General features: G+C 43.8%; 1 protein-coding gene across 1 annotated transcript; it reads right to left on the minus strand.

Moving 5' to 3' along the window:
• Positions 1–1,248: 1,248 nt before the first annotated feature.
• Positions 1,249–114,854, minus strand: ATP9A (ATPase phospholipid transporting 9A (putative)). The gene is made up of 28 exons (XM_048496126.1): positions 114,622–114,854; positions 83,548–83,692; positions 81,722–81,835; positions 78,657–78,765; positions 71,858–71,916; positions 65,737–65,788; positions 62,465–62,559; positions 61,935–62,015; positions 60,695–60,770; positions 57,142–57,218; positions 56,860–57,020; positions 53,902–54,044; positions 51,527–51,639; positions 46,418–46,630; positions 39,916–40,077; positions 34,524–34,616; positions 32,232–32,315; positions 27,354–27,524; positions 24,230–24,328; positions 22,919–23,008; positions 22,668–22,812; positions 18,746–18,810; positions 16,740–16,895; positions 15,351–15,415; positions 13,348–13,456; positions 13,186–13,243; positions 10,759–10,962; positions 1,249–8,253 (listed from the first exon to the last, which is right to left on the minus strand). Exons 1-28 carry the CDS (start codon positions 114,687–114,689, stop codon positions 8,117–8,119), a joined length of 3,144 nt encoding a protein of 1,047 aa, XP_048352083.1. The 5' UTR covers positions 114,690–114,854; the 3' UTR covers positions 1,249–8,116.
• Between the last annotated feature and the right edge of the window lie 15,708 nt (positions 114,855–130,562).

Raw genomic sequence — 130,562 nt, forward strand, 5'->3', positions numbered from 1 at the left:
AATGGTGATAGTAGCAATGCAATGTTTTTGCTCCAGGCAAGCAATATTCATCAGTTTGAATACAATTGGTTAATCAGATACATCTCTTCCATCTACCATCTAACAACCTATTTTAAATCTTGTTAACAGCACCAGTGCTTATTTAAAAATCACACATCTTAAGAATCTTCCTGCAAAGGAAACCTCTGGTGCTCTCTGCAGCAAATGCCCATCTTATGTTTTCTTAGTGCCAAATTATTTATTTATAATTTTATTCAATTTATTTATACCCTGCCTTTCTCCCGATAGAGACCCAAAGTAGCTTACATCCTCCACCTCTCCTCCATCTTATCCTCACAACAACCCTGTGAGGGAGGGAGGTTAGGCTGAGAGAGTATTAGTGGCCCAAAGTCACCCAGCAAGACTCTGTGGCAGAGCTGGGATTCAAACATGGGTCTCCCAGATAAGAACATAAGAACTAGCCTGCTGGATCAGACCAGAGTCCATCTAGTCCAGCATTCTGCTACTCGCAGTGGCCCACCAGGTGCCTTTGGGAGCTCACATGCAGAATGTGAAAGCAATGGCCTTCTGCTGCTGCTGCTCCTGAGCACCTGGTCTGCTAAGGCATTTGCAATCTGAGATCAAGGAGGATCAAGATTGGTAGCCATAGATCGACTTCTCCTCCATAAATTTGTCCAAGCCCTTTTTAAAGCTATCCAGGTTAGTGGCCATCACCACCTCCTGTGGCAGCATATTCCAAACACCAATCACACATTGTGTGAAGAAGTGTTTCCTTTTATTAGTCCTAATTCTTCACCCCAGCATTTTCAATGAATGCCCCCTGGTTCTAGTATTGTGAGAAAGAGAGAAAAATTTCTCTCTGTCAACATTTTCTACCCCATGCATAATTTTATAGACTTTAATCATATCCCCCCTCAGACGTCTCCTCTCCAAACTAAAGAGTCCCAAACGCTGCAGCCTCTCCTCATAAGGAAGGTGCTCCAATCCTTCAATCATCCTCATTGCCCTTCTCTGCACTTTTTCTATCTCTTCGATACCCTTTTTGAGATGTGGCGACCAGAACTGAACACAGTACTCCAAGTGCGGTTGCCTAGACTGATGCTCGGACCATCATGTCACACTGGTTCTCAGTTTAATCAATTGATTGATTCATTTGACCTATTGCTATTTTAACTGTGTGGTCATCTTACCTTCATGAAAACAAGTCTACAGTTTGACCAAGGACACATCAAGCCCACCGATTAGATATGAAGTTGCATAAAATTTATTTTAACCTGTTTTGCGATGATTCCCTTTGTAAAAGTGGTTACACATTAGCATCACAGAATTACACGAGACAATTCATGATTTGCATTTATATTTCTCTCGCCATCAAGAATATGGACATCTCAATTAACAAGAGGACAGGTACAAAAACATCAACATCACAAATAAATTTCACCACTTTTCCTATACAGGTAAACATGTTTCTCTTGTACATAGCCAAAGGTATAGAAATACAGATTTTTAGTATGTGGCAATAACTGATTTGGTGGCAGTCAGTGAAAGTTTATGGACATTCAAAGCCAATTCTAATGTTTAGAAAAAGCATGTACATTCATCCAAGAACTGCTTCATTCACAAGTCTAAGAACAGGGGTAGAGACTGCTCTCTGGACATGGAAAACTTAACTTTGGGGAGAGGGTAGCTTCCAATCTTTCTGTCTACCATCCTAGCTTTCCATATAACAGATCTTTCATCCTGGGAAACACTATGTGATTCCTACCCCTACATTTTACAATCCTAGGAAAAGCTATAGGCTGTCTCAGAAAAAGATGCTCGTAGGGTTGCATATTCCTCCGCCACACAATTCAACATGCTGGACTTTCTTTGTGGTAGAATGCTCTACCTGGGTCCTAGTGCCTCTCTTGCCTGGCTCCTGCCATCCATTTGAAAGTGGTGGTGATCATCATTCAATGAAGTATAAATACTCTTGTATCAAAGTACTATGTTTAATCATGCACAAAATAATAGTTTTGACAAAGGCAGCACTTAAGAGTGAATTCTCATATTTGCTTGGGACTATATTCTAGTGTGGAAACATACAATTTTCTCAACCAGTGTACCTCAACTGACTGTGCTGATATCTTTTTCTGAGACAGAGTATAGAATCTGGAGCTTTTTAGTTTAGTAAAAAGATTGGCCGGAGTGTGTGAGTGTGAAAAATTATGAATGCGGATGGATAAAGTGGGCAGTGAGAACTTGTCTACTTTTGTAGAACTTGGGGGCACCCCATGGTAGAACTTGGGGGTATCCCATGGAGTTGATGAGCAAGAGATTCAAGGTAACCAAAAGTACTTCTTTACTCAATATGTGCTGGTGTTGGACTGTATTAAAGATGTTATAGTTATTCAATGCATAATTACATTGTCAAATTCACTGCCTAGATGACAGCGAAAAGCACAGATGGCTTTAAAGGGGGATCAAGTGCCTGATAAACCAGACTAGCCTAATCACATCACAGCCTTGAAACTAAGTAGGGTCAGCCACGGTTAGTACTTGAATAGGAGACCATCAAGGAAAACTGGAGCTGCAATGTAGAAGGTGGCAACAGCAAACCTCTCTGCTCCTCTTTCACCTTGAAAATTCCAGAGTCCTGGGATCACCATTAGTTGGTTATGACTTCACAGAACACAGTGAAACAGATGGAAGAGAGATTCATCATTGGCTACTAAACGATGGTGCCTAAAGGACGCCACATGCAGAAGCATAAATCTCTGAACCCCAGTAGCCCTTATGTGGGCAGAAGGGTGGAATATAAACTGTATAAAATAAATAAAAAGTAGAAGGCCACATCAGGGGAAGGTGTTAGTCTTTAAGCCCTGATTATTGGTGCTTCTGAGCAATGAGACAGCCACTGTATGGTACAGTGCTGGAGTACGTGGATGGCTGGACTGATCCAGCAGGGTTGTTAAGGACTACATGTTGCTATTCTGATAGTTAAACTGCTGGGCAGGACAATTCTACATCTTCATCAGCATCATGTTCTCCCATCCAAGTACTAACCAGACCAGACCCTGCTTAGCTATGAGATCAGCTGAGACTGGATGTGTTCATGATGGTATAAAATACCATCTGTACAACAATGGCCACAGGCTGCAGCATCATATTTAGTAACAGTGGCTACTTCTGCCCATATTGGCTGATGGTATCACCCTTACTTTTTTACATTGTAAAAAGTATCAAAAGTACCAGAACTTTAAGACAACTTTGTTCATTTCTGTTGATGTTGTGTTATGTGCTTATGCAATCTGTAACAAATGCCCAATAAAGGTTTTTGATTCGAAGACAATGCTTCTATTTAATAGAGAGCATTGAGGAAAAATAATATTGTTTAAACATTGCTGATGCTGTCTTAAGCTAAGTTACACCCCTCTAAGTTCATTAATTTCAACAGTCTGGAAAGGATGTAACTCTAATTAGAATAGCACTTTTAAAAAGTAACTCACTGTAAAGGTAAATAGAATCCCACCCCCCCCACCCCAAAGTCTCGGTAAAACAACAGGTGAACCACTGGTGACTCCGCGACTTTTTCCATTTAAAGCAATGCTTCCCAATTGCCTTCTGTCCCACAAGGTTTAAAGGCATAATTCTCAGAGATGTTTGCTGGTCAAACTGAAATGTGGGACCTAATTTCAAACTGAGCTCTTGTGCAATTTCCATTCGGCTCAGTGGGACTACCCAGGCATCCACAGTAGATTGCCAAGCTATGCAAAATGAAAATAATTTTAAAAGGGTATTTCATCTTCCCCACCATGACTCATAATGTGGAAAAAAAGAAGCCAGAACATTTGTGCCTGCAGAAAATGTTTTTATTTGTCTTGTTTTGAGTAGGACCCTTTTTGCCTGTGACTTTTTCCTCCCCGGAAAATAATTCTACAGACACTTCAGCATGCTCAAATGAAGCGGATCAGTAAGTGTTAGCAGCCTGCTGTACAATGGGGCTATTTGGGATGATTAAAAAAAGACAATACACTGCCATAAAATTACTCTCAGCAAGGATCACTTTGCAAAATCATAACCTCGTACCCATACATTAGCTGCAACAGAACACAGGTCCAAGCAATGCATGCTTTAGACAATAGTTGTTAATGGGCATTGTTGTGGCAATTAAATCAGAGTGCAAAGTCAGCATTTCAAAAATATTGTTGAACCCAATTCTCATTTTCATGGGCTTTGTTAATTTGGCCACAGCTGGCCTGGTGAATATTATTTATTATACACTTTATTAACTCTGCAAGTAAACAGTGCTGTCTATATTACTGACTCTACCATGTTCCTGCCCTGCTTCCACTTCTTTCAGTTGGGCAAAAAAATTCCTTCCCAATAGACAGCACCCATCCACAAACCCATTTTCTTGTCTTCTTACCTTTATTAGTAGTCATTTCAAGTCTTCACTATTTACTGCCAGTAATGTAGTGTCATCTGCATATCTGAAATTGTTAGTGCTCCTTCTACCAGTTTTCACTCCACCTTCATCAAAACCTTATTCAGCTTTCCTTATAGCATGTTTTATACAGATTGAAGAGATAGGGAGATAAAATACATCCTTGTCTGACACCTTTGCCAAATGGAAACCATTTTGTTTTCCACATTCTGTCCTAACAGTAGTCTCTTGTCCAGAGCACAAGTTGTGCATCTAAACAATCTGATGTTGCAATATTTCTTGTAAAACCAATCATAGCTCATCATGATCAACAGTCAAAAGCTTTGCTGTAACATGAAACACACTGATTTTCTTCTGAAATTATCTTGTGTGCTCCTATAACTATTATAAATTTGCAACATGATCTCTAGTGCCTCTTCCTTTGCTGAATCCAGCTAGAGCAACTGATATTTCTCCTTCCAGATATGGTAACAGTCTTTGTTGTAAGATTTTGAACATCAGTTTGCTTGTGTTAGAAATTAGTGCAATTGTCCAGTAGTTACTGTAATCTTTGACATCTCCTTTTTTGGAATTGGAATGTAAATGGAAGGTTTCCAGTCTGTAGGCCATTGTTTTGTTTCCCATATTTGTTGCCATATTCTTGTTAAGATTTTGATGGACACCATTTCTGTGGCTTGGAATAGTTCCATGGATATCCCGTCTACTACTTGTGATTTGTTTCCCCAGTTGCTCTCAGTACAGCTTTCACTTTCTGAAACTGAAGGTTTTTCAAAGAAATCTGTCATCCTTTAATCACTTCTGTACAGTTCTTTAGTGCATTGTTACCTTCTTTTCTTTATGTTGTGCTGTTAACATTTTTGTGTCAATCTTACAGCATTCCTAACTGTGGTTTAAATTTCCTTTTGAATTCTTGGATCTTGTGGTATAGCTTCCGTTTTTTCTTTTTTTGTTGTTCGCTATTTCTTTACACTGGTCATTATAATAGTTCTCTTTGTGTGAGTTAATGGAACACTGCATTTAGACTTCTAATTCTATCTCTGTCACCTTCTACCTGTGCTTCTTATTTCTTATTTAGCAATTTTAAGAGTTTTATCAGCCATTTATCAAGGCTTTTCATATTTTTGGATACCGGAATAGTCTCTCTTTATTCTTCCTTGATAATATCTCTGATTTCAACCCATAGTTCTTCTGATTCTAGTTTACTTGAACTTATAATTTCTTTTCATGGTCCTTAAACTCTTCGGGAATGTTGTTTACAGTTATCCTTTTCACATAGCTGAAAATAGGTGTGTGGCACTCCCTGCAATCTGGAAATCCACATGAAATTTTTTGGTCCTCCCTTCATACCAGAGAATAAGTCTGAGTTTTTTCTTTTTATTTTAACTTAAAAAAAGAAATTGCGTATATTTATGTTATTAAAAGATAAAACATGTTGATATTATACAACAGTATACATATATTTTAAGCATTTCTGAGTTTCTAAACTTTTTCTGCGTTGCCTGCTGGCCTTCATCTGGGGCTTCCGCAAAACTCTCAACACATTCCCATTTATTTTCTTATGCTGACCCACAATGCAGCAAAACCTCTATGGGGAAAGTTGTGATGTGGAAGGGATAACTGTAATTGTATTTCGGCAGAATGAATGTTTGGTGTTCTTCAGCTTCATTCTAATTTTCAATATTAACAATTCATAGTCTGTACAACAATCAGTTCCTGGTCTTGTTTTAGCAGAGAGCTTCTCCAACTTCTGTTTCCAATTATGTAATCTATTTCATTTCTATACTGGTCATCGGGTAATGGTCATGTATACAGTTGTCTGTCTGGTTGCCTGAAACCAGTGTTCACGATGAACAAATCGTGGCCTTCACAGAATTCTATGAGCTCCTGTCCTGCTTCATTTTGTGCTTCCTAGTCCAAACCTTCCAACAGTATTTGATTCTGCCTTGTTTCCTACTTTTGCATTCCAGTCTCCTATGATTTTGACTTGAAGCAACACAAATCCAGCATTAAACCAAAAATAGTCCAGTTTTACAGATCTTGGTTTGATAGAGAAATTCAAGTGTTTGAATTAATTTTCAACTCCACTCCATACATTCAGACCAACTGCTGGATTGCACAGTTGGAATTACTGCATGGTCCAGGCCATGACAAATGGGATATCTGCAGGCACAAAGTTCTACCCTGGAAAGCGGATCCGCCTTAACTTTGCTCCTGGAAGGCCAAATTATTGCAGAAACAGATTGTCAACTTAGCACATTCCGAACATGGTGCTGTTTATGTGCAGAAACATGCTTTGAATGGGGAAACATGGGGAAAAAAATCCAATTCCCCACCTGCCCTCTGAAATAGTACAGCCCAGTGATATTTATGAACATGCAGTTCAGCTCTAACAGGAAACAGATTTTCCAAAAAAAAAATCCAACCCAATAGTAAATAGCAAGAATCCCATGACCTTTCCCTTTCAAGTCTTTAATGATTCACAATGCATCCGTTTACTTTTCTGCAGAACAACATTTCTGATACTTTTTACAAAAGGACAGTTAGCAGCCGGTTTCCTTCCAAAAGGTCTAGGAAGAAGTTTGGTTCCATTAGACAGCAGTGCTCTTGATACTACCAGCTAGCCCGGAGCCATTCCTCTAACCTACCATTCAGGGATGACACCAGCCCAAGTACTCCCCGACATCTGGTGTCTCCCTGGGCTTAGCTCTCAGGTTTCTTTATGATAGTGCATATGCATGGCTGTTGGCCAACTGTCTATAGAGGCAGTAAGATTGAAGGAGAGAGACGTCCTGGCTGACACTGATGCAATTTGACTGTATGAGCAGAAGCATGCATTACCTTGTCAAATATCACATCCCACCCCCACCCAAGACTCAGAGTTGGCAAGAGGAAAACTAGAAGAAAAGTAGCAGGGGGATTATATGGAAATGATAAAGGCTGCTCATCCATTCTCCTTGCAGATGTGTGGTTTAGTCCTATGTGGCATACTATGCTTGCTCTGTACCTTACTGCACGGATACTTAGGATGTCAGGAAACTTATCTTCTCCCAAACACTGCCATTGAATAAAGCAGAGATTTCCCTTTACCCAAGTCATGGTGTCCCTTTAAAAATAAAGCAGCAATAGCTTAGCTAGAAAGAATCCAGATGGGCCTTCTTTCTTCAAGTGGATTAAAGAAACCATGTTATAGTGAGATGTTCACAGTATGGCACTGTAAGTGTTGCCTACTCAATGGTAAAATAAGTCACCCATTTGAAAGAATTGTCCAAGATGCTCGAACACTTATATCTACCTGCCCAAAAAAGTAGTAATATAAAACATCACGAGGAAACAAAAAAGGAAAACAAAAAATGACATTGTTTTCAAACAAACAGCCTACTTCACAGTTTCCAAGTAAGCTGACTGCACAATGGAAGCAACACGCGTTGCAGTTATCTGCCTCTGACTTCATTTAAAATAAATAGAAATGGACAGAACTTGACCAACCAGGCAGTTCTTCCTGCTTGCTTGGCTGACTCCTAGCCAACCGGCTTGACTGCCAATTATCCAGTCTTCCCCACAAAGGTCACCAGTCAAAGCACAATCCTTACACAACTGTCAGATGCAGCTGTTACTATGATGAACACACATTGATTTCGTCTGTGAGCACTGTGCAATAAAAATGAGTCTTTGCCTCATTGGTAGAAGCACCTATGACGTCAGCTTCGAATAGCTTGGAGGAGAGAACCTTCGCCTCAGGTACTTCAGGACGTAGAGAGGGAGACAGCTGACCAGCGTGATGACTGTCACCTTCCACAAGAATGATAAGGTTGTGATGAAATAAACATCTGGAAGGGAAGAACAAAGAAAATGGTCCAAACAGTTGGAGGGGAAATCAAGTAGTGCAAAATATGTGTACGACAGAACCAAGGGGTGTCCATGTACCACAGTGAACATGGCAATTGCAGAAAGGTGACAAAATTGGCCCTCAGGACCTAACTACACAAGACTGTCCTGCATCCCTCCCAAATCAGATATACACTGAGACTTCCATGTTGAAACAATTCTTAGGCATGTGATAGATCCACACAGGGAAATGGGATTCAAAGCCCCTCAATTTTTCCAATCTGAAATGGCCCCCCAAAGCTGTTATTCATTCCATTGGGGAAATTCATCTATACCGACGAGCTACATAAAAAGGGGGGCAACAGTGGTGTCCCCAGAGCCATTTTCATGTCTGGAATATGGTACTAAAGGCTTTGACCACCCTCTCCACAAGGGCTACATCAATGGGCCGCTCCAAACCTCAGAATTAAATTTCAACACATAACTTCCTAGGCTTGCTTGGTTTTACAGGACCCACGACAGGTTGGGAAACAGACTATTATCCTTTGAAAGAACCCTGTTCGGTAAAAGTTGAATGACAATCTTTTATCTCCCTTCTGGGAAACACAGCCCAGGGGGACTGGCTTCAATAGGTGGGACAGTGTGGTAGGATTAACCTCCACATCTGCTCCCCACATGCCTCCGATCCATGGGCACCTGCAACTTAGCTTTGAAAAAATCACGGGGAAATCTCATTGCTGATCTTCCAGCATCTTATCACTCTTAAGAGTGACAATGGATGCAACAAATCACTCCCAGAGCAGGGAATGTTGCTCCGTGGAAGAGATTCTGCTTTGAATGCAGAAAGTTCCAGGTTCAATCCCTGGCATCTCCAGTCAAAAGGACCACGTAGTAGATGACATGAAAAACTTCAGCTTGGGGCCCTGGAGAGCCACTGGAGATCACACCGACCTTCATGGACCGATGATCTGGTTCAGCATAAGGCAGCTTCATGTGTGTCCCAAGTAGAGCTACCCATAATTGAAGTAGCCTTAGAAGAATGAATGTTGTTTCCCCTTTTATTTGGTAAACAATATAAATAGTCTTCACCCACTTGGATACTTGGAGGGGCTCAACATTTGCTCTATGAATCACCAAGTTCCATGTAAGACATATTTGTGCTAGAGCTCAAACCAAAGCAGGAACACCCATGTGGAAAGACAGCCTTCATATAAGTGAGGTTTTGTGATGGAGAAACTAGCAGGATCTCCTTATAGGTTAACAAAGCTTAGGAGTGGCATTTTCTACTTCACTGAAGGCATTGCAGAACTTGATACTTGGGGATCCACACAGAAGAAGTTGGATTTATATCCCCTTTCTGTCCTGTAAGAAGACTCAAAGGGGCTTACAAACTCCTTTCCCTTCTGCTCCCCACAACAGACACCTTGTGAGGTAGGTGGTGCTGAGAGAGTTCTGGATGAACTGTGACTAGCCCTGGATCACCCAGCAGAAGAAGTGGGGAAGCAAATCCAGTTCACCAGATAAGAGTCCATCACTCAGATGAAGGAGTGGGGAATCTAACCTGGTACTCTAGATTAGAGCCCACCTATTCTTAATCACTACACCACACAGGCTCTCAATAGGGAGAACAGGAAGTTACATTCTCCACAAGACAGTCCTTCAAAAAGCTCTATTCCCCTGTTTTTTACAAGTTATATAAAAAAGAATACCCTAAAGTTAAATTGTGTTTTTACAGATCAGTCTGAGAACATGCTAACAACCCTTGTGGATGCCCCCCTGGACAGGTCCAGGATGATCCCCACTTAATCAGGCAGCCCACTGGGGAGCCATGGGACGGTCAGTCAGACTCAGTCTTAAGCTACCTCACAGGTCTATTTGTGAAGAAAATCATGGCCTCCTTGGAAGGAGGGTGGAATATATATTTTTTAAAAGCAGTTAGACCTCTTTGTGGCTCCTGATTACCTTTTCTATATTTGAATTTGTCTATAACATATATTAGCTCCAATAAAATTATCTTCTTCTTCCCCATACACTCATGGTTTTGCACATGTCCTTGGAAACTGCAGTAATTTCCAATGAGAAAAAGGATTCTGTCAGTGGAATGGGACTTCCCCTCCTCGCACTGCAGCTAAAAAAGATCCTTAAACTGCTGCTCCTGGGGGACAGACCCTCCCTCCAGAAAAAGCATAAAGGGAGAGTTGGAGGTCTTCAGTGGGAGGGGGGAAATCAGGGAGAATCCACCCCATTTCCATGCATGGAAAACTGCTAGATCCAAGCTACGGATATTTTGGTTCCTGAAATGGAAAGTCCAAATGGTGACCCCCCCACACACTTGACTGAAAACACACTAGAAGAAATGAGTAACAGTTATTTGCCGACCTTTTAAAATCTGGTCAAAATGTGCTGTCTGAGACCACTGCTTTGCTAGCTGCCTAACAGAACTGGCCCGGACTTGGTAAACTTTCTCATGGGAAAAGTTCTGGGAAACACAAAACAATGACTGTTACCAATAAATTCATGTAAGAAGACCAGCGAAGCAATGTAGCAGGAAAGACTGAGTAATTCTGCCACTATCATGAACCAATGCCATGTCTGAATTGTCAGTGCCACCATCAACAACTCCGTGAGGATCAAGGATGTGAAGGAAATGGCCACAATGTGGACAAACTCCGATTCAAATAGCAGCAGTGCTCCGTACATTATGATGCTACCTGTAAGGGGACAGAGGAAGAGAGGGGAAGTTACAGACCTTGGTACAAAGTGCCACCAAGTCACAGTCAACTTATGGAGAGCCCAGTAGGATTTTCAAGGCAAGAGATAAACAGGGGTGGTTTGCCATTGCCTGGCTCAACATAGCAATGCTGGACTTCTTTTGTGGTGTCCCATTCAAGTACGACTGTGGCCAACCCCGCTTAGCTTCCAAGACTGATGGGATTGGGCTAGCTTGGGCCAGCCAAGTCAGGGCAACCGACCTTACCAAAAAAATCAAAACAGTATCTACAAATATATATGGAGAAGCCATACGGAAACCTGGTTATCATAGCTGCCTGAGTGGTGTCCTAGGCCGTTTCCACACAGCCACAAAGCAGCACCCCAGGGACGGGAAAAAGCATTGCAGCAGCACCGTCTTGGCTCCCCCAAGTGGCGCAAAGGCGCAGCTTTTAAACCTAGCTCAACGAGAAAGGTTTTTTAAAGTGATGTCTTCAAGCCGGCACGGTGCGAACCGCAATGGCGGGAAGACACTGCTTTTCCCCTCCCCTCCCCTCCCCTCTCCTCCCCTCTTCTGCCGATGTTGCTCTGGAGGGCTGGAGGGATGTGCCCACACTGCCCTCCGACACTGGAGGTTGGAGGGTAGTGTGGGCGTGTCCCTCCAACCCTCCAGAGCGACGCTGGCAGAAGAGGTGAGTGGAGGGGACTGAAGGAGAGGCGGCTCCGTGCTGGGGAGAAAGTTGGGGCTGCTCGCATGCTACGGTGCGAACAGTCCCTGAGCCTCCACTGGCATAATTTATGCCAGTGGAGCTTCGTTTCCATGGCTGTGCAGGAATAGCCCTAGTGTCAAAGCCATAAATGACCCTCTAATAGTGATGTGGCTGATCCCCAAACCAATCCTCAAGCAGGTAAGATGAGGGTTCTCCCCAGTATACTTTAAAAATTTGGCTTTGTACATCAGCCAAAAATATTGGGCCCCTCTCCCATCAGGATCAGCACATTTCAGGCATCACAGCATGTTGTGGGCAGTTGAAACAGTCAAATGAGTGGGGAAGGAAGAGGGAAAAGTAGAAATTGGCATAAGGGTATACAGAATTCTTCAGGGGAAGAAGGGGAGGGGTGGAGGGGGAAGAGGAGGGGAATTTCTAAATTGTTCATCTTCCCCTCTCCACAATTCCTCATGGGCCTCTAACTTATTAAGTTTTGAAATACTGACTCACTCAAGGTCACAAAGAAAAATGAGTTTGATTCAATTTGCAGTCTAAATAAGTCCTTTAGATCTGTTGCAAGTAGCTAAGAACCCTTCCATAAATGGTGGAATTTCCTACAAGATGGGCCTTTTGTGTTGGAAAGGTGAGAGTCCTGCAAATGAGCACGCACCCCTGTGCAATTTACTGTGCTTGCTAGGAAACGAATCCCACTGGAATCAAGACTCAATGTTGGAGAGCTGGAGAGGGTGGGAGGGAAGATCTCTTCGCATCCTGCTTCTGGCTGACCTGAAAACAGCTACACAGCTTCCCAGATACTCAGCTGTAGACATAACTCATATCAGCGGCATGAGTAATCAGCATGGATGAGTAATCCGCAGCCTTTGCATTCTGCTTGTCTGAAGAACAATTCCACCAGTGACTCAAGATCCAACCATAAAACACAAACCCTTTCTACCATCTGGGACCTGCTCAGTTTTCAGTCGACTCTCTCCCACCCCATCCTGGGTGATAATTTCTGGCCAAATTGCATGGTGCGATCCATTGAGAGGTGAAGTCATCCGACCCACAGAATGTAACAGTCTTGGCCTGAAAATCTTTCCCATGATTGTTTCTCTGTGTATCACTCTGACCATCCAGAAATCGGGGGGCTGTGGCCCAGAATCACCAACAGCAACCTTGCTGCAGCCCCCCCCCCCCAGCTTTTCTCCATACAAGCCCCATGATCTCCTGCATAGACTTTTCCACCCAAGGGAAAACTTGGCTGGATCTAAGCTATGCTTCTCTGTTGCTCTGCAGCAGCAGCATCACAGATGGCTGCTATGTGCTATTGAAGCCTCCAGCTTGGCTGAGCTGAGCATCCTCTCCACCACTGGTGTACAGCTGTTTTGTTTTTCAAGTGCAAAAAACCCAGATATCGGACCTGGGAAGCATGAAGCTCAGACAGCTCACTGCCCAGAATAACACCACACTTGATTATGCAGAAGTGTTTTAGAAGCAATTTGAAAAGCTCCGTACCTTGATAAATACTTATCAAAACCCATATCAAAAACGTTTTGTAGGATAACGGCCTTCCCTAAAAATAAAACAGAGAAAAATTATTACATAAGTCAAGTGTCTGTAATGCTAAAAGAACATATGCAGAAACCTGAAGAAAAAAAAACAGAAGATCTGTAAAACCTTCAGAAGATCTTTGTAGAGCTCTGGATACAGCATGGCAACTTCCGATTTGACATCTTTGTCCAGGACCAGAGAGAACACCGGAAACATCGTGTAGATTGTAGAATACCTGAAAGCAGCAATGGGAGAAATACCTGCTGATTTCTTCATTACTTTGAGAGACTTCCTTTTGCACATTGGTTAAAGAGATTTATGGCATGAAGGACGGCAAACTTAAGTGGAACAGATGAATTATTTTGCTGCTTCCTGTATTTCCTGAAGGGGTAGAAGGAAGCATGGTATATAGCCCAATCTTATCTGCTCTTAGGCCCCTTCCACACATGCAGAATAATGCACTTTCAATCCACTTTCAATGCACTTTGAAGCTAGCTTTTACTGTGCAGAATAGCAAAATCCACTTTCAAACAATTGTGAAAGTGGATTGAATGTGCATTATTCTGCATGTGTGGAAGGGGCCCTAGAAAGAAAGGCAAACCACCTTTGCCTTTTACTTGCCTTGAAACCCCCTTGCTGGGATCTCCATAAATTGGTTGCCAACTTGACAGTACAGGCATACATATTTAAATAGTTAAACTGTGCCTTTTGATTTAAATGTTTATTTGTACATATGTATTATTTGCTGTTGCCTATATCTGATTTTGAATAAATAAGCTTTTGTGTATTTATTATATTTTTTAATGGAAATACTATTATATTAGCTTTTTTTTTACCCTTTAACTAATTTTTTCTGTATTTATTCAGTTGATAGAACCAAAGTAATTTTTTTTAAAAGCTAGGTGTTATACACATAAAAAAGTTATATCGTTATGCACCTTATATTTTTTCTGTGCAATTTATAAGTGTGACATAGATCAATGTGCATCCAACACAGACATATTTTAAGGATCTAGAGCTGGCTACGCCTCTCTGAGCTTTGCCATAGATTAAGATACAGGTCTGGAATGGATGATACCTCTTCAGAGAAAAGGTGGTTAGTTGCAGCCCTCTGCTCTGAAAATGCCTCTAAAAAAGCAATAACCTAGCACAGCAGAAGAAAAATTATACCCTTGCTTTTTTTTCTTGCTGTGCTGATTCCGTTTTATTGCTACCCTCTGTTTCTCCCCAGTGAGGCTCTCACAGCTGTTTATATTATTCTATTTTATCCACCCAACAACCATGGGTTAGGCTGAGAACGCAGCTAGCCCAAAGGCACGCATCAAACTTCCATGGCAGAGTGGGGATTCAAACCTGGGTCTTCCCAGTCTTTGCCCAACATCAACCACTACCTCACACTGGCTTTTGCAGGGTTTTTTTAAGCTCTTCTGAAGTACAGCATCTCACTGCGAAATCAATCACGTGTGAAAACCGGCTCTCACTATTAACAGTTCAATCTCAAACCCTGTTTACTATGCCAGATGCACCCACCCAGTGGTGGGATTCAGCCGGTTCGCACCACTTTGGCAGAACCGGTTGTTAAAATGGTGCTTGTAAACAACCAGTTGTTAAATTATTTGAATCCGACCACTGGAACCGGTTGTTAAATTATTTGAATCCCACCACTGCACCCACCCCAACCTTGCAAAAGGAGATGCAATCATTGCATTTTCTTCCACAAAGGGGACCTCTTAGAAAGACTGTCCATTTTAATGATTTTAAATTTTTTTAAAATGTATCCTGTGTTTCTTCCAAAAGACAGACTTCAAGCAAAACTGAACTTCTGGTCCCCGACACCCGACAAATAAAAGGAGTTACAACAGGTCCGAACAACGCAGCAGAAATTCGGCTAAAGGGGATCCGCATGCTTATCGCTGTTGCAGCATAAAAGCAGCGTTGAAAAAAAGTGTGGGTCTTCAACATCTCATCATTCCTTTTGATAACCACAGCAACAGTAGATAGGACAACTGGGGCTTAATCAACACCACGTGTTGCTGTAAACACTTCCAAGCATCTGAAAAGTATCAAACGGGCTTCTTTACATTTTGAGCTCCTTGCACTTGTATTTTGGGAAACCGTTTGGCTCTTACCCAATAATGAGGAAGCCCTGGTAGAGGGAAACAGAGGCAAAGTAGAACACCGAAGAGAAAACAGCCTGTGGGAGAAAATGAAATGGCTTTATTAACCACTGGTTCAAGGATAGTGACCCGTGCTCATGGCTCTTAATGGTAGCAGGTGTGGTAGCCCACCGTTCAAATGCTCAGGCATCTCAAGAGGTAAAATCAGAATGGGCTGGTACCATGTTTATTCTTCACTTCCAACTCTCAGAGAGTAGAAGACAGTTTTGAAAGCAAGATGGCTGCTCATGGGATATCCTCACATCAAACTTTAGCCTCTGACTGACAACTGGACAGCAAATCTAGCTGTTCTACTGCAGACTCACACAAGTACCCACTGAAAATAATGTGAGTTTGAACTGGAGATGGGGAGAGATGAAGGGAGGAGGGACCCTTTCTATCCAGTCTAACAATTCTCTGTCTTCCAGAAAGCAAATTATTCTTATGCTTCGAATCCTTGCACAACGAGGAAGCGAAACACTGTTGATGAAACCATGTTTAGTCCTTTCTATGTGCTATTTTTCCTTATTGAAATTGCCCTCTCCCATGCTTTTTCTCCTGAGGGGAAGATATTCCAGGAGCAGGGCTGGTTCCAGATCTTGGGAGGCTCTGGGAAGACAGCGTCCAAGCATCTGGGCAAAGAGTACCTAAGGCCTCCTTCTACCTACCTGCCACCGAAGGCCTCCTTTCAACCTACCTGCCACCACTCCTGCCCGCATACTCCACATTTCTTGATCTAATGTTTTAAGTCCCTCTCCCACTGGCCCAGAGTGGTAAGCTGCAGTGCTGCAGTCAAAGCTCTGCTCACAACCAGAGTTCGATCCTGACAGAAGTTGGTTTCAGATAGCCAACTCAAGGTTGACTCAGCCTTCCATCCTTCCAAGGCTGGTAAAATGAGTACCCAGCTTGCTGAGGGTAAAGGGTAGATGACAGGGAAGGCAATGGCAAGCCACCCCTTAGACAAAGCCTGCCTAGTAAACGTTGTGATGTGATGCCACCCCGTGGGTCAGTAATGGGTAAGTAATGACTTGGTGCTTGCACAGAGGACTATTGTTTCCTCCCACTGCCCCCTTCTCTGCAGGCTTATTTGCGTACCTTCTCACCAACTGTGCTCCCAGCTGTGCACATGCCTTTTACCCAGCAGGACTGGGCAAAATGTGTGGCCAGAAACACAGGTGGTAGGAAGGCTTACAAGCAAGCAAGTGGGTGGGTGGGAGAAACATGTATGGTTGATGCTAGGTTTACGGTGTAACAGATGCAGTGTAAAAATGCAGATTTTTCACTTCTCTGTGTTGATCCTCCTGTCTCTCTAAGTCAGTAAGGCCAAAACCCTGAGAGAAGATACAGAGCGAGATTGTATACCTGCATGGTACTGATGCACAGGCTCCTGTGGATCACGAACTGGCTGAGAGCTGCCGATCTTTTGTAGCTGTTCCGTCCGTGCACCATCAGTAACCGGCCCAGATGTTTAAACTGAGTGACGGAGAAGTCTGCAGCAAGAGAAGCTTGCTTACCTTCCTAGGGACACCAGGATAAAGAAAAGCTCATCAGGCCAAAAGGTAGCAGGAAAGTCTCTTGTGTCAAAGAAGAGAAAAGAAGAGTTTTGGATTTATACACCTCCTTTCTCTCCTGAAAGGACTCAAGGTGGCTTACAAGCTCCTTTCCCTTCCTCTCCCCACAATGGACACCTTGTGAGGTAGGTGGGGCTGAGAGAGTTCCAAAGAACTGTGACTAGCTTGAGGTCACCCAGTAGGAATGTAGGAGTGCGGAAACACATCTGGTTCACCAGATAAGCCTCTGCCACTCAGGTGGAGGAGAAACAAACAACTCATTCTATCCTTTAAGAACTCTGGCAATGTGTTCTGCTGCACGTGGAAGACAGCAAAATTTTCCTTACTCTATGGATGAGCATTACAGGAGAGCTATTTTTCACAGAGAAGTATTTGACTACAGGAAGTTACACCGTTACACCAAAGTCAAATGGCGTGTTCAAATACAAGTCACTAAAAGAAAAAATAAATAAACAAAGGCTCCTGCTAGAAGAGTGCCTCAGTTATACATATTATCTCGTGGAAAGCTTATGAAAACTTTAGTTTTGGATGGGTGGCCATCTGGCTCTAAAGTAGAACGGCAAGATTCGAGCCCAGTAGCACCTAGATTTCCAGATTTCCAGACTCAAGACTAAGGAGATTTGACTCTTGAAAGCTTATATTCTGGAAATCTGGTTTGTTTTTAAGGTTTGACTAGACTCACATCTTGCTTATAAAATTTGCCAGGCACTGCAAGATTCCTGTCTACTTTTGCAGCAACTGTGGTAATACAGCTGCTCATCTAAAATGAATGTTCTGCATGTCTGAGAGTCAGGATACACGTTTGACGTGTAGCCTGGTTCTGTCTGTTTATGAATTTGAAGGTTCCCTCCCTGTCTATACAGAAAGTGAGAATGGCTTGAAGCAACTGGTAGAATCTCAGCTTCCCTAATTCTCCCACTCTCAAAAGCTGGGGAAGATGAGCTGAGTCAGAGCTTAAGAGGGAAGGAAAGAGCTGGGTCTTTCTCTTTTCTGGCACTGCAGGGGGAAGAGCCAAAATTTCAAGGCCCTCATAGGAAGTCTCCCAGTTCCACAAAAGCAGGGCTGGACTATTCCCCGCCCGCAGTAACTACAATATTCAGCCCAGCAATCCAAGATGGAGGCACGTGATTTTGAGACTGCGTGTAAACATTGCCAGTCTGAAGATAAATAATTTTAGCCCTCTGGAGGGATTTTCCAAAGTGGGTATTATCTGGAACCCAACAGGCGTTTTGCTTGAATTTATAGCAGCCGCAGTGCTGATTGGAGGCTTATGCCCTGAAAACACAGCCTACACCAATTGTAAACTCAACACTGTGGAGCTAAAAAAAAAAGTGTTTTGCTTTGGCATTCTGCTTGTATTTACACCAGCCACTGAGTTGATTTGGAGGCTCTTTCCCTGATTACACAATGTACCACATCTGCAAGCTCCATAGAGTTTAAGGAGCTTAAAAAGATTTTGATTTCAATACTGAGAAGCTTTAAACATGTTGGCTGTTGGAATTTATTGTGGACTTTCACTTGTGATTTACCTTAATAAGGACTCTCGAAGCTCTACATTGAAGCAGTTAATTTTTTAGGAGTGTTATTAACTTAGGTTTATAGTTGTTTCTTGTACTTGGCATGCAGCAACAATAACAGTATAATTACGTTATAAGAAATCTTTTCTTTATTGTTGTCACAGCTTTTGTTTATTTGTTTTATTGGGTTGCTGTATACTCAGCAAACAATCCATAACATACAGCAATGTCTGACATAGCAAATTATTAATTGGGTTAAAACTAAAAGTCTCAGACTCACCTTTCCTTCCACTCCAACACCACAATCAGCTTCCTGAATCATGCTGACATCATTTCCACCATCACCTACAGGAACATAGGACAAGACCCAAGAGAACTTTAGTGAAAAACCATTTTACAGATTAACAACCTTTTAATTCTACGTTGGGACTGCATACGTTCCGAAGTAAAGATCGCAAACCTCTGAGTGAGGCTCATTCCGCACATGCAGAATAATGCACTTTCAAACTGCTTTCAGTGCTCTTTAAAGCTGTGCGGAATAGCAAAATCCACTTGCAAACAGTTGTGAAAGTGGTTTGAAAATGCATTATTTTGCGTGTGCGGAAGGGGCCTGAATGAGCCCTTATGCTACAGGTAGGATCCATCCCCCGCACCAGCATTTTGAGCTCTGTGGCCGTGCAGAACCGCTGCATCGTCACTCAGCAGAGAACAAGAGACAACTAGTGCAGCGGAATAATTCATTTTAATTCACACTGGGACCCTTAGGCATTTTGCACAGGTTTTGCCAGGGGGATATGTAAAATATCATAGTCTGAATGCTTCCCACAGCATCGTCAGTCAGACAAGACATCCCTGCAAAGGTCAGGTTTCATTTTAACGAACGGAAGTAAGAGACTGCTTGGCAAATGAATCAGGACAAAGTTATTCATGGTGATGTGCTTCTTGCAGCTAACATGCGAAAGGAGAAATTGCTCGAAGCCCTTGTGGTGAGATGCACAGCTTACAAATACACATAAATGGAAGGTGCATAAATTTGCATATGAACTGGAAGACACATGGAGCCAATAAAATGCCAAGTCACACAAAGATCTACTTTCTATATTTTTTCATACTACTATCTTGCCAACTGTAGCCTGTTTGTTTGTTTTTTTGCCAAGATCAAGCCTATATTTAGCTGTAGCAACAGAGACACAAGTTTTCTTGGGATTTTGTTCTGTTTCACGGCTTGCAGCGTGGCATTTCTGCCTCTCTGCAATAGTCAGTGCCAGAGCTTAATTATACATGCTACAAAGTTAAAGACACAAAACAAAAATCAACCACGAGTCTGCTATTTTCTTCTCGGATGCTGCACTTATCACTTGCATGAATGCTGCTTGGGACAAATGATTCAGGGTTTCCTCATACAAATGTAATTCCCCCTTACACCCTTTAGCCACCACTCTCCCTTGCTCATGCTCAGGGTGATGTCAGAGTAAAATGATATAAACAGGACCAGTAAGTTCGCAACATATTTTAAAGAAGCAGAGTAGGTTTTTATTCTTCCCTTTTCTCTACCATTAAGAAGTTTCAAAAGAGCTTACAATTGCCTTCCCTCCCCCTCCAAACAACAGGCACTTTGTAAGGAGGTGGGATTGAGAGAGTTCTGAGGAGAACTGTGACTAGCCGGGGGTCACCCAGCAGGCTTCATGTGGAGAGGAGGGGAAACAAATCCTGTTTTCCAGATTTCAGTCCACCACTTTTACCCACCATACCATGCTTGTAAAGTGAGGGCCATAATTCTAGAATCACAGGCCCCTTCCGCACACGCAAAATAACGCGTTTTCAAACCACTTTCACAACTGTTTGCAAGTGAATTTTGCTATTCCGCACAGCTTCAAAGAGCACTGAAAGCAGTTTGAAAGTGCATTATTTTGCATGTGCAGAATGAGCCACAGTGTTGAAGGGGCCATGCAGGCAACCTTATCCAACCCCCAGCTCCATTCAGGAACAGTGTAATGCATGTTGGTGACTGTCAAGAACATCAATTATAATACAAATGTAATCTTGCATTCTACTGTTGCAGACATTTTAAAGTTTGAAATTTAATGAAATTTGGTGAAAATCCATTAAAAATAATTGGGGTGCTGTGTGGTTTCCGGGCCATGTTCTAGCAGCATTCTCTCCTGACGTTTCGCCTGCATCTGTGGCTGGCATCTTCAGAGGATCTGATGGTAGGAAAGCAAGTGGAGTATATATATCTGTTGGAGTGTCCAGAGTGGGGGAAAGAACCACTGTCTGTTAACAAGTAAAGGGTGCAATTAACAAGCTAGATTTATATGTGTTGAGTGGTATCCACCCATTAGCATGTGAGTAACAATGAAGATAGCAAGGTCACTAGGTGAGGGCATCTGAATAGAAGTAGCCTGTCCTTTGTTCTCTTTGATTGTATTACTGCCTATAGTCATCCTGTGTTTGGGTGGGGCTGATTAGTCACTATCTTGACTCTAGTGTTTCAACACTGGTAGCCAAGTTTTGTTCATTTTCATGGTTTCTTTCTTTCTGTTGAAATTGTTCATGTTGAAATTGTTCTGTTGAAATTGTTCAATTAAAAATAATTACCGGTATATTCCCTCATGAGGTGGGAGGAAAGGCCTTAAAGACATGAGGCCGTTGGCCTGTCAGGGTCTGGCCTGTCTACTCTGACTGGCAGAAGCTGATCAGGATCAATGCTACAGTTCTTTCACATCATGTACTAGCTGATTCTTTTTAAGAGGAGATGCCACAGGTTAAATTGGGGATATTGTACATCCAAAGCAGATGCTGTACCCATGAGCAACATCCCCTCCCCTAAAAAATAGCATACAATTTCTCAGTTTCCTGAAATTGGAACTCCAGCCCAATTTGATGGGTGAAAAATCTAATGGTATTCCCGAGGGTGTCTGTTAGGAAGGGCTCTTGTTTTAATGTGCAGACAAACTTTAAATATCCAGAGTTCCACCCTCTTAGATTTATGTGGAACATGTACTAAAAACCTAGGCATGTGGTGTAAAGAAGCAGAGATTGACACAGGCCTGGAAATAGCAATCCACAAATTTTACAAAACAAGATTTTTGCTTGGCAGAAGCTAGTCTTTGACATAGAGCTTTGCAATTGCCAGAAGCGCTTTTAAGGCCCAGTTTCCAATTCTGTACTGGGAGATTTGGTTTCCCTGCATTAGCTTTAAACATCCTTTAGGCTCTCTGATGGTAAGCTTACATTCTAGCCCTAAGGACTTCAGTCCAAAGAATCAAAACCTGCCATTCTTGGACATACAAGGCAGCAGTGGTGGGATCCAAAAAAATTAGTAACAGGTTCCCATGGTGGTGGGATTCAAACTGTGGCGTAGCGCCAATGGGGCTGAGTGGGGCATGATGGGGGCGTGGTCAGGCATTCCGTGAGCGGGGCATTCCTGGGTGGGGCTGTGGCAAGGATGCAGCCACTGCGCCGGTCCTTGGGTGGGAAACGAATGCACGCAGGCGCAGGCTGCCATGCATGTCGGTGCACCCCGCTAGACTGCTTCAAGTTCTGCTTGCTACTGCTGGGAGGAGGGGCGTAACTAAGGCAAAAATCATGTGACAAAATCACCAATTAGTAACCCCCTCTCGGCACACACAAATAATTAGTAACCTACTCTCGGGAACCTGTGAGAATCTGCTGGATCCCACCTCTGTAAGACAGTGTGATGGAATGCTACACGAATGTGAACACTGGAACATGCCTTTTATTAAGTAGGTAGGTATTGTGTGGCTGGGGAGGAAGGTGGCATGGTCTGAGCTTGGATGCTATGCAGGGTCAGTACTTCAACGGGAGACCACCAGGGAAGTCTCTGCAGAGGGAGGCAATGGCAAATCATCTCAGCTTCCCCCTGGCCCTGAAAGATCCTTGCTGGAGTTGCCCCTAGACCTGTTACTTGGTAGCATTTACACTTTATTGTGTAGCCATGATCCGGGAAGGCCTGTTGGTGAAGTGCTTTTACACTCTCAGAGCAGAGGGGCTGACCAGTCTTTCTACTACCAGATGGCAGCCCCACACACCTCCCTAAAAGGACTCCAAACCTGTTTTTGTGAGGGGAAGGTTGCCAGAAATGTAAAAATTCCCTATGTTTGTAGCACTTGGGAGCACAGCTCGTATCTCAGATATACAAAAAGAAGAGGAGCATGGAGAATACAACTGGCATTTCCTACCCACTGCACAGGTCAGCTTCCCAGTTCTCTCTTGGAGTAAGCGCACAATCTGAGCCTTCTGTGTCGGGGCACATCTGCAGCAGACCACCGCTGGGCACTGGCACGCCAGTTCCATAAACTCATACTCGTAGTATTTCAAGCAGACCTGTTTCATGAAACAGACAGACACAGTTACGAGGCGTGTCGACTCTCTGTAGCCCTGGCCACCCTTTCTTGGGGACACCTGGACTCTGTGGCAGGTCAGCCCTTACCTCCAACGAGTCACCAGAGATGACAAGGGCACAATCATGCTTACGGCGGAAGGCATTCAGTTCCAAGTGAGCTTCTCCACGATTGGTCACCTAGCAAAGAGGTAACCCTGGACACATTATACATTCTTGGGGATGGGGAAATCCAGACAAAAACATATAACTATAAACATGGTTAATCTGTAGACCAACCTATACTTAAATGAAGGCTAACAGCCAACAAGGTGAGAGTCCGGCATGTTTAAAAAGAGTCCGGCATGTGTTTCCTGGACCTAGATCTCAAACTATCAACCACACATCATGCTGCTGGGAGCTCGTTTTCCAAGTGAAAGGGATCAGGACTGAGGTTCAGGGCAAGGAGTTTCAGTCTGCCTCTGCACTGTTTCCTTGACCCAAAATGATCCAGGTTTGAACCCAGATTTCTACAGTCCACAATGAAGCTTACTGGGCAGTTTCTCTCAGCCTAATATACCTCACAGGACAGTTCAGGATAAAAAGAGGTCAGAAATATGTCATCCTGCAAAAGACAGATTGATATAATTGGCTTCTCCTAGGGCAGGGGTAGGGAACCTGCGGCTCTCCAGATGTTCAGGAACTACAATTCCCATCAGCCCCTACCAGCATGGCCAATTGGCCATGCTGACAGAGGCTGATGGGAATTGTAGTTCCTGAACATCTGGAGAGCCGCAGGTTCCCTACCCCTGTCCTAGGGAATCCTGAGGCCTATGTTTAATTTATTTGCATATTCCATTTGTGCCCCACTTGTTACCAACAGGTTGCAGCTTGAATAGTCCAGCTTACCCTTAGCTCATCAACACAATTATACTGCTTTAAATGTATTCTTTGAAAATAGGCCAGACAGGTGGATTAGAAGAAGACCCATCCAAAGAAAACAGTCTTCCATATCCACACTTCCATATTCACACACATATTCACGCTCTTCATTTGCTAGCAAAGTGCTTGCTCTATGTTTTGCCCTCGTCAAGAAACCATCGTAGAAGCGATTGCAAGTTGTCCTCGGCTATTGTGCTTGCAAGAAAGAAGTCCTCTGATGCCAAAAGACTTGGAGCAACAGAAGGGCTACGTTTCCAGAATGTTCTTTTTCCTCTACAAGCTCTCTGGTTCTGCATACTCATCAGATGGCTGTACGTGTTGTGGAAATGCAAGAGATGTTCTGAGAAATATGAGGTTTGCACATTATACCCAATCTGTTCCTAACTGTACACTGAAGCTGGTGTCGAGTTATCTCCCTTGATTCACGAGGCAGCTCCCCGGACAAGTGTTAAGTAAACTAGTTTTGTACATATTACTCACCAGTCTAAATATATGTATGTCCTGAGTTCTGGTGACCAGATGTGCATTCTTAGCTGTACATGTGGCTGTTTCCAATTTATCCCCTGTGAGCATCCATACCTACAAGAAAAAACATATTTTAAATAGACCGATCTCCAAAGCAGCAACAAGAAATGATCTGGCTAAATGAAAAACAAAACAGCAAACATACACTCAACCTGCACACCCAGATTCTGTAAGGTGTGCCATCTCCAAATCTATCAATGCATCCCAACCCACAAAGGATGGATCCCATGTACTGCCAAAGCACACTATTGGAGAAGTGGATTTTTCCTGCGTTCTGTCAGCTGCCTGTGAGAACTGAAAAGGTGTTGCCAGGTATGGGGACCTGCCTCGGACAACAAGTTATGGAACATGGACCACTGCAATGAGGGGAAATGTGGGAGAAACTCCTTCTAGCCTCTTTGTGGAAGTGATACTTCTCCTAGAGCAGTGGTGGCGAACCTTTGGTACTCCAGATGTTATGACTACAATTCCCATCAGCCCCTGCCAGCATGGCCAATTGGCAGGGGCTGATGGGAATTGTAGTCTGTAACATCTGGAGTGCCAAAGGTTCGCCACTACGGTCCTAGAGCAAGAGAGGCTATTTCACCAATGCCTTTTCTCCACTGGAAGTATCCAGGGTTTGTGGCATTTTTTTGTCTCATTCATCTCTCCAGTCCAACCCTCCAACTGATAGCCTATGCTGGCACAGAACAGACATAGCCAAGCTGTTCTGAGGAACACAAACAAGTACTTGAGGACAACTCTGAATTGGGTAATAAATTTCTAGCTATCACAAAGCTATGCACACAGAGACTTATATAATACAATGCCTCTGAAGACTAATTTTTATGAGCAAGGAACATACATGAAAACGGGACTTCCCAACCGCGTCATGGCCAAAACCAGTTCGCATAAAATAATTTTCAGCTCTGGATTTGGTTGATGTGCAACTAGCTTCACCATACTTTTCTTTTAGATGATGCACCCTCTTGTGGCCATCTCAAGACAGGAATTCAAAATCTTGTAGTTTAGGGTGGATCATGCAAAAGACCTCAGACTAGCTGAAGGGAGCAATTTTGTCCCATTCACATTCAATTAATGCATAGTAACTTGATAAAAACACCCTCAGGTTTGCCTGACAATTCTAAAGAGAGGCAGACTAATTTACAGCTAACCCATTTGCTCTTGAGGTAAATTTTTCTCCATTTGTAAAAAGCAGTTTGCGAGCATCAGAATTTAGCATAGCTATCTCTGCAATGAGCAGGTCAATTTTTTTTTAACCTGGAAGACATTTAAGAATGGCTCTGTCTACTTCCAGTCAGACTAGCTAGCACAATTGAAAGGCTGTTATTTATTGCTGCGGATTGACTCTTAATTCATAATTTACCTTTCTGTTTACTGTATGTAAAAAAATAATAATCGTGAAAGATCATTGTGCAATTGTTCATCAAGACTGAAGGTATACAAACAATTCCTCAATAACCAAATCAGAAGCCAGCAATACTCTTGGGTACCGAGTTAATTTATTTATCTGTTAAATTTATCTGTTATTTATCTGTTAATTCATCTGTTAAATTTATTGGGCATTTACTGACCATTTATTCCACAGGTGTCAAACTCGTGGCCTTCCAGATGTTGTGGACTACAGTTCCCATCATCCCCTGCCAGCATCATGCTATGATTTATTCTATGATTTATTCTCTTCATTTATTTACTTCAGTTATATCCCACCCCCACCCCACAATGGGGACCCAAAGTGGGCAATTGGCTTAAGGTCTTCTTGAGAGCTTCCATGGTGAAGTCAGGGATCTGAACCCAGATCTCCCAGATCTGATACTCTGATACTTTGAACACTATACAATACTCTCTCTGTTGTCAGCATAGCACTTTTGACAGCCCTGTAATCACAACATTTTAATTAAAAAAACACACTTCTAAACAATGATGTCGCTCTACATCACATGAGATTGATATATGGTGATTGTGGTCTTTAAAATGTCCCAGCAAATATTGGTTAATTCCTGAGCTGTGACCAGCTTCATCATTCACTCTCTCAACATTACTATGTTGTGACAATTCAACAGTTTTTTTTTCTTAGCACATGCTATGCTTAATGAGTTCTCCTAAATCTAGGGAGATTGGAAACCTGCTCTTAAAGAAAAAACAAAAACGTAGAGACTTGAGAAAAGCATAATACACGTTAAGTGTATTATGTGTACATTCAGCTTGATGGTGCCCCCCCCCCCTCCCATGGCCGTACGTCTGCGCCTGTCATCTTGGGATTTGCTGCTCTTCCCTCCCATAAGAGGGTTTGAAATTGGGATTGCGGATGCCATCTTATACATTAATTTATCTATTATAGTCAGTTTCTATTTTACCGCTGCTTTTAAAAGTTTTAGTTGTTTTTAACTGTACCTGATGGTCATTATGTTGTGCACCGCCCAGAGCCCCTAGGGGATGGGGCGGTATAGAAGTCTGAAAATAAATAAATAAATAAATAAAAATAAAAGTGGTCAAAAAGATTCTGAGGAATCAGATCTATGCAATGAATAGTAAGCTAAAATAAGTTAGTAGTGCATTAGAAGTTTCAGGTGGGTAGCTATGCTGGTCAGCTGTAGAAGAGCAAGATTTGAGTCCAGTAGCACTCCAAAGACCAGCAGAATTTCCAGGATATAAGTTTGACTTTTGAAAGCTTATAGTCTCAACATCCTGTTGGTCTTAAAGGTGCTACTGGACTCAAAATATTGTTCTCTCACTGGATTAAAAATGTTCCTAAGGATGTCGAATCTTCCTTCCCAACCCCCTAGCATTTCTTCACCACTGTCCCGTGATGATCCAGCGTGGTATAGTGGTTAAGAGCAGTGGACTCTAATCTGGAGAACTGGGTTTGTTTCTCCACTCCTCCACATGAAGCCAGTCAGGTGACCTTGGTCCAGTCACAGTTTTCTCAGAACCTCTCTCAGCCTCACGATGTGTCTGCTGGTAAGAGGAAGTGCCCACCCCACTGCTTCTGAGGTAGAGAAAAGTGGTGTACAAAACCCAACTCTTCTTCGGTCAATGCAGTGGGGTGGGCACTGTTCTGTTTCTCGCTTTGCCTTACCTTAATGCCAGCATTTCTCAGAGTCTCCAGGGTAGGCCTGACATCTGCCTGAAGCTGATCCTCCACTCCGGTCAGACACAGCAGTTCCATCTCCATTTCCAAGCTCTCTATCACAGTTGCTACCTTCAGGGACCGGTCATGGACACTGAGCTTGGCCTGGATGTAACGTGCCTAAGAGAGGCCAGAAGACAGAGATATCCATTCACCAGCTGAAAGCCACTCTTGTGTGGGTACAAAGTACATAAAAGGAAGAGCAGGCATGACTCCCTCAAGGCCAGCAGTGAATGGCTCCCCTGATTTGTCAACCCAAGACAGAGAACACAAAGAGGGACTCTCAAAATATATTATTTTATTTTAAATTATGTATTTGATGTTTTAAATTGTTTTAGTGTTGATGGACCTGAGCCTTCGGGGAGGGCGGTATATAAATATAAATAATAAAATAAATACAAAATAAAAATCAGGCCCTCTTCCCCATTCCATTGCCAGCATATTCATAGGTAGTAGAGACCAAAAAAACCCCCCAAAATAAAAAATAAAATCATACACTAACAGACTTCTAGTGCTGTGAAGAACAGAAACACTGAAGGAAACACATTCATGGAGCAGCACTCTCTCCTTCTTCCTAACTAGATCATAGTTATGCAGCTAGAAAAACAGTGATGGGTCTAAAAAGGCACCCATCTACTCAAAAAGCACAGGGAGCTCACAAGCAGCGGCTTATAGGTTTGGAGTGTTCCACAAAATGTCCACTGGTCCCATGATTGCACATTCCAAGAGTATCCAGAACAGGACTTTGGCTCCATTTCCACTGGATTTAAGCTTGGTCTCTCAATTACATTACAATACAATTATTATTATTATTATTATTATTAGCATTGATCCTGTACTATTGGTGCCACTGCAGCTTTTCAGAGTTTTGTTGGCCCTTGCCCCAAGGAGCCTACTATCAACCTTGCAGGGCATGCACGTGAGAGTGCTTGCACAGGTGCCCGGGAGTTGGGAGAGAAGAACAACCCTGAATGGGATGAATGCAAGTCAATGAAGGCTGTGCATATTTTTCCAGATGCATGTATTACATAGGGGAGACCCTGGAGAGCTGCTGCCATTCAGAGCAGAAAATAGAGACCAAGAGTCTGAAAATAGAGTCTGGCTGTATGTAAAAATGGGTCTGACCCATTACGAAGTGTATCCTTTGTCTTTTCAGCTTAAAACTGTGATAGTAATAAAAATGCACACTGTGAAACACACTCATTTTCCCTCTTCCCCGAGGTTCCTGATTGGATTTTTAGTTGTGTGTGTGTATAATACAGATTTTTCACAATTGCTGCAATACAATGTATGGCCTTCTTGATCCAGAACAGATGTATGCGCCATTGCCAGATTTTCTGTGGTAGCTCTGCAATTCCTCAGCCACCAGTTGTCATATTCTTATCCCACCCACTCTTTCCTCAAGGAGCTGGTGGTGATGTGCAATGTTTACTCCTCCTTCAACCTAACCTTCGTTTGCACAATATTATGGTGGAAAAGAATCAGTTTTGTTAAGAATGAACCCATGAGCTTCTCATAAGGGGGGAAAGCACTGTAGAAACAGTTGTGAAGCTGCCTAGAGCCAGTAAGACAATGGGCAAAGTTTCCTTGACACTCAGAAAAGGAATCTCCAGTAAGTCATTCAAACAGTGGAAAATGGCATCAAGGTTCACACCCCAGATCTACCCAAATTAGGAAACGGGTTATGAATTTTTCCATTCCAACTTGGTCAGTCGCTGTTACTAGGGAAAGGTTCTTGGGACCAAACACCTTCCCTTCTATGAAAATAATATCAAGAGGGCAGCCATGTTGGTCTGCCATCGAAAAGCCAGATTTGAGTCCAGACGTACCTGGCGGCCAACAAGAGTTTTGGAAGATAAGCTTTTGAAAGTCAAACCTCCCTTCGTCAGACAGAGAGCTTTGAAATCTGGAAAATTTATGCCCTCCCGCCCAAATGTTGTATCTACTTGTATCTGATGAAGGGAACTTTGACTCTTGAAAGTTTACATCCCAACAATCTTGTTCGTTTCTAAGGTGCTATTAGACTCTAATCTAGTCCCTCCCTTTTATGTAGGTCAAGCACGCTTGTTAGGCTAGGCAAGCTTCTGTATTGTCCTTTATTTATTGAATTTTAGGCCACCTTGCAGACTCAGGGTGGCTTGTAAGGCACAGAAATTAAAATACATCCACTGTAGGCATGCAATCTAGGCACAAATCATGACTATAACTAGGGGAGAGGAAGGGAAAGCACACAAGAGCAAACAGGGCAGGAGGAAGAGGGCAGGGAGCAATTTACGGCTGCTGTCCTTAACCACAGGCCTGGTGGAACAGCTCTGTTTTACAGGCCCTGCAGAATTGCAACGAGTCGTGGAGGGCCCTGGAATCATTTGACAGAGTATTCCCCCAGGCAGGGGCCAGAGCAGAAAATGCCTAGGACAGCCAGACCCTTTTTGGATCAGGGACCAAAATGCCATGACCCTTCCCTGTTGCCCCTGGTATGAAAGAGAGGACTTGCAAAAGAAGCCATTCAGCTGTCTTGACTGCTGATATCTTCAGCGACTGTTATCCATAAATCCAGCTTTTCATTTAAGGGTATGCAAACTGTGATCCATGAAAGTGAATCACCCATTTCCTCACTTTTATCTGGTAAAGGAGGAAGCTTGACCTGAAAGGATAAAATGCTTTATTTTGTTTAAAAAGGGGGGAGGAAAGCCAGTACTTATATATACATGCTAGAATCCACTTGGCCACAGACCAAAGATTCCCCTATGGATTGCCCAGCAGGGGTCTTCCTGCCATGTTCCCCATTGGCCTTAAACGTTTGTTGCTTTATTTCCGCTCAACCCATTAATCCCTCCAATAAAGCTTTGGATTGCGTTGCCCCCAAATCTCTTTCCGGAAAAAGGTACCCATTCTCAGTACTAGTGAGTGCCAGTCTCCCCCCGCCCCAAGCCCTGGGGGCAAATGAGATGTGGGACTACGAGTGAACCGCATGCATGCAACTTCTGCTTGAAGAAACAGGCAGGTGGAGTATATCCGTTGCAGCTAACAAGAGGTACCGTGACGCAGTGGTTCAAATTTGCTGCTTTTTAAAAAAACAACAACAAAGGGTTTTACTAATACAGGAAAAGTGGTTTTAAAAGGGGCAGTGACAGATTGCTTCTTTGCAGACTGGAAACAAAACAAAACAAAATAGCACATCTCCTATGAAGATACAAAAGCGAATGTGAACAGCAATGGATCACAGGATGTGGTGTAGGTGACACCTCCCTAGCAGGAGAATGCCAGCAGAAGACGACTGCATAGCCTTGCTGGCAGTGCACACACTCACTGGGGAAACTGTTGAAGTTTTGTTCCAGCAACTGGATGCCTGGAGCTGACTGAAGGTGGTAGGTGGAAAGAAAAACTGCTCCAAGGCAGAGCCAAGCTTCTAAATGGCCTGCAGGGGAAAATTCCACTCTCCCCTTTATAGAATTAGTGGTTCCTTCCAAGGAAACGCAAGGTATATCAGGGCAATGAGATGGGTGGGGGAAACTTTCAACATCCCCTTTCCCAGCTCCAATCAAATTCAAATGTCATGGCAGGGGTAACAACTGAGCCAATCACAGTTCTGCACTGTTTTCTCCCCGCTTCGAACCCGCCAAACCTATTTTTTCCCAAGTGCCTTATGACTGGAATGCCTTATGACTGGAATGCATTAGAAGTGAACACAGTAAGGGTGGTTCCAAAATGGCTGCATATCCCAGTGGAGTACCTGTGCCAGCCTGTTGGAGCAAAAAAGAACTGCCCTGTAGCACCTTAAAGTCAGCCATATTTATTGTATAGGATTTAGCAGCCTCCCACGAAAGCTTATGGGGCAGTCAATGTGCGTCAGCCTCTACGGTGTTCTCTTCACCTGAAAACTGTTACTTTATTCATTCCATTTATACTCAGCTTTTCCCACCCAAACTCAAAACAGATTATACAAGCTACAAAAAGAAGCTGTGTACATACAATCACCAAAAGAATAACATTGAATTACATTAAATGATGCATGCAATATAATAGTCCAATACATGCAACAACCCATTTGACAAAACCGGATTACAAAATTCTGGAAACACTGTCATAGTGCGGTGTATGCTATGGGCAAAGTAATGAATGCATTTCTTCACCTTTGTTTCCGTTCTGATTTCCCTACAGAATGGGTAAAACACATCTAGAAGGCAGTAATTTAGCAGGAAATAACTATTTACATTCATTTCATACACTCCAGGATGGAAGGCCAAATTGTACATGGTGGAAAGACACAATTACCCATTTTTTTAAAGACTTGGCAATGCTAAGAGAAGGTATGATTCAGACCATGGTCATGGTGCAGGAAGTTAAAACCTCTCCCTCGTGTCATTTCCTCAGTCTCAGTTCCCCTGCCTGAATGTTCACCTATATGTTTTCTTCTGCACAGCCTATACTATCAGAGGCTCATTCCGCACATGCAGAATAATGCACTTTCAAACTGCTTTCAGTGCTCTTTGAAGCTGTGCGGAATAGCAAAATCCATTTGCAAACAGTTGTGAAAGTGGTTTGAAAACGCATTATTTTGCATGTGCGGAAGGGGCCTAAGTGAGGTACCTGCATTAGAAAATGTGTGAATTTGTATAAGGATGGGTTAACCTTTTTTCTCCCTTATGCCTCAGCTCCAATTTAAATCTCTTTGCTTTCTTGCAACTGCTATTGATGTTTTTTTTTAAAAAATCATAGGAGATCTCAATTCATACATGTCCTAAAATCATGTCTAGTTCGGCTGCATTTCCCCTAGCACTACAACTGAGCCTGAGCCTTGAATCATGTATAATCTGCAGACCTTACCTCAAAGTCTTGATACTGCTCCTCCGTCAGGGATTTCTTGGCTACTACCAGGACCCTGAGCCCTTCTCTTGCCATATTGCCACACTGTCAGGGGGACAAAATATATTGCAAACCAAGTCAGGCACTTTTTAGCAAGCGACCCCAAAGTCAGATTTGCCATCAGGGATGATTAATAGAGAAAAACAAACACTTATTAGAACAGAAAAGGAACATGTGCTTTCTGAAGCTATCAGATAAAGTGCAGGGGCAGGAAGAGGAGGTAATTTACATTTCAAGATTTTGCAGCTGGACTAAACTGACTGACCCAGTATTGTTTTTTATCCTTGTGCAAACATGATTTTTCAGTGATAAGAGGGAGATGTCACAAGCAGTAGCCCTAATGGTTACTTTCCACAGGAAAAGTTGCTAGGTTCTATATGGCACAAGGGCAGTCTCACATAATGTCCCCCACAAGGGAGGTCATAAATGCTTCCTATTGCCGTGTGATAGTGGTTACCTCTATAATGAGGCCTACCAGATATTACAGTTTCTTTGTGGAGCTGCCAAAATGTAGAAATGCCTCCTCCAGCTCCCCACACGGGACCACAACATTTGATCCCACAAGCAAGCAATGAAATGAACTGAGCATGCCTGATGTAGCACAATTTAGTGGGTCTCCCAATTTGTAACTGTGGAACAGCTTGATATCTGTGATCCTCTGTTATGATACAGCAACTCACAAGCAACAGGATGCCTGGAATCCTACTATATAATTGAGCAGCATGTTGCCAACAACAGAGCAGAAAAAGCGAGGGAGGCTGGAAAGTGTAGTCCTCGGTCATCTGGGAGGGCCCAGATTCCACCTCTTTCTGGAGGGGGCAAGGACTACACTTCCCAGCAGCCCTTGCAAAGGCTGCAGCTGTAGAAAATGCTGCTGCAGGTGGTTTCCACTTTCAGCCTATTGCCACGCACTCATGGCTTGGGAGCGGGGCTTACACAATGGTTGGCTGTCCTTTTCTCTCCCATGCCCAGTCGCCCAACACAATCCTGGTTCTGCTTTGGTGGCAGTGAGCCTTAAAAAGAAGGAAAAGTGCTGGAGGGAACCATACTCCCCTCCTGCCCCCACTGTGTGCTTCTCCCTAGCAGTGATGCAGCAAGCCATGTAAAGAGCGGGAAAAGGCAGGAGGAAGCCATACTCCCCTCCTCTCCCCACAGTGTGCTTCTCCCTACCAGGACTAAGTCTCAGTGGTGAACTCTGAAAATCTTCCTGACTGGGAACATGGGATGAACTCTGTCAAGCCACAGCTGAGCCGGAAGAGCTGATTTGCAAAATTAGGGAAACCTCTGTGTGTGTGTGGGGGGGGGGGGGTGGGATCTGAAAAAGGAGAGTCCAGTTACAAAGTCAGGGGAGTTTGTCTGTGTATGGGAAGGGGGGATCTGAGAAGGAGAGCCCGTTTGCAAAGTTAAAGGAGTCTATCCAGAGGTGGGATCTAACCAGTTCTCACCACTTCTCTAGAAGTGGTAACTAATTTTTTTCTGAGTGCCAAGAAGGGGTTACTAAAGCAACCTCCCTGCCCAATAGGGACTGGAGGTGCATGTGTGCGGCGGCACCACGGTTTAAATTCCACCACCATCGGAACCTGTTATTAAAATTTTTGGATCCCACCACTGAGTCTATCTGCCTGTGTTTGGGAAGAGGGAAGAAGCTGAGAAAGAAGAGCCCATTTGCAAAGTTAGAGGAACCTGTCTGTCTGTGGGGGGGGGGGGAGGGGAATCTGAGAAAGGAGAACTCGTTTGCCACGTTAGGGAAGCCTATTTGGGGAGGTGGGGAATCTGTAAGTAAGCTTTTTTTTTCATTGAATAATTAGGCTAGGTTTTCAGTATCTGTGTTAAATTGTGGGGCCAAAAGAAAAGGAAAGGCAGGAGCGGGTGCCCCCCTCAGTGGGTGCCGTTAACTCACCAACAATTTTCTACAACCCATTGTATTTGATCATACAATGGGCTTTACTGCTAGTATGAAAATAATGTCCATGTCTTAAGAGATGTACTGTCCCAGTACATCTCTTATGTAACAGATGTTACATAAACTGCCTTACACCCAGCAATACTATCTGTTCTTTTACATATTTATATCTGGAAACTCCTTGGAAAACTAAAGGTGCTTACAAGGACAGTTCCAGTTCTCCCCATCTAGGCATGATGGTCCATGCTTTGACTCAACAATGCCACACCGACAACTGTTCTCGGACCATTCTATTGTCTGAAACCAGCTGGACAATCACTTGCTATTCCAGTTAGTGGGACATTCCTTACCTCTTCTTCCAGCCAGTCATTATACTGAACAATGCCAGCCATCACCACATCAGCACCTTTCATGTAGAAAGTTATTTCTCCTGTAGACTCATCCTGAAAAAGACAGGGGCCAGAGGTAAAAATACAAATCTTCATTAAACATGGGGAGCTCTAGATCTGTTGCTCCAGCGTCTACTTGAAGATTCTGAATGACCCATGGCAGTGTTCTCGCAGCCACCACTTGGATGCTGTCCCCTTTTAAAACTGATTTCAAATGGCACACGGGCCCGTTCCAGGTTGGACCTACACTGCTCTCCTCCCCCCACCCCCGTATCAACTGCCAAAATAGCCATGTGGGGTACAGTCACTGGGCACTTTAAAAGGCACATGGTCAGGAGAAACAACAGCCCTCAGCCCACCACACTGTGGGCCCAATTAGGATCTTGCCCAGTCAAATCTATATTGGTAGATGAACAGTTTGAATTCGTCTAGCAACAAAGGCTGGAAAATAAATATCCATCCTTAAAATAAAGAAAGCTCTCTGGCATCAGTTAATGTAAGATGTTTGATTGTTAAATGATTTAAACGGTTAAAAAGCAATTTAACAGCTTCTCAGTAGGAAACTGAACAGCGACTCCTCTTCCTGTGGTATAAAGCTAGCTTTAAGATAGTTTAGATCTTTTGTCCAATATAAATACCATATCAACTATCTCCTTGCATTAGTCATTTCCCCTCAACAAGTTCAGAGGAAGGTTAGCACGTTCCCATGTTATGGTAGTATTACTACTATAAATCTGAAGAAGGATTTGCCAGTTGCATTGTTTCTTAACCACCACTTTTTCCACCATGGTCTGATTTTGGCCAGAGTTCAAAGGCCTTTCCTTCTCGCATTCTACATATGACAATAGCGCTCTCTGAATGGCAAAGAAAACAACTGCAAACAAGATGGAAACTTCTGTGGTTGAACAGATAGCTCCTTACCAACAGCGGATAGCAGCAACAGTATGGCAATCTGACTATAACAGGATCTCTTGGAATGAGGATAACAGCTGAAGAACATCTAGGATTTAGTTTTTAAGAAGCAGATATTGCAAGACCAAAAAAGGAAAGAAAAGTCTTGTACTTTCCCCCTTGAAGTTTATCAAAGTCTAGAGGCAGCTGGAGAACCTGAAAAAGGAATCCATCTATGCAGATGTCATGTCCAGAGTAAAACTGTTGATTTACGCAGTTGAGTTCTGCAGACCCAGTGTATACCAAAGGCTCACGGAACCTCAAATTTACCCAGTTACTTGCAAGCTGTTGACTGAATCTTTCAACCAAGGAGCCTGAAGCCATCAGTATACAAAGCAGATGCCCTACCACTGGGGCACTAAAACACTAAATGCCCTACCACTAAAACACACCTGATTGGGAATGGGGAGTCCTGACTGATTGCAGAACATTTTGTGGCAGGAAGAAGGTCACCTCCAGGTTAGACTATTGTAACTTGCTCTACGCGGGTCTCCCCTTGCGTTTGATTCGGAAATTGAAACTGGTCCAACATGCGGCGGCACGTTTGCTCATAGGAGGTGCCTTCCGTGACCACATTCAGCCTGTGTTGCGCCAGTTGCATTGGCTTCTGGTGGAATTCCGAATCATTTTAAAGGTGTGGGTTCTGACCTTTAAGGCCTTACGCGGCCTGGGACCCTCGTATTACCCCATATGCCCCTACTCGTCCTCTATGCTCAGCTGAGGCAAATTTACTGGTGGTCCTCGGCCCCTCTATGATGTGGCTGGCCTCCACGCGGGCCAGGGATTTTACAGCCCTGGCCCCGGCCTGGTGGAACACTCTCCCTCCAGCTGTCCAGGCCCTGCGGGATCTTGGTGAGTTCCGCAGGGCCTGTAAGACCGAGTTGTTCCGCCGGGCCTTTGGAGTAACCAGCCGCTGAGTATGGCGCCCCTGCTCGTCTACATCTAGATTATCCTCCTATGGAGGAGTCCGGCTGCTCCCTAGGGGAGGGTTTTAAGAGTAAGGACTCACTGGGCGCCTTTTATTATGATTACCGCTGTTTTAACAAAATTTAGTATGTTTTAATGATGGAGCCTTATGGGTTGTTGTTGTTTTAATTACATTGTTCACTCCTGAATTCGTTGTATTAGTTCTGTTGTACACCGCCCAGAGCCCTTGGGGATGGGGCGGTATAAAAAATTTAAATAATAAATAATAAATAAATAACTCCTATCTGGGCAGCTGCTGTAAGAAGCAATCCCTTTAAATAGCCACTGCCCAAATCACAGCTGATGGACAGGGGCTCAAAAAAGGTCAGAGGGAAGAGTCTGGCTATACTGGCAGGGATCCTTCTCTTGCAAGGATACCAATCTCTTGCCTGAAAGGTGGGGAATCCATAACAGATGTGCACAAGTTACAGAATTTCCTTAAAAAGGATGGGTAGATGGACCGGAAAGGAGTTGCTGACTTCTGGGACAGGGAGGACAGGAGAACGACCCAGGTAAGCCAGCTCTCTTCTGTTTCTATCTGAGGCTACATGGGAGGCTACTTCTAATCAGAATTCCTGATTTGGGACATTTATGTGGCCCCTCTGCAGAGACTATCTTAAAAATAAAACAAGATACAAAAGAAGCAAAGCCATTAATGCACAACCATTAAGAAATGGGACAAGGTGGTCAGGTGGGCGGGACTTAGGTGTAGCCTGAGATACCACCACGGTGCCCTCTGAACTCCACTCCCCCAATATGCAGATCCAGCACAAGCTTCAGATGGAAACAAAGCATCCAGCTTGCTCAGCTTCCTGGGGCCCCCAGGGCCACTATGACTTCTGGAATTTTACACCCCTGCCCTGCCCTGATCATTGACGATCCAATCATGGCCAAAAATGGATATTTAAGAAGTATTATGAACCGCTAAGAATGGTTTCAAACATGTGTACATGCACAGAGCTTCTGAATCCTATTCTTCAGTGCCTCTCCACAACGCACAAAATGAAGCATAGCCTCTCTTGCCCTGTCTGCTTTGACTACCTCATCATCTTCCATTCAAGCAAGAAGATGCCAACCCAAAACACAGTGGGAGTTTGTGTATCTCTACACAGGGAAGAGATTTAAGTGCTACTCTAGGTATGGAGAAGTGCAGGACACAGGGACATCTCCCAGCCTTTGGTTAATTAACAGCAACGAGTACCAAAATGTCTTTGTAAAAGTCAGGGAAGTCCCCATAGGGACAGAGGAAGGGCAGATTCTCCTTGAACAGCTGTGCTGTAGCCTACTGAAATTCTCCCCCAAAAGGCACAAAAGCATTCCTGCTAAATAGATCCAGCAACATCCCCTTCCTCTCTGTGAAATATTTTTCATGATCTTTTAGCCGATAAAATATCCTGAAATATACAGATACAAATACACAGACTGCATCTTCAGTCTGGATATTTTTGTATCCAGACATGCACAGTGAGATATAGAGTCTGACATCTTAGAACAAGTTCAGCAACCTCCCCTGACCAGAAATCTACAACATACTGGGAGAATTAGGGGCTGATGTAGATGAAACAGCACCAGGGCTTGCAGAAGAAGACTTTCCACTCAGGGAAACCGGTTTGTGTTCAGCAGCTGTGGCCACTTGCCTGTCCACTTGAATCCACCAGGGGCTTCGCGAAACAGGTTGGTGGCAGTTATGACACTTGAAAAGGTTGCCAGGTGCTGCAAGCTAGTTCATTAGAAGTCACCTGATGCCAGGCGGTTGGCCTCTGTTGACCTGGAAATTCTGCTAGCCGGAGACTAAATTAACGTCATGGAGCAGTCTGCTGAGAAAGGCTACTGAAAAATATTAATGATCCCAGTGCAACAGCCAAGTGTCTCATTGGGCCCTAAATTCACTCCCTCTCAGTCTCAGCCTCCCGCACTAGCCTCTTTAGCCATCTTCAGAGGACCCACTTCAGGGGTACCCACCATCAAAGGCTAGACAGGTGGCAACCTTAGAAAGGACCTTTTTGGTCATGACGCAAAAAATTTGGAACTCTTTTCCCTTGGAGATCAATCACCTTCCCTCTATGATTGTCTTCTATCAGCAGGTAAAGCTTGGGAGGGGGAGGGAGTGGCACCCCCCCCCCAACAACTGTTATTGGCCTCCCTGTGGCTTTATGTTTTCATTGAATTATTGTAAAAATATTGCATTTTTTTAAAAAAATTAACATTGCAATGTGTAGTGTAGTGGTTAAGAGTGGTGGACTCTAATCTGGTGAACTGGGTTTGTTTCCCCCATTCCTCCACATGAAGCCTGCTGGGTGACCTTGGGGCCTGTGATACTGATGTCACATGATTTCCTGTCACCTGAGAGCAGCTCAGTGGGTTGGATCTGAAAAGGCTGATGGCCACTGTGCAAAGAACCATGTAAATAGTGCTTTCTTTCATGAAGCTAGTTTCAGAGAGCAGCCATGTTGGTCTGTAGTGGAACAGCTAAATTTAAGTCCAACAGAGCTTTAGAGATCAACAGGATGTTTAGGCAATAGGTGTTTGAGTCAACGTTCCTCATGACTCTTTGATGAAGAGCACTTTCACTATTGAAAACGTAGACCCTTCAAAGTTTGTTGGTCTCTCAGTTTCCACTGGATTTGAATCTAGGTGTTCCCTTTATAATACAAACAGATTTCCTATTACATAACAAAAAATTAAACTAGAGTTGTACCAGATCTGACCATCACACAAAGTGACTTGTGCACAATTGCTAGTTTAAAAAAAAATCATGGCACCTCTTCATCTAAAATCAGAATGTTCAATTCACACAAGTTCAAAGTTACTTGATACTGCCCATGTGAGTGTGTGGGTGTGCTGTAAAGTCACAACTCACATATGGTGACCTGGTGGGGTTTTCTGGGCAAGAGATGTTCAGAGTTGATTTGCAGTTGCCTGCCTCCACATCACAACCCTGATATTTCTCAGAAGTTCCTCATCCAGAGGAACCCCTGATTAACTTATGAGATCTGATTAGATCAGGCTAACTTAAAGGCATTCAGGTCAGGGCACTTCAAACATGGGGGCACTGCATAGGTGGCTAGTCCTTATTTCCATATCAAGATGCAACACCTGTCAATTAATTCCTTTCATCATACCAGAACATTACAAAAATATACCCAAAGCCATTGTTTTTCATTGATTGGTTACAAACTCTAGAATCCACAAATGCCACAGTATTCCCCCCACCTGTTTGTACAGAACTGCTAAAAAGAATATCCGGGCTTGCAATTCACACTGTACGAACATATATGACTGAACAACTTTCTCTATGCTAGTTTGATCATGTTTTAGGACTCTGGTTCCATATTTTATCGGCTAAAAGATCATGAAAAAAAATTGTCCTAAACCCAGAGTCCGCTAGTCATAGCTGCATTTTAAGACTGTTATCGCGAAGTTGAACACGACTCACCCGAACGATGACACCCATCCGTTTACTTTCGTAAGTGAATGGAAAGATCTGCAGAATAGTATAATTCAAGATGTGGCCACCAGGCGTCCTCAGCTGCACAGAAGACTGATCTCTCCCAACCAGGGTCAAGCCAACACTCTCTGTCCACTGTACCAGGGCCACCTAAACAGAAGAAAGGTCAAAGGTCAGATAGACTGCTGAGCTCTGAAGTTCAGAGGTCATGCAAATGAAACAGGAGGGAGGGGAGGAAAGGGAGGAGGACGAGGCAGAGAACAAAGTTGCTCAGTTCTTAATGGAACTTTTCCCCCCCCAACCATATTTCATCTACTACGGCAGCTACAATCAAAAGTCTGTTTACCCCTTCATTGCCAGCATTTCATCCCTGGCACTCGGGTGTTAAATCTGATTTTTATTACAGCTGATCGCGCCAAGCATTGAAATCACAATGCAAATGGCTCAGGAAATGAAAACATTTTTTCTTTTGGTAACCCAAAGCTATTAGAGGGGAGTATCCTTCTCGAAACAGAATATGTTCCAGTGCTTCCTTACGTATTGCAGAAAGTATGGGACACTGAAACCAGCATGACTCATGATGAGGGTATACACTGTGAAAAGATAACACGGTGGTCAGTAGGACAACATATCTGCACCCATAGACATTCAAGCTGGCTCCAGATTTTTGTGCCCCATAGACAGGAAGTGGTGGAGGGCTTCATGAAGTCCCTTGTGCCTCAAAAAAAAAAAAACATATTGCGGGCCCTTCTGAATACCAAAAAAAAAAAGAAAAAAGAAGGAAAGGAAAGGAAAAATGGGGCGGGAGGAGAAAAAGAAAAAAAAGAGGTTGCATTTCTAAAATTGCAAACTCCAGGTTGGGAAATTCCTGGAAATTTGCGGGTGATGCCAGAGGGTAAGGACTTCCATGGAATATGATGTCATAGAGCCTTTTCTCCAAAGCTGCCATCTTTCTCCAGGGGAACTGATGTCTGTCATCTGGGGATCAGTTGAAATTCTGGGGTTCTCCAGACCCCACCTGAAGGTTGGCAACCCTATGCAATACGGATGGCACATGAAGCAGACATTAAACCAATACCGAGCATGAAACTAGCTGCCAACTGGCCTTGTGCAGATCCTTATCATGCCTCCTCCCTTCGTGCAAAATGAAGGAATCTTCGGCCCCTTCCACACATGCAAAATAATGCGCTTTCAAACCACTTTCACAATTGTTTGCAAGTGGATTTTGCTATTCTGCACAGCTTCAAAGAGCACTGAAAGCAGTTTGAAAATGCATTATTCTGCATGTGGGGAAGGAGCCAATGTTTAAACCCAGCTCCATGTATCTGCAGTGCACAAATGCAGACTTCACGGTTAAGCCAAGTTACTTTCCTTCCTGCCCACAAACTGGGATTCTGGACTTGGGTTCAACCATGTTCTAGAATCTTCTTTTGCTGGGAGAAAGCCAATTCTACCCACTCGGATAGAAATGTTATTCTTGATATAAGCTTTATCTTCAAGGAGTCAGACTTTTTTCACCAATGGAAATATTCAGCTGGATCCATTTTAGAGAGTTTTCTGCACATAACCACGGCCAGCCTCAGAACGTGAAACTAGTGGGCCAAGCAAGGCTCCTCTGGTGGAACTTGTAAACCCGAACATATTCTTCTAAACCACAGCACAGGGCAGCAACACGTTGGTTTTAATCCCAACTACATAACAAAAGAGACCGGCATTCCAAAAGATGCTTGGTGGCTCACAGTGTGAATACGCAAGAGAACAAAAGACATCTGTGCATTAACGCTGAAGCTGATGCTGGGCTGCTATGAAGAGTCTCAGAACAGTCTCGGGGCCACGACAAAGTCTTTTCTACCTTATGCATCATGAGCTACAGAAAACATTACCATTGAAGCAGTCCTAGGAATCCAAATCAAGTGTAAAATGTTAATTTCTACCATCAGAAGGACAGCAAATCAGCGTTTCCATCATGGACATGTAACATGGACAAAGGCCCCTTAGAGATGTTTCCTGTAAACTAATAATAATTCATTATCTTGGTTTCTGAGGGGTGATAGCAGCTTCCCGCCCAAAATGCACAGCTTGAACCATGCTACAATGCTCACCTCTGGTCTCCCAGAGGAAGTAAAATAGCTGGACTGGACAGAGTGATAATGGAAACGACACAGCAATGATTTGCTACCAAACAGCTGCATTTGAAAGGAGTGGAAACAGTAAGATATTTGTGTGAGAATGCTATTTGTAGGTTCCTTATTATCTCCCAGGCTCCATGGGGTGGGGCTTGAGAATACCGCTAAATTTCAGCGGACGTAGGGTGACCCCATAGGGGTTCTCAAGGCAAGGAACGTTCAGAGGTGGTTTGCATTACCGGCCTCTGTGTAGTGATCCCTGACTTTATTGGTGGTCTCCCATCAAAATACTAACCAGGGCCAATCCTGCTTAGCTTCCAAGAGCTGACAAGAGCCTGAGTCATCTAAGTCCAACCCTTAAAGCAACAGCAAAGCCATTGAAGCCATTATGGTATGGTGGTTAAAGATCTGGGAGACCCAGGTTTGAATCCACACTTCACTGTGGAAATTTGCTGGGTGACCTTGGGTCCCATTATATTCTCTCAGGCTCAGTCCATACATTCCTGCCCAAGTACTGAGATTGCAGAGCAAGGCTGCAACCCTTTTAGAGGTGAGGGGGGCGGCTCAGAGGGCCTTCTCAACAGTGGCCCCTGCTCTGTGGAATGCTCTCCCACTAGAGGTCCCCCAGATGCTTACTTTCCTGGAGTTTTGGTGTTAGAGAAGACCAGCCTTTTCACCCAGGCATTTGGCTGATTCCTCCCCTTTCTGAAATGTCATGTACATGTCTTGGGGTGTCATATACACTCCTCCCATTGTTAGGGGTGGTTGAGTGGTATTTTTAATGTTTTATCATTTTAGGATTGGATCTTATAGGGATTTATTATTGTGCTGGTTTCTATTGTAATCTGCCCTCAGACTGTAGTAAAGGACAGGGGAAAAAATCTAAACAAACAAATAACACTTACTTAACAAGGTTGTTGTGAGGATAAAAAGGAAAGGGGGGGGGAATGTAAACCAATTTGGATCTTCAAATGAGATAAATAGAAACACATTTTAAAAACTGTATGGGGAAAATATTATAATGGAACCAGGATAAATACACTACAAATCAAGAAAGGCATTTAGTGAAAGAGTGATCAATGAACAGGGTTGGGAGATGCTGTCATAGCAGTTCACCCTATTAATGATGTCTTACAGGTAAGGCACTTCACAAGAGAAAACTAATAGTCCACTTTGCCTCAGGGGAGGGTCCTTTGAGCATGCAAGATTAAAGAATCTAAGTTTTCTCTCATTTCAGTCTCATTCTATACAAGAAAGAGAGAACAGGCTTTTGTTGTTATGTTTCAGTCTGGCCAAAAGAGCTCTAAAAGTAGGACAAGAGGTAAAAGAAGGAAATTCAGGGGAAATAGCTGCAGCTATCTAGCAGTTACTTTTTTTAATTTGAAAGAGCCCTTCAGTAGCATGGGGTTGGGGTGGAGGCCACAGGGTAGTAATGGGATGGGGCTTTCAAAAAAATGCAGACTTCCCCGTCTACATGGTTTCAAAAGAATGTTGTCAGTCTCCCAAAAACTCTATATGATTGGAGCAGAGGAGGAAAAAAATCTGGCGAGTTGATGGTTAGAGGACAATATCACGTACTTGCTCTAAACCCCGCACTCCAGTTTGCAGGTCGAAACGGAGCAAAACTTACACGTAGGAGCAATCATACAGGAATGTATTACAGTGTCCCTATTAGAGCAAACAGCATAGGTAGACTAAGAAAATGGCACATGAGGAAAAGTGAATCACCCCTCTTCTCCTAGCACTGTGGTCTCTATCCAGTCAACCCAAGCTATGAGAATCTGTATGCATAGCATGCTGCTCTAGGGCTTAGGTTCAAATTCTCACTCATGAAATTCATTGGGTGACCTTTGATCAGCGTTTCACAAATGGCTGTTTTTTTTGTAGACAATACAGGGCGGGAAAGCCATGGAAGATACCTTCGGCTACTTGAGGAAAGGCTAGAATAAAATTCATAGACATTTATAGAGGTTTATAGAGATGGGAGATAAAGACACTTAGTTGAAATGCATCTTCTAGTTGCACCCTGATATAACATTCTACCATAAGTCCCATCAAACAGACTTTATTCATTATTATGTTAGCTAGGGATATGATATTGCACCCATTTGCCTAGGTTGTATTTGGAGATTTTTGGATGCAACATGCAGAAAGAAGAAAGACAATTTGCATTTGTCTAGAACAAAACATTAAGTTTTGGTAGCAGATTAAGAAGATACAGATGTCACTTTAGGATAGGTAGAGCCTGTATAGATGCTTGCTGGTCTATCCAACTTTTGGTTTGGACATAGATGTTAGTGAGGGGAGAGCCACAGCTGATACCCTGAGCTCCTTGGAAGAACAGTGAGATAAAAAGATGAAAGTAGAATTACTGAGAGATTTCTGGAGATTGATGGTGAAAGCTAGGGAGGGCAAGATTTGGGGAGAGGACAGACTCAGTGGGGTATAATGCCACAACACCCCAGGGAAACTCTTTTGGAGATCAGTTCTAGAAGATCTCCAGGTCTCACCTGGAAGTTGGAGAGAGGATTTGATAAACAGATTATCAGTAAAACACTACAACTCCCCAATATCTTCCTCATTACAACAGTTTCTCCCCAGGGAAGTGAGAAACACAGAACAGTGTCCCAAACTACAATAGTAGAAGCGTCACCAGCTGTTTTAGCCAACTCCCTCATTTATCTCCTCAGCTCATTAAATCACATTAAATGTGTCAAAATGGCTTTTGCTTAATAACACTTTAGCATTGGAGAGAGACAAACAGATCCCTGTTTATGGTTAGCCACAGCTCCAAAGCCTCAAGTCGGTCACATGGGCGTGAAGAAGCCAGTAAGCCATTGATCAGTGCATTCTTTCACATCCGGCAAAGCGGTGAAGTGTTGTCAGGGTTAAAGGCCAGGCTGCCAACAATCCCCTCAGTCGGTTATCTCTGATCAGATCCTACCTATTACATTTCCCTTCTCGGTTACTGTATGGCCTCAGCCTGACAGAATCATGGAGCCCCCTTAAGGCTGAAACTGATCTCTCAATAAAGATGCTTTTCAGGAGTCCCTGCCCAGGAATGCGCACAGGAAACAAATTTAGGAAATCCTGCTTTGTGTTTCAGGAAATGAATCCTGTACCAACTGGTAGAAATTACCTTCGTTGTTCAAAAGTGTGTGTGTGGCAGGGGGAGGCCTCTACAAAACATCCCAGCAGCAAGATTTGGTTCCAATTTTGACACGGGTTGACCTTCCTGCTGTAATAGTATTTTATTGCTACAGAATGTCAAAGGTAGAATCTGGATGCCGATTAAAGAGAGTTTGACAGAACTGCCCACAGGGAACGACTGCTTAGCACCATCTTTCTTAAATTCTGCTCTAATTTAACAGTCGTCTGCAGCCGGGAGTGAAACAGCCACAAAAATATTGTGCTCAGTGATTGCCCATCCCTCTCTCAGTCAGGTTTTCACGTTCAGCATTTGATTGGGAATGAGATTTTAGCACATGCTCTTTTAAAGCTCTTTTATCCATGCAAACTCTATGCTGGGGATAATTAGGAAAGGAGTTGATAATAAAACTGCAAGGATTGTCATGCCCTTATATAAAGCAGTGGTGCGACCGCACTTGGAGTACTGTGTTCAGTTCTGGTCACCACATCTCAAAAAGGATATCGAACAGATAGAAAAAGTGCAGAGAAGGGCAACGAGGATGATTGAAGGACTGGAGCACCTTCCCTATGAGGAGAGGCTGCAGCGTTTGGGACTCTTTAGTTTGGAGAGGAGACGTCTGAGGGGGGATATGATTGAAGTCTATAAAATTATGCATGGGGTAGAAAATGTTGACAGAGAGAAATTTTTCTCTCTTTCTCACAATACTAGAACCAGGGGGCATTCATTGAAAATGCTGGGGGGAAGAATTAGGACTAATAAAAGGAAACACTTCTTCACACAACGTTTGATTGGTGTTTGGAATATGCTGCCACAGGAGGTGGTGATGGCCACTAACCTGGATAGCTTTAGAAAGGGCTTGGACAGATTTATGGAGGAGAAGTCAATCTCTGGCTACCAATTTTGATCCTCCTTGATTTGAGATTGCAAATGCCTTAGCAGACCAGGTGCTCAGGAGCAGCAGCAGCAGAAGGCCATTGCTTTCACATTCTGCATGTGAGCTCCCAAAGGCACCTGGTGGGTCATTGCGAGAAGCAGAATGCTGGACTAGATGGACTCTGGTCTGATCCAGCAGGCTAGTTCTTATGTTCTTATGTTCTTAAAGATGTATATTAGTATCCCTTCTATTATATTAGTATCAACAAATCTTAAGACTGCCTACATACATACACAATCTAAATCAAGAAGTCCAACCATGGTAACCCAGACATTTTACCTCATCAGGACTAGAAGCTTGGTACACCCGGCACGAATCTTCATAATGCCTCTCTGCTTCAGCTTGATCCGTCACACCATTTGATTCGTAGACAGGAGTCACATTGTGGCAGAGGGCTATTGCTTTCACTGCCTCGTGGACCCGACTGCTCAGGGTTTTCCGGACTTTTGTAGCCAAGGCAGGACCTTTTGAAGCAGGGGGCTCCTGGGACTGCTAAGAAAAAGGACAAAGCCCCAATTGTGTGAACGGGCAGGAAGATCCTTGTCAGAAGGTCCCACAGAATGTCTCACCCATTCTGGAAGGCTATCCCACAGCAACAAGGCAACAACAACTGTAACAAATCTGTTCTCAGGAGCCAATTGGCCATGCTGGCAGGGGCTGATGGGAGTTGTAGTCCATAACATCTGGAGTGCCAAAGGTTCGCCACCATGGATCTATAGGATTACCAGCTGCCCACTAATGGTGGGCAGTTGCCCACCAGTTTGCATTGCTGCCCGCCAACAGCTGATAAGTGGATGAAAGCAGGCTGGGAAAAGAGGGATTGTGTGATCTGCACCCCCTACATCAGGGGTCTTCAAACTATGGCCCCCCAGATGTTCATGAACTACAATTCCCAACAGCTCTGCCACTTGGCCATGCTGGCAGGGGCTGATGGGAATTGTAGTCCATGAACATCTGGAGGGCCATAGTTTGAAGACCCCTGCCCTACATGATGGAAAGCCTTCCCACTGGATCTAACCCAGTGACAAAATCCCAGTAACTCAGTCCATTCAAAGCTCAGCAAAGATTTTAAATCCAGATTCCAATTAAATTCAGATCTAGTCCTTTAGCTGATGCAGGTCTTCTTTAGAGCAAAAGTAATATTTGTTGGTCTTGTACATTCACTTAGAAAGTAAAGGGCACAGAGATTTTTGAACCGATATTTTTTTCATAGCTGTGTAGGAACATTGTGCAGATAAAATAAAACATTACAAGGAAATTACTTAACTAAGCAAAAAAAAGAAAAGAAAAGACTGAATGAACAAACTTATGTGTTCAAAAACATGATCACTGAAAACAGATGAGCTGGAAGAGTGAGAAAGCAGGTCATTTAATTTTTAATACTATTTTTAGAGTCCGCATCAGACCCTTCAGGTAATTTTACAATTACTAAATTATGCCAGTCACAAGTCATCCCGTTTCCTGCTCTGTTAACCTCTTGTGTCAAGAGGACAAAAGTTTCACTTCCAGGTCAAAGGGCATAGCATGGTAACAATAATTAGAGCAATGAATCAGAACTACAGTTTAAACGAATCAGGACTAGCAAATGCTTCCAATTACCAAAGAATCTAACCTTTTAATTATATTTAAACTTATACTCCCCAGGAAGCTTGGGGACTTGACCACCATTCAATGCTACTTTTCCATGCGTAAACAAAAACTGTATCAGTTAAACTTTAATCAAGGTCTGCATCAAACCCAAGACAGCCTCATTCATTGCTACTGGAGAACTGATGGTGAACAACTTGTGCCACAACTACTTGCCACAGTTCCATGAAGGTGTAAGTCACAATTTCCTCCAAGGGTAAAAAAAAAAAAAAAATTACACAGACTTTCAATCTCCCCATACTCTCTGCATCCAACATTACTCTGAAGCATGAGCCCTTTTCAGACCCTTTCCGCACTGTAGGATTCAACCTTAGTTTGACGTATGTCCGACCCGGGTACTACACATAGCCGTAGAGTTCGACTCATGTCTGTCTCTGCTCCCCCACTCTCACCATCAAATTTTCGAGCTCGACTGGGAGGTACAACTTTTTGGCGAACCCAGGTTGCACTCAAGCTGAAGCTGGCACAGTGCGGAATCTCCCTCACCTCGACTCTCCTGGCCAGCCAATCACAGTATACTATTTTGGCCACGTGCAGATCGGGAGACTCACGGTGACAAAAAGCGTGCTTTCAAAAAAAACCCTTCTCGTGCACGAAGCAACGGACAGAAATTGTAACATTTATCCCATATTTCTGTGGGTTGGCCAATCAAACACACTCCCTGCCACCCTCCCTCTGTCCCTCCTTTCTGGTAGAATGTTCTGACGGGGGTGGCAAAAAAAAAGAGATGCGCACTCACGTTTCCCGCCATAGAATGGCAGCCAATCGTGAATGAGGAGCGAATGACGCGAGGAGGTAATCCCGCCCTCTGAACTTGGCTCCAGAGAGACGACCTGGCTGCTGTGCAGAGTAACAGCAGAGTCGAGCTCAGGTAATGATTTCCACAGACACAAGTCGAACCTAGGTCGCCTCTGCTGTGCGGAAAGCCTCCATGTGTGCTAGGATCCCACAATGGGAACACATGCTATCCACAATTGCCCTGATATGCACGTTTGCTGGTTGTGTGAAGACGGTGAGTTGTGAATTTTTGATGCACGAAGAGTTTCAGCTTATGCTACATTTATATAGCGCATACTGAAGCTACATGCACATAGACAACCTGCACATCACCCACTTCATACAAAATGGCAACTGCTCATATTGGCACTGTGGCAGGTGGTGCACCTTTCTTTTAGAAGGCTCCCACTATGAGTGGTTCTAATATCATAAAAGGTGACAGGAAGAAGATATTGCAATCTCAGAACTAGAGTTGAAATTTTATTTCTTGCATATCCAGCTTTTGTTTAATTTACTGCTAGCTCAGATTTCTCCTGACAGTAAAAGACAGTTGATCTTCCTTGAAACAGCCAGTGCAGAACCTGTGATTATGCAAAAGCCAATTAATTAAAATTCAGGCAGATGAAGCCATTCCTCCTCTGCTATCTATACGACGCTGCCTTATACTGAATCAACCCAGACATCCATCAAACTCAGTACTGTCAACTCAGATTGACAGCAGCTCTCCGGAGTCCCATGTAGAGGCCTTTCATATCCTGTTAATTAAAGACCACCAGGGACCTTCTGCAAGCCAAGGAGATGATCTGCTACTGAGCCATGCCTCCCTCCCTGTTGCTTGGTTTTTGCTACTTGGGAGACACAGGAAGGCAAAATCTTAGTCCCTGCTATGCACCAGTGGGTTTTCCTTTCTTTAATGGTTGGCTCATTTGACCAAAGATCTCAAGTCAGGCCACAGGTTTTCCAGAATTCATGACTCTATCATCAAGTCACATCTGACTGGTGAGGTTTTCAAGGCTAGATACATTCAGAGGTGGTTTTGCCTTCGCTCACCTCCATGTGAGGACCTGGTATTCTTTGGAGGTCTCCCATCCAAACACTTACCAGGCTTGACCCTGCTTAGCTTCTGAGATCTAACAAGATCAGCCTAGCATGGCTATCAGGTCAGAGCTTCCATAAATAACCCATATACATAATTACATCCATATGGTCAGCCATGTTCACTGTATTAACTACATCTTTATATACAATAAACTGATTTTATCAATGAAGTAGTACAGATTTGTCAATATATTGGTGACACCACCAGACAGTTAAAGGGAAGGTGTGAGCGTCAATATTTTTTTCTTGACCATTCTTGCTCTGTCCAGAAACTGTAGCATTTCAGAATCTCAAATGCTTGTGAGGGAAAACATCCATGATACACAGCTGCAAGTATCTTTCACCAAAGTCTTGTTTTTGCAAACTTGAGAGCTTATAAGTTTAAGATAAGGAATGCCAAGGGAAGGGCTTCATAATCTTTTCCCCCTTGTATATTTTTCTGCTCAGCATTGCCTCCCTCCATGGCTGACTTCCCCTCTCCAGGGGACGTAGATTTGAAAAGAGAAACACCGAGAGAAAAAAGGTTAAGCAGAACATTGCCAGCTGTTGCTTAATCTCACAGTGGAACTATTTAGACCTGACAGCTAACCACGGTTAAGGGGAACATGCAGGAAATGGGCAGTTGTTGGACTTGCCTGGGCATCTTACTATCCCCTCTCCACTGAGTATTATAGTTAAACATTAAGTCTGGTTGCCTGAAATGTATGAATGCAGGCATAAGAGCTAATCAAACTTAGTACCCTTTCCTCAACAAATAGATTTAGGATTACTGTTAGTGAGGAAGGACATCTCAGTCCAGTTAACCAACTCATCTGATCACAGCTAACCAACCAGAAGTTAACATTTGTCTAAATTCACTTACTTTTTTTGGACAGTTCCAAAATGTATAGTTTGAAAATGAGGGCAGAAGTGAATAATTATTTGCTTCTTTTTTCTTCACCCACAAGTGTACAATCACAATATTTGGAAAACTTGCATATGAGATATTTGGGATTTTTTTCTTACATAAAACGCAGGGATTGACTCACCTTTATCTGTGTTTGCTTGGATGCATTACCAAACAGTAAAACTGTATGTTCATCAACATGAAAGAAAGATACTCATCTGTTCATAAAGGTGACCTGGGAGGCTGAACTTTACATTACTTTTGACATGTGATCACCATGGGGATTCAGTCAGACATCAGCTGTGCAATTTAGAAGCAAGCAGAGTTCCCAGTTTAGATCAGAACCATGGTGTGCTGGGAGAAAGGGCTCCTGCTTCTTGCCCAAGCCATTTTCTTTACCTAAAACAGCCACTGGGGGTGCTAGTTGGCTTACTGGCAGCTATTTGTGCAGCCCAATGGGCCAGGCACCATGCCTTTGCTGTTCTATGTCCAGAAAAATGGGGCAGGGAAGAGCTCCTTCTCTTGGAAGTCCCAATCCAAACATGGGATGCCAGTGCATTAGAACTGAGCACCCTTGGGGGAACTTGTCTCTGTAAGTTCCCATGATGGGCAAGTGATAAATCTAACATGTAGCTTGGCTCGAGGACTGTTGAAGGTTCTAAAAAAGAACTTTTGAAGGAGAAACAGTATGCCACCTTCCTATTGTATATGTTTTTGTCCCAAACTTTCAACCTATGGACTTAAATCCAAACAGAGTATTTATCGATCAGCCATTACAACACCACAAGTTGGTAGGAAATTCCTTTCCATTTCAAAAATGCAATACTATGTACATGGAGTAAGATACTAGACACAAACAGACACACAATCCCACCTCCCAAGTTTGAAGATCCACAAAGCTTAAAGAACTTTCTTCTCAATTATTTGGGTCTAGATGATAAAGTCCATCAGTAACTTTCCAATAATGTTGCTCTACTTACCTGAGTGTATATGCTGAATATATGGCTCTGAACTTCATCCATGGAGTCTAGTCCATAAGCCACTGTTCCAAGGTGTAGGCGTTTGAAAACCATCTCATTTTGCGTTAGGGTCCCTAGAACATGAGCAATATTTTAAGGCAAGTATAGTCATATCAGGACCACCTATTTTATTCTTGGTCTTGGATCCATAGTGAAGAAAAGGGGCACAACGTGTGTGCCGTATTTCTCCCTTTGTACAAAATAACATAGTTATTTTGATTGCTCAGGATGAGCTGAGATAGCTTAACAACATGAGAGCTGACAAAAAAAGGGCTAGCCTGGACTATTTAAGGTGCTAAATTGTCAGTACAGAAAAGCCAATCTTAGTATTATTTTTAATGAAATTTATTATTTTTTTCCACAAAACATTATACCAAAAGAAAAAAGGATACAAGGGAAAAGATAATAACAAGTATGCAAACGCAGTGGATGGATCTGAACTGATTATATTGCAGATCTGATAGAAGAAGAAAAAAGAAACTTAAAAATGAAACTGAGAAGGGTGGAGGGTAGGGAAAAAAATTGAGAGGCAGCTCACACTTACTGATCCCAGATGTTCTCAGAACTAGCAGGTCTAAGATAAACCTCAGCTAATTCACCTGTTGAATTTGAAGGTCTCCAGAACATCTGCTCTGATGCCAGTAAGCACCCCTTTCAGTAAAGTGCAAGCAGGGACCTTTTGCAAAGCTCAAACCAGTCAAATCACCATGTTCCTCGGAAGTCTCATCTTAGTTTTAGTTGGGTGGTATCGTAACCAGGGCCTTGCAGGGTTTACTTCCACCAGGCTTTTGGTTGAGGCAGCTACAGTGTTGTCCAACTTGCCAGCCTCCTAACATCTGTCCTCCCTTCTCCCCTCCCCAGTGTGGTAAAACTGGAAACAAATTTAAATTCAGGAGAGAGGAGACATGTTGCTTTTATACTAGGAGCTGATGGAAATTTAAAATTGTCATTCGCCATCAATGGAGATACAATCAATTTAATATTGGGATTGTTAGTGGCTATTTTCATGTTGAATTGTATTATTGTATATTTTAATAATGTTTGTAAGCTGCTGGGAGCCCCGCCTTTGGCTGGGAAAAGCAGGGTAACAAATCCAATAAATAAAATAAAATAAATAAGAGGAGGGAAAAAAATCACTATTATTTTGCTATTTCAACCATGTTCAAGAACTACAAATAGATCTCTAGTTTGTTCGTTCTTCTATAAGATGTATTTCCATTTCAGATCTTTTAACACATTCCCCCCCCCCTTCACACACACACCCTTTCTTTATGGTGTGCAAGTCAGTGGTTTTCTCTTGGTCCGCATTATCCTGACAACCATGTGAAGCAGGCTAAGCTGAGAGAGAAAAAGTAATCAGCCCAAGATTACCTAGTGAACTGCAACACTGCATAGAGTTTCAAACATAGATTCCTTTAATCCTAGTTCAATGGTTTAACCACAATGGCTTCTTCATGGGTGTGAGTGGAGGGGATAAACCTAGATTATTCCTGAAGATACTTCTTTATATATTATGTGGTTTGTGATACCAATGGATGGCATGTCTGCTAACACAAAATCATGACAGATTTACATTTCCCATTGAGTCAAGGCTGATGAAAAGCTTTTCAAACACACTCCCATCTCTAAGAGCAAATATCTGTTTATTTATTTATTTTATACTTTAGATTTATTAGCCGCCCTCCCCCAAAGGGCTCAGGGCGGTGCCCAACGCAATATAACAGTAATGATATAATTAGAACCAATAACAATACAACTTCCTAATAAAACCAGAATAAAACTCAGAATAAAACTCAGCTGTTGATAAAAACCCTCCCTCCCTCCCTCCCTTCCCTCCCTCCCTCCCCCCCCCCACGAGCCCACCAGTGGCCGGGACGATGGAACCATACTCAGCCCGGCTGGCCATATGCCTGGCGGAGCAGATCTGTCCTGCAGGCCCTGTGGAAACTCAATAAGCCCCACAGGGCCCTAGTCTCTCTAGGGAACCTGTTCCACCAGAGGGGGTCCAGGACTGTAAAGGCCCTGGCCCTGGTAGAGGCCAGCCAGATGTGTTTTGGGCCAGGGACCACTAATTATCAGAACACAGAAACACAGAGCTGGAAGGAACCTCAAGGGTCATCTAGTCCAACTCCCTGCATGACTCAGGAAATTCACAACTATCCCTGGTCAATTTGCCCAGGAGGAAAATTACTTCCTGATCCCAAACTGGCATTATTCTGGGCATGTAAAAAAGAGCCATGAAAGCCGAGCACAACTCATCCCTTACTGCCCTTCCTCACACGATCTGCCGAAGTTCATAAAATCACAGAACGCAACTTCCCTCCATGCAAAGGTACCTGTTTTATCTGTCAGCAAATAGGATATTCTTCCCAATTGTTCTGGGATTGTGCTGGACCGAACCACAGTGCCGGGAATTTTGGGATCCCTCCGGATCATCCAGCTGTAAACTATTTTCCCCATGTCGAGATTCACACGTAAACTATCGAGAGGGGGTGGAGGACAAGCAGAGAAAATAACCAAATCACAACATCTTCAGTGTATTTCTTTTTGCCAAGACTCAAAGTGGTGCATGAAGCTGTGTGGGAAATACCATGCAATTATATTTACACGTTATCCTCAGAATGAGTGAAGAGTTGATTTAAGCTTTTCCTCCCAATCTCAAGAGTGGTCTACTTGCATGAAAGCACCGTGGCCAGCATCCAAACAACCACACATAATTCCACATGGGTCCAAGAGTGTTTTATTTAGATTTTCTACTTAGGAATGTTCCCTATGCTAAATGCTGCACCCCTTTGAAATGGAGACGAAATGCAATTGAAGTTTAGGATTTAGACATTCAGAGGTCTTCAAGCATAATTAAAGTAGTTAACAAAAGAACATAACCTTTGTATAAGTCCCGTGAACCACTGATGTAATCAAGACAGCACAGCTGATACTTTTTTACAACAAGTTACTTCCCAAAGAGATCCCAGGACTGTGTTTTAGGCAAAAACGTTTCATCCCTCCCCCATATACAAAGTTCACTTCGGTGCTGGAAAAGATCCAAACATCTTAAGGAAAACTGTGGCTGTTCAGTGGCTGCAAGTGATTCAGAGATTTTTTTCCTCATGCCTGCAGTTCTGTCAAAAGGAAAAACATTCCCAGAGCTGAAATTGTAAAGCTTTGGCTCAGGAGAAGCACCATCCTTCTCCCCGATATGCTGACTCTTCTGTAATTCTGAAAAATGCTGTTTGGACTGAGGTTATAGGATGCTGTAGGGGAGAAGAAGAAGAGTTTGGATTTATATCCCCCCTTTCTCTCCTGTAGGAGACTCAAAGGGGCTTACAGTCTCCTTGCCCTTCCCCCCTCACAACAAACACCCTGTGAGGTGGGTGGGGCTGAGAGAGCTCCGAAAAGCTGTGACTACCCCAAGGTCACCCAGCTGGTGTGTGTGGGAGTGCACAGGCTAATCTGAATTCCCCAGATAAGCCTCCACAGCTCAAGCGGCAAAGTGGAGAATCAAACCCGGTTCCTCCAGATTAGAATGCACCTGCTCTTAACCATTACGCCACCGCTGCTCCTCACCTGAGACCTGGGAGAGCACCTGAGACATCTCTAGAGACCAGTTACTAAATCTGCAGTGATTCCAGACCAACCTTGAAACTAAGTTACGGAGTCCTGGGGGGATTGCTGCTCTGCCTCATGCCCATTGGCCTACAGGGTTCCCCGAAGTCCCACCTTGGTCCCCATGCTTTTCAACATCTATACAAAGCCACTGGGTAAGCAAATACTACCAGACCACACAGCCCAGAAAACCGCACAACACCCACTGGGAGAGATCCGGAGATTTAGGCTGAGCTGCCCTAATATGCAGATGACATTCTGCTCTGTCTTGTGCTATCAGCAGATCCCAAGGAGGCTGTGGAAATCGTGCACAGGTGACTGGAGGAGGTTTTGGAACGGATGAGGACTAACAAGATGAAACTTAATCTTGACAAAACGGAGATACTACTGAGGGAGGATGGGGGAGGTCTGACTTAGAAATGGGTCACCCCATGTTCTGAATGGGGTTGGACTCCCTCAAAAGGAGCACGATTGCAGCTTCAAGGTGGGGCCACTCCCCACTTACCTCATCTGAGTGCAACCCCGCAGCGACCCCTCGTAGAAAAGCCTCCGTGGCTTTTGACAACAGAGACATTTGTTCCCCACTCATTTTCCATTCAGGAAATAGCGCGGGATTCCACATCAAGAGTCAAAGAGGCAATCGAGCGTTCTGATTGGCTGGCACGCGTGTGCATCATTTTACACGATGGGAGTTGCATGCCAGCCGAATGGGCGGGCTCCATTTTGATTTGGCTGACCCGAAAAGTTCGCTTTGGATAAGCTGAACAGCATTGTTTTAAGACGTCTTCCGGCACATGCTGACGTCACTACCTGTTGCAAATTGCTTGGGCAGAAAGATGAAAGGAAAGATTGGTTTCGGTTTATCCCGCCGACAACCTGTCGCTCAGCAGCTACTTCGCCAAGCTGCAAAACAGTGGAGCTTCGAGCAAAAAAAAAAAAGAGCAAAAAGAGCAAATGTTGGCACATCTTGTTTGTCCACACGTCTCACTTTCCGAGAGACACTTTCTTGACGGGAATACCCGCCTCCCTAAACAAAATGGCGGTTCCTGTTTCCTCGATTGGTCGGGAAGTTGCCAAGCCCAGAGCTTAATCAGCCGCGCGTAGCAACAGCCAGGGGAGTAATTACCCACCCCTGCAGCACCTGCAGGGTTTTTGAAAATGTTGCTCTTTTCAGAGGACCTAATTTGCTGCGCGACAAGGAGGTGGGAGAGTGGCAAATTAAGGGCAGCTGCGCAGTGACATGGGGAACGTCCATCCTCCTCGTGTCTTTTAAAGAGGTGACCCCGCGGCTTATGGTGAGTGGGGAGTGGCCCGTGGACTCCTATTAGATAAATAGGTGACAGTGGTGACCAGTTGTGCTTTCCAGCAGCTATGACCTTTCCTGGGCAGAAAAGATCTTGACACTGAGATGACTGGCCTCATAATATCTAGATTAGATTACTGTAATGTGCTCTACAAGAGGCTGCCCTTGAAGGCTGTCCAGAAGATACAGATGGTTCAGAATGCTGTGGCCAGAGTATTGACAGGAGCAGGTCCTAGGGATCATATCACTCTATTCTTGTTCCAACTATACTGGCTTCTGATTTGCTTCTGGGCTAAATTCAAGGTCCAAATCCACTGTAGACATATCTCAACTGAGATACAGTACTTTTTTAAAAAGAAAAAAACTAATAACCCCAAGTATCTCATACCTGATTGGAATGATGTTTGAGAAAAGAAGAAGAAATCTGAGGATCTGAAGATACCAACGGCCAGCAAAGTGTTGAAGAGCCACCATGACAAGAGAAACCACCACTAAAGCACCAAAGAGAATCTTGGTGAGGCAGTTCACTTCCAGGTCAAAAAGGCCAATCTGGAATGACAAAAGAACTGGATGTTTCCACTGCTCCCCGGTGGGAGGTAGAACCCACTTTGGGAATCCCTAGGTTACAACAGAACTGTAAATATGGCCAATATAGAACTTCATTCCTTACTTTACTCCGTGGATTTGATGTGTTCATGACACTGCGCTGCTCCCGGCCTGTATAGAGAACAACTCCCACAATAGTTCCTGAGACAACACAAAAGAGCTAAGCTGAAAGACGGAAACATGGTTCTAAAGGAGAGAGGGTTTTTTTAATTAAAAAAGCTAATGCATGGAAACTCGTCTTGATTATTTGCACCACAGACCCATGTGGGAAGTTTGATGCAGACAGGAAACTGGTATGCCCACAAGTGGGTTAATAAACTGGGGGCAGATTTTGATTCCCACCTATCATACCTAAGATTTCTTTTTGGTGGATATGATTTATACCCACAGAAACCATCAATGGGCACATAGATAAGCATCAGAGAATGCTGTCAAGTGCTAACAGTTGAGCAGCATAAGTGAAGCTGTACTTTTGTGGCTGAAGCTGTACTTTTGTGGCTCATTATGGCTGCCTAAGGGCTGCTTTGCAAGGATGGGCGTTGCCACTTCCTCTCGCCCCCCCCCCCCAGCTGGGGGCCTTTTCCACTGCTGTCCCCCAACCCAGCCCGGTCCCACCTGCACAGGCCAGCAGCAGCGCCTGGCAGCAGCACAGAACACATGCGCAGGCCAACCATTCAATTCAGGCTAATTACAGGCCAACCATTCAGTTCAGATGCAATAACAAACCATAGTTTGTAGCTACATGAAGAAATTTCGGTGACCTAGGTTTGCACACTCCCTCCTCTCCTCTTCCATCATATGAGATCAACCAATGAATCTATGTTTTCAGAGCACTTGAAATTATGTTTCATGCTGCCCTTGAAAACTAGGGTTATAAATGGAATCTTGTTCCCTATTTGGCAACCTGGAGGCTAGAAAAAAGTACACCCATATGGTCCACCAGTTCAAATGCAAACTATGGTTTGCCATGGAAGTGGAAACCATTCATAAAGCAGCTGCGTGTGCAGGGTGAGGGAACCCAGACTTATTCATTCAGAGGCAAAACCCTGGTTTGCAGTTACATTTGAAGTGAACCAACATGTGGTCTTCACCCTTGAAGCAAAACTTTGACTGAGATAGAAGATACATCTAATGGTGCTTAAATTAATTGCAAGAGAAAACACAAACTATCAATTGCGACAGCTAATTTTTTTGCCAAATGTGACACGAGTTTAAAGGATGCAGGGCCACCAATCAAGCATGAAATGTACAATGTTGCCTTACCCTGACTCAGACCATTAGCCTAGCAAGGTCAGCATTGTCTATCACAGGGGACTGCAACCTGCGGCTCTCCAGATGTCCATGGACTACAATTCCCATCAGCCCCTGCCAGCACGGCCAATTGGATGATGGGAATTGTAGTCCATGAACATCTGGAGAGCCGCAGGTTGCAGACCCCTGGTCTATCCTGACCACCACAGCAGCTCTCCAAGGTCTCCAGTCAAGGGTCGATCCTTCTAACTGGAGATGCCATGGATTGAACCTGGGACCTTCTGCATCTTAAGCAGATGCTCTACCACTGTAGAGCATCTACAATTCCCATCAGCCCCTGGCAGCATGGCCAATTGGCAATGCTGGAAGGGGCTGATGGGAATTGTAGTCCATAACATCTGGAGTGCCAGATGCTCTACCACTAAGCCACAGCCATGCCTACTTATGGAATTCAGAAGGCCTTGTGTCCCACTCATCAAATGAACCAGGGAACAAGCAGCAGAATAATATATTAGTCGGCTCCCTTGGGGCTTTGAATCTAGTAATGCTGGTGGCAGGGAAGACAGACTTTGGGCCAGCATAACTCCATTTTCCCTTATGGAGGGCTATCAGGTGGCTGGGAATTCTCTGGCTTCTCCTGCCCTCCTGTGTTGCCTGGAAGCCCTCTGGAGGTGGAGGGGCGGGGCAGCAGCAGTGCAGTCCCTGGCCACCTTTAGGAACTGGAGTGAGTTATAAGATTTTGCATGAATAGTGGTGTTTTGCCAAGTCCATGGGAAAATGATTTGTAGATGTTCTGTATTATTGTCTTATGATTCCCTCTAGAGGTTCCCAGAAGTCATGACTGTACTATAAAACTCCCAGCTGTACAGTTCCTTTCCTGGAGCACTTTCCAGTAGACAGGCAATATGAGGTTAAAGTTGCAAGTGGTCAGATTTAAACACTGAAACACCCCCCCCCCCCCAAAAAAAAAATGGCTCTGGCTATTGAGAAGAGCCACACCGACTACCTGAACTGCAGTACCACAAAGACAGTAGATCGTGATCTTACGTTGACTCAGTTTTCTAATATCTTGTTCAGTTTCTGGTTACCATACCACAGCATGAAGCTGGCCCCAAAGATTTACTCTGTTGCTTAAGTTTCTGTCCTTTTGGCCTCTCTTGCTGACATTGCCTCCTGGAATCACTAATCCTTCCACCTAAAACCCCATGTAGAGGTTGTCCACTATACCATAACCATGACATGGTAGTGTCAACAGGCAGCTGGCCTGCAGGCCTTTAGCTCTCTCACAGAGGCCCTTTCTGCACGGGCACTGAGGGGGGGTGCGTCGGCATAGTTTATGCCAGCACACCCCCGCGGGACTGTTCGCATGGACGGTCCCACTGGAAGCGGCGGCGGCGGCGTAGCCTTCGCACAGGCTGTGCCGCTCCCAAATGCTCCTTACCTCCGGTCACCTTCTTTCATGTTGTGGAGGCCAGGGGACATGCCCCCCCTTGCCAGAGCAATGACACTGGAGAATGAGGCCAGGGGGCATGTCTCCTGGCCTGCACAATGCGACAGAAGGCAACCAGAGGTAAGGAGCATTTGGGAGGGCTGGGAGAGAAACTCCAGCTTCCATCGCATGGCACCGAATGGAAGCCGGCGTTTCCAAAATACCTCGCTCCCTGAGCGAGATTCAAAAAATCTGTTTTGGCGGGAGCCGGGAGCCACTGCAGCGATTTGGCAGTGGCGCCTGTGCGAGCAGTCCCCGTCAAAACGCTGTTTTACCGGCCCGCCACCGCCGCTTTTGGCCCATGCGGAAAGAGCCAAAAAGAAAATAATAATCAAGTCTGCATAAAAAGCAGAGAGATATACTGTGTGGTTAAAAAAAGGTTTCCTTTCTTTAAGAAGCACTTAATAAGATTCCATCCACTTTTTTCAACTATCACATGATGCGTATGATCTTACTTTTATTGTTTGGTTTTGTATACCGCCCTATCCCTGAAGGGCTCTTTTAAGAGGTGTCTTTCTATGAAATGACAAATGGGGTGGTGGTAAGCTTAGAGATCTTTTATCCTGCTTCCACCTATCATCTCTTTCACAGCCTTTCTGTTAGAGATTTGAAACATCAATATTGAGAGCAATTAAGTGCTGTTCTGGCTGGGGATGTTTTGCCCAAAGGTTATTAGAATTCCAAGGCCTTCTCATCTATAAATGTCCAAGGGGTAATTAGATGTCAGCTCAAACTCCCCTGCAGTGTTAGGACAAACGGAGACCTTCATTCCAAGCACTAATTTTCATTGACAAGAGATGATTATTTCAATTACAAAGATATTTTTTAAAAAATTGCTAACATACCCTCTCGAAAATTCACACATTTTAGGCCTTACCTGAAGCAATCACTGTGCTGGCCCACAGTGTATTTTCAATGCTTAAGCTCTCATTCACCGGAGGGTCGCTGTCCTCCTAAAAGATTTTTTTTAAAAGAACAGTCAGGAGTGCAAACATTTCAACAAATACAGAATCTCTCATGGATGGTCTGAAAGCAGGGAATCAAAGTCCTCTCCAAATAACAAGCCCCTGACAGCCAAGGACTTCCTCTTAGCTTCATTTACAGAATAGTAGAAGCAAAGCTGGCATCAAGCTGCTACAAACAATTTATTTCTCAAATGTGAAGTTGACAAACCCCAAATATTTTAACAGACTACTGTGTGAACGCTTGGGTTAGAATGCACGGTTGAATGATTCAGGACAGACAACTTCGCAAGCTTCTCTCTGTGAGGAATTCTCCATACAAAACTTTCAGATGTAGCCACAGTGATCCATCAACGGTCACCTCTAGACTATTGTCACTCACTCTGTGCTGGGCTGCTCTTGAACCTGCTCCCCGAATTACAATTGGTCCAGAATGCAGCAGCTTTCAACAATACAACATACTTTAGGGTACCATCTGTACATATTGCATATACTGTATTAGTTTAGTTTGTATGGTTTTAATACATGTTTTTAATGTTGCATGTACACACATATGTATGTATGATAAATTGTTGGCTGCCAAGAGCCCAGCTTTGTTGGAAAGGGGTGAGGTACTAATCAAATCAAATCAAATAATAATAAATAAAAATAAAGAGTATACATAAAAGTGGGGATATTAAAAATGACTTGCTCTAGAATGCTTGGTCTAGAAAATGTTTGAGGCCTCCTGGCAATACTGTCACAAGTTTTCTTGAAAGAAGTTGCCTCCAAATCAACACTACCTTAGAAATTGACCAGACACTACTAAACAACAAAGGTCTACTGCCTTGGGGGAAGGCGGCCACTCGTGTGTGTTTGTGTGTGTGTGTGTGTGTGTGTGTGTGTGTGTGTGTGTGTGTGTGTGTGTGTGTGTGTGTGAGAGAGAGAGAGAGAGAGAGAGAGAGAGAGAGAGAAACTCAGATTTTGCACTGGGCTACGATTTTATAATGGATTTTAGTTTATATTATATTTTTGTATAAGTGGAGTGCTATGTATTCACATGTACTCTGATTTTAAACTATTGGCTGGCCAAAAGGCCGTAATAATAAATATCATATCATATCATGCACTGGGCTACATTTTCCCTAGATACGTCTCTGCTAAACAATCACTTACTCTAGTAAAAGTCCCAGCAAAGTTGTGGATGTCAATGTTGGGCTCCTCAGCATACACATTGGATCGGGTCTGAAGAAGATCCTGCAGAGGGGCGTTTAAAAATAACACATTATTATCTTTGCAAGCTTCTGTTTTAAGTAACTATTTTTTCCAAATAAATGATGCATGGTCAAAAAATATGAGGAATCATATTTACAGTCTGTTTGTTTGATGAGATTCCAAACGAACTGTACTAGCAGCCAATCCAGTCCAATCATGCAATTCTGAAGAGCGAAGGGTGTTTACGTTTTCTTAAGCAGGGCTGACAGTTTGTATTGATTTCCTGCTTGTACTGCAGGCCCCAGAAATTTTGTTACTGAAGGAGAACAGACTTTCAGGAACAGCATAGGGGGAAAATTATGTAGGAGAGCCACCCTTCTTAAGAATTAAGGCTACTTGAGTCTCATTAGGAACTGAATGACTAGATACAGGCCACAGTTTTTTCAATTTTTGAGGAAAACCAAAAGAAAACTGAGAATGCTTTTACATACGGAAGCCGTGGGTAATCTCTGAGTGCAGCTGACAGGCAGACGCAGCTTCCAGTCTGTTTCACCATCCAGCTGATCCGTACGCAGAAAGCAGGACCCTGGGGGGGTTTTTAAATCTGCATTATTCAGGATCCAATAGATGCTTATAAGACAGAGCTTAGATACGTAGTGCAAACGGTTTATTGCACTCACTCACTCACACTTATTAGACCAAATCAAAATGAAAACTCTGCCAAACATTGCATCAATGGTAAACAAATAACCACATGAGAGTCAATCCTAGAAATGTCTATTTCTGAATTCTTTTTTTCTGGAAGAAATTAAAATACTTGATCCGACCAGCTACGAGAGGCGGCTCTTTCCTGCTTTTTCTTTCCCCTTGCAGCCCACAGGGATGCCTGAAAAGCTGTTGCCGAGGATCAGGTGATCATCACAGATAATATGACACATACCATATGTTCAGCAGTAAGGAGAAAGATGCTGTGTGAGACTATCCCCTTCAGTTCTGTCCCCTTCAAAGGAAACACTGTTACACTGCAAATTAGTAAAACATGGAGTTCACTGCCAGAGGATGTAGTTATGGCAACAGACCAGGGACATATCGTCTAGGGGAACATATGGGGACAAATGTCCCCGGGCTGCAGCTATTTAGTCACATGGGGGCGGAAAATCACCCTCCACACTCCCAGGAAAGAAGTTGTCTGGTTGTGGTAGGGGAGAGTGGCCGCCCATACCGGGGGTGGGAGGACGGGCAGGAAAACTCAGATTTTGCACTGGAGTACATTTTTCCTAGATATGCCTCTGCAACAGAGGGCCCTTCCCCACTTGCCTTCTGCTGCGCGCTACTCGGGCCAAGTAGTGCGGGGTCCCGCAGCACTCCCCACTACAGGGGCGGCGACAATCCAGCTGCCCTGACGCGCGTCATTCCTGGCGCTCTTCAAAACGGCGCCTTTTGATGACCCTGCACAGAGTGGGGAGTGCCACGGGACCCCGCAGAGCGCAGGGTCATGGGGAAGCCCGGGCGCGTGCCAGAAATGACGCACGCAGTGAGTAGCGCGCAGCGAAGGTGGTAGAAGGAAGAGAGAGGAAAGGCCCAGAGACAGTTTTAAAAGGGGATTAGGCAGATTTATGGTGGATAAGTCTGTCAGGGGCTACTAGCCCTGGTGACTAAAGGCAATTTGCATGTTCAGATGCAGTAAGCCTCTAAATTCCAACGTCAGGAAGCAAAATCAGGGGCTGGACATCCACAGGAACTATTTGGCCACTGCATAAGCCAGGATGCTGGACTGGATGGATCACTGGTCAGATCCAGAAGGGCTCTTCTAGTGTTCTCAGGTTCATCTTCTGCTTTTGGCCAGTACAATATGACAATGTTCTCTTTACAGTTTCAAAACTCATAAAGGAAATCAGGTTAGGAAATGTGTTTTTGTATGCAATTTCAACAATCAGAGCCTGAGGGTGGTTTTGAAAAAAATTCCCAGAATTTTTTCCTGTAGTTCGTGGCCTCATGTCAAACTTTTACCATCAATACATACTTCTGACCATTTATTCTCAGTAAGAATAAGAAGAGTTTGGATTTATATCCCCCCTTTCTCTCCTGTAAGGAGACTCAAGGGGGCTTACAGTCTCCTTTTCCTTCCCCCACAACAAACACCCTGTGAGGTGGGGTGGGGCTGAGAGAGCTCCGAAGGGCTGTGACTAGCCCAGGGGTAGGGAACCTGCAGCTCTCCAGATGTTCAGGAACTACAATTCCCATCAGCCCCTGCCAGCATGGCCAATTGGCCATGCTGACAGAGGCTGATGGGAATTGTAGTTCCTGAACATCTGGAGAGCCGCAGGTTCCCTACCCCTGGACTAGCCCAAGGTCACCCAGCTGGTGTGTGTTGGAGCACACAGGCTAATCTAATTCCCCAGATAAGCATCCACAGCTCAAATGGCAGAGTGGAGAATCAAACCCGGTTCTCCAGATTAGAGTGCACCTGCTCTTAACCACTACGCCACTGCTGTTCCTGTAACATGAATGCAAATGCCCCATCACAATTTTGAGTTGGTTCATTTCCAGGGAATAGCGCAACACTGACTTTAAGAAGAGCGCTATGCATTCTACACTAATGTTACGTAAAGCCCACAACTCTGCATGACACCTTTCCATAATGTAAAAATCTCACTCTTTATTTTTCAAAAGCAAGTTTCCAGTCCTTACGGTTTAAAAGCTAATCACCATGACAAGATGATTTGTGCCAGTGACTGATGAGATAAGCATGGATATAGAGCAGGGGTCTTCAAACTATGGCCCTTCAGATGTTCATGGACTACAATTCCCATCAGCCTCTGACAGCATGGCCAAGTAGTAGGCTCATGGGAATTGTAGTCTATGAACATCTGGAGGGCCATAGTTTGAAGACCCCTGATATAGAGACATCATTTACTTGGCATTCTCTAAGACCTTCATCTGCTAGTTCTGACCAGCCATATCACAACAGTTTCCTTCTGCATCGTGCAGAAACAAAATTGCTCTGAGAGTGTCTGACCAATCCAGTGTGCTCTGGGAGTCTCCCAAGACCAAAGGCCAACCCATTTGGTTTATCATCAGTCTCCTTTTGTTTGTCATAGCCATAAGCCTAGCACCCATTTCAGCATCGGGGACAGATCCACGTGTACTTCCCAACTGCACTTTCGATTGGGGTCATCTTCTCTGTATGACCCACAACCAATTTGATGGTGGCCACCAAGACTGTAATATCACTGCACTTGAATAAACAGTGCCACGGGCAGCTGTTCGCTTGATAAATATTATCACAGGGTCCTGCAGGCTGGAAACAATGGGGGTATTTTTGCATATATATTTAAAGTCATCCTCGCCTTTCCTGGCAGTTCGGCAAATGGCTAAGTAAATAAACACAGAGAGGAATCCCAAAAATCAAGTTTTAAAAGCTTTTTATAGGATACATTTTTCTTGGCCTCAGAATAATGACAAAGGTATGCAAAACAGGTCAGCTAGAAGTTCAGTGATAGCCATAGCAAGACAGAGACAGATACTGCATGTCCTCTTTTGTTCATGGGCATAACAGGACGCAACATAGAACAAAAAGGCTCTGTGTTTTTATAGACACAAACAAGGACACCCAAGTGATTTTTTAAAAAGTGGAACTGGTTGGATTGCTCAGACCAAGATTATGTTTACTTGGGCTACATTTTCAAATTGATTATTTTTGTCCCTAATAATCAGTAAAAGGTTTTAATGGTTATTTTCACAATTGGTTCCAGATGTTTACCATTCTTTTCCGACGTCCTCAGGAAGATCATGTCTGCGGGGACCCGTTGGTTCTACATTGCAAACAGAGAGGTGGTTATTGAGCCTTCAGTTCATTGTTCCAATTAGCAATAAAACACAAAGTTGAGAGGATTCAGGACAGAGCTTAGAAAGGAGGTCTCTCCTTTTTTATACAGTGAGTGTGTTAAGTCCCATCAGGTTGTTTCTGACTCATGGAGACCCTATGAATCAATGTCCTCTAAACATCCAATCATTTACAGCCTTACTTAGGTCTTGGAAACTGAGGCTCCTTCCATACATGCAGAATAATGCACTTTTAATCCACTCTCAATGCACTTTGCAGCTGGATTTTACTGTGTGGAATAGCAAAATCCACTTTTATCACACAATGCACCAAAAAGGTGGCATAAGTCCATTAAACCCAATAGGGGCTTCCTGGCAGAGGGGAGGCGTTGTTGCATTATTAGCCTCCCCACACTGCTGAGAAGCCTCCTTGGGGGTGGCAGGCTGGCGTTGGTGGTACTGTTATTCAACCCCCTGTTTTCACACTTATTAGGCCCCTTCCACACATGCAGAATAATGCACTTTCAGTCCACTTTCACAGTGGTTTGAAAGTGGATTTTGCTATTCCGCACAGCTGCAAAGTGTATTGACAGTGGATTGAAAGTGCATTATTCTGCATGTGCGGAAGGGGCCTTACTTTTTGTCCTGGTAAAAGCTACGATATATAGTATGAATTTTTCTCATAATTTTCCTATGACAGTACTGATTTTTTTAAAAAAATTGTAGCCCTTTTTGTAGGGACTATAGAATCATGTGGCCAGTTACTGATGATTTTCAAATACTTCTAACAGATTCTTAGACTAAACAGGCACTTTACTTTTTCACTAAACATTCTCCAAACTATTTGCACTGTGGGCTTTCTTCTCTTTTCACAGTAGGTTAATTAAAAGCCAAAGCAACATATTCCTACATCTTTGTTTTCCCATTTGTTTACTTTTGGTATTCTTTTTTCCAGTCACTAGTAACTGGCACACAATCTTTGCCACTGTAAACACGCAAGCTAACAGTTCTCAGTAGCTTGTCAATACCACTGACGATTGAAATCCACAATTCTATATGACTTTGCAATGTAGTGGTCTCACCATGAACAGTCAAGTCCACCAGACTCAAGTCCAGTAGCACTTTAGAGAACAACATGGTTTTTAGGGTATGAGGTTTTGAGAGTTAACACTGTCCTCGTCAGAGTTTTGACCCTCAAAAACCTATTCAACCAAAATCATCAGGCCTTGTCAGAGTTTTGACTGTTGAAAGCTCATTCCTCAAACCTAGTTCTTCTACTGCATACCAAAACAGCTAAGCTCTTAAACTGCAGCCATAGATCCTATCTTTAATACTATCAACAGTGCATTCATATATGGTAGTTAATTTTAACCCATTTGGAAGAAAAACATTCCACCTTGCCAGTCTCCTATCAAACATTTTTGGTTTAAATTCAATATAAACAAACACACGTCCTCTCCGATCTCAAGGACTGTTCAAGAATAATATTTTTACATTTTCAATTTCAAGAGTAATAGGTTAATAACACCACAGAGTTCTTTTTTTGTCGTCGATTATTCCCAAGATTTGATAAAACTCCCTCACTGGAAAACATCGCTTGGGTAATATTTTTGTGCGATTAAAATTCGTGAAATTTTAGCCATCAATTAGGACCCTGATTATTATATAATATTCTTACCATTTGTCATATGTTAGTAACGCTTTCTATTTTAATCCTTATATTTGAACAGACATTTCTTTTTCTCCCGTAACATAAAGTCTCATAACGACAACTTCTGCTTCAAAAATTATAAAAGTGTCACAACTGGGGATTTAGCAAATTTAACCAGTCTTTATATTTTCTCTCTATGTTTAATATTTTGCCCACCATCAAGCCAATTTTGAATCATCAATTTGTCTGCACAAATCGCTGACATTTCGGCAGGTGTATTATGCGATGTATTGGTTAAAATGCAGGACCCTAGGAAGACCCAGATTCAAATTTCCAACTTGCCATGGCAGTTTATTGAGCATCCTTGGAGTAGTCACTCTCTCTCTTAGTCTGATCTGCCTCACAAGGTTGTTATTGTGAGGAAAAAAAGGAGGGAGAATGTTGTAAGCACCTTGGGGCAGGGGCGGAGTAAGGGGGAACTGAATCTGGAACAATACTGCATCCTGCGCCCTTGCCACGCCCCCACCACACCACACCCTGGAACACCCCTGCCACACCCCCGCACTGGTGCACAGAGGCGTAGCTACCAGAGGGCTGGGGGGTGCGCGTTGCACCAGGTGTGCACCTGGGGGGCGCACGCAAAAATTCAGGTTCGTTTGTGGGGTTTTGTTTTTTGTGTTCTTTCAGTTTTTGGGCTGCAGGGGGCGCAGTTTTTAGGCTAAAAGCACCAAAATTTCAGGGATTTGTTGGGAGACTCTCCTGATGATACCACCCATGTCTGGGGAGGTCTGGTTCAGGGGTCCAAAGTTATGGACACCAAAAGGGGGTGCCCCCATTGTTTCCAATGGGAGTGAATAGAAGATTGGGGCTACACCTTTGAGGGTCCATAACTTTGGACCCCCAAACCAAACTTAACCAAACTGGGTGGTATCATCAGGAGAGTTTCCTAAAGATACCCTGAAAGTTTGGTGCTGCTAGCTTACAAATTGCACCCCTGACAGCAGGCACCCCCCAAATTTCCCCAGATTCTCCTTTTAAATCCACTCCCTTGGATTTAAAGAAAGAATCTGAGGTCCCCAGCATCACTTTCAATGTTTCATGGTGGGGGATAATCCACCCCAAAACAGCATCACTTTCAATGTTGTTTTAACTGGGGACCCCAGATTCTCCCTTTAAGGTGGATTTAAAAGGAGAATTTGGGCTCCCTAGTTCAAACACCATTGAAAGTGATGCTGTTTTGGGGTGGATTCCAGAATCACAGTGACTGCACATGGGGAGGAGCATGCAGATTTTGCACCGGGCTCTGTTTTCCCTAGCTACGCCTCAGCTGGTGCATGCCCGGTGCATCGCGCCCCATCCCGCCCCCTTGGCTCTACCCTACTGCCTTGGGGTTTTATAGGGAGAAAAGAAGGGCATAAATGAAGTAAGTGTATAATTGTTGAAATATTGATTCTCTTTCAGTTACTTATCCTATATTCACATTATGGGATAAAAGGTTAAAAATCTTCTGAACCCCACCAAACTACTCTCCCCTCTCCTGATCTCCTAAAAACAGTAGCTAAAGGAAATGTTAAAAAAGGTAAAGGACAGGCTCTATCTAAAATCTATTCAGTTCCACTCTTGATTGAGCAATACTATACTCTGTTCCACAGAAAAATGATAGTATGGTTATATATTCCTCTTCCACAGAACAAAGCGTGCTGGAACTTCTTTGTTGTAGAATGCTCTGCCTGGGTCCTAATACCTACTTAGTCCTGCTTCCCCACAATCTGTTTGAAAGTTTGAAAGTAAGAATACATTTTGAGATAAATGTTTTTGCATCAGAGTACCATGTTCAATAATGCACAAAATAATGGTTTCGACAAAGGCAGCACATAAAAATGAATGACAATTCTCATATTCATTCAGCACTATATTCTAATGCAGAAACATACAATTTTCTCAACTGCTACACCTCAACTGATGGAGCTATCTTCTCTCTGGGGAACAGAATATAGTACAATATTAAAAGCATCAGATGTGGCACAGCCAAGAGCCTTGTTTTCGCTGCACTTTCAAAATTACTATAATCCCTGAAAAATCTCAAGTGGAAGATCTAAATAAAACATGCAAACACTGATAATTTGCATAATTTATTCTGACCATATCATTTGGCTCAGTTTGCTTAACACTTTGGCACAGAGTCTGGCTTTGCTTGTGTGTGTGTGTGTTTGGTGGATGAGTACAGATGAATCACAGATTTGCATACACAGAGATCCCTCTTTATCATCAAATCTGGGCCAAAAAACTTGACATTTGTGAATGACATGAGCAGTGACGAAGGGGTGACAGACCATGAAAAAGTGCTCACTTAAAATAAACATACGCCTCCCCCCTCCAGATTCCCGTACGTGCTGCCTGCACTTTTAGAGCCAAACTAGACATGACAGCATCTTCGTGCCCATCACAGGAATACCACTGATATTTTGAAACACAGCACGAGAGCATTATTCAATCTTTTTAAAATGGCAGTAGCATCCCCGTGGCAAACACAAAGATACCATCACATTTAGTTTGATCCTTCAGTCACCATTTCAGGAAAAACTCCTTAGGATTGCTTAGCACTGTAGATGAGAGATAAAGTGAGGAAAGATCTTTCTCATTTGCTGGGCTGCCCACAACAGTTACATTTTTAGTCTGGCTTTTAGTGGCCTAATCCAAAATTAAAATGCAATTTTGCAATGAAAGACAGCACCGCAAAGAGATGAGGAACGTCTTGCTTCAAATCTCATAGCTGCTACTAACTCAGCTGGTTGAGTCAGGCAAACCAGTTCCTCTCAGCCTCTGCAATATAGTGAATACTGACCTACCTTACAATAGTAACAAACCATCTAAGAAACACTGCAAACAGTTGAAGGCCTGTATAAATGTTAGTAACCATGTAGCAGTGGGAACTGTAGAAGTGTCTCCTTTTCTACATGTGGAGGAACTGCATCAAAGACTGCATTAAAATGGGAAGGAATCTCTGGCCCCTTCCGCACACGCAAAATAATGCATTTTCAAACCACTTTCACAACTGTTTGCAAGTGGATTTTGCTGTTCCGCACAGCTTCAAAGAGCACTGAAATCAGTTTGAAAGTACATTATTCTGCATGTGCAGAATGAGCCTCTGTTTCACCTTCCTTGCTTACTGCAAATGCAGAGGCATTCGAATTGGCTGTGGAGTGTCCACATGGGTGTGTTCTGTGCACTTCCTTTCACCAGCTCTTGTTTTCTTGGCTATGCCACTTGTTTGCTTTTAAAATAATGTTATAGAGCTGTGACAATTACTTTTTTTTTAACAAGCCCTCTAAAAGTCCTCTAGTGATACAGAGGGGAAAACATCAGCAAGCAGGCCAATGGAAAATGGTGATGATTCGGGCAAGATCTTCAAAAAATACAAATTTTCCCATACAAACGGTGTGCTATCACATTTGTACTGAGTTCTTTCCTGCCAAAATGGTAGAAGAACAGGTTTGAAGGTCCAAACCAAGGACAGGGGAATGCTGGAAATTGCCTGATTAAAAGTTTACATCATGTGAATTCTCCCTCATGATCTCTCCACATGTACAAGCAAACATCGCAAACAATATACAGCAAGCACAACCTGGAAAAGCAAACAGAAGCATGTCACGTGATTCCTTTTACATACAGGTCCGGAGATCCACATTGCAAAAGATTCATGGGATAATACTATGTTAATATCCAAGTGCAATACCTGTTTTTTCATGTGGATATATTCATTCCTTTACCATTTGGAATTACAACTGGTGCACTTGAAAGGAACTTACCTGAAACGGACGTATATTCATTGATGAACTTGTCCCTTTAAATGTTGTAGCACTTGGATATTGGAATATACTTTGTTATGGATATTTTTCTAACATTGTGATGTTATTCACACTATTTTGAATGAATACACCCTGATTTATAATAGACTTGTTATATATTGGATATTACAATGCTGCAGTAACAACAACCCTGCAAGGTTGATTTTTATAGTTTGGAATTTTGTATAAATTTGGATAAATTGCTGATTAGCTCATTACATTACATGCCTTGCTGTCTTATATACAACAACTTCTTGTTTCTGTTTGCCTCTCCACATGTACTCCAGTTTGGAAGTAAAGGGAGAAAAGCAATACATGTGTGGACAGAGCTGAAGGTGTTCAGACAATAATCAGCCAGTGCAGATATGGATAACAAAGCCAGCAATTTTAATAGCATTAATGCATCAAATAATTAATATACTTTATGTTATGGGCTGTTTATTCAAAGCGAGGAACAACAAATCTTAACCTCAGATACTGTTCCGTTTACTTTTGCCAGAGGACTAAGCTGGCTCCTGGCTTAGAAAGAAGGATAAACACATTTGCAAATCCAGACATACCTTTTCTACAATGATAAGGTCTCCCACTTGAATATTTGAACTCTTCACCTTGACTGTTCCTATAGAAGAGATAAGATATGCATTCATTAGAGCCACTTCTCCTTCCTCCACACAAAGAACGCACACACACACTTTGGCAATATATTTCAGACACGTGTTGAACTAATTTTTCACATTTAATCCACCCTTCAGGTTGTGCGCAGAAATCTGGCTAGCGGTTTGTGTAACAAACTCTGATTTGAGGTGAGCAATAGTTTATGCACAAATGATGCCCAGAAAACTCACCACAACCAGATGGTTTATCTGTTTCTCTCCCCTCCGCTGCCCAAGATATTCTCCATTCTACACAGCTATCTATATCCATATATCTAGAACAGTGGTTCTCAACCTTCCTAATGCCACAACCCTTTAATACAGTTCCTCATGTTGTGGTAACCCCCAACCCTAACATTTATCCATTTTGCAGATGGAGAACACTGATGAAGAGGGTCTTAGGCAACCCCTGTGAAAGGGTCGTTCAACCCCCAAAGGGGTCCCAACCCCCAGGTTGAGAACCACTGATCTAGAAGGTCACCAGGAGGCTGCTACTTAACTAGAGAGGTAAAATTTCCAGAAATTTTGAACCCATGGAGGAAAATAAAACTCCCCCCCCCCCCAGAAAGATAGAAATGATGCAAAACACTGAAAAATGTAGTACAACCCAAAACAGAGCATGTGGCGGCCAGGGATGGCATCTCCAAAGGTGTTACAGGTGGCTCATGAAGTCCAAACAAGAAAAAAAACACCAGCTGCTATAACAATTTATGCCATACTTCCTGGTGGTATAAGTCTGCAACTGTGGAGTGAAACTGGACTGAAATCCTAGTGGAAGTCTTCTGGGTTTGGGTGCTGCGGAGCTGTGCAGGACCCTCCTGTTGGCGTGTTTGCTCTCTTTACTGGTATAGGTGTCCCTTACTTTGGCAAGGTAGGCAAACATGCTGGCACAGGCTCCCTCTGCCCCCACAACCAGTCCCCCCCCCCCAGATTGGGCTGTTAGTTTCCTATCAAACCTAAACATCTTCAGTTCTTTAACAACATAAAATTAATCATTTATAACACGGTTAGAATATACAATTGCACTAACTGGCATACTTGCGGAATGCATATGTATAAATACCCTAGGATTCTACAAGCAAAACTGCAAACGTATGGAACACCAAAGTGAGAGTTGCAAACATCTGCATCCTATGTCATGGCAGCACAATTCAGTCATTTCAAAAGAAAATATTTAGTTGGTAGGTTTTTTTAGTACTCTCCAAAGTTTCAATTGGGAAAAAAAACTGTAAAAAGATCCTCCTTTAATATCAGAGAAAGATTCTTGCCCCAAGCCTTGATTATGTTCAACAATACAATTTGTGAATTCAGATGTCACAAAGTGTGATTAATAAACCAATTTACAAACCCAAGTTTGAAATCCTTTCAATACCAGCTAACAAATCTGGTTTGTTGCACTGATCACATTAAAATGTCAGTGTTTGATCAAAAGGGTTATGATATCTGAATGCATTCTTACCTAAACCATCACCCTACGTAATCACAGCGAGAAACCCTCACAGACTATGCATGAGACAGCCATGTGCTATTTGCCATCTATCATTTCTTCCACACTCTTTCCGCTAATGGCTTTTATTTCAACAACTAGGCTTGCCAGTTTGGAAGCATAAAAGGTAGGCTGACCTGGGTTAGATCCAGACTGAAGTGGCAAGATTTCCCCTTGCCCTGCCCCCCCCCCACCCAGTAATTTCTCAGTGTCTCCTATCCCTAGGTATAATAGGCCTCCCTCTACAGCTGTCGTTGTCACATCATTTCCAGTTACAATCAGGAAGTGACAGAGGGTACCTCTATATCTATATCCAATCACCAGGGAACTTTATAGTCCCTGATAATTCCTCGAGATACTTTTTGTACTTCCAGTGCAAAGTGGAAGTGATTTAGTGATATCAGCAATGGCATGTCCATTTTCCTGCCCCCAGCCATGCTCAGCTTACCTATCCCCCAGACCAGCATTTTGTGAAAATCAAGAGTAAGGAGAAGGGAGGCTTGAAAATTCATTCAACCATTGGTAAAATTTAGCCTGATCCAACCCACTGTCTGTACCATTTCAAAAAGATGCCACAGAACACAACACCAGGCCACACCAGTAATCCCATTCACTTTCAAATACTCTCTTCCCAAGCTATTTGTTGCCACACTGTAAACAGACAGATCCCTTCTCTTGCTAAATGGTGCCACAATGGCACGGAGGTCAAAGATTGGCATAGAAGGAACTGCTTCCCACAAAATGGATGCCTCTAAGAGCGTTTTGGGCCCTACCTTGTATGTCAAGCCTAGCCGGGAAGGTGGTTGGCCACTGAACTTTTCCCTTGGCCTTAAGGTGTGCCTGCCAGGACAAAGGGGCTAGCTCAGGGGTCTGCAACCTGCGGCTCTCCAGACGTTCATGGACTACAAATCCCATCAGCCCCTGCCAGCATGGCCAATTGGAGAAAGCCAATTGTAGCCAATTGGCCATGCTGGCAGGGGCTGATGGGAATTGTAGTCCATGAACATCTGGAGAGCCGCAGGTTGCAGACCCCTGGGCTAGCTGATCTCCACTGTGTCATCACTGGGTAATTTAATCAGTACTTCGAGCAGACCAGATACCTAACCTATCTGTACCCATCCCAGAAATTAATTAATATTCAAGAGAATATGTCAGGCATTCTATTGGGTCCAGACAACTCATCAAGTTTCTCCAAGTCTTTTGTTGGAACCACTGAAAAGCAATTAATCCTTTTGCTTTCCTGCTAGCTTACCTCATACCACCTCAGGGCCCATTTTGGGATATAAATATTGGTCATTTAGGAACAGCTACCCTGCATCAGCAGGGGCTTCATTTAGAAGGGGAAGTGTACAAAGACCTGTTGTGTACATTATGCTTGCCATGCAACTCTTTGAAACATGGCCCTTGAATCCAGATCTGCATGAGAGGGGATACATAGGAGGAACCAGTGGAAATTGACAATTTAGTCATCCACTTGTGTCAATTATGATAATCTGGTTGCTATCTCCTAGTTGTTCTTCCACTTAAGGAGGTTTGTTTGGCATCTACTAGAACAGGGGTCGGAAACCTTTAATACCCAAAAAGCCATGGGGGCATGGCTCCGCCTTCCCAAGCCCCGGCCCTGGCCTCCCCAAGCCTTGCCTTCAGCCTGCAAGCCAGCCAGGCAAGCTGATGGACAGCATAAGTTGCAGGGGTGGCTGCACTTACGGCGGACACCCCCAGCCAGGCAGTTGACAGAAGGCGCCAGATGAGGGAAGGAGGGGAAAGGGTGCTGGAGGGAGGGAGAAAGGAGGGAGGGAGTGGAGAAGGAGGTGTGCTCGCTGCGTCTCAAGTGCAACTTGCTGTCGTTGGCATCACCACTGTCGTTGACGCCAACGATGACAAGTTGCACTTGGGACGCAGCGAGCATGCCTCCCCCCTTCCTTCCTTCCTTCCTTCCTTCCGTCCTTCCGTCCTTCCGTCCTTCCGTCCTTCCGTCCGTCCGTCCGTCCGTCCGTCCGTCCGTCCGTCCCTCCGTCCGTCCGTCCCTCCCTCCCTCCCTCCCTCCCTCCCTCCCTTCGGCATCCTTTCCCCTCCTTCCCAAGCACCAGACGAGGGAGCCGCAGTACAAGGTCGAAAGAGCCGCATGCGGCTCCAGAGCCACGAACTAGAACCTTTCTATATGGAACAGGCTCCCTGAGGAGGTGAGTGGAAGAATGCTGACTTTAAATATTCTTAAGAATTTCGTGGCTTTTTTTGTCATCAAATCACAGCTGACTTACAATGACCCTATGGGGTTTTCAAAGCAAGAGACGTTCTAGGATAGTTTGCTACTTCCTGCCTCTGTTTCAGAACTCGAGACCCCCCATATCATCAAAATGAATGACCCGTTCCTGTGGGTCAATAACTTGTCATTCCATTCCCCTTAAAAAACATCCCTAACGATGTAAGAACTGCCTGGTAAAATAATCAAGTTGCCAATCAGCATGGTGACTTCTTTTCCTGTCCCTCTAGAATGCCTCTCGAAGGTACAAAATACAAGGCACAGATACAAAAAAACCCCTTCTTTTTCACAACTAGGGTGCAAATTTGGGGCATCAAGAAAACTCCTTTGGTGAGAACAATGATGGCCTAATAAGGTATGGATCATCTCCTACAAGCTATGCAATGGTATGGTATAACCTGATCTCATCAGATCTTGGAAGCTAAGCAGGTTTGGTACTTGTATAGGAGGCCACCAAGGAAGGATCTGCAGAGGAAGCAATATAGATGCCTGCACCACAGAAGAGGCTCCGTGGTCACCCCCATGGGGGAAGGGTCATGGTCACTCTCCACAAAGGCACGTATGTAGTGGGGAGAGATGCACCCGAAGCCACCATTGTGCATGCTACTCCAGCTGCAGTTATTCTGCCGGCTGAACAGGCCAGGCCATTTTAAGCAGTCCAACCTACATGTGTGGATAGGACTGCCCTCCCCTTATGGTGTTGAATTCCATTAGCAAACTGGAACACCAGCCTACACTAACATTTGAAAAGCCTTGGGAAATCAAACCGTAGTGTACATTCAAGATATGCCAATATTAGTTCAAGATTTTGGAGCTTTTCAGGGCTACAGTTGAAACACAGAATTATTACAGAAGTGAAGTGTAAAAAGATCCGACAATGGCTGTGCTGTACCCTCAGAGTTTACAACGATATCCATGTTCTATTGATACTGCAGTTAATACATGTCATTTGGCTCTGGCCCCTAGGCTTTGACATACTTTTCACACAATAGTGCTGCAGCAGCAAGCAGAAATTTGACAGAGAGCTCAGTGGAGCTATTTGTGGGGTTTCTACACACCCCTGAGCTCAGCAGTAATCGGGACACATTTCACACAAACCTGAGAAGCAGCCAAATGCATTTAGTAATCAAAGAGTTTCTATCTGTCCCAGTGAACTTTTCTTTTTGGTGGCCTGACACGCCAGGACTTGCAAAAATATTGCTTTTTCTATACAGCTGCTAAACGCCAATGATCTGTATCAAAGCAGCACTGCCTCGGCAGGATGCCTCTTTGCATTTCATAAGGCCTTTTTATGTAGTTCTCCCTCCCTATGCTCTGTTAGCTTGAAGGGGTGGGAAAACAAGACAAGAAAAACAACCCTGGAATTAGGAAGCTAGAGAAAAATATCGCACAGATATCAAGCCTCCAAATTCAATAGCCTAACTGGGCTGACAGATGGATGAATGGAACACTTGAATCTGACTGAATACAGCTGGCTTGAAATCAGTTCACAGCAATCCTGTTTGGTGCCCCCGAACTTTGCAGAGAAACAAATCAGAGAGACGGAGATTGTAGTGCATTGCTTTCCATGAAACAGGCTTGCTTGCAACTTTCTTCTGCAGGAGAAAGCGCCCGTTTTTCTGAAACTGAGAATATCCATCTTGTCATTTTCTGCCTGCTATCCTCCACAGGCCTTTCAATAAGAGGAAAAGGCAAATGAGAGGTGACTTGGGAATACTGTCCTGCATTGCAACTGAAGAGAAAAAAAAGTCAAGCAATTCTGCGGCACCCAATTGGCCGAACTGCTTTTCTTCCTCTCCCCCTCTAAAAATGTGCACTCCATTTTCTGCTGCTCCAAGGATTCTCTGTACCACCTGCCATTTGCAGGAAGTTCTCTCAGAGGTTTCCTCTGCTTGCACCACATCTGCCCACCATTTCTGTGTAAAAAGTACATGAATAAAGGTGGTTTTGATTGCCGATTTGGTGCACGTGTCGTTTTTTCTTTTGTTTTTGTTTTGAGGGAGACGTCTTTGAAGGTGCGACAACTCAAAATATGCACATATTGCAGATTCTCATATCGTGTCAATTGTAGCTTGGAGGGGAACTTTCACAAAATGATGGGCAGCACTAATCACAAGTGAAAGAAAATGGCGGGCACAAGTCGTGAGGTGAGGAGGCAGGGAAGAACTGCTTTCCTTGGCAACGCTTTTTTTGTCCATGCTATGCGGACAAAAAAAGTGAAAACGGTTCCTTTTAAAACATCTGCAAAATGTTTTATCTGTGCTGTGCAGAAAGGACCCATGTAGGACCCTTTTTCACTGTACCTTCCTCTCTTTGGAACAGGTTCCCTGAGGAGCTTGTGGGGTATAATATTTTTGGAATTTTGGGGAGATAATCCAAGGCCATTTTATTCATTAGGACTTATAATGAGGATACAAACTGCAAGCATTTTTTTCGGGGGAAGGGATAGAGATTATTTGGTGAATTTATTTTGTACATTTTAAATACTGATGTTTTTGATTATGATTCACGCTGAGAGCCACAAGGAAAGAATGGATATAAATATTTAAACCAGCCAAACTTATGAATTTCCCTACACTCTTATTCAGACCTTCTTGAACACATCAGGATGCAGCTATTCCAAATCACTTGATGGATCCTGTTTCTACTCCATTTGTATTTCATGATAAAATGCTCATGTACTGAGCATCTTCTCAGCTACGAGAAGGCGAAGAAGCCATGCACTCCTCCACTATGTTCCACCTGAACCAGAAATAATAAAAAGGGCCATTAAGCCATGAGCTTGTGTATATGGCAACATCCCCCCTTCCCCCCCCCTTCGCCAGCTAACCCTCCTTCCTATGATCTGCTTCTCCAGCTGTCAGTAACAGTTTGATTGAACTGCAACTCCTGCTGTTCTGGCGGTCAGCTGCAGGACACAGCAAGCAGATGTTGAAAGTCTGAGCCAAACAGCTGACCTCTCGCTGTGAGTTTGCTGTAGATCTGGGAGTTTACTTCCTTATCGCGCATGTAGCATCGGATCTCCTCTACTGCTTCACGGATGATGGTCACGGCAAGCACAAAACCCTGAAAAGAGCAGGAAGGAGAGGAATTGTTTTTAAAAAATAGGTCAAGGCCACAAAACAACACTCGGCACACCAATTGGGCTTCCCGACCTGCAGGTAATGCTTCCCATTTCAGATGCTGTTGGATGTAGTGTACTAGCTACCATTCAATTTCCAGTTTAAGTTAAAAAAAATTGAGCATAACATCCCCCACCCGGAATTCACTGAAAACAATAAAAGTTTCTAGCTCTTATGACAGCAAAAGCGTGCTTCATTACTTTTAATTGTTATTATTACCATCTCTGTCACACCTATCCTCTCCCCCCCGCCCCACGCACACTTTCCTCATTCTAATCCTGCACTCCAAAATCTATCCGGTCAATCAGTATGACCAGTTTGTCTCATGCTAGGATGCAAGACATTGCTGTTGCATGATTTTCTTAGTTAAGGAAATCACAGAGGACAGAGACAGAGTCAGAATTCAAAATGACCTGGGCAGATTAGATAGCTGGGCCAAAACAAACAAAATGAGTTTCAACAGAGATAAGTGTAAGATACTGCACTTAGGAAGAAAAAATGAAATGCACAGATATAGGATGGGTGACACTTGGCTAGACAATACTACATGTGAAAGGGATCTGGGAATCTTAGGAGACCAGAAACTGAACATGAATCAGCAGTATGAAGGGGTGGCCAAGAAAACCAATGCGATTTTGGGCTGCATCAATAGGAGCATCATGTCAAGACTGAGGGATGTAATAGTACCTCTCCAATTGGCCATGCTGGCAGGGGCTGATGGGAATTGTAGTTCCTGAACATCTGGAGAGCCGCAGGTTCCCTACACTTGGTCCATATCTTCCAAATTTCTTTCTGTTTATCTTGCCATGTCTTATTTTTGGTTAATATATCGAAAATATCAAGTGTCACTTGTTCCCAGATATATTCCAGCCATTTCTGAAGTGTCTGTTTTTTCCTTTTCTTTCCAGCCCAAAGCTATTGTTGCATGGGCTGCTTTAATCAAGGGTCTCTTCTAACTCTATGATTCTATTCTTCTTTTTAGGATGACCCTGTGAAACTGGTTAATAACGTTTTAAACTTGTGCTGTGGCTTTTAGCCTTGTTTTGCTGGCATAAGGGGCATATGCTGTTTGGGAGGCAGACTTCTTTAAAAGCAAAACAGACGCACATGCTCCAAATGCGTTTCTTGCTATTTCTGACTGCCATTATTTAGTTTGAGCCTCTCTTTTATCTTTTTATAAAAACAGCGATTTTGTACAAATTCACACATACTCACTTATGGTACACACTTTCATATGGACGATATTCTTGTTACCACTAGAGGAGCCATGTACATAATCAGCCGCTTTAATCAAGTTACATTTCTTTGAAAAATGCTACATTGCAATCCTGGTGTTTTATCATGTGCGTGCCATGTCATTTGTCTAAACTCACATACTTTAGAAAACCCTTAAAACAGCATCAGAACACTTTCGTATAGTTATAAACTGTATAAAATAATGATTTTCCAGCCTTTATCACGCAGGAGGAAAGAATTAATATTTCAATGCTATAAACAAACCCCAAATGAAGTTAATCCGACTGTTAATTTTAAAGTATCTTTAGTTTTCTGCACATACCATCCATTGATACTAATTTAGAACTACATTGTTACGTGCCTTCTGGACTAGGAACTGCTTTACAACGAGAAGCAAAGCCTCACGGGCATACATTCAGCTGACAAGAAGTTTTGAAGTCATTTGTATACACTATGAAGTAAACGCTCTCATTCCAAAGGGACCAGAAAGGTCTTAACTGCTCAATTAAGGGCACTGATGAATCCACAGCTTAAACGACAAGCAAAAAAGAAGAAGTTGCCAGTCTTTTTAAAGCATTGCTGTGAAGGATTTGGAAAACTTTTCTGAATTTTGAACTTCTCCTTAAATTATTACATACTGTTCCAGAGGAATCTAAAAAAAAAACCCAGTTCATCACCACTGCAGACAGCATGCTAAAAAATCAGAAGCATTTGAGGGAGCAACATTTCAAATCACTGTTGTTGGGTTTTTTTCCAGGGTAAAAACCTTATGAATTCCCATCTGCTAGTCTACCGTAACTCAAGTTGTTATTCTATACCAAAATGGCCATGCTTGCAGGCAATAATGAACAAAAGACTTTTTATGTGCAACTCCCGGCAGCTTGCATACTGAATTCAAATGGCTCACGTGACCTAGAGAAATCACAGTGGCCCTACAAGTAAGGGATATTGCCTGTAAAAACCAGCCTGCAATGCATACACTGTTTCCAGTCATGACAAAAGCAAGAGCTCAAATGCAAACAAGTGCTTGAATGATAATTCTGTCTGCATAGAATACGGCCGCAAAGTAAAAAACACAACGTTTCTAGTTTTCATGCCAGCAAAGATAGGCTGCAAAATCTGAAGTCAATTACTAGTGAAATCCAATAGGTTTGTTGCAAAAGTCAAATATAGAGAAAGCAGATCTGTGATCTTCACAAATTTTGGTTTTTTGGTAGCGTCTGAACCTTAATCTCCAAGAAGCCTGCACTGGATCACAGTGGCTCAATGGATGGAGAATTATTATTTTTCACAGGACTCACTAGCCAAAATGTTCACATGATAATCTATTTTTCCAGACGTTAGCCCAAAGAAATTTCCTCCCACTGTACTTACAGAATAACGAAGCTATGGGATAAATTACTCATTGGATCAAGTATCCCCATTCATTCTTTGCAAGGCTCAAGATCCTATTTCTGAATGGCAAACCTTTATTAAATCAATTTAAGGAGTCAGACCAAGCATCTACAATTCCCAGACTCATGAAGGGCAGGTTTCATAAAATAAACTAACAAAAACCATTTTAGGTTACAGCGTCCCCCGGATCCTAGAGATAAGGTAACAAAAGACATCTTGTATTCAAACACTGGAACTTTTCTTGAATAAATAAACCCGATATTACCTACCAGTGGAACCCAATACGTGTACAGGGCACCAAGCCTCATTTCGGGAACAAATTGAGAACAGGCCAGAAACAAAAAGTAGAGGTTGAAGAAGTATTTAAACTGGTTGAACAGCACCTAAACAAAAGGATGGAGGGAGAGCAAATAGGTAAAAGATAAAATCTGAAAACAAAAGCCACATAGTATTTTTTTCCAGGATCAGAATGACACAATATAGCAGGCAACGCTCTTTGAATTCTACAGAATTCTTAATCAAGCCGGGTTAAGCAAAAGAAATGAGGGTAGGGAAAAAAATGATAAAGACTTGACTTTAAAGTAATTTGTTTGCATCCTTTGTGGAGAGAGGCCTCCCCATGTCTGTTTATGTTTCGATTCGTACTGAGTTACCATCTGACCTACCCTCACGAAAAGCAACGAGTTACCATCTCTGCCATCTGATCTTTGTATGTATATGTAATAGAACTAGGTTTTTAATTAAGATTTATACAGTAAGTTGTTTTACCTATACTGTTTTAAATTTATATTTCCATTTTCAAAGTGAATTGTACACCGCCTAGAACCCTTCGGGGTGGGCGGTCTGTCAAATTTAAATAATATGTTTCTTGCCAGGAAGTCCTAGAGACTTGGGTGCTGTGTGGTTTCCGGGCTGTATGGCCGTGTTCTAACAGCATTCTCTCCTGACGTTTCGCCTGCATCTGTGGAGAGAATGCTGCTAGAAAACGGCCATACAGCCCGGAAACCACACAGCACCCAAGTAATTCCGGCCGTGAAAGCCTTCGACAATACAGTCCTAGAGACGTTTGCAGTAGACAACAGAAGTATAAGGATTCTGGAAGGATATCCAAGGAAGTTCTTATTAGGGGACTGTGCCAATTTACATGAGTAGAATATTCTTCACCTGCAGAAACAGGCAAGGGAGTGATTTTTACCTATTTCCCCTCCTACTGCAGAACCAACTTTGGCCTTTCATGCTGTACATGAGGGTCCCCCAACACGCAGGAACAAAATTCGAAGGGAATCAGTAAGATGAAACTGGTGGTCAGAAATTCTTATTTGCTCCCAGTCGATAGGGTACAAGTGAGGACACTGAACCTATTTTGGAAAGCCATCATTCAAAAAGAAGGGAACATTCTGAAAAGTTTGGGTCATAGTCCAAAATTAAAATAATTTTGAACACAAGATTGGTTTTCATATTGAGGGGTAACAAACCATGGAACCAGCTAGTGGATGGGGGAGGCAGGAAAAAGACCCGCTTTCCCTGGCAATGCCAAAACATTTTTTTAAGTCTATAAGACATTTTATTTGTGCTATGCAGAAAAGCCCAATTATTTACAGAAAATCAGGGCAGCCAGTATTAGGCTAGGCAGGCCAATGAATTAACTGGATGAACTGGAAGTGGCTGTACCTTTTTTTTTAAATTCATCAGTCTATTTTTCAAGAGAACATGAAAACTTAGGGCTCAACTATATGCAATACCAGGAGACAGAGAAAAAACAAACACATGCTCTTCATGTTACAGTTTATCAAGAAAAGGCTACTGTTGCTCAAGCTAGTTTCATGAGTTGTATGATTCTCCCCTGTTGCAACTCCATAGATTTTTTTTTAAAAAAATGCTAGTAGATGGAAGGAGGGGCACAGAATTTGGGGTGGTGATATATGGGGGATACCCACATAATTTCCTCAATTTTTCCTCAGCTGGGGCTCCTTTCCTTTGCATGGTGAGAGGGAGAAGAGAATAAAGAAAATCATAGCAAAGGCAGACAGCGAATTTCATTAACTGTTAACAAACAAAGAAAACTGTTTGGTAATTGGTTTTCAAAATGACATACCCCTGGTAAAAAAGTAAAGAAGTTGTATTTTTGGTTGTTGATCACATTGCGTGGGTATCGCTGCTCTCTCTTCTCTGGGTGGCCAAGCCAAACCGTTCGAGGCCTCGGGTCTCCTCTTCCGCAACATCTTAAGCAGTTGCAACACCTGTAGAAATGCCAGAGTTTTACAGTGTTACATTACGCAGGGAACAGTTTCATTTTATCTCTTCCTGTCTGGGTTTTAAACATCATTTTGTATGAAGCAAAAGGAAACTTTCCATTCGACCACAACTTGAAATGGAGAACTCGCAACACAAACTAGAAAAACGCAACAGCTTGTACCATTGCACGCTTTCACTATTAAAATGGCCTGCTGTTGCACAATATCTTGCAGAGGGCATTCCCAATTCATTGGCACTACTGTAGCTGGCAGGGGATGGAAAATATCAGGCTACGCAGCAATTATGAACCATTTTGTTAAACAACTACAATTTCTAAAAAACCAAGCAAAACTAAACATGCTTCTCACCCAGAGAGAAGTCTGAAACCAGGGTTAGGGGCTATGAAACCATTAATAACCAACACTGGTCGATTCCGCACTCACTAACTCAACCTAGATTCGACCTAGGTACTCCCCACATCTGGTGAGTTTGATGCGAGTCCATTCCTGCTCTGCTCCTTTCCACTGTTAAATTTCCGACTCCACCAGGGAGGTACAATTTTTTAGGGGAATCTAGGTCGAACCCAGGTCGAGGCTGGTTGTGGGGAATCTCCGTCGCCTCGATTTGCCCATTCAGCCAATCACAGACGAATGTCTTGTGCGTGCACGGAACGGGACACTCGTGCCGGCGAAAAGCATACCTCCCCCCCTGCTTCTGTATAGGAGCGATGGCCATGTGCATAAATGGAGGGCAGATTACACACTGCTCATAGCAACTAAATGGAAAAAGGAAAAAAAGGGACGCATGCTCGCATTCCCACAGCAACACCGCAGCCTATCAGGAACGAGGAGCAAATGACGCACTGAAGTGATCCCCCCCCCCCCGAGCTCGGCTCTGGCAGGATGATCCCGGCTGCTGTGGGGAGTAATGGAGGAATCAACCTAGGTCGGCACTTTCAACTCGGCGGGTCGAACCTAGGTCGAGTTAGTGAGTGCGGAATCGTCCATTGTTTACCAACTTCACTATAATGATTTTCCCACCCTCTTATTTTTCCCCTATGTTTGAGGGTAGCAATTTCAGTAAAATAAAAACCTGCTTTCCCAGACTTTTTTGCAAGTTCTGCTCTCTTCCTGCTAGGGATGTCAGCCTCCAGGTAGGACCTGCAGATCCCTTGGAATTAGAGCTCATCTCTGGGCGACAGAACTTAGCTACAGGAATTTGCCAGGGGAAGGGTATGGAATGTGGAGGACCTTCTGCTGATCCATTTGATTTGGCTCATAAAGACGAAGATGCTTTTAAATATTTCATATATTCAAATTTTGAGGATGTTTAACTCCACATCCAGTACAATTTTCACTATTTGCACAACATTATTTAAAACATTTTACACCACTTTTCCACCCAACTTTGGACCTCCAAAGTGGCAAATAAAAACATTAAAACCAGCTTTAAAATGCATCTACAGAAACCAATCAAAGCCACAATTAAACAAAATACATTATCAGGAAGGAAGGTCAGTACAGGGACCTCAAAGTAAACAGAAGATACTTCACTTGTCAGCAGAAGACAGTGGTAAAGGGAAACAGATGAATCTGGCAAGGGAAGTTCTACAGTTTTTGTCCCATGACCAAGAAGACCCTTTATTTATTTATTTATTTATTAAATTTATAGGCCGCCTCATCCCCAAAGGGCTCGAGGCAGCTCACAACATGGCTGTTTCCAGACGGCAAATTAATACAGCATAAAAACTTAACCCATTAAAATTCAACAGCAGTTAATAACAATAAATAGATTAAAACAACAAGATTGTGTGAAACACACACACACAGGCGCCCGATCTAAAGGCCAAAAAGCTTTCTTGAGCTATCATCCATGTAGCCACAAATGATGGGGGCAGCTGACAGTGGATGTAACAGTTGGATGGATTTATATCAGAATAGCTGCTCCTTATGATACCCTAGTCCAAAGACTTTACAGGGCTTTAAAGGTCAATATCAACTCCTTGAATCAGATCAGAAGCAGTTTGGGAGCTAGTATAGGTGGAATGATTGTTGTGACCAGGTCCCTATGTCCCACTGCACTCAGCATTCTATATCAGCTGTAGATTTTGGACAGTCTTCATGGGAAGCCACATGCATGGCAGCATCCTTTCACTCAGGACAGGACACAGGTGTGTCACCAGCCGAAGCCACTGTTTATCTGGGCCTCCTATTAGATAGATGGGTGGCATCAGTGGATTCGACTAGGTCCTTCCTAGACACAAGAGTTTTTACCGCTGTGGTCCGTGCCCTCGTAACATCTAGATTAGATGACTCCACCACACTCTGCTCATCATGAAGAAAGCAGCAGTTGCTGTCTGGCATCTAACTGCAGAAGCCTGTTATTACTACAGCTTAATAAAATTACTTCCCATTTTTCAAGCACTGTTATTTCATGTGGCTCACATTCAAACACACAACAAGCATAAAAGGATAATTAGCGAACATAAATGGCATATGCAGAGTCACCAACTTCCAGGCAGGCCCTGGAGATCTCCCAGAATGACAACTGATCTCCAGATGACAGAGATCAGTTACTCTGGAGAAAATAGCTACTTTGGGAGTTCAACTTGGGCAGCCCCATCCAAATCGGAGGCAGCAGGTCACCGCACCAATGTGGCACCACCCTGCCACTCCCATACAGGCTTCCCAGTGGTGTGGGAAGGCTTGCAAAGGTCCAGCATCTCAGGAATCCTTTGCATTGCAGAACTTCCTGCTTCTACAGAGAATCTTCTGTAACAACCAGTTTTAAGCTGTCATGGTATTATTTCCCCCCCATCTGCCCCTTCCCAATGATGAGTTCTTTGTTCTGCCCAGAATAAACGATTCCCCTTTTTTACCTTTTTATTAGTTCCCATCACAATTAGGAATTCAGTGTAACTTGAAAGTGTGCACATTCAGATGTTAGGGTTGTCAACAACTTGGAGAAAAAAAATGACTGCCCCCACCCCAAAAATGACTTTAACATGTGAAAATGGGCAGATAAAACTTTTCAAGGTACAGAGATAAAATCAACATTTTTGGAAAATAAGATCCCATGAAGCCTGTTTTAAAGGGACATGACATTTCTTTCTCTAGTTTGTTGGCAACTATATGCAATGGAAACACTGGTTGCTCTTGAAGATAGGGGTATTTTATTTTGCCTATGCACATTTGTTCCAATAGAAAATTCTCACTCTCTCTTTTTGATATACTTTTAGAAGCCTCTCTGAACACTTTGGAAAAATAACCTGGAAAAAGATGTTTTATAAATAATAAAGAAATAAATGCAGCTCGCCTCCAGGAAGCTTAATGTGATTCTAAATAGCTTACAGTCACGGTTTGGTTGGCTTCAGTTGTTAAATACTGATCTCTATCCAATCCAAGAATAGAAGCATAAAGTTGTACTTTGTCACTGTGCTGATGCAGTCATAAGGATGACAGAGCACAGCCTTCAGTCAACATCACACTGCAACACCCTCAGAATGTACATTGTTTAATGAGTGAAGCGAACCTCCTCCATCAAGCTCGATTCCACAAAGACTGAGATGTGGAGCAACAAAGAAAAACTGTTCCTGACTGAAGTTTAATTGCATCTTTGCCAATACGTGGGAGAATTAAAATAAAGGCCCATTTTGACACCTGCCCTTGATGGTGCTTGGCAGATTCTTGCCATTCTTGTTTGTACCAAAAGTAAAAAAGAAACAAAATGTGGACTACACTCCTGCATGCACTTCATGGAAGTAAATTTCTACTAAACTCAATGGGACTTGCTCCTGAGTAAACATACTGTATTTACAAAATTTATACCCTGACTTTCTGCCCTCATCAGCACCTCCAAGGTAGCTGTGGTTGCCAACTTCCCGGTGGGATCTAGAGATCTCCCAGAAATGATAACTGATCTCCTGATGACAGACATTAGTCCCCCGAAGAAAATGGCGCCTTTGGAGGGTGGGTTCTAGGCATTGTACCATGATATGCTCTCTCTCCTCCCCAAACCCATCAATTCCCTTAGGATCCATCCCCAAACCTTCAGTAACTTGCTAACCTGAAGGCTGCTAACAGATCAAGTCATATACAATGAAAACACATCAAAAATTAAAACAAAACCAAAGCTTTAAAATTAAAACAAAATCAAAATACACATACAAAAACATCAAAATGGCAATTAAAACTTAGGGCAGGAAAGAAGAATCACTGGTGGAACACCAGAAAAACAAAGATGTTTTCACCCAGTGGAGGAAAAGAGCAACAGAAGAAGACAGAGAAGTCTTTTTAGGGAGAGAGTTCAAGGGTTTGTTGGCAAGACTAAAAAGACCTAGTTAGTCTCAGAAGGCAGTGTCGCCCGGAGCAGGGCATCGAAAAATCACTGAAATGGTGGAAAGGTTCTTTAAAAAGTAGGCAATACTTCATGTATGCTGGTCCCAAGCTGAATAAGCTTTTAAAAGTCAACACCAGGACCTTGAATTGTGCCCAAAAGCGAATTGGCTTGAATCTTGTACTAAATTTCTGGTAATGGAAGGCATTTCCATCAGCACATGCACCTGTGTTCTGCTAGCCCTGTTCACCTGTTACAGTGAACACAAGAACATGACAGATCTGTTTGAAACAAAGAGGTAATGTACTTTCAGTTAAGAAATGAAACAGGGGAACAGCGCCAAAAAGCCTGTTGGTGGGTGACATAACATCTGTGGGTGTCATGTTGAGGATCTCTGTTCTAAAACACCATAGTGCTGCGTTAGCCACCACTTCATACTTTGCAGTTACTGAAATATATTTTGAATTGGGCCAAAGAAAAACCCAAACACTGACAGCCACATAACACTATTATTTATTTTAAGATATTTTTATGTCAGCTCACCAGAGCCTTACTCAAGGACTACGTTGATTGATTGAGGATCTCTTTCAGCTCTATCGTTTGATGATTACAGGGCAACTACATTTTCCTAACATATTTTAACCAAAATGCTAAGACTATTAGTAAAATCAGTATAGGGAAGGTCTTACAAAGTAAATGAGACAGTTGACTCTCTTGTATGGCAAAGACAGAGAGGGTTCAGCCAAAGAGAAGTTAAAAGTGCTAGATTCAAGTTGTTAAAGAACAACAAGATTTGGGAGCATAAGCATTTGAGAGTTACAGCTCCTTTCATCTCCCTTTGACTCTTGAAAGGTTATACTTCAAAAATCTGATCTTTAAGTCTCTTAGGTGCTACTGGGGTTGAATATAGGTCTTCTACTGCAAACCAACAGGGCTACCCACCTGGGATGACATTACAAGTGTGTTCCTGTTGTCTTTTTATGATGATTGAGGTTGTTCAAACTCTAGATGCCACTCAAGCATACTTCACATCTAGACTGTGGGCTGAATGGGCTGAAACAGGAGCAGTGAGTCTCTCAAAATCACAGCTGTTATGAAGAGCCCTTAGGGAGATCTCTGTTGAGCACTGCAAACTTGCAATCTATCCCAAATTAGGGTCAGGACCTTGGTAAAAATAGCATTTCACCTGTCCTGACTTTCAACAAATACTTCCTACAGAAATACTATAGTGTTGAGAGATTTGACATCATGCATGAAAAACCATCTTGCATTTATTCTCCCAGGACTGAAAAAGACTTATGTTGCCTGTGGTAGACTCCCATTTAAGCTGAAGTAATAATGTAGTCATCTGGATTTTCTAACGGTTGCTACTGCCTGCTTGCTCTCTGTCTCTCTGCCAGCCCTTCTTTTTGGCCTTCTGAAGGCATTTCCTAAGTGGATAAGATTACTCCTATGCTCATTTGTAGGCAGTGAAGTGGAAAGTGAGATATCTGATATTCTTTAAAAAAAATGAAACTAACTTCCTTCCTCATTGTTGCCATTCTCCAGAGAGTATCCTGTTTTGTAGTCAACAAAATAGGGATGACTCTACCTGTTGAAAGAGGCAGCACCTCCTGAAATGGAGGATTCTTTGTTTCCAATCAACAGATTATTTGTTCATTCAAATTGATGGAACAGGTATTATTGCTTAGACTAGGTGGGTAGATGCTTTACCCCCACGAACTGCATCTGATTTCTTCCAAATGTACCCATGACAGTAACCCATATTTCAAAACGTCAGCAGAAACCATTTACACTTTAACTTTTCAGTCACTTGTCAAATAACAATTTGAGGTCCCACAGATGCCAATTAAACTCCAGTTTTAAAAAAATGAAATCTTTTGATCGCAGAGGCTTTACTCAATTCAATATACCGCAACTGGACTGCGATGAGGTTGAGTACAGCATTTTGCCATGTTGTATGGCGCCTCTCCATCCATCCCATCTGCTCCAGTTTGACTGAAAGCTTCCTGGTTTGATCCAACCCTGGTTCACTGTGACCTCTGAGGGCAGGTGCCTAGGCAAATCAGAGTCTGTAGATTCCCCATAAACTGGGATTCTAAAGTGAGATAATTAAACTGAGTTTTGGAAGTCTGGTTTTAGGGGAGCAGACAACTCCAGTTCACTAAGGCCTGCTTTCAGAAATCACAGGAAACTGGTATCAGGAAGCTGTTAAGCACTTTTATGGGACAAGGAGAAAAGAAAAGTGAAATGAATGTGGAGAGTATACACGTCAGCTGTGTTTGTGCGCAAACTGAGAAGCGTTTTTCTCTCATATGAACCTATCTGTAAATTGAGATCAGTAGTAAGGCCCTGCTTGCAGATACTCCATTTTATGCAGAGGTTAAAACTAATTTATCCACAACTGCCCATACACATGCCTCCTCTGCTGTGGTTCTCACCTTATGGAATGGTCTCCCACCACCTGCCTTTCACATACTATGAAAAACAAACTTTTCAAAAAGGCTTTTCTGGGCAGGTAATACATTTGCACTGTACAAAATATTTCACAAACTTACTTGGATAAATGATTCGGGACTGTGGACTATACTGCCATATATAGCTAACTGTAAGTAGGATCCTATTATGTAATTTTTGTACCACTTAAATGTGTCACATTAAATACTTAGCTCCAGCTCTTTCTGATTTGTTTCGGACTTCTACGACCCTAATGCATTGTTTATTGAATGTCCCAGTTTGTTGGTTGTACAGATTTACCATGTGTAATTTGCCTTGAGTCCCTTTGAGAAAGACAGGCTAGAAGTAACATGAATAAATATGCCCCAAGCTACTGTGAACATGAGGGTAGGAAAGCAGGCACGGCACCATTTTTTAGCATTTGTTTAATCCTTTCAGTGTTTACCACATAGATATGGTGTAGTCCTATAAAATGGGTTGGTATTATTATGCTCATATTGTGTGTGCGGGGGGGAATGAAGTTTGTCTATTACCCCCTTGTACCAGAAATAGATTAACAGGGGAGCTCCCATTTCACAGTTCATTTGTCTGGCCACTGTGTGGCTCCAGTTCTTAAATATACAAATATTTTAAAGTGAGTTCAAAATTGTGTTTCGGTTACATTTCTGACAGAGAGGCCATTATTAAAATTGGCAGGAATCAAAGACTGCTTTGTAATTATATACTGAAAACTAGTGAGCCTTCTTGTCCATCTTTCAGGCTGGGCTTTTGTCATAATCTATTTCCACACTGATTTCATTTACACCTCACCTTTCTTCCCAATGGGTACCCAAAGTGGCTTACATCATTGTCATGGCTTCCATTTTATCCTCACAACAATCCTGTGAGGTAGGTTAGACTGAGAGCATATGACTGCCCCAAGGTTACCCAGCAAACTTCGGTGGCAGAGTGAGGATTTGAACCTGAGTCTGCCAGAACCTAGTCTGGCAGTCTAACCACTACGCAACATTGCCACACCTGTTAAATATACACATATTTTAAATAAATAAATTTGAAATTGTGTTCAGATTTGTTTCTGATCAAAGTGTTAAAAAGGACACGTTTTATTTGAATGCTGTTGAGGAGAAGACCGCTTTGCAACAGTACAATGGAAACTATTTAACCTTGTTTACCTTTCAGGATGGGCTTTTCTCAGTAGATGAGAGAGAGAGAGAACCTTAAATGTTGTTTCCAGAATAAAGAGAACTAATGAGGCAAAGAATAGGAGCATTTGCAAACTTCCCAAGCAAATGAAATACTGAAAATTCCACAGTCTGCTCAGAGGACAAACATTAAACTATCCTTAACCTTTCAGAGGGTTTCACTGCAATGAAAACAACAGAGTCTGAAGCACAGGTGCAATGCAAATTATGGAGCTTAAAGTGACTGAGGCAATCTTTGGGTGACTGAGTAACAAGTCAGCAAACAAACTATCAAGGGCGATGGATGAAGGGATGCCACAACACATGTTTTAGTATTTCCAGGATGGTTCCTGAAGTAGGGATGCCAGCCTTCTGGTGGGACCTGGGAAATCCCCCAGAATTACAGTTCATTTCCAGACTTCATACATTAATTCCTCTGGAGAACACTGATGCTTTAGATAGAACATGGATTATGACATTGGACCCCACTTGAGGTTCCTTCCTTCTCAGCTCAATTCCCAAACCCCCAGTTTTCCCAACCTGGATATGCAACTTATCCCCACCCACCCCCACCAGGGGCTGGGGGGCAGAGGTGGGATCCAGCAGGTTCTCACAGGTTCCCGAGAGTAGGTTATTAATTATTTGTGTGTGCCGAGAGGGGGTTACTAATTGGTGATTTTACCACGTGATTTTTGCCTTAGTTATGCCCCTCCTCTCAGCAGTAGCACGCAGAACTTGAAGCAGTTTAGCAGGAAGTGCACCAGCATGTGTGGCAGCCTGCGCCTGCGTGCATTTGTTTCTTGCCCAAGGACCGGCGCAGTGGCTGCGTCCTTGCCACAGCCCCGCCCAGGAATGCCCCACCCCCGGAATGCCCAGCCCAGCCCCATTGGCGCTACGCCACAGTTTGAATCCCACCACCATGGGAACCTGTTACTAAATATTTTTGGATCCCACCACTGCTGGGGGGACCTGGCAATTGTATTCTCAAGTCCCCATTCAGATACAATAAGGACACAATATTGAACCCCCAGCCTTCTGAAGTCACGCACAGCTATTCCACTGCAGGAGACGGCTCGAAGTACAAAGGCTTGATCTAATAAAACACTATTTACAAAGCAGTGGGTTATTGCTGTAAGTAAGCCCACAGCCAGAAACATTAGGATGAGAGGGCATTAGTTGTTTCATCAAGTCCACAATCCCCCCAAATCCTGAGAGTCACAAGGTATGACCTGATGATGCTATAGGTAGGGAGTTAGTGATGTCATGAAGTAAAAGCTGGTGATGTTACAATGAATTGCATTATATGTAGTAGTACGTGGTACTACTTGGTATATCTGAGAATTATGCCTCTCCAGTCTTTTAAACTTAATCTCAGATTTTGGTGGGGGTAAGAATTCTGCTTCTGCCCAGAGGCTACCTTTATTTCACACAGTCAAGTTACAGTAAGGCAGCTTTCAGTCAGGAAGAGACACCAGGCTGAATGCAACTAGGAATTCATTTTTGTGCTCCAGCTAGGTTGGTTTGCCAGCAGGCCTGAAGAAAAATGCCCTTATGTTCAATGCATGGAAATGGGCAGTTTCATTTTCATGACACGAAGGTAAATAACAGGACTTAAAGGGACAGGACTTCTTGTTCTCTCTGGGCAATTGTCAACCACAGTTCCTGTTCAACCTGTGACCCCACCTACTCCTCAGGCAAATTTCCTACTGCAAACAAGGGAGGCTATCCAAATATTGTATAAATCTTACTTCAGTTTTCTCTCAGTATTCTCACTTAGCACTGTGAAAGTTAACAGGAAATAAACAAACAAGAACCGCAGGTTTAGGGAGAAAACATTATGGATTAATTGACCAAGGTCCAACCATTGTGCAGCTTGCCATTTTCCATTTCTTTCTATGCAACTGAGCACTTTCTAGGTCACTGAGCACATTCCCCAACTAGCTATTGTAGCCAGAGGGATGAATAAACATTATTTTGTTTTAATATATTTTTGATATTAGTAGAATTTAGTGTTAGTAGAATTTAGGTTTTATTCTGATTTTCTGTAAAGGTTTTTCCTTCCTGCTGTAAAGTGTATTATTCCCTGAAACCACTGTCTAAGTTGCAAGCTTGCTGAGACAAAAGATTAGCTCATGCTAAAGGTGGACCCAGAGAAACAGTATGCAGACAGTTAATGAATCAGGCAAACCCCTTTTGCATTTTGACATAGCCCCAAGAAATTGTCACACACACCCAGGAAAAGCCAGCAGCTGATGGCAGAATTTATGTTAAGTAATTTCCTCCCAGTTTGGGGGAAATTACAAAAGAATAATTTAATTGTCCAACCATACTAGAAGTCTCTCCCAAATCTGTAAGTTTTGGAATAACCTATTAACAGCCAGATACAGGGCGGAATGTCAAGATGAATAGGCATAAGAGCCAGCAGCAAATATCTGCGTTATCACAAGGACAACTATCAGGAGATGTTTCCTGACCAAAGATAAGACCCGGAGGTCTCAGAAGAAGAAGCTTAATGGCCCTTGATAGCCCTGTATTATTGTATAATTCAATCCATGATGTAACCTCCAAAAATACTTTAAGTCGTCTGTACTTTTCTGTGTTCAGTGCGCTTTGCCAGGCTTGGCCTTGTGCCTTGCTTTGTGCTCAGTGTTCAATGCGCTTGCGTGCCAGTGTACCACCAAAGCTGCTGCTGACTTTACTCCCTACCGAACGAAACTCCGTTTGATCGCATTAAAATCTTATTTTATTTTCAATTTATATTTTGTGGCTTCAATTGTATTACTGCCCTTGCTGCGGTAACAGTTCGTGCTTCTTAAAAAATTAAAGCCAAATCTTCAAGAAGACGATATAGCATATTTTTGAGGTAGTCACCTGTTTTTAAAACATCCCCCAGATCTGTGCTGTGCAGAATGGACCATTGAGATACACTGATAAGGATTCATTGTAATTGGTGAAACTTCTGAGAAAATACTGAATATATGTATGTATGTATGTATGTATGTATGTATGTATGTATGTATGTATGTATTACATTTATACCCCACCTATATACAGGTTCTCTAGGCGGCTACTATAGGAGTAACTGATTCCATCAAAGAATAATCCTTCAAAACAGGTTTACAGTGCAATCCAAAGGGTGGAGGGACAAATCCACTGAGGAGGTGGTGTGACCTCTGCTCTGGCATAAATGCTACTTACACCAGCTTAAGGGGCATTTACACGAGTGCAGGTGTTGGGAGCCACACAGCAGCATGACACCTGGGTTCCATTGCAGTTGCCATGCTGGCTTTGAAAGAGGAGGTCCCAGAGGTGAACCACTTTTAATTGGCTCCGGGAGCCATTTTGGGCCAGAAATGCCCCCATTTGCTAGTGCACACTTATGTGGCATAGTGGCACAGACCATTGTGCTGCTTAGGCCACTTGCCTGGGGAAAGGGGTTGCGTTGCTTTTCACTTGCTTGCAGGGCCATCCATAGCACCATCCCAGCTGCACCCTGCCCCATCACAACTGCACAGTTGGCTCTGTCCTGAAACTCCACATGAAGCTCTGGAGCAGGGCCAGCTGGGCTTGTGCCCCCCCCTCCCCAATTCCATGTGGAGTTTGGGCAGAGTTAGGGGCATTTGTTGCTGGCTTTAGCTGTAGACTCCAGCTTTATACTGTCGGCTCTACCCACAAGCTCCACTTGGAGCAGAGCCAACCATATAAACCTGGAGCCCGTCGGCTCTGCTTGCTCACTGTGATCCTGCCTCAGCAAGGTTTGGGTCAAGCTTCAAACTGAAGGCTTGAAGCCTGGGCCCAGGGGAACTGAAGCCATTATCAGCCCCCACCCCTCCTGAACTCCACATGGAGTTTGGGTGGTGCAAGCCCGGCTGGCTCTACTCCCAAGCTCCCAAGTGTGGGGGGGGGGGAGGTCAGCCCCGCTGGTTAGTGCTCAACTGCACCTCTATCCCAAACTCAGTGGGGAGTTTTCGGTAGAGTTCAGTTCAGTGAACACAACCCTGCATTGTGCCCCCATGTTGCCATAGGGAGTGGCATCTGGGGCTCCAGCATCTCCGCACCCCTAGCTACGCCACTGCTTGCTGCCTGTGGAATAGCAAGCCTCTTAGGAGGCTGCACAGCTGCACTGATTCTGGATGCACTGCAATTAACACACACACACACACACACACACACACACACACACACAGAGGACTGCACTGTCCATCTGACAAGTAACAGGTAATTTTTGAGATAAAACCTAGAGTTCGGCAGCAACTTGTGTTTTTTTCTCTTTGTTCCTCTTAAAAAGGACGATGTTTGTTATTTCAAAGGGGGGAGCAATTTCCTTAATTTGCTGAGGCTAGGGGATTCAGAGTCCTGCATGGCAAAAACTAACCCTCTGAATTTTGTCAAACAAAAATCAAGAGAAGATTTATAACAGCAGAAAAACTCAGACTCCAAAGCCTATTCAACACGAAAAACTCAATATGTGACCTTCTGCCAGGCATTCTCTCTCTGATTAACACATCTCACAGGGCTGTTCTGAAATTAAAATGTTCAAAGGGGAAAAGCAGTCTCCCCTGAGATCTTAGCAGAAAGGGAAGGATAAAATATACAACAGGCAGAACAGTAGAGCTATCAGACCAGCATGCATGAGGCATCACACTATATGTAGTTCCTGACCAGGAGAGCCTCAAGCTAGCCTGATCTTATCAAATCTCAGAAACTAAGAAGGATCAACTCAGGCAAGTACTTGGATGCGAGACCTCCAAGGAATACCAGGGTTGTGGCATGGAGGCAGGCAATGGCAAACCACCTCTGGATGTCTCTTGCTTTGAAAACCATATGAGGTCATCATAAATCGCCTGCGACTTACTGGTAACAGCAATATATTTAGACAGTCAGTCAGTCAGTCAGTGCTTTTTATTAGCATAAAACAACCACATAATATAAAATAATTAAGTATAAACCAACAGCAATAGTCAAGTAACTATCGTTTTAAAATTATAACCAAAAAAGAAGCAGCTGTACAAGTACCGTGTTTCCCCGAATATAAGACAGTGTCTTATATTAATTTTTGCTCCCAAAGATGCGCTATGTCTTATTTTCAGGGGATGTCTTATTTTGCTGTGTTCTGTTCATCGGGCATGCTTCCAAACAAAAACTTTGCTACGTCTTACTTTTGGGGGATGCCTTATATTTCGCACTTCAGCAAAACCTCTACTATGTCTTATTTTTCGGGGTTGTCTTATATTAGGGGAAACAGGGTAATGTAAAAAAATGATCCTGTAAAAGAAAACGTACAGCACATGAATATATTTAGTCAGTTACGTATATATTTTTAAATTATGAGATCTTTCACCATGCACTTTTGACAGTTTTAGCTGCTGGAATTAAAGTAACAGAATCCTGAAGTTACACCACCAGGCCACAAGCTTGGAAAATGAGAAGAATTTCATCTCCACTCGGTAATTTCCTGAAGGCTCCACTAATCACCAATGTCGTAATCTCATTACACACAACAAAAGAATGCTGAATCACAATTAGATGCTAGGCAGAACTTCTTGCCCAACCGGTTTCTTTGAAAAAAAAAAAGATACATGTAAAAACTGTGAGCTTCTATACAGAATAACTTCTGTCTCCTGGCAACAGACCTGGAGAAAAATGCCCTGCCCATTTAGAAAAGGCCTAATGCATGGAAATGGGCAGCTGGAAGAAAGGAGGAAAATAAATCCCCCGGTAAATGAGACTCTATTAAAGGGACTGAATATCCTTCCTCCGTGTTTGCCAACCCTTCCCTGCCTTCACATGCAGTTGCCAATCATTTCCTCATTATTAATGCAGTTGATGGGATTGCTTGTTTTTTGCAGTTAAAACAGTAGTCGTCCTTTCTTCAGAAGGACTTTAACCTATTAAAACCTATAGTTCCAGTCAGAATGAGTAATGTGGACAGTTGCCAACAGCCTGAAGAAAAACTGTCCTGCCCTTTTAATAGAGGCTTCCTAGGATGTTATTTACCAGGTGATTTTATTTACTTCCATGCCATGAAAAGATTCACTTGCCCATTTCTTTTCCTTTGTTAGCCAATATCCCCGCCCCCACATGTAACCTCTAACTGTGGGTTCTGTGGGGCAGAACTTGGAAGGAGTTGCAAAGAACTAAATTTTAAAACAAAATTTAGTTTACTTAACAAATAAAACTTTTAACATTTACATTTAACATTAACAATTTACAGTCCTTCTAAGTTGCATTTGAAGTCCTTATCTTGAAAAACTACTGATAAATGCAAAGTCCAATTCTTCCTGCTGGTGGTTGGCTTATGAAGACTTCAGAGGCTTGGTGAATGGGATCCAAGATGATGAAGGTCCCCAAACGAACTCCCATCACTACATACATAGTAAGTCCTGTCAATAAATTTTAACATTTACAATTATAGCAAAATAACCAACTCCCTTCCCAATTAGTTCCCAACAACAACTTTGCAAATTACCTTAAACAAGGTGTTAAGAGCTTATAACGGATTAAATCAAGGTCCCAGCCTGGTAGCCTTGCTTCCTCCAACTTCACCAGTTTTTGCAGCCTTCTCCGGCTTAGAGTCTCCACCCCTTTCTGGGTCAACCCATTCTGATCATAGGGGTTACACACACACACAGGTTTTTGCAACCCTAGTAATGTGCTCTACCCCACACAGCTTATCCTGCTCTGAAACCTTGTTTCCAGTTCCTAGAGAGTTGATGGTTAAACAATACATTGCATGTTTTCATGTACAATCTGTACTCTGAACAAGAGGCTACTATTAGGACAAGATGTGGAAAACAGAATGGTTTCCAAGTGGCAAAGGTGTCAGACAAAGATGTCCTTTATCTTTCTATCTCCAGTTTGCATGCAGATCATATCATAAGGAAATCTGGACGACATTTAGAGGAAGGGAGAGTAAAAATTACTGGAAGGAGCATTGACAATCTGATATATGTAAATGACACTACTTTATCGGCAGAAATAGTTAAGACTTGAAACAACTACTGGTGAAGATTAAGCAGAAAGTGCCAAAGAAGAATGACAACTGAACATCAGCAAGACAAATGTTATGACTATGAAGGAATGCCAAATTGACTAAACTGAGGCATTTGTACTTTGAGAAGACAATAGTCACTGGGAACGACAATAACGTTAGGAAAAGTCTAAGGCAGTTAGAAAAGAGGAAGCCATAACATGAGATGGATTGACTCAATCAAGGAAGCCACAGAATTCCATTTGCAGGACCTCAGCAAAGGGGTTAATGATCAGATGTTTTGGAATGAACCGATTTGTAGGGTCTCCATAAGCTGGAAGCGACATCTGCACTTATACACACAACTGCCTAGGTCTCACTTCTTCTTAAGGAAAGGCATGGGGGGGGGGATGAATTCTTAAAGCAGAGAGTTAATGGAGGGTCCTTAACCCTTTCCACATCAGTCATTTGGAAGAGCTGTTCTACTTTCATCCAAGATGAAAAAAAGCTTGCTGCAGAAAAGAGAACATTCAGCAACAGAGCACACAGATTCCATTTCTCTGGATGCTGTGCTGCTGCTCAAAACACTTACTTCAGTAAAATGGCTTTAGAGACAAGCTCCAGTCTGAAACTGCTGAATCAGAATTTATCAGCAAATATGATCTGCTCCCATTTGCATTTTATCTGGACTGGATTTTCTCCCCACTTCATTTGATAAACGGGGTTGTCCACAGGCTTGGAGAAAAAATGTCCTCTTCCTTTAAGAGATGGTTAATGTGTGGAAATGAGCAGCTAAAGCTTTTCATGACAGGGAGGTTAATAACACTCCCTTGTAAATAAGCCTTTTTTTAAAAAGGAATGGATCATTTTTTTCTTGGCAACCCTACAGTTGTTATTGTGGATGGGTCCTCTTTTCCTACCTTGATGAATCTGGGTATAACAGCATCATAGACTTATTGCTACTCGTTGCATTTCATAATGTTGTGGTCCCAATGTTTACAGTATTTCCCTTCTGAACTAGGGTTGCCTAGAGAAAAAAATGGCCTGTCCCTTTAATAGAGCCTTTGTGGGATGTCCTTTACCAGGTGATGTCATTTACCTCCACTCACAGGAAAAACTTCAGCTGCCCATTTGACACATTAAGCATCTATTAAAGGGACAAGGCCCCCCCCCCCCCCCCCCCCGGGGCCTGTTGGCAACTTTACTATTGAACCCATGGGCACATAATTGACAAGCAGACTCTTGTTCACAAAAGGTTATTACTGGTTCTTTTCCTACAACATGGAGCTGTTCTACAGGAACTATACTCAAACATTAATAAAATGGATCTTATAGACAAAAGTTGCTTCACCTGTTCATTGCTAAGGCACTGTTTTCACTCATTACATGACAACCAATTCAAGTTTTGCACCAAGTATACGGTCAGTGGGGAGCTGCTCCCTATCCTGTATGTAAATACCTATGATATTACATATTCTCTTTATCCAGATTACATTATTTGATAGTTGTACACTGAAAAAGATCTACGAAACAAAATGTATGAAATGCGTGAGAGATCTTGGGCACATGTCCTTGGACATAAACATTCTCCAAAAAATGCACTTAAGACTTGGGCTGTAAAATACATTGGCCTGGTTGCTGCTATATACCGCACCGGAGAGTCTAGTTATCTTCACCTTTGAATAGTGAACAACGTACAAAAGCGCACTGCACAAATCCGGGATGTTAAGTGGTAACTGTTTAATCCACACATTTAATTTTTGTAGATACAATATGTCCACCTACTCTTAAATTAGCGACAGAAATAGCCCAAAAATTGCTTTAGAGAGATTATAAATAGTCATCAGAAGAAGATAATGGATTTGTGCATTCACATTGTTCATTCAGAAAGGAATTGAAGCGAGAAGAGAATTCAAGTAGCAGCAGCAACCCACTTACTTTAAGAACAAACAATTCAGGATTTGGTTTACAGACAACCAGTTCCTTTTAGGGTCCAAATTGTGAGCTGAGTATGGAGTATGTTAAAGTACCAACAAGTCTGCCTACTCCCACTGACCCACTCCTTTTTTTAAACAACTGATCTCTCCTCTATTTGTTTTTAAATTTGCACACAACTTAGAATTATCAGTTTACACCCAACATGTCTCGCCCTTCTACTTCTCGGTTTATTATATAATCAAAGCTATCTCCTGCTTATCCAGGAGATTAATCAGACCATTAACCTTAAAATTTCCTTTTCCTTATTTTCATGCAGTTTAGATTTATTCCAGTTGTCAATAAAGGGTTGCCGGAATGGTGTAGGGGCCAAAGTGTCATTCAAATCCCCACTTGCATCATGGAAGCTTGCTGGGGTGGTCTTGGGCTGTGGTGGCCAGCTGTGGGTTGGTAAATACCTGGAGATTCTAAAGGTGAAGGCTGAGGAAGGCGGGGTTTGGGGAGGGGAGGAGCTTCAATGCCATACAGTCGAACTTCCCAAACAGCCATTTTCTCCAAGTGAAATTGTCTCTGTGGCCAGGAGTGACCCTGGGAGATTTCCAGCCACCACATGGAGGTTGGCAACCCCACCTCGGGCCTGTCACACACTCTCAGCCCTGACCCAGACTTGTGTTTGGATGGGAGACCTCCAAGGGTCATAGCAAACCGCCACTGGTCTTGAAAACCCAAAGGGTCACCATAAATCAGCTGTGACTCTAGGGCCAAAAAAAAGTTTTCAATAAATTTCTCACCCACTAACTCGCTCCTGTGCCTGCCAGGAAATGTACAAAGTGTGTTTCAACACCAGTCTCCCCTGCATGTAACCAGGAACAGCGGTTTTTGCAAGGCTGTCTTTCTATTACGACCGCCATAATATGGGAACAAAAAACTGAAAATCTTGCAAGGAGAATTTTGTTTAAGCCTCTTTCACTGGGAGAATGGAATTTAACCTTCCTCTGTGAGCCTGGGATAGAATAGTTGGGGCCTGTCACTGGCAGTAGAGCCCTCCCCCCCCCTCTCAAAAATGTAGATATTTACACAAACTCAAGTCGCATGGCGGCCAGCTAAGTAGCCCCTCTGCTGACGCAAATGGGCACTCATACTGCAACAGGGATGTGCTGGCTAAAAAAGGGGATTCACCCCTTCCCTCTGGATTGGGCTGCCCATTTTCTATCAAACAAACTCACGCTATGTTAGCAACATACCGTAAGTTGCACTATGTTTGGCTTAGTAAAATTGTATCAATTGGCTTATTTATGGAATGTTACAGTATGGATGCTTTGTTCTTTTACAAGCAAAAAGTGCAAACATATCGAAGTGAGAGAGAGCTGCAAACAGCTGCACCCTCTGCTACCTGAGCTCATTTCAATCATTGCAAAATAAATGAATTACCGGTAGTAGTTCTTTATTTTTAAAAGCATTTAACTCGTTTCAAGAAAAAAAAAATATTTCATTGGAGTTTTTCCCCATGCTCCTGCAAATTTCCCCATTTTTCTAATGGAAAAATTGAACACAAAGTTCTCAGACTCTTCCATGATATACATTTTGAATGAATGAAACCTTGTCTTAAAGCATATCATTCATTCCCAAAAATTCCCATTGTTCCTTTGGGAAAAAAGGCCTCACAGGAAAAAAAAAGTATCCCATTTTTCCCCTTGAAATTTTCCTCTTTCCTTCTGTGCTATCACTGTAGTCCACAAAAGCTTACGTTGGAATAAAATGTTAGCCTTTAAAGTTGCCACAAGACTTTTGTTCGTCTTGGTTTGAAGCTTTGGAGCAGCAGTGGTGTAGGAGGTTAAGAGCTCGTGTATCTAATCTGGAGGAACCGGGTTTGATTCCCAGCTCTGTCGCCTGAGCTGTGGAGGCTTATCTGGGGAATTCAGATTAGCCTGTACAGTCCCACACACGCCAGCTGGGTGACCTTGGGCTAGTCACAGCTTCTCAGAGCTCTTTCAGCCCCACCTACCTCACAGGGTGTTTGTTGTGAGGGGGGAAGGGCAAGGAGATTGTAAGCCCCTTTGAGTTTCCTGCAGGAGAGAAAGGGGGATATAAATCCAAACTCTTCTTCACTCTTCTTCTTACAGGGTACTCATCTAAAAAAGACAGAATGCGGTTTCTCCAATTAAATGAACATGTGTGGCTCAGCAACAGACAGGTCTCGGAGCATTGCAACCAGAATGTTCACAACTTTAGACATATCCCACAGTTATGAAATCAAGCTTTAACAAATGATTTGTGGGAGCGGAAGCTACACTCCTTTAAGTATGTTTAGGCTTGACGAATTTTTCTCCTCCTTGCGGCAATACTCTTTGCTGCTTGCTGACTGCACATTATGTCATGCTAAGTTAAAACGTTAAAAAGAAGCCATCGGTGAATCCAGTTTATTCTGCTTAACTGAGATATCAATATTTTCTTAAAAGAAAATGTATTTTGGGAGCAACCGGGTGTTGGGACATTAACTTTCCTTACCAGTGCTTCCATTCCTATACCTTTCACAGCAACACAATGTACAGAAATTCAGCAAATTGAGCTTTTCCTGGCAAGTAGCTTAAGCCACAAGAAAAGTTGCATCTTCTTTACTTCCAAATGTCAGGCTACTTTGAGGCTCAAGAAGAGAGCAAGTCAAATAAACTGGTAATACTAACAGACACTTCTTTAACAGTTTATCGAAGGAAGCCTTGCAAATAAATATTAAGAATCAATTTCTCTGGGAAGAGCAATATCAACAAACATTGGCCTCATACGATTAAATATGCCTGGGGTTTTTGGTTTTTGGCTGTGAAGAATCCAGGCGTTTGGTGTATGTGTTGAAAATTTTCTACTAGAGATCATAGCTGGTGCTTATAAAAACTAAACTTGGCCAGGTTTCCAGGGGAGATGGAATGTCTTCATAAACACACCACACCCTCTTGGTTCAAAGTCTGCTAAGGGCACATTCACAGAATTTATAAAATAATTGACCCTTGCAGGTTTCCATTCCTAATATGTCCAGTTTTTTTTTTTAGTAAGTAACAAGCCTTTATTGGCATAAAATAAACATACAAAACAAGCATACAAAACCTGCCCACCAATGCTCACAGTCATAGACACTGGTACTAAAATATATACATGGTCCTTCTGTAACTATAAAACATTCTTTCAGCTAAGTTGACTCACTTAAACGTCATTGGATACTGATAGAAGCTAGAAAAATTACTGCTGGCTATATGTGGTCATAATACATAGACATTGATTGGTATTCATCTAGACTTACGTCTATTATCGTTAGCAGAAATTTTGCTACATTCTCGCACACTGTGGGATCCATGTTGTTCAAAAGCATAGGTATCTTAAGAGCATCGGTTAGATTATTATACAGAAATGGGATAAGTGCAGATTGTGACATTCTGATTTTTGCAAACCTTACACAATGAAAGAGGGTATGATCGAGTGTCTCCACCTGACCCATGTTGCATGGACATAGCCTCCTCTGTTTATCAATTTGTTGATATCTGCCATAGAGCAGCATAGAAGGCATTAGATTGAATCTGGCCAGCATTAAAGCTCTTCTTAATTTAGGGTTGGTGATCCAATGTAAATAATTGGCCATGTGTCCTTGTTCAATTGGAATAAGCAGGGTCAGGGGGGAACACGTTTTCCTCGCAGCCGTTATCATATCCCGATACTCTTGTTCTAATAGCTTTGTTTTCAAGCAGCTATATGCTTCTGATAGGGAAAGAGGGACTAACGACTCTAATGAAAAGCCAAGAGCGTTGATTTTTCCCTCAACTAGTTTCAGCCACCTAGAATTTGCATAGTCGGAAAGCATGAGGTGTAGCAAACTGGAGCAATCCTGCAAATAGTGGATACGTAGCCAGTATCTGACAGTTCTCAGCCAGGCCATTGTGGTATATGATATTTGCCCGAGTTCTAAACATAGGGCTGCATATGAAGCACAATTTGGTAAGCCCATAATTTTGTGGAAAAAACGGGACTGGGCTGTGTTTATATTTTTGTTTATAGCTCCGATCCAAATTGGTGCTCCATAGAGGAGCTGAGAGCCGCATTCAGCATTGAACACCTTCAATGCGGATGGTATATACTGGTGGCCCACAGTGAAAAAGAAACGCTGAATTGCTAGGGCACTGTTGTTAGCTGCAGCGAGTGCTAATTTCCTATGTACTGCCCAATTAAGGTTGCTGGTAAGAGTTATGCCCAAATATTTGAACTGGTTAACTTGTTCTATGGGTCTGTTATTGATGGTCCATGTATGACTGGGGGGTCTTCTAGCGAAGACCATTATTTTGGTTTTTTCATAGTTAATTACCAGTTCGTTCCTCTTACAATATTCAGCACAGCAATTTAAGAGACGAGTGAGACCAACTTTAGTGTGGGAAAGAAGAACGGTGTCGTCAGCATAAAGTAGCGCGGGCACGTGTTTAGCACTTAGTTTGGGAACATGCCCATTGGCCTTCTGGAGGGTTGGCACTAGATCACTAAGGAATATATTGAACAAAGTGGGGGCCAATGTACAGCCTTGTTTGACCCCTCTGGTTGTGGTAATATGTCCAGTTAAAAAGATCAGATAATAGGTGATGCGTAAGCAGTGGCGTACCGCTAATGGGAAAATGGGGTATCCCATGTCCCCGGGTGCACACCATTTGATCATGTTGGCAGGGGGGGGCCTGCAGGTGCCGGCTGGGTCCTTGCAGGACTCGGCTGGTGCCCAGCGGCTCCCTCCATGCTACTCAGGTGAGCACTGCGGCTGTAGGCTAAGGTCCCTCCATGCTGCTCAGGTGGCCGCCGCTGAGCTGTGGCCACAGGCCGACTCCTGCCCATGAGCCAATCTCCCTGTCAGAAGGGAGGCCGGGGAGGCAGGAGCTGGCCTCAGGTGCCTGCCTGACCTTTGAGCTGTGGCTATTGAAAGCTAGTCAGATAGAGATGTTAGTAACTACCTTCTATTCCCAGAACAAAATTCTCTGCCTGTTTCCTGCTTCTTTCTCTCTTCTCTTTACCCTGGAGCATGTAGTTAGGATGTTAGGTATCTCTCTTCTCCTAGACAACTGTTAGTTCCTAAAATATACTGCTTTGTTCTCCTTCAATTGGTTCTGCTTCTCTGTGCACTTAATCACCACTCTGCTGACAATATTGTTCTTATTTTTAACCTTTGTAAGCTGCTTACAGATGCTAGTAGGAGGCTGGGTATAAATATTATTAATAAATAAATAAAAGCCAGCATGGAGTAATGATTAAGAGCAGGTGGATACTAATCTGGAGAACTAGGTTTCATTCCCCACTCCTCCACATAAGAATTCGACTCCTTGATATAAAAGATCTGATACCTGCTGGGTGACCCTGGGTGAGTCACAGTTCTTTGGAACTCTCTTATAGCCCCACCTACTTCACAAGGTGTCTGTTGTGGGGAGAGGAAGGGGAAAGAGTTTGTAAGCTGCCTTGAGTCTCTTTGCAGGAGAGAAAGGAGAGGTATAAATCCAAACTTTTCATCTTCTAAAAAAATATTAAGTAAATCATTTTTTTAAAATTGGCTTAAAAGTAAGTCAATCTGCCCTTAAAATGGAATCCTAAGCAGAGCTGCACCGTTCCAAGTCCTCCAATTTCAGTGGATCCGGAACATTATAACTGCTCAAAACTGCATTTTTAACGTGAGCCATAAACATTTTTATAGGGCTGCCAGGCCATGACTGGCAATCAGCAGGAAGTTTGAGGGTAGGGATGGGGGGATATTGGGTGTGCAACAGAGTATCTCTAGGAACTGGTGAAAACTATATGGTAAAATCGTAAGGGTTTCGGAAGATTCCTGCAGCTATTCTATGTCACTTCCAGGTTTTCCAGTGTAGCTGATATTGTCATTTTGTTTATTTTTTCCCACTGCCGTTCCAAGTGACAGCAGGCCAGTACTTTCAGAGGGTAACCATGCTGGTCTGCAGTAGAACACTTAGATTTAAGTCAAATAGCACCCCATTAGACCAATAAGATTTCTTGTGACAGAGGTGGGGAGAGGCAGCAAGCTTCTGGGACTCAAAGCTCTCTTCATCAGGCAACTAGGGCTGCCATTGGGAGGCCTCCCACATAGCCTGGCAGCCCTACATGCTCATGACAATAGTGTGTGTGTGTGAATTAGCATGCAGTCACTGGCCCCATTGCAAGGAACTCCTCCTAACTGTTTTGCAGCTCCTCTACAGCCCAGCTGGCTGACTTTGTCCAGGGCCCAAAGCCCTCATGTTTCCTGCTGTAGCAGCTGTTTAGATCAAGACAGCTGTTTAGATCAAGACAGCAAAGGCTCTTACAAGGGTTTAAAAATTCCTTGCCCCCCACCCCAGTGAGCCAAGGAGTGCTTTTGTGGAATACTGCCCTTGCAAGTCATGTCCAAAGACTGCTTCTCTTTGGCTAAGGACTTGGGGGTTTCCTTACCTGCCCCCAACACGATTCAAATTAATGAGTTCATGATGCACCCATCCAACATCTCCATCAGCCCATCTCTTTTTATGATTAAAAGCATTCTTCTTCCAGAACTGTGGGCAGCTGAACAATCTCGCCCTCATCTATTTTCAATTGCTGTACCATACCTGTCTTTTTAATTTGTTTCTACATTCCAGAGCGCAAGGCCAAAACGACCAACCCATTTCCCAGTTATGCTTTAGCATCGTCATCTGATTACTTTATTTCTGTTGTATTTTACGGGATACTCTGCCTTGGCAGGACAACCTCCTTGATCTCGGATTGCAAATGCCTTAGCAGACCAGGTGCTTGGGAGCAGCAGCAGCAGCAGCAGCAGGCCATTGCTTTCACATCCTGCATGTGAGCTCCCAAAGGCACCTGGTGGGCCACTGCGAGTAGCAGAGTGCTGGACTAGATGGACTCTGGTCTGATCCAGCAGGCTAGTTCTTATGTTCTTAAAATAGATACTACGATATGGCGCTTTGCTCCAGTTCAGCTCTTGCACACTCAATTCTACCACTCCCAGCCTCTCATGTTATTAAGCTACTAAGACTGATGTCCTACATACATGAAGATGTCAGAACATTAACCTATCAAGATCAATATTGTGTATTCTGACATGCACCTTGGAGACCAACAAAATTATGTGGGTATAAACATTCAAGAGTCAAAACTTGAGCTTCTGCAAGCTTGTACTCTGGAAATCTAAGGTGCTGCTGGACTGAAATCTAGCTGTTGTACTTCAAACCAACATGGCTATCTTCTGAAACTACCTTCAGAGAAAATCACAGTATATCATCTGGTCCATTTATGGATCATTTTGATCTGGTTACCACTATGGATGATGACAGGATCATGGATCTGTGAAATTCACCACTTGTACACTGGGTCCTTATTTATCCAGGTAACTAAAATAATGTAAGGACCACATCAATGAGTCCTGGATGCCCATATAATTCCATATCCTGGCTCTTCTGAAGATGCCACCCTGTCCATGGATAAGACCGGCAACTGTCCATTGGCAAACATTTTCTGTAGTGTTTCCCATCTTCTGGAATGGCCTATCTGAAGAGGTCAGGAAGGCAAAACAGAATGTGCAAAACAGAAATGTTCAGAAAGTGATTGAGAGAAGTGACTAATGGGATGCCACAGGGTTCTGTCCTGGGTCCAGTGCTATTCAATATTTTTATCAATGACTTGGGTAATGAAATAGAGGACATATTAATCAAAACTGCAGATGATACCAAATTAGGAGGGGTAGCTAATACCCTGGAGGACAGGGGCAGAGGCAGATTAGAGAGCTGGGCCAAAACTAACAAAATGAATTTCAACAGAGATAAATGTAAGATTCTACAATTAGGCAGAAAAAATGAAATGTATAGATACAGAAAAAAATGAAATGCACAGATATAGGATGGGTGACACCTGGCTTGACAACAGTATATGTGAAAGGGATCTGGAAGTCTTAGTAGACCACAAATTGAACATGTGTCAGCAGTGTTATATGGCAGCCAAGAAAGCCAATGCAATTCTGGGATGCATCCATAAGAATACAGTGTCTGGATCGAGGGAAGTAATTGTACCACTCTACTCTGCATTGGTCAGATCTCACTTGGAGTACTGTGTTCAGTTCTGGACACCGCAATTTAAGAAGGATATTGATGACCTGGAACATGTCCAGAGGAGGGCAACCAAAATGATAAAAGGTCTGGAGTCCAGGCCCTATGAAGACAGGCTTAGGGAGCTGGGGATGTTTAGTCTGGAGAAGCGAAGGTTAAGGGGGTGGGGGGGAGGAACATGATTGCTATGTTTAAACATTTAAAGGGATATCACATCGAAGAGGGAGCAAGCTTGTTTTCTGCTGCCTCAGACACTAGGACACAGAGTAATGGATTCAAGATGCATGAAAAGAGGCTCCACCTAAACATTAGGAAGAACTTGCTGACTGTCAGGGCTATTCAACAGTGGAATTCACTGCCTCAGAGAGTGGTGGAGTCTCCTTCTTTGGAGGTTTTTAAACAGAGCCTGGATGAACATATGTCGGGAACACTTTGATTGTGTGTTCCTGCATGGCAGGGGGTTGGACTTGATGGCCCTTGGGGTCTCTTCCAACTCTATGATTCTACCATCCAGAGGTAGTTTGCCATTACCTGGCTCTGCATCATGCCCCTGGTATTCCCTGGAGGTCGCCCATCCAAATACTAGCCAGGATTGATGCTGAGTGGGTGTGACTGGCCCAAGGTCACCCAGCAAGCTTCCATGGCAGAGGGGAGATTCAAACCAAAGTTTCCCAGATCCTAGTCTGACACCTTAACCCACAGGTGTCAAACTCACGGCCCTCCAGATGTTATGCATGATGCTGGCAGGGGATGATGGGAACTGTAATCCATAACATATGGAGGGCCACGAGTTTGACACCTATGCCTTAACCATTTCACCACACTGGCTCTCAAATAGGAACATGTGGCTCTCCAGATGTTCATGGACTACAATTCCCTCCAGCCCCTGCCAGCATGGCCAAGTGGCAGGGCTGATGGGAATTGTGGTCCATGAACATCTGGAGAGCCGCAGATTGCAGACCCCTGGGCCCTATTGCAATGTTTCTTTTACTGCTTTGTCTTCTACCTTTGTCATCCATTAGGGTATGTAATACTTTGTGTGAGTTTTGTCTTTCTGTTTGTGTGTTCATTTGCATTGTTTTCCAAGGCTGTTTTCGCCCCAAGAGTTTCCCACATTGCAGCTACCTGAAGGTTTTTTCTTGTTCATGTTTCTGCATGGCATGCTAACAGTCAACAAACACATTTTAAAAATCTGACTCATTATAAACTTGTAAAAATCTATTTTTTTCTGGACAGGATGCTGGATAGCACTTGAAGATTCTTGGGCATGAAAGGGAAACAGCATAACCACATCTCTTTTGGGGCAAGAGGAGGGGGCCATTGGAGTTGACTGTGAATATGTGGACTTGTAATTTTTTTAAGTTACCGTGTTAATTTCTATGCAGCATTATCCATGCTCTTCAAAAAAAACATAGGGTGGTCTTCAAACCTGAGGGTGGCATGAGAACACAACACGGAATGGTCTTCAATGAGCATCAGGTATGAAACGGAAATCAAGGCCAAAAATGAAGAGACAATGGATTATTCAAGGACCTAGGCTGTTTTGAATGTCCTTCAAATGCAATTTCTGACAGAATCTCAGCACGCACCTACGAAAACATCCTGGTATAGAAACAGCCAGGATCTGAAATCTTAGTCCTATTGGATTGCTTATTTGATGTCTCACATTTTCTGATTGAACTTTTTTTCCTATTTTGTATTCCACTTTTAGTCTCAAAAAGAAAGGCGAGCTAAAAATGAAATATGATAAAATAACTTTTCAGTCCAAATTGCCTATAGTATTTGTTATGCGAAATATGCCTTCTAGTGCTAGGAAGGATTGGAATTTTTTTGGGAGGGATCTACCCACATCATATCTGGAGAGACACTTAGGCCACAATCCTAAGAACAATTTCCTGGAAGTAAGCCCCAATGAATAAAATAGGTCCTACTTTTGAGTAGACCCGCTTAGCAGAGCTCTCTTGGACATTTTTTTCAGACTTAGGCTCATTCCGCACAAGCAGAATAATGCACTTTCAAACTGCTTTCAGTGCTCTTTGAAGCTGTGCGGAATGGCAAAATCCACTTGCAAACAGTTGTGGAGGTGGTTTGAAAACGCATTACTTTGCATGCGCGGAAGGGGCCTTAGTTTTATACTGAATGCAAAAGGGGAAAAATAAACCATGTCACATTGACACCAGCTTTGGAAATAACAAGCCAAACCAATATTCTGAACTCCAGCTGGCCACAAATGAAATTATTGAATGCCAGAAGTGAGTATACTTAAGGGAGGAAATGCCACCCTAGAATGCACAATTGCTACAATCAGGCCAGCAACTTAGCTCTGGGCTGTCAGTTCTGGGTGGTTATAGGAAATGCCTCTTATGACCCAGTAGAGCAAAGCGACTCTCTCCTCTCTAATACAGCTCTGGAGCTGAGGTTAGATCAGGGTAATTGCTGCAAGCATTACAAACAAGGCAAGCCATGTAACAATGTCAGTGAAACTCCAGTAGTAATTGTAGAATCCCTTCCAAAAAAAAAAAGCAACATTGACCAAGGAATGTGAATCAGTTCAGGAATGGCATTTCCCCTCATATTGCTTGCACTGATTTATATTATGTAATCCGCCTTAAGCCTCAATGGCCGTGGTGGACTAGAAATACATCCATCCATAAATCCATAAATTCATACATATTCCATCACTATGAAGTTGCATTTATGTCTTCACAGCTGTTTTGAAAAAGGGGCTCTTGACTACATTTAGAATCTGATGTTTGACTGTATCACGTAACTCGGCACCGTAAGGATGGCATGGTTAATGTTTTACATCTTCAGGGGCTGTTTAGGATTCTCAGGAGGGAAGGACTTGTTGTTATCCAAGCTGCCAAACAAGTTTATACAACTTGTACGGCAAACGAGTCACGTTCACTGGCCAGCCAGGTGACTGATTGAGCTCCTATTTCTGTAGGTTTCCAGTGCTACAAAAACACAAGGTCCCCAAGTTCCCTGCAAGCTAAGATATAAAAACCAGTGGGCTGCATTTCACATTCATGGGTCAGATGAACATGTGAAGCTGCCCTGTACTGAGGCAGACTATCAGTCTATCTAGCCGAGTATTGTCTGCTCTGACTGGTAGGTGGTGCCAGGGATTGAACGTGGAACCTTTGGTATGCAAAAACAGGTGCCCTACCATTGAGCCACAACTCCATTCCAACAAGCATCTCCTTGCATATAAACATATAAAAAGGCATCGTGTTGAGTCAGACCACTAGTCTATCAAGATCAATGTTGTCTACTCTGACCGGCAGCAGCTCTCCAGGCTCTCAGGTGTTTCACATCACCTACTACCTGATCCTTCTGGATGGAGATGCCTGGGATTGAACCTGGGACCTTCTGCAGGCCAAGCAGATGTTCTGATTCTGAGACACAGTCCCCTCCCCCTCCCTTGCACGCCACCCCTTACTCCCTCCCCTTGCATGCCACCCCTCCCCCTCCCCTCCCTCTCCCTCCGCTAGGGTGGGTGGGCCATGTCCAGATGCTGGGCCCCTCCCCCTCCCTTGAATGCCACCCCTCACTCCCTGGTCAGGATATTGATCCCTCTCACTTGTACTGCCCAACCTAAAGGGTCCAGCAAAGTGCTCTTATCCCATCTGCCAGGGAAGCCAACTGATCCCAGGACTTTGTTCATTCAAAACTAGGATAGTTCTCCCCCTCCTGAAAAAAAGTGGATACTATCCTACGTTGTGCCCCTTGTCAAACAATTACTTAAAGCACACATTGTTCATTTAGCATCTTAGCCAATAACAATGATTCTGAATGCATGACATTGGTCTTGCAAATCTTAAGGATTTCTGAATTAGGGCCTGTAACCAATAGTTGGGCTCAATAGCTACTGCTGGTGTCGTTTATGGTACTTTGGGCCTCCACAATGTAGAAATTGAAGCCACCTAAAACCTAACATAGCTCAGCAGGAGGCTGAGAAATGTTTGTGTCTGCCACCTCCAGAGGACTAAATATAATAAGAATTGGCACCCAGGACATACCTTACCCAATAGGCAATAGCTGTGATTCTATTAAGAGAATCAACTTAAGAAAATATTTACTGATGATAATGTAACAACTACTTTTCTTAAACATCAGAAGTTATCTTTTTATAGCACATAAGCTTTGCACAAAAGCAGGCAGAAGCAAACAGAAGGCAATGTTCTCAATGAAACATCCATAAAGTGTAGTCAAAGAAGGTGCAGATATAAATCCGGGGAAGTACTTTAACAATGTAATTCAACTGCGTAAAACACAAATCTAATTAAAAAAAAAAACACAGAGATCAGCCACCAGCTATGCAGTTGTGTGAACAAAGTTGCATCAAGTTGCACCCGACTCAATGCAACCATGTAGGGTTTTCACATGTTTGCCATTGCCTGCCTCTGCGTAGTGACCTTAGACCTCCTTGGGAGTTTCCCATCCAAGAACTGGGGCCAACCCTGCTTAGCTTCCAAGATCTGACCAGACTGGACTGACAAGGTTGGACAAGACGGGTCCATTACCTGTTTATCTTTTGCTGAAACGGCCTGCTCTGGCTACTCCCCTGGAATTATAAAGGTGTTGAAATAAGCAGGACTGCAGCTGTGCTACGTAACAGGCAAGTAAAGGATGCCAAAGGCTCAGGAAATGTTATAAATGTTACAGAGGATGGTCAAATCTCCAGGCCAGGGCCAGACGACTCCAGGGATGGGGCTCTCTAGGCCATGGTCTTCTAGACAGGGTTTCATCCCTGTATCTCCCCACCCCACAAAAAAACCGGCAAATCAATACAGAGATCATTCCTGACAAACCCACAATGCTGACCAATTCATACCTAATAGCGGGAACCAGGCAGGACTGCTTTCTAAATCTCCCTTCCAATCCACACCCCACAGTCTCTCTACCCTTTGGTCTGGGATGGATAGATAGATAGATAGATAGATAGATAGATAGATAGAGAGATAGATAGATAGATAGATAGATAGATAGATAGATAGATAGATAGATAGATAGATAGATAGATAGATAGATAGAGAGAGAGAGAGAGAGAGAGAGAGAGAGAGAGAGAGAGAGAGATCCCTTCAGCATCAAAGGACATGGTCAAGCTGTTTCCAAGGCAGCTGAGGACGGCGGCTCTGAATCTCTGTCTCTCCCTGGAGGACCTTTGTGCTTCCAGCAGCGCCCATGTTTTCCTCAGAGGCTGCGAGAAACTCTCCAAGGGAGCGAGGGGATGCCTTGAGGCTGTCCTGCCGCCCTGTTTTTTTCTCGCACCCTCTCTCTCGGCGCGATCATTATATGGCCCTGCCCGGCGTCCAGATTCTCAAGGCTGGAATGGAAGCCAGCGCGCCGCCTGGGCGTGCCACGACAATGGCGTCAGGAGCAACCTGTCAGCTTCCCCCTCTCCCTAGCCCACGAAAGAAAGGGAGGGGTGCCGGATCCATCCAGGCTCCCTTCGCAATCAAAGGCGTGGAGGGATCCTTTTTTACGTGAGGGGATCCACGGATCCCGGTCCCCTTCTCCGAACCTCTCAGCCCACTGGGAAGGGGACGTATCCCCCGCCCTGACGGAGCTGTAGCACAGGCGAGCGTCGCCAGCGCCGCACAGCCAAGGGAAGGGCCAGCGCGGCTCCGGCTGTGCGCTCTAGCGGGGAAGAGACCCCCGCTCCTTTTGCGCCGCGCACGGGCACGCTGGGGATCCCGCGATCGGGCCGGCTCCCGGGGCGCGCGCGCGGCCTCCGCATTCCTGGGGCGAGGGCAGGGCCGGCCTCAGCGCTTCTCCCGGAGACAGCACGGGAAGGGGGGGGGGCGAGAGGGGGAGACCCGCGGCTGGAGCCCGCCGAGCAGCCCGGATGGCGAGGCAGGGCGCGCGCGCAGCCCCAGAGGAGAGCCCCGGGAGCCGCCGTCCCGGAGCGGCGCAGGGGGGGGGGGGGGATCGGGGTTGGCCGGAGCCCGGCTTACCCGCCGCGGTGCTTGCTGTCCATGCGCTTTTTCTGCCTGACCGGCTGCAAGGGGATGTTGTCGCTCATGGTGGCGGCGGCGGTGGCAGCAGCCGGGCTGGGCGCAGCCGCAGGCGGGGAGGAGCGCCGGGGAAGCTCCGGCTCCTTCCCAGCTCGGCCCAGCCTCGCCGCGCTCTGGCACGGCCGCGCTCGCCGCCGAGGACCGGGCGGGCCGGAGGTTGGGCGGCGCGCAGGTAACGTGGGCTCTTACGCCTCCCCGGATTTCGTTCTCCCCCACCCTTCCCCGTAGCCCACCCATTGGACGGTGTTGCTGCCCACTCCTTGCTCCCCCCTGTCATTCCCCATCTCCCCCAACCCCCAAATTGGGACATGCCGATCCAAAGGACAATTCCCCAGCTACGGCATCCTCGCCCCCCCCCCCCCCCTTGCCATCCGTGCCCATTTCGATTCCTAATTTCAAACAACCATTTACTATGCATTGTTTTAGCATCCAGAGACAGTTTCCGGTCAGCGCAGCTTCCTGCCGATCTTATACTACACCCCTCCTCCCCCACAACTTGATCAATGTCTGCTCATCTGTCCTAATGTCCCTATTTATTTAGTGCAATTTAAAATGCTCCTGCTGCCCCCCCCCACCCCCCCACACACTTTTGGCCCTGTAAGGAATACATTGCAAAAGCCCTCGGCTCTTCCACCTCATGTTATCCTCACAACAACCCTTTGAGGTAGGTCAGGCCGGGAGAGGCGTAGGGTCACAGAGCACATTCTGTGGATGAGTGGACACGCACACAAACGCACGTAGCTGCCTTACACTGAATCTGATCATTAGCCCATCAAAATCTGTTTTTTCTCAGACTGGCCATGGTTCTCCAGGGTCTCTGGCAGGAGCCTTTCACATCACCTCTTAATGGATCTTTTTTTACTAGAGCTGCTGAGAATTGAACCCGGAACCTTCTCCGTGCGAAATGGATGATCTACCAGTGAATCACAGCCCCTCCTCTTAGTGGTGGGACGGGGATTTGAAGCAGGGACTCTGAGGTCCTAATTCAGTGCTCTAACTGGGACACTCATCATATATCTACTCTCAGGCTTCGTTTCATTGGCTAGCCCTTAGACCCAGGACCTCATTCTCCCCTTAAGAACCCTGGAGCTCCACGAACCACTTGCTAGATCTTCTCAAAGTCCCTTGTTTGGAAGGATGTTCTTCTTCCAAAAGCCACACCTAATGCTCAGCTACAGTAAAGATGACAGTGGCCGACTGGCTATTTATCTTACAGGAAAAAATCCTGGTAGGCCCTTGGAAGCTGCTGACAGCCAAGAAAAGCAGGGCTGAGCCCCCCCCCACCCCCCCGTAGCTCTGCCAGTGCTGCACAGCTGAGAGCCCCCCCTGACATGGGTTTACAGCACCACAGGGGGCACGCAACTTGGCTTGATCCTGGGCCATTATAACTGCCGGGTCTGCCTCGAAGGCTGAGCTGTATGTCAGCTGGCTCAGGTAAAACGTATGAACAGATCCTTGATGATTATTTATTTATTTATTTATTTACTTACTTACTTACTTACTTACTTACTTACTTACTTACTTACTTACTTACTTACTTACTTACTGTATTTGTATACCACCCTCCCCGAAGGCTCAGGGCGGTTTCCAACAAAATAAAAAGTTAAAACATCATATATATAAGTTAATTAAAATACATAAAATATTAGACTAGAGATGGCTTCAGCTATTCTATTCCCCCTTTTTATGAACCCACGGGAGGCCAGATGTTTGCTTTTTACTGCAATTGATATCATCCCGCTGGCCAATAAACGCCATGGCGGAGTTCAAGGTCCGTTTTACAGGCCCTGGCTTGGAAACTTTTTTTGTAAATCCCTTGCAGGGGTCCTTGATCTCACCTGGAAGCCTGTTCCACTGTGCAGGTAGGGGCCAGGAGCTGCGTAAAAGCCTCTGGCCTCTTGTAGAGAGCTAAACAGTACCGGATGCGCCTTCTTTGGGGCCAGGGGATCGATCACCAGTAGGTCCACCTCCGATGAACGGAGGGGGCCTAGGAAGCGGCGATATAGGGAGTAGACGGTCCCTTAGGGATATGCAGGGCCAAGGCTCGCGGAGTGGCTTTAAAGGTCAAAACCAAAACTTTTAAACATGACCTGGTACTTTCGATGCGGCAGCCAGTGCAGTTGGTATAGGGACCGAGGTAATCCGGTCCCTTGCTGTTGTTCGGAAAGGAGTCTGGCTAGCCGCATTTCTGTACGAAGTTTCAGTTTCTGGATCATGGCCAAAGGTAAGCCTCGCCAGAGCGAAGCGGTTACAGTAGTCTAATCTAGAGGTTGACCGTGGGCATACGGGATCAGCAGTGGCCAGATCAGAACGGGAGAGATACGGGGCCAGTTGCCGCAAGCCTGCGTCGTGAGATGGTAAAACTTGCCTGAGTTGCCTGGGGTGACCCTGGACCACCAATGATAAAGATGGGATCCAGAGTCATTTCCCCCTAGGCTCTTGGGCGGGACAAAGTTAATTTTTTAACGATCTCAGCCAAGAAGGGGTGAGAGCAGGCCAAAGGCCCCCGGACACCCCCCCCGGCCCAGCCACATGACCTCCGTCCTAGTGGGATTCACCTTCAGCCGACTTCCACTCAACCAACCAGCCACAGTATCAAGACAACGCTTTGGAGAGCATCAGGGGCCGAGGTCGGCTGCCTCCATTAGAACAAGAGCTGGGTGTCATCAGCTTGCATTGATGACAATCGCAGCCCAAAACTCCGAACTAGACTCTCAGCCAGGGGTGCATGTAGATATTAAAAGCATCGGGAGAGAGTATCGCTCCTTTGGCGGCACCACCCCCCACACATAATGGGGCGATCAGCTTGGAGATCTCACTCGATGCCACCTGCTGTCCCTGATCTTGGAGGAACGAGAGATCAGCCAATTTAAAGGGCTGAATCCTCGAACCCCTCGATACCAGCTTGGCAGGCAGTGGACCAAAAGGTTGTGGTCTACCATATCAAGCGCTGCAGTGAGATCTTAAACAGCACCAACAGCGCCCGGCAACCGCCTCTGTCCAAGGTGTAGTCGGAGGTCGCTCCACAACAGTGACCAGCACCGTCTCGGTCCCATGACCAGCCAGCGGAAGCCAGACTGGAAGAAGGGATCCAGTACGCTTGTGTCATCCAGGAATGCGCTGCTGGAGCTGGAGCCACCACCGCTTCAATTACCTTGCCCAAGAATGGTAGACTGGAAACTGGACGGTATCACTGGGTCGGATCTCCAGGATCTAAGGGCGGTCCTTTTAGGAGGCCGGGCGGACCACTGCCTCCTTTAAGCCCGCATCACTCTCAGGCAAAACTCGCTTTGCCTCAAGGGAGCAGTTGACCCCATATCCAACAGGTGGTTTCTGAAGCTCCTCCCTGCCCGGGCTTTCACCAACCAGGAAGCGGGGCACGCGGTCAAAAGTGACAAGTGGTAGATCAGTGCAGCATCCAGGGATCCTGTCAACATTCTGATTGGGTCAAGTAAGCTCGAAGTGGTCCAAGAAAGGACCTGCAAAGACGGCCCATAGGGGCCCTTCTAGTCTCACATACTGCTTATCAATAGTGGCAGGGAGGGATTGGCGGAGGGGTCAGGACTTTGTGTGTGAAGTAGTTACCGCCAAAAGCCTCACAGCCTAATGCCAAATCTACTAGTCTCTTTTGGACCTCATCGAAGAGGTCGATCAACGTCCGGACTACACGTAAAAACAATTGTTGCTGGGTGCTTGAATCCAGCAGATTCAATAGCGGAAGCAAAATATGCCCACGCTTCTGTCTCCTTCACAGTGCACTCTCATAGGACTTCATAAACGATCGATATGAGTGTCTTGACCCCTCGTCAAGTACCGGCACCACCCTACGCCAAGCTCGTCCTTCAGTTCCCCTTTTTTCATCTTCCCTCCAGCTCCCCCTCCAGTGTACCAAGTGAGCCGGGTTGACAAGCGGGTACGCCGAGAGGGACGCTTTGGAGCGATACCGGGCTGATGGCTTCAGAGAGCCTGGTGTCCCAGCTTTCTCTACCAGCTCTATCTAGCCGTGAAGCGCCAGTGGGCGAGGAGTTCCCCAGAGAGCATTTTGGAACCGTTCTGGTTCAACCCATTATTGGTCTCCGCGTAGCGGGCTAAAATATGCCCGTCACCCGGTAGATGGGGGGGGGCATAGGAGACATCAATCTGAGCCTCAGTGGACATAGTGGTCAGACCACGGCACTCTTCTTCTACACAGAGGATAAAGACCACATGCACACCTGCCGGCGAAGACTAGGGTCCAGAGTGTGGCCTCCTTTGATGAGTAGGGGACACCAGGTATTTATAAGTAGAGAGGAGCCTCCTGAAGCGTCACCAAGTGGGATGACACTAGATCAGCTGAAGCCACTGACGAGGAGGCCGAATCAACATGGACGCTGGAAGTCACCCAACACAATTAGCTTTAGGGTTGCTCCAGCGCCCACTCAGAGACGGTAATCTCCAGAAACTGCCGTGGACAGGCTATCCGCACCAAAAAAGTCGCGTAGGGTGACCGGTACACTAGCAGGGATAGCCAGCTTCTCTTGGTAGTCCCAATGAAGGCCTAGACACTCCATGCTGCCATCAATCACCGGGGACAGGGGGGGGCGTCCCTGAGAAAGGCTTATAGTATCCTCCTCGGATGAGCATCGCCCACACCACCACCCCGACCCTGTGTCCGGAGGTCCTAGGCTGGACTGCCACGGTACCCCAGCACCTGGAGTGAGATTGTTGAGGGCAACTTTGTTTCTGCCTCTCTCTCACCCAGGTCTCCCGTGACAATAATACCCAGGTCAGTAGGCTTGGATTCTCCTCAGATATCTCTCGAGAGTAGAATATTTGTTATTAATCGACCTCGCTAATCAACAGCAGCCTAGGAGCAGAGTAATTAACTCCCCGTCCCACTACCTGCATTCTTTGGGATAGGTCAGATATCGGGGACAGAGAGCGAAGCTTCACCATCATCTCACTTCATGCCTAGTATTCGGCCTAGGCCTACTGGCCATACAATTCCCTTTGCTCCCAATATCACTGGAATCCCTGACCCATGTAGGGACTCCTCGTGGGTATCTTCAAAGTGGGGCATTCTTACCTGGAATTAAACCACATATGCTAGTATGTTTACAACAATTTAAGCTTAGCTGATCAATAAATAAATAGAGGTATGGACTAAAATTTCTATAAATATAATACTTCAACTAATCCATACTTAACCACACTAAGTTTAATTAATCTAAAACTAATTTACCTCATGGTAACTAACTAGCCGAAATATAACCTATGCCCTAACACCATACAACCCTATGAAGTTATCATCTCAGATTTATTTGAGATGATAAATCATCTCAGATTTATTTCCTTTGATACTATTTCCTTCCACCTGAGATCCTGTTGTCTTTATCTTTTTGTACCCATCTCCAAGCTTTGGGGAGCCAAGGCACCATAAGTTTGCCAGCTTTGGGTTGGGAAATACCTTGAGATTTTGGTGGTGGGTGGAGTTTGTGGAGAGTAAGGATCTCTGCAGGGTGCAATCCCATAGGAACCCCCTGCCCCCTTCCAGCCACCATTTTCTCCAGAGAAACTGATCTCTGTAATCTGAAGATCAGTTGTAATACCAGGAGACCTCCAGGGCCCACCAGGAGATTGGCAACCCTACATAGAACACTGAGGTAGGCTTGAGGGAATCGACATTCAAATCTCCCAGTCTGTCATGATGCTTGTTGGATGATCCAGTCTCGCTCTTTCAGACTAATCTACGTCACACCTTTTGCTCCCTGAAAGGAGGACGGGATAAACACATTAGCTGGCTACTTCCTCTCACAGCTTCTGTTCATTCATTAGCTCCTAACTTTCTTTTGCTGTCTTCATGGTTCAGGCAACTATCAATTGCTCATTATGTATGACACACAAGGTGGCTAAACTGGTCTCTTTGCTCTGATTAATCTCCATTTGCCCCCATAAGATAGACTGTGCCACTTTTATCGGACCAGTTTGGCTATGGCCTTGCCCTTCTCTGTGCTTAATATATTGATTAATGCCTCCCTGCCATTCATTCTGTAGCCTCCCATTTCTTCCAAAGCCCCAGATGTGTCCGGATAAGATAAATATGCCTCTCACAAGTTGATATGAAGAATAGGGAAGATTCATGAGGTGAAGGAAAGCAGATTTCTCTGTAAGACCGTAGATCGTCAGGAGGAACCTGTTAATGGGGAATTTGTTCATGAGGAATCTGGGACTGAGGTCTGAGGTGATGAAGAGGGAACAAGATTACAAGCGTGAATAGATTCTGGAGTCAATTAGAGCAATCTGGTGCCATAGGCGAACCCTGACACATGACCCCATTTAAACACACTCACATCCACTCAGAACAAGAGTTGAAGAGGTCTTCCTGGTTGCCCTGAGATCAAAGCATATTGCTGGTGGCAGGTTTTCGGCCTGGTTGGGGCCAAAAATGGAATTAAAGGGCATTGACTGTGTATGCTTGCAGAGCTGCAAGTCTGTATAGTTAGGCTGTTAATCCCACTGAAGTAATCGGAATTTCATTATTTATTGTATGCTACTGTTTCACTGACAGCTCAGGGTAGTGTTGCCAGCCTCCAGATAAAGTCTAGAGATCTTCCAGAGTTACAGCTGATCTCCAGATTACAGGGATGAGTTCCCCTAGAGAAAATGGCTGCTTGGGAAGGTGGCCTCTATGGCTTTTTATGCCCTCTCCTCCCCAAAACACATCCTGGTGAGTTGGTGAGGGAGCAAGTTTGTTTTCTGCTGCTCCAGAGACTAGGACCAGGAGTAATGGGTTCAAGGTAAAGGAAAAGAGATTCCACCTCGGAAGATGCCAGCCACAGATGCAGACAAAACATCAGGAGAAAATGCTACTAGAATACAGCCATACAGCCCAGAAACCACACAACACTCAAGATAAATGTTTGAATATCAGAGAACTGTCTGGCCAGAGAGAAGTTTTCTTGAAAAATGATTAAAGGGGGCTGAAGCTTGGATAGTGTTTCTCTTGTCAATACAGTTTAAAAACAAGCAAACAAATATATGGTGCAGGCTTTCAATGTCTCCAGAACTCTTCATTTGCCTGGATTTAAAAGGGTTGGTGGGTGGGCCAGGGGCTTCAGCCTTCTTTGTCTACAATCTATGTAGGATGTTTAGCTGGGCACAGTGTGGCTGGCTGGTATCAAGTTGTACCCTTGGCATTCCGAGAAGCCAAAACACATGCCATCCACTTCAAAAGATAACAACCAATGGTGGATAAAATGAACCTTGGATCTCAAAACAATAATCCCTATCCCTGCTCCATTTTTAAAAAAAATCCGACCTGATGGAAAGTTCTGGAGAACCTAAATGTTTGTGCAATGTGTTGGCTTATTTTTGGCTGGTCCTAGTGAAAGATAATATATGCTGTGAAGGATTTCAGGACTTTGCTGATTGGAACCAGAGCAAAGGCACCTGAAAGCAGAGAATTAACCAAAGTTTCTTCTGACTAGCTGGCAAGTAGAATGCCAGTTAATGAATTAGTGCTGGATTGGAACAGAGAATGAGTTGGTGGAGAAAGAGCTTGAGAGACAGAGGTGGAAACATCTGTTCTGTTCTCTTGGTGAAAGCTTTACTCACTGTGAGGGGAAAGTCAGACAGATGAATCTGGTCTGATCTGACTTCCCAAGTTCGCAGTGCAACACAATTTGGGGACTCTGGGGACATATACTGAAGGAGATAAGCTGTCTCCGGGGAGATATACTGAAGGGGATAAGCTGGAAGCCTTATTGTTCAGTTAGTATCCAGAGAGGGGGAAGATTTCTTCTGAGGGGGATCTGAAGGGAAAATCCTAGTCAGAATCAGTGTATATATGGACAAATCTGGTGATAGATTTCCCTTAGTCTGTGGTTAGTAAATTCTCCTGAAAGGCTTACCTGAGGGTAAAAATAAATCTCTCAGAAGATATAGAGAGGAAGGAGATCTGAGAACTGCAGCATAAAGAGTCTCAGAGCTGACAGTATAATGTAATAAGAACAACGGACACCGTAGCAGGTCCAGCCGCTGAGGTGGTGCCCCCCCCCCCTTAATCTGCTCTGTTTTTACATCGGGGTACCCTATATCGTTGGGACCTGCCATCCTCCCCTTGTTCTGTTCTGAGGGGAGGGTTTGATATTAGGTTTATTGGGCGCGTTCTATTATATTACTGCTGTTTTAAAAGGGGTTTTATCACTTATTTTAGTAATTTAAACTGTTGGAGCCTATGTAAATTGTTTTTATTGTTTGCTCCTCATTAATGGTGTATTGGATTTTATGTTGTAAACCACCCAGAGCCCCTTGGGGATAGGGCGGCATAAAAAACTAAAAATAAATGAATAAATGAATAAATAAATTTAGAAAGAACGAAGTTGAAAATAAGATACCTGTAACATCATGTGAGATCCTGATAAGCTTGATTAGAAATGGAAACTGTAAATCTAAATCAACAACATCTACATGTGAATACTGCCTGTTTCAAAACTTACCTGTTTTATTTGTTTCTTCCCTAAACCACTCAGTCGTTTTAAATATTCTTCCAATTCATGCATTTTTGAACTGTTAAGAAGCCTCTGATGCCTAGTTATTTCTGACAAGTAAAAGCGTGAGAAACAAAGCAACACTGTTCTGTTTTCAAGGAGGTTCCTTGGATCTGAGTAAAAGAAGCCCAATTTACTGTATATTTATTTAAGATCAGGGTGGGGAAACAGTTATATTCTAATATAAAAATTGTTCACACACAACGTTATCAACAAGAAACATTCCGAAAGGGCTGCTCAGTTTCTGAAGGGACAGGCTGATAAAATTAAGAAGGAAAAAAAAAATCTCCTCAGGGCGCTTGAGGGTGGTGGGTACACCTCACATGGCTTCTGCTTTTAAATTTTGTTTTAATTCAAAGCGCACCCCTGATAGTAGTGGCAGGAAAATGTCCTCCTACCTTGTTCCTTTCAGCACAGGGTCTCAATTGTGGGTGCAAGTTGGTCATTTATAAAGCCAAGGATATCCTTGACTTTATACATTTGGTACATTTCATTTAATCCTGATCTGGCCTAGCCCGATCTCATCAGATTTTGGAAGTGTGCCCTGGTTAGTAGTTGGATGGGAGACCATTAAGAAATACTGGGGTTGCTATGCAGAGGAAGGCACTGGCAAGCCACGTGTTAGTTCCTTTCTTTCAAAACCCTATGGCATTGATGGCGAACCTTTTTGAGACCAAGTGCCCAAACCGCAATCCAAAACCCACTTATTTATTGCCAAGTGCCAACACAGCAAATTTAACCTGAATACTGAGGTTTTCATTTAGAAAAAAAACAGTTGGCTCAGAGGCGTGCATTACTCAGGAGTAAGCTTGGTGGTAGTCAGTGGCTTTGCTTTGAAGCAGCAGTGGCAACCTTCTTGCAGCGGTGAATCCCGCAACCCTAGGAGGGTTTACTAGGCCCATTTACTAGGAGGGTTTACAAGCCCCATTGCCAGCAACCGAGCTCACTCCCAGGTAAAGGATCGCGCTTTAATTCTTCACATGAAAATCAGTGGGTGCTTAACAGGATTATCTACACTGCTTCCCCCAAACTAGGTCTTAGATTTAATGCTAATAATCGATTTTATGCTAATAATCGAGCCCAGCAGCCCAGGCCAGCCTAGATGTGGGGGGGGGGGGGCAACTCTGTTTGCGTGTGCCTTCAGAGAGGGCTCTAAGTGCCACCTCTGGCACCCGTGCCATAGGTTCGCCACCACTGCCCTATGGGGTCACCATGAGTTACTGTGTCTTGATGCCACGTTACATATGCATACACAGTTCAGTTATAGATTGGGTGAGCCAAACCAGACTGCAGGTGCCTTGCACCTCAGAGGAGGAGGAGGAGGAGGAGGAGAAGAAGAAGAAGAGGAGTAGTAGTTTGGATTTATATCCCCCCTTTCTCTCCTGCAGGAGACTCAAAGGGGCTTACAATCTCCTTGCCCTTCCCCCCTCACAACCAACACCCTGTGAGGTAGGTGGGGTTGAGAGAGCTCCGAGAAGCTGTGACTATCCCAAGGTCACCCAGCTGGCGTGTGTGGGAGTGTACAGGCTAATCTGAATCCCCCAGATAAGCCTCCACAGCTCAGGCGGCAGAGCTGGGAATCAAACCCGGTTCCTCCAGATTAGATACATGAGCTCTTAACTTCCTACGCCACTGCTCCTTGAGGCCACTTGAGTTTAGCCAATGGATATCCTGTTATGTATAATTACAATAAACTTGCCTGTGAAAAATTTGTGGGTAACCAGAGATCGTTGTTAAGGGCTACAACATTAAGACAGTGGCCCTTTCCACACAACACAGATAAAATATCTTGAGGCTTGAATTTAACATGTTTTCTGCAGGAAATCCACACAGCTTTTGGACCAAAATGTTTTGGAAACATTGCATTTCAGCCCAAAGCAACTTTATTTGGAAACACTTCAGTAATACTTTTTTTCCTGAAATGTTTTCAAAATGCTTCCTGCTTGCTGGGTAGAGATCAGGAAATGTTTTATTTCTCCTGCCCGATTTTGAAGCTCCCACTTTTCACTTCTTTGCCAACCACCATTTTCTGCCTTCAGTGATTCTGTTTTGTCAGTCATTTGCTGAAGTTTTCTATCTTTATCATCTAGCACCACGGCTGCTCGCCATTTCTGTCATTGCTGTGCACTAATAAACTCAGTACTGCCTGCTAATTACATGAATGTGTTGCTTTACTTTTTTGGTTGTTGTTTTTTGTAAGATAGCTTCGAAACCATGTAGACTTGATGTCCAAATTGGCGAGGCTTCGGATATCAAGTCTTTGTAACTTTGAAGACACGATGACAGGTTTGTTTGTTTTTTAAAGGGAAGAACCATTTTTATTGGTAACGCTTTATTTTTCCACGCTATGCAAACAAAAATCCCCCGAATGGTTCTTTTCAAAAATTTTGAAAAATGTTTTAAATGTTCTGTGTGGGAAAAGCCAGGGCTTCCAGAACAGTTTGCTGCCCGAAGTTCACCTGGAACTCATTTATTTTACCTTTTCTAGAGAAGCAAACTTGGGCTCATTCTGCACATGCAGAATAATGCACTTTCAAACTGCTTTCAGTGCTCTTTGAAGCTGTGCGGAATGGCAAAATCCACTTGCACACAGTTGTGAAAGTGGTTTGAAAACGCATTATTTTGCGTGTGCGGAAGGGGCCTTGGAGTAGTAACCCTGAAAGAGGCCTTGACAGCAATCCTAGGCAGATCTATTCAGAAGATCCACTTTATTCAAAGATGCTTACTCTCAGGCAAACTGTTCCTTGGATTGCAGGCCATATCTCTCTCCTTAAAGTGCTTCTCATTCTCTTTGCTCAAACAGAAGAGAGGATCTAGTACAGGGGTAGGGAACCTGTGGCTCTCCAGATGTTCAGGAACTACAATTCCCATCAGCCTCTGTCAGCATGGCCAATTGGCCATGCTGGTAGGGGCTGATGGGAATTGTAGTTCCTGAACATCTGGAGAGCCGCAGGTTCCCTACCCCTTATCTAGTACAACAGTACAGTTGACAACTATCCTGCCAAGAGACAAAAAGAATCTTACCCACTTCCCTGCTTTCATGAATTCCTATCAAGTGTAAAAATGTCCTATTCCTATCCTAACCAGCGGCAGGTTTTCCACATTATTTAGTAGGATGATAAGTGACCTACTACTAAATTTCAAGGGTGATGAAAGAAATGGTTCCTCCTAATTTCTCCTTAATCAACACACACAGCCTTTCCTGTTTGCTTCCAAAGGAGCAGAAAATAAAATAGCAGCTTCCAAAAGACACAAAATGCGAAGTGGTTCCCAAGGATTAATAGACCCTCACCAAAGGCACTGGATATCTGTGCACAACAGAAACGCAGCTGCGATCTTGGAATTATTAGCAATATTTCAGCTTTATACTTGCCCTAAATCTGCATAGGATACATTTATCTTTTCTCTGTGTCTCAGCCCCAGCAAGGCTACTGCAATTAATGGGCCACTTAATCACTACCAGACTATTTTAAGCTGTTAGCACCTGTACCTCAGATCTTCTGGGATGGCTTTGATTTTTCCTCCCTCTCCCCTTTTTGACAAGCGGGTGACAGCGGATATCCTTTAAACACACATTTAATGAAGACCTTCATAAATCCATCAGCACTTGCTAAGGGAAATGACAATAAAGCTCACACTGCCAGAGGCCTTTATTGGAGAGGCCATTTGGCATCTTCATAATGATGCGACAGGACTGCGATGCAGGGTCAGGAAAATACGTGATAATCCTTGTAGAATTTGGGGAGGAAAGATAAAGTTAAGCATGGAGTACCATTTTTCCCGTGGTCTGAACAAAAGGCAGCACCATTGTTTTCTGCTTCAGCATTACAGTAAATTACATGAGAGTTAAATGTATTGTCGAAGGCTTTCACAGCCTGATTCAACTGGTTCTGGTGACAAGAGTATCGGGATATGATAACGGCTGCGAGGAAAACATGTTCCCCCCTGACCCTGCTTATTCCAATTGAACAAGGACACATGGCCAATTATTTACATTGGATCACCAACCCTAAATTAAGAAGAGCCTTAACACTGGCCAGATTCAATCTAATGCCTTCTATGCTGCTCTATGGCAGATATCAACAAATTGATAAACAGAGGAGGCTATGTCCATGCAATATGGGTCAGGTGGAGACACTCGATCATACCCTCTTTCATTGTGTAAGGTTTGCAAAAATCAGAATGTCGCAATCTGCACTTAGCCCATTTCTGTATAACAATCTAACAGATGCTCTTAAGATACCTATGCTTTTGAACAACATGGATCCCACAGTGTGCGAGAATGTAGCAAAATTTCTGCTAAAGATAATAGACGTAAGTCTAGATGAATACCAATCAATGTCTATGTATTATGACCACATATAGCCAGCAGTAATTTTTCCAGCTTCTGTCAGTATCCGATGATGTGAGTCAACTTAGCTGAAGGAATGTCCTATAGTTACAGAAGGACTATGTATATATTTTAGTACCAGTGTCGATAACTGTGAGCAATAATGGGCAAATTTTGCATGCTTATTTTGTATGTTTATTTTATGCCAATAAAGGCTTGTTACACACTAAAAAAAAAAACTGGTTCTGGTGGGTTTTCTGGGTTGTGTGGCCGTGGTCTGGTAGATGTTGTTCCTAACATTTCACCTGCATCTGTGGCTGGCATCTTCAGAGGTGTATCACAGAGAGAAGTCTGTTACACACTGTATCTAGTAACTTTGAGAGTAACTTTGCTTTTATAAAATGGAGACTATCAAAGATAGGTAGAGACTGTCCTAAATGGTAGAGGTTAGAAAGGGAACTATGAGAACCCCTGTTTTAATTATACCACTGGTCATAAATATTTTGACTATTGCACCAGTTATTATTTTAGAAACTCACTGTGCAATTTTAAGCAAAGTTATATTATTCTAAAGCCCACCAGTTTCAATCAGCTTGCATTGCAAGTGCCATGATTCAAAAGGTGGTATAGTGGCCAGAAGTTTCAACAGGCAATAGGATCTGGGCTCAAATTCTTACATGGTCTTCGATCTCTGTTACCTTTGGGGCTTAATGTTCTCAAAAACCAAGAATGTGAGAAGTACCCCCCCGGCGCACGCAAATGGTTTGTATTGTGTCTTACACCCATTATATTTGCTCTGTGCGGAATCCCACTATATCTCTACCATTTCATAAATTCTGAATCAAGTTTCCTTCCAGACTATTTCTTTTACATGCTAAAATCCCCACACACATACATACATGGATCCCTCCATGCATTCCTGACTAGATAAACAACTACCAGTAAGCACACCTCTACTGTGGACCCAGATTCAGCCAGCAGCCCAATCCTACCAGGATGGTGGTGGTGAATGGGCTGTTGGAGCCACGGTGGAGCTTCACCAATGTGTCTGACCTCACTTATGCTGGTGGGGAGAGCAAACTGGGTGGCAAGTAGGCACTGTGGACCTTAGCGTGCAATATTTAAAGGTCTAGATCAGGGGTAGGGAACCTGCGGCTCTCCAGATGTTCAGGAACTACAATTCCCATCAGCCCCTACCAGCCAGGTGTATGCTGACGAAGCATTAAGAGGGTGGCTGGTTCTGAACGTCTGGAAAAGCACTGATTCCCTGATCTAGATCAGAATGCACAAACAGAACTACATTTCCTATCAGCTCTCACCAGCATGGCCAGCCAATTGGCCATGCTGACAGAGGCTGATGGGAATTGTAGTTCCTGAACATCTGGAGAGCCGCAGGTTCCCTACCCCTGGTCTAGATCTCCCATAAGGTGGGGAAAACGTTGTCAGCAGCCATATGGGGCTCATGCAAGAGCCAGAGCAAGCGACCAGATCCATGCAGCACCTCTTAGTGAAAAGGTAAATGTGGTCTCCTGTGCAAGCACATGGAGTGACATCACCACACAACGTTTAGTAGGCAGACTTCATTTATGGAGTGGTTTGCCATTGCCTTCCATTTATGGAGCGGTTTGTCATATGCACTTTAATCTCAGCAAGCTGTGTACTCAATTTACCAACCTTGGAAGTATGGAATGTTTAGTCACCCTTGAGCCAACTACCTGAAACTGAGGCCCCTTCCACACACGCAAAATAATGCGTTTTCAAACCACTTTCAAAACTGTTTGCAAGTGGATTTTGCTATTCCGCACAGCTTCAAAGATTCTGCATGTGCGGAATGAGCCTGACTTCCGTCAGGATCGAACTCTAATTGTGAGCACAATTTTGACTACAGTGCTACAGATTAACACTCCTTGCCACAGGGCTCCTCCGAATACCTTTCGCTAGGGCTCATCAAAATGACACAAAACTCCAGAAAACTAAATGCTACAAAAATGCAAAGAAACAATTAGCGGGGCGCAGACTTTCCAAGGCAAGGACTTAAGACCGGGGTGGAATTGTAAGCCTTTTGTATTAGAGGCTGACAGGCTCAGTTTAATTGCTGTAGTACAGCCCCTGCATTGCGGGAAGAAACAGCAAACAATGGAGAATCATCTCATGTTTAAAACATACAGTCCAGCAAAGTCCAAATGTCACCCAGTTTTCCCACCCTCCATAGTACAATCAGGAGCACAAATTCTTGCCAAAGAATCCATGCTAAGGTCAAGGAGCAAAGAAAACACAGTATGCAATGGTGGCGGACAGTCCTTGTCGGCACCTTATGGCAACCCCGTTGGGCAGAGGTATCAAACATGCAGCCCAGGGGTTGGATCTGGCCCTTTGATAGGGCTTATAAAGCCCATAAGCCACTGAGGCAACCCTGATCTGACCTAGGGTGTCCTCTGCCAAATTACCAGTCCAGGCACTCACCTACTTCCCACTCCTGATCAGGGTTGGTAAGCTTGCTGTCTGCTCACAAACAGCCACCTCTTACTCCCAATCTAGCCAGGCAAGCCTACTGTGGACTTGCCAGCTACAGCACACACACTGTGTACACACCCCGCCAACCATCTTCCCCAGTACCATTCTGGGCTGGTGAGCCCTCTGTGGGCATGTCCACTGAGGTAACCCTTCCCCAAGGGCTAATATGAGGCAGTCACACCTCCAGGGCCCGGCCCAACCAAGTCACATTTACATCCTATCCAGCCCTCATGAAAAATGAATTCAACAGCCTTGCCATAGAGTTGCAAGGCCAGAGAATAACAAGAGATGGTTTACCATTGCCTGCCTCTGGTCAGCCACCCTGTCCTTAGTAGTTTCCCATCCAAACAGACTTGGTGAAGACTGTTTTGTTTAGCCTAACCCCAGTAATGGTTATTGGTCCTCCTTTTGTGGTTCAGGTATTGTTTACAAGTTTTTATTAAACCATTTTATAATTTTAAAAGAGTTTTTAATTGTTCTAATATTTTAAATTTTGCACATGCAGTCTT

The sequence above is a fragment of the Sphaerodactylus townsendi genome, linkage group LG05 (genome assembly GCF_021028975.2).
Source record: "Sphaerodactylus townsendi isolate TG3544 linkage group LG05, MPM_Stown_v2.3, whole genome shotgun sequence".
Classification (NCBI taxonomy): domain Eukaryota; kingdom Metazoa; phylum Chordata; class Lepidosauria; order Squamata; family Sphaerodactylidae; genus Sphaerodactylus; species Sphaerodactylus townsendi.

Coding starts and splice junctions, on each gene's coding strand:
- ATP9A (XM_048496126.1), bottom strand. CDS start 114,689: ATGAGCGACAACATCCCCTTGCAGCCGGTCAGGCAGAAAAAGCGCATG. Junction 51,640..53,901: donor TTTGCTGACAGATAAAACAG/GTACCTTTGCAT, acceptor CTCATGTTCTAG/GGACCCTAACGCAAAATGAG. Junction 27,525..32,231: donor AGCAGTATCAAGACTTTGAG/GTAAGGTCTGCA, acceptor GGCCTCTCTTAG/GCACGTTACATCCAGGCCAA.